Raw genomic sequence first — 141,149 nt, forward strand, 5'->3', positions numbered from 1 at the left:
GATCCCTTTCAACTTAGTCCATGCACTAACTGGAGTGATACTCAAGAGACTGGAGTCGACCACCCAAACCTAAAGTTATAAAAAATAGTTCAAATAAACTAACCGATTTAAAATGCAGCCTATATTTGAACATATTTACAATAATATTCAACATATATCTCATATATATCTCTTTGTCATCATAATTTGTATATACTGTGATTGTTGGTCTATTCTATACATACAATAAAACATCTATTGTGTGTCTATCTGTCCTGGGAGATCTCTAATGATCACCATGTGTAATATATTTAACACTCCGAAATGTGCCATTCTGCATAATGAATTATGATGAAAGATTTAATGCTGGCAGTAATCCTGTACTTTTACCTTGTAATCTAATAACATTCACTCCTTCTCTCTCATATACAGAGCCTTACAATCACACATACCTGCAGGTAGTGTGGATGGAGCTGTTGAACCAGAATGGGTTCTCATCGTCGTCAGGCTTGTTGTCCAGTGGGAACGCAGAGATGTTAAACACCGACAGGCTGTTGTTTATGTAGCCCTTCATATTCATCTGACCGTCTGGCTGGTAGGCGTACATGTACACGAGTCGAGGGATCATATCAGAGGTGAAGGCCACAATGAATGCCTGGAAGGCAGGGAAAGAAACAGTGTAAGGAAAACCCGAGATACAACTGGGTAAGTAATGCATAGTTACAAAGCATACAGATGTAGTCCAGCACTCACGTTTGTGACAACAGAGAGTACGGCCATCCCATTGAGGATTTCTTGCCAGGCTCCAATACTGTGGGCCTTTGCTGCCACAGGACGTCTGAATTGAGTGGTGAGCTTCCAGGCGTCCACCCTAACCTCGATAATATTGTTTATTAGGGCCATCAGGGGAGCCAGAGGGAAGGAGGCGACAAACAGTGTGATGAAACCAAACTGGATCACTGGGACAAAGAGATGAGAGAAGTTAATAAGAGAGAGTACGGGGGAAACGGCACCATCTGCAGGACCTCAGAGGATCTATTTCAGTATTGTCTCTGAATCTTTCTCTCTCTCTGTAATGGATTGACTCTGTGCTAATTTTTTACCCATTTCCAGGTACTCATAGAAGAGGCCCAGCTGCCCAAAGCCCTGCAGGTCGTGGTCCTGCTCCCAGCGGCTGTACAGACTCTCTGGGTGGCTTCTTGCTTTCCTGCTGCCCCACCAGTTCATCAGCCACCTGGGAGACCACAAGGGGACGATAGAGAGCTTTGACAGACACAATTCACCCACTGACAGACATAATGGAGGCTGTACTGAACTGTTAATACTTGCTAAAAAATATAACCCTTGCATCTGAACAAAGTGTTAAAGTCAAGGATAGTAGCAGAGAAAACAAAAACAGGACTCTAACCATGGTTCATGTATTTAGCTATGTGATGCAGCTGCAAAGCTTTTATAGAATGTGTGAATTTAACCTCCTGTATCAGGGTTTATGCAGGAATCATGAGGTTAAATTTAATACCTTTTTAATACCTTCTAAATATTTTTTTAAAACACAACTTGCCTCTAGTCCTGTAGCAAAACCAGGATCGATAAATGTGAGGGCACAAGTACACTTGACCTTGAGCTGTTCACACTTTTCTTTTTTGTCTTTTCACTGTAATTTTCAGTCAGTGAAATCAAACTTTTTTTTTTATGCAACGCTTGTTTCAAGTTTTACTCCAGCAATCGACCATGTACATAACTTTTCAGTTTTCAGTGATCACAAAGTACCAGGGCATTCCCGTAACCATGGTAACTCACGGTGCTGGAGGAGAGGGAGCGATGCTGAATGTCGTTTTTACACGATAATGAGTAGAGTCGTTGTTTCAGACATGAAGCAACAACAGGGGACTCTCCGTGTCAGACGTGTTCTCACATGCGTGACAATCACCCCCCTCCTCGGATATACATTGATCTCATAAATGGCCTCTGTGAACTCTAACTGACGGAAATAGCGAAGTAGAAGTCACTATGACAGTCCTGTCATTCTGGCGAGCTTTTGACAAACAAACTTACAACAAATCATGTGCTATTCTTTAAAAAAAAACAAAAAACCTCGCAATCAGACATTCAGTACTTTTTAAGGGGCTTAATTTTCCCGAAGTTGATTTACTACCTTTTAATACTTTTTAATACCCCACGGACACCCTGTGTATATTTTATGCATTTAGATGAATTGTGCTTTGGATGTTCGGTTCAGATAGAATACTCACGGCACCAGAGCTTCCTGGATGTTGCCCCACACCTGTTTACCGGTCATCACTATCACCAGCTGGGTGGTCAACTCAATCAAACAGCCACCAGGGTCACACTGAATGTAGACAGGTTGAGATAGAGGAGGAATGGGAACAAACATTAATAAAGAATTATCAGTACGACTCAAACGAATCATACGAAACAATGTAATGTAGTTATATCAGGTACCTCTTCATTCCTCAGTTCGCTTCCAAACATGTAAGCATACTTTCCAGGATAGCCAACAAACTTTCCCTTAAAGAAAGCCACATAGAAGCAGGAGGAGTAGTAGTTGACAAACTGGAAGAGGAACATCTTCACTGTTAGTTTGTTTTCATACTCCAGGTGGGTCTTGGGAATTTCTGCCAAATAAAGTTAGAAAATATAGATTTTAAATTCATTAACCAAACAAACAAACAAACAAAAAAAAAAACACTGCATCATCATGAAATACATAATGGGTTAAAAAAACACAGATACTGAATAATCTGGGATTTTTTCTTTCACTCTGACTCTCACCCATGTCAGTGATCCAAACAGCCACTCTCTCATACATGAGGTTGAGAATCATGATGATGACAAAGTTGATGCAGGAGGCGGTGACAGAGGTGGCCAGTTGTGGTGTGATAAGGGGGCCAACCACCTGCAGCTGGGCGGTGGGACTGTCCTTCATGATGCTGGCGAAGGCTGCGTATACCGCCAGGCGGTACGCTATCACCCCAATGATGCAGGCAATGATCAATGAGATCTTCAGGACAGAGACGACAGTGACAACATGAAAGACAACTACAAGACAGCGAGTCACAAGACAAAGGGTCAGTGACAGCAACACACCAAACACGACGCTAGTGCAAAACACTCAAACACATACAGATGAATGAGTGAAGCAAGGTGAATTATTGCCAATATAGATGTTAGGAGGAACTGCCATGCTTGAAGTGTGCACACATGCCCCGTGAAAAAAAACATAATCTTCCCCTTATCTCATTCATGTTACAGGTTTTTATAAACAAGAGTACTGTAAAACTTTAATGGGTCTCATTTCTTACAATTTGTGCCATGCATTACCATTCATAGTATTTTGACTCAGTCTCAGCTTCCATATTATTCAAGAGAGCTCCATTTCTTTTTAATGATGCAATGTGATGACTATGGTGTATGATAAGAAAGCCACAAAAGACACAAGCAGAATATTTTGATTCATCCACTATACCAAAAATACAATGCTCACCCAGAACAGGACTGTGGCTCCAGACAGACATGTGCGTGCACACTTGCTTGTTACGGGTAAGTATGGCTCCATTTCCTAAATCATAAGCAAGCAAAGCATGGATATGGGAGTCAGTCACCCTCATCCTGAAAAGACAGCTCTAAGGCCAGGTTCCTTTAATTACCACTGGCCTCAGAAGCAAGGCAGAGCAAGGTCACCCAATCACAGCTCTTGTTTATGTTTAAACTCTAAGTTCGATTCTTTCATCTAGTGGTCTCTTGGTGAAACCGTGCTTTTGCAAAAATCTCCTTCAATATACTGATCCACCTACGCCAATAGTAATGCGATGCAGAAGTAAAGTCGTGCCTCTCAGTCTTTCCAGAAATGCCTGTGTTAACCACACAAATTACTCCACACCAAAACCTCTTCCTCACCAATTTGGCATTCCACGTTAAGTGCTACCCTTACCCAGAGTACCACGGTGGCCCAACAGAGAAGCAATTTCGCCAATAGGTCTGTAGCAGTCCTTTCAAGAACCCACTCATGTTCCTGAAGTCGAGTGGGATGTGGTCAAGACATGTTACAGCACCCTGTTTCTCTTCATTTCAAGTGTGTGTCTGTCACTATCTACATATTCACTGTTCCCAGAAAACACAGTGGGTCGGTTTTACTTATTCTTCAAAGAGTCTCCAGTCACACCAGTTTTTAGTCTTGTAACTGGCCTAATGAATGACTGCAACAAACAAAGCATGAACTGTACATCCAATAAATAAAATAATCTGTAACTTGTCAAAGTCCTACCATACAGTATATCTGTCACAGATACACAGACCTAGAGCTGTACTTTAAAACAGTATCATACAGCATATTAGTATTTCATGGGCACTCAAACACCTGAGTGATGCGGTTCATCTTGCGGTTGCTGCACTTGGTCTCATACTCCGGCCGAAGCTGCAGCTGCTGTTGCTCCTCCTCGAAGTCAACCAGATCCCACTCGTACTCGAGACGAGCCTGCCGCCTCTTCCAGAACTCCAGAAACAGCGTCACTGCAGAGCATACGACCACCAAATGTAATTTGCCTGTGCTTTGACCCTTATTCATCTCTATTATTCTGGTGTGGTGGCAGAAGTGTCAGATCTCAGCACCTCAGTAGAAGAGAAGTAAGTGTGAAGATGTATTGCTTTGTGATGTGGGTGAATAAAGGCCCTGTGTGTGTGAGTAACAGTGATTTTAAATGACTAATACTTGTTCATTAGCTCCCACTAGGTGGCGCACTGGGTTAGAAAATACAAAATGCAGCAAGGAGACATTTTTACTTACCCCAAATCCCCATAAATATGGCAAAAAATACCGTTCCCACATTGTCAAACAGGTGTGATTGCTGAAAGAAGAACATAGTGAGACAATGAGATACGGATTTCATGACATTTAGAGAAAACCATTTAAATGTCAGATATTGTGGGTAGAACATGAATCATGATGAACACTCAGTCCGGAAGCCAGGATGTCTCACCCATGAGGAGTTGCACGTTGTGTTCAGTTTCCAGTAGCCACATTTCTTGTCACAAAGCGGGCACATGATAATATTGCCTCCGATTTCCTCACTACAGATTTCTTTACTGTAGGGAAATGAAGAATTTTTCTCAATAAAAAGAACACAGACACTGACAAAAGCACATACACTGACATCAGGGAGAGCAAAAAAATAGGCTACTACTCCACTAATCACCTCCACTCGTTGTCATCATAGGTGAGAACTCCGTAGACGAAACAAATTGTCCCTACTATTGCAGCAAACAACAGCATCTCTGTGTAGAAGCCCAGCCACGCAAAATAAATACCAATCTTCTCCCCGTAATACTTCCTAGTGAAGAGAAAAAAAACATATACTGTAAATTCGTTGCCACCAGATCGATGCAGAGTGAATAACACACATCAGATACGACAACTTTGTATTCAAGTCTTACCTTACAAGATTGAGGGGCTGTTCCTTGAAGAAACAGAAGAATCTGGCCCAGTGTTTGTAGAGATTGTATCTCTCACTTTCGCAATTAGCATCCTTCGCTCTTGTCCAGTATCTAGACTGCATGCACACAGAAAAAAACAGTTCACTTCCATATTCATTGCACTATTGAAAAGCTATTATGCAATGCAATATCCAACACCTGAAGACTCCATGTCGTTTTCCAATAATAGAAAAGAAAAGTTCACCAAAAGAGGCTCACATCATGCAGTGGGAAGGCTGAAGTGTAGGTGCCGTTGTTGAGTAACCGCTTGATTCCCTTCTTGTCTTTGTCTCCACATTCATCCCTGAAGTATGAACAGCGGGACAGGATGTAGTAGACCTGGGTAGGGAGAGAGAAACAGAAGGACAAAGTGTTTTGCTCAGAGATGTTGTATGGATAAAAACAGAATTATAAAGTTGCTTTTGTGTAACAGTTTAACATATTGCGACTTTCACTTCTTCACAGGAGACATAATTGACTGAAGTTGAAACTTAGAGAGTCACTGTCAAAGCATCCTTACTATCCTGTTGCGAGTAGAAGGGGGGAAGAACGTCTCTCTGTCATCGATGAGGAAGAAGTCAGACTTGCTCTTGTTGAAGGGAGCTGTGAAAAAGTCTGGCTCAGGGTGCATGATGTGGTCCGGCAGACGAAAAGGAGTGGACATCCAGTTCATGGGCATCTCGGTGTTGTCTGGGATGTCGTTGACCTTGAATGGGACCTTGATTTTCAACACGTCTGCGTAGGTGGCCAACACTTCCCATGGAGCGTGGATCTTCACAAAATAAGTCTTTCCATCTTCTGACTCCTGATGACGACGACAGTGAGACAGGTGTCACAGTATGATGAGTGTAGGGTTACTGATAATGAACTAAAATACAAGATCTATGAAAAGTGTTTTTTGCAGGTTTTATGCACAATTCGTGGTTGTTGTTGATGTATGAAGATAAATGTGCAGTGTTTACTTTTGCTCTATCACAAAGACACGTTTGTACTAGTTTATTATATTTGTCTTTTTTGTCTTTGTAAAAAGAAATAAATAAATAAACAGATATGTGATATGATATACAATACACATACATATGTCTTTGTGGGCCACTTAATTCCATGTCACATTGGACATAATCAAATCAATGGAAGGACGCTCTTACTGATTTATCTTCAACCTCCAGCTGCAGGCCGACTTTCTCGAGATTGGCCTCGTATACTTTCCTCCTCTCCTTTAGAAGAAAACAAAGCACACAAACACATATAACATAAATATATATATTAGTTTGATATTAATTTAGCTGCTTTCCTCACCACTGTACAGTGTGATAGCAAAATCAATTGTACAGCAAGCAAGTAAACACAAACTGTGTTAAAAATCATGATACACAAAAGCATGGCAAAAAGAGCAGTGGGGAACATTATACATAAAAAACATTGAGCAGCATATACTTAAGATTATGAGATATATTGACATACTGTTCATACTTATATGATATGTAACACATTGTATGGTATACACCTGATGATATACAAAAAAGAAATAAGGTTGAATACTGCAAATGTGAATATATCACGATACAATCTATTTGTGAAGTAAATATTTTGAGAGCTTCATGCTATGAAGTCAATGTGAGATAAAATGCGAAATGAGAAGATGTCACATCACAAATAAACATCTAAAATGAAAGTGAACATGGAGTCAGATATAAAAGTGAACTGAATGTAAAAAGGTAGTGAAAGTTACTTGTAGTAAGTCAGTAGTAGATATAATGTCACCAAAAGGTACTGAGAATGAGGTTTCATTGTTTCAGAAATAGAAACAGAAGTGAAAATATGCAGATCCTTGTTAGAGCTGTAATTTACTGTCGCATTTTTACAATGTATGCTAATAATACACAGGAACTGGCCTCCAGCTGGCCCTTCCTTGTACAGCGGAAAAAAAAGGATGATTTCCTGACCAGGCCAGAGGTCTGAATGTTGACTCACTAACAAGATTGTGGGTAAAATGTGAATCAACAGCAGCAAACTATCACATACCCGCAGAGGAGTAACATAGAGACGTAAAGACTAACAGCTCAGTCTTTTAGCTCTCCACAGCTGATAAAAGAGTCAAGCCACAAAAAGCTACAAGTGACAGCAGGGAAGTACTTTAAAGTTGATTTGCTTAAAAAAGCAGGGTTGTAAGTCTGTCTCCAGAAGTGACCTCATAAAATTCCTTAGAAGGATTACTGATACAAGCTGAGAACAGTTTATCTAACTTTATCTATGATGTGGTATTTAGGGCATGCCAATGACACACAGTGGGAAGTACTGGAGGAGGATATCCTGTAAACAGCTCTGTTTAAATCAAGAAGTAGAAATAAGATCAGCTCTTCTTTTGTGTGATATTTTAGGATTATGTAAAACATACATCAGGAGACAAAACATCAGTTATTAGAAACATACGCTTGCAGTTAGTGAATTACATCGATGTAACTTTTTTAAGTTGATTCTTACCTGTTTTTTCTCATCTTTGTCGTCAACATAGGACAGGACAAAATCAATCCTGCGCAGTCCATCACGGAAGAACACAGAGTCTTTACTTTGTTGTTGTCTGTCAATCTATAGCAAGAGAGAACAGAGGTCACAGCATTTAAACACACACATACACAGGTACAGTGTCAGCTCAACAAGTCTTTGGATGCATTCAGCACAGCAGACCAGAAAGTCAAACTACTGTTTGTGTCGGCAGCTGACAGCAAAACCCAAAGAATAAGTCCTCTGCACCACATCACACTCAACTCTTTGTCTGAGACAACAAAAATACTGATTATCATATTTTCACTGCAAACACAAACAGCATGCTGAATGGAGGACATCCACTATGGCTAAGATCTTCCATATTGCTTGTGTCCCCTTTTTAGGGTTTGTAGAAGAAAAGGAGAATAAAAAAATCTTTGTCAGATCACAGAATTAAACCCTGAATCCTGTCAATCCTTTGATTTCCGGTCATCTGTTAACTCATTAAACACAACCTCAGGCTGCATGTCATAGCAAAGGATATGTGGAGAGAACTACAAATCCATTAATACCATTCTCATAACATGGACATCCAGCAGCCATAACAGGCTTTGTTGTACTTCATGTTCCTCTGCTGTTCTGAAAACTCTTGACTCCATAGTCTCTGGAAACACCTGTACTGGTGGCTGAAGAAATTCCAAGCATGTGTGTGAGCAAATGCTAGCCCTTCAGTGGCTGTCTCTTCAGCAGCTACAGAACTGAGAAGGATTGAACTACACAGGAATGCTTTAAAATGGGGACAGGAAGGTACTGTTGTACTGTTGTGGAGAATTTGCTGAAGTCAAAGGTCAATGGTGAGGTCAGGAGGGAAGAAAGTGTTGAGGAGCCTCTGATGCCTTTTTCTGTATTATTTATTGACACTTGGCCAAAGAGAATTAGAGACACTCTCATAGAACATCAGAAGTGCCTCAGTCGGTCTCGCATTCTGCCCAACTCATGCTGGTGGATAGAGTTTAAACCCAAAGATAACACCACAAATACTATACACCCAGAATTAGTCAAAGAGAATGTTTTTACCCATGTGTTATTGTCAGCATATTCTAGTCTGGAGACACAGATGTCTGTTTATGCAGATAGGAACGTCAACGGCCAGCTATCTATTATGTCTAGGAAGGCAGCAATAGATCTCTTTGATCCTGGCCACCACAGTGTTGAGATAGACTGACTGACACCTACTGTTCCCAACCAAAGCCAAACAACTAACACTACTGAGGACCTCAAGGCCCACAAGTGTAACCTAAGGATAGAAAATTCCATAACACTTACTGTCAGAAAGCTAAAAATAACCATGTACCATGAACCCTGTCATGGCTATTCAATACTACATAAACTACCTACACAGGACTGCAGACAATTCAGAGATTCTAACAGAAGTTTGGCCAGTCCATCAACGCTATGTTGCTGGGATAGGGAGGAAAAGAACAGCACTTTACCTCCATGGCCCACTCCCTTAATGGTTATGATGTATCAGCGGAAATGCAGGCTGCCTGCAAAATTGCCTTTCTCCAGGGAGCACAGTCCAGCTCTGAAAGCCCTGCTTCTCTCACTCTCACTCCACTCTGATCCCCCGGCCAGAGGAGCTCCATCCAGTCGCCTGACCTCCCAGGACAAGCCTTCACTTGCTCAAACATCCAGAAAAGGGGGAAAAAAAGGGAGAGAGACAGGGGGAGGGATACTAAGAGAAAAGTAGAGGAGGGAGGAGAGGAGACTCCTAGAGATGACATCAGCACGGGGGATAGAGTAGCTGCTGCCAGCTAGCTGGCTAATGTAATGAGAGCAGAGCATCAGAGAAGGAGGTGACGTCACAGTGCTGTACAACACTGACCATCAGGACAGTAAAAGCAACAGTCCCTCAAATATGTTTTCTAATATTTCAGATTTAAAAAAAAACAACTAACCACATGAAGAATATTGCTCTGACAGGGCTCATAATGGTGAACTAACTGGTGCACAATCTCCTCGGTCTGACTCGACTGTTTCAACTAATCAATTAAACTGTCTGTAGACCTCATCAGAGTTGTGCACAAAGTGCACCATCAGTGAAAATTGCATGTAAATCTTCAAATATACTGTAAGTAAAACAGCTGTTTTCCGCTCTATAGCTGGATCCACCGCCCTGGTTCCTACAGTACTTACTTGAAAAAGCATGTGTGTCTACGTGTTCGACCTTTTTACGGTTTTCTTAACCCAAATTATGCATATGTTCTAACCACAGGTCGGCACTGCCTCACAGACTACATTGGGCCATGTTGATCATTGCAGGGTTGGTGCTTTCTTTAACTGGGACCGTCGCTGTAGAAACTCTCTAATTTTCCATAATTATAGATCAGCTGTATGGAATCAGTGCATCTGCTGGGACCTGCTTCTGTAGAGGCCACAGAGTCCTATACATTTGCCAACTTACCGCTAACTACAGGGTGTTTAGACATACGTACGTCTTTTATCTTAATTAAGGAGGGTAAATGTGGAACACGGTGTAAGATAAATAGGTTACTAATTTCAGGGAGGGGTTTCTTTAAAATATTACTTACAAAGCATTTCTGTTTTGGGGCTGAGAGAGTTTGGAACAGAACCTCTCTATGATTTTCATCTTAATGAAGCATCCTCTCTCTCTCTACCCAGTGACTCTTCTGAGAACAACTCTTCTGTTTCAGCTTAATTTTCCAACTTCCAAAGTCTCTAAATACTCTTCTTCTAAAAACGAATATATTCTGATATTAGTGCCACAAAATCTAATGACAATGGTGCAATTTTTCTCTCTATGTTTTATGCTATATATAGTATATTATTTAGTATATTATTTAGGGCATGCCACTGACACACAGTGGGAACTACTGGAGGAGGATATCCTGTAAACAGCTCTGTTTAAATCAAGAAGTCTTTTTTTTTTTGCATGAACTGTTTAATAAAAAAAAAAAGAAGCTTGCTTTTACATCTCTGGATTACAGCTTTATTTCATTGGAATAAATTATTTAAATTCTCCAGCCTGCTCTAAAGAAAGGTACGATTGTGTTTTTTTCCACAGCCAAAAAAAGGAAAAGTGAACAATCCATTCTCCAGATTTTTGTATCTGGTTCAGTAACCCTTTCTGAAAGTTCACACTGACAACACTGCAGACAGTTGCATACAGCTAAGACTTTCATACTCAGCTTTCATTGTTCATTATAATTTATAGATGTGTAGCTACCTCACCTTTTAAAAGTCCTTCAGTGTGATCTTCTACTCAATTATAGCACTTAGTTGGAGGGAGCAGGTTACCAGAAAAGCTTATTACAGGGTGTTTCTCCCATAAAGATTAGCCGTTATTAAAAGGGGTAATGATCCCTCTGCTCATTAACATTGGTTATGTTGTGTTTAAGGAAGACCACATTTTAGAGGATTCAAAAGAAGAAGTCTACGGCACATTATATGGCGAGCCACGGTAAAGTTCAGTCCTGTCATGAGCACAGGGCAGGGTCATGATTACAGTATAGGCTGTACACACAAATGTGCACACACAAAAATAGAGAGGTAGTTACATGTATGTGTGTGCAAGTGTGCACTTTGTAATTATGCTGTGACACCACCAGGCTGTTGCTTTCTCTTCAGTGAAGCAGAAGATTATCACAGGTGAGAACAAAGCAAGTTTTTCTTTCCATTTTTAACTCTCATTATGCATCAACACACAGCACAGGCCAGCAAGTATCCATTACATGCCCTCCACAAGCCACCATTAGCTCTCTACCAAGAGATGTGTATTGATTTCAACTCACATGTCCAAGCTTTAATTTCTGAATGTCTAATACTGGTGGAGAAACAACACTGAGCAGGCTTTTCTCAGGAAGCAAATAGAGGCTGGCAGGCAGACAGACATATATGCATAAAGTAGCATCACATCACAAGCCTATTTTACCATGCCATACCCTGGAACGAAACTTCAGGAATAGTGCCCGCTTTCTCGACAGCTGTGGAGGAGTGGAGTGGAAAATGAGGTAAAGCCTAACAAGACAACAAATTCAACACCATACAGCTAAAACTGTAGCGACAACCTTACAGAGGTGATCAAAGCGGTCAGACACTGCACACTTGCATTTAAAAATAATAATAAATAATCCAGTGTGTAAATCTTTTGTTCTAGTTCTAGTTTTGTAGTTATGGTTACAGACTCTCCCTATAGTGGTAGGTGGTTCATTTGCCAAAAAAGGACAAAACACACAATAGAAAATTGACTTACATCATTGTTTTCCATAGCTGTGGTGAATATATCGTTTTGACCACAATAATTGTGTAGATCAGGGCCAGATTTGACAATGTGAAGAGGCCTGGGGGCCAATACTAACAGTTTATAATTTAAAGAATTACCACTGTCACTTTTTTTTTTTTTTAATGACAATGTAAGCAAATCTAAGCCAATCAGGCGTGAACAAATCTAAAAACCAGTTCTTTCTTTCTTTCGCATCTGGAGACAAATAACGGAATAAATTGTATGGAATACGTTAAACTTGCATAAAGTTGATAGAAATCTTAACCTCATGTTCATTTTAAACATGACTTATTATGAGTAATGCAAAGTCTGTTAACATCCCTGGTGTAGAAGATCTGTTATTGTGTTATTGTGTAGCCCTATCACAGATAAAACACTCAAAACCACGTACTCACTAAACCACATCAAGTCAGCTATGGTCAAAGTCAAGTCTTACTCAGTTACAGATTGGAGATAATGTGAGATATCACACAAACACACAGACACTGACACAGCAGCATGCATCCGTGTCCTCGGCTGGTGTCTTACCCCAGTCAAAGAATTGATTTGCTCTAAAGTCTGAGCTTCACGCTGTGGACTGTCACTGTGATCAGAGGGAGCCAGGGAGGTCTGGCTGGTGTTGAGAGACTCACAGGTCTCTACACACACTTCAGGCGTTAAAGGAAACTTTGAGTACAGTGTGAAAGGGGGAGATTAAACAAGAAGTTATGTTTGACTCTCTCATGACATTTGCAAGTTGTGAACTATTATGACTGAATTTGTAAAATGTCGTAATCTCAAAACTAAGACTATAAATTGTGGGATCTACTGGTTGGTTGATTAGTGGGAGATGTACAACATGAAAATTTGTGTGACTCTTAAACTTGAAAGACAGACGGGAGGAATCTAAATAAAGCATTCTACTTGTAAACTATGAACTTCCTGCTACCATGTTTACAGGAGGTGAGTTAAAAGTCAGGAAACAATGCTGTCAAACAGAAATATTTCATCCATCTGTCTTGGAAAGCTAAATATTAAATCATAGGAAGGATACATTTTCATATATTTAAAAAGCTGATATAAATTAAAATCATATGCAAACTATTCTATGGCACTTGACCACACATATGACATGGAAGGTTGTAGATTTACTATTTGGAAATGTTATGAAAATAAAAACATTTCCTCAGACTGTCCACAATCAAATCAAAAGTTGTTTTACAGAAATGTCTGTGTAAAGGTGCTGAGTGAGTGTAAGCATGTGGTGTTTGGTGTTTACCTCGGATTGTCCCTGCTGGAGGGATCCTGAGCTGGATGAGGCATGCTGGTGGTAGCCGTTTAGATCATCTGCAAGACAGAAGAAATACTAGATTATAAATATGATTAGTCAGTTTTCTCTAACAACTTTAAAAGAACAATAACACGAAGCATAGTGAATCTCAGACAGGCAGGGTGGTGGCAGTGAAGATAAGTTTCAGGCACATGAACAGCTGACCGAGTGCAGAGAGGAGCACTGACTGACATGCCAATGTTGTGGTCTATATTTGTGCAGTATTTTGAGGCAGCGCTCCCTCAGGACAGACAGCATGACCTAACAGGATCCCTCTGAAAGAATACACACAGCCATGTTGCTGTGCTTCGGTTCAAACACTACAGGAGTGACTGCAGGAAACGAAACTGAGAAGACCGGTGCAAACCCCTCGTGTGTCTGAAAATAAAAAGCTTCCTGGGTGACGAAACGTGGCTTTAATCGTGATAAAGTTCTGTTTTCATGTACCCCTCATTGCCTGTCAAATAAAATGAAATCCTTCCACATTCTGAGTAGAAGATTTACATAAGCAAATGGCAGGGCAGATAGAAACGCAAAAACAAACATCATGTTCTGCTGGCACCAACGTAGCCAAAAAAATGAAGCATGAGAATGTTTCAGCCTCAGTGTCTGTGTTTTGAAATAGAAATGCAACTCTCCTAATTGATGGTGTCTCTGAGGTTATATTTAGTCTGGACCAGAAAACAGAAAATGTGCTTACACTGACCTGAAACAAGCTTTCAAACCTTGTAATATGTAAACTGTCTCTGCCTCTACGTTATTACACACCAGTCAACAAAGTATAAGTTAGTGGTTCTGAACGCTTCACTCCACAACTTGAATATAGCACAGCCTGTGTTGCAGACATTTGCTTTTTGCTGGACTTAATCGCTTTTTCCACTTAAGCTTTACTTAAATTTCTAAGCTCTTGATAATATCTCACAGTAACAATGCAACTTACTATAATTGGATACACAATATGAAAATCAAGCTGGCTGTTATCATTTGCACACAGCACACTTATTGTTACAAGTATCTTTTGATTTATGGCAGGATGTGTAAGGAGAGAACTGTTCACAGGCAGTGACCCCTTAAAAAAAAAACCCTGACAATGATGTCAATAAACATACAGCAGATCTGGATTTAAAGCTACAACACATAGCAACACATTTATGGTGTTTTAAAACCAACTTCTTTTAACAGTTTTGTTTTCTTTTAACAGTTATATTTAGTTTAACTCTGATTTGGATTGCTTCTAACATTTCTTCCCTAACATATGAGGATGCATCTCAGACAGCTGAGCATATTTTTGGACAGTTGGACACAGTATAAGAGCACTCAGTATTACCCAGGCAGCTATGCCAAGAGTCTTTTCCCACCTAGCTAAGAAGCCTCCACAGTTAGAGCTTTGTTCGAGAAAGAGCAGCTGATCACAGTGGAAATGCCACAAGGCTGCTTCTGTCTCTCTACCACAGCAACCCAGCACACAGTCCATATATTATTTAGAAGAAGGAAGTAACATCTCAGCCATACAAAGAGCAAATGTTTATTGAAACAATAGTGGTATGATCTCCAAACTATTACTAGGATTCATTATGTAGCTGTACTGAATTTTGCACAAATAGTTCCAGCTTTTCCACTGCCACCTTGCAAGGGTGTTAACCTAAATTCAACAGCCTCGCTTCAAACTGCCAAACTCTGGAAATAAACACAGCGGCTGGATTTGAGTCAGATTATGACGTCATGTTTAGAGTTTGAGTTGAACACATACACCTGCTTTAACATGCCAGTTTACATGTCATGACATTGCTAGATAAATTTAATCCATGTTTACAGTGTATTAGGGTCAGCACTGGGGCAACAACATTCAACAATCCATGTGGGTCTAAATCTGTACCACAACCACACATAGTTTGGGAATCTTTACATGGGTTGAATCTAGATTTAAATACAGTGAGTGCTCAAATAGTTTGTAAGCAAACTACTGGCCGAAACTACCTTTAAATGACAGTTAAAGAGTCTCAGATTATAAGTTTTTCATTCATTTAAACTCTGTGAATGTGTTGAAATACTAGAAGTCTGGTGATATGTAATTGTAACATTTTGAGTGTATATTTACAACCTCATTCATTTTTGCTCGCCCTCTGCAACACAATAGGAATACAGTGTATATATATATATATATATTCGAGTTGTCACTATGAGCGTGATGTGTGGAAAAAGAAAGCTTTCATTGTCATTTCAACACACCATAAACACACAACACCAAGGCAACAGTAACTATCGTCAACTATAGTTCATGAACCTACAGTGATCGCTCATACTTCAGTCTCCGAGATATGATTCTCACTTTACTGCAGAGGAAACACAACACTTCCACATTGATTCATACATCAGGTAAGGGTCGCTGGGGCGTATCGAGGGTGACTCATCTTCCACTGTGCACCACCATAAATGGCTAAAAACACAGCCCTCTGTAGAAATATTTGTTTTATATTCACATTTAGGCAAAAGGAGAGAGAGAGAGAGAGATTTGGGGTTTGAGCTGGTGGCTAAAGTGGCTGTCTGCAAAGTGACAGAGTGTTTCCAGTAAGCAGGCCAGCTGTCAGAGGCTGGCCAGCTTTGAGTCACTGCTGCTTTCATGGAAAGAAAGTCAGACCATGAGCTGGTCGTGGCGTTAAAGTGTGGGGGATATGCAGGGTGGATATCTTTTATAGTAGTTGGAAAACTGTTACTTAAATTCATTTCAGGTACCCAGATCGTTGTTACTGGCACAGCAAACTATGTTTTCCAGTGGTATGCCAACATATCAGGGAAATAAATGTGTGCTGTTTACCTTAGTTGTCAAATGAGAAATGTTATGTTATGCTGTTATGATTGTTAATAAGCTTCTAAGCTATATATACACTCACATTATCCATACACAATATAGAGTTTAATTTAAGGTGTGTAGCTTTAGTGAAATATTTGTTTAGTATTCCTCTAAAACTTTAGCCTATTTTTAAAGTTCTTCTTTAGGCCGTGCAGCCTGGGCACAGCCAGTCTCAGTTCAGTCTTAATTTATGTCCCAGTAGGACGGCAACACTAATGAAGATCAACACAGTAACTTCATAGCAACATTTTAAATGCAGCCGCAGCCTGAAGGGCAGACCCAGCCGTCTGGATCCGGCGTTCAGCTACTCACCGTTGAAAGACTCCGCTGGGCTCATCTCAATTAAACTGTCCCCTCCTTTCCCCGTTATTCGGTGCATGCTGAGACCCTTGTGTGCTTATCGGTCCTCATGTACACCAAGGTATCCCCAGACAGACGATCTCTGTGCCGCTTTTCCACTCCGGGACTCCGAGTCGTTCTTCTCCCCCTCACGGTCGTCCTCTTCAAGCCTCAGCTCACGGACAAGTCCAGGCTACTTGGCAGTCTGCCTTTCACCCACCGGGCTGCCGCATCACTCCGGCACAGACGGAGGTTTGTGAGGGGAGTGGCTCCAAAACCCACAGGCCAATAGTGTCAGCCAGGCTGGGGAGTGAACGGCTACTTTAAATGAACATTTAGAAATGTAACGACGTGCGTTTTTGATAGCATCACAGAAGCTAACGAAGTTTAACTTTCTTCCATGGAGTTCATTTAAGAAGACAACTGTGTACTTTCGCATTAGTCTGTACTCAACTTACCAAGAAGAAAAGAAAAGAAAATATAGTTAGGATAGGGCTAACTTTTCGTAGTTTAAACAGTATTTTTGAGTGAGTTTCTAGGGTGTAGGGCGTAGTTGCCATGGTGACCATTTAACGGTTTTAGGGCTGTGTTTGAGATTCAACAGAAACATCAGTCAGTACTCTACTAATGAGAAATAAAAAAAACAAATATAGCTCGGTTAGGGCTAGATTTAGGTAGTTACACAGTATTTTTGATTGAGTTTCCAGTTAAAGGTTCAATTTTACCAGACAAGTTAGTAAAAAAAATGTCGTTGCTATGGTGACCATTTAAGGGTTTTAGGACTGTGTTTGAGATTCAACACCTGCCAGCCAATCAGAAACAACAGCCAGTACTAAGCAAATATAGCTAAGCTAGAGCTTAATTCTGGTAGTTATACAGATTGATTTGATTGAGTTTCTAGTCAATGGTTCTTTTTTACTGGACAGGTTAGCAAAGAGTGTTGTTGCCATCAGTCCCAGCTCTAAGAAATTTGGCATCCTAGGCAATAAGGTGATGGCCCCCCTTGCATGCAGCACTGCTAATTTACATACAAACAAGAAACTGAATACAATATATATATTTAATATATAGCCTACATAGAGGATAAGATTTAACTACTCACAAAATAAAAACTGTAAACAAGAGGTGAAGGCAACAGGAGGATCTAATGTTATATATAATGTTTTAGAACCTGGTTTGAGATTGACACCTGCCAGCTAATCAAAAACTAGTAATTTCCTTGTATGGCTTATCTTTGTAAGACTGTTGAACACACAGGATGTCTTTTGTTGGTTTATGATTAGAAAATTAGGAAGTGAAAATGGATGTACTATGAACACTCGCAATAACAGCAATCAAAGCCATAATTTGCAAATTGCACTACACTGAACAAAGACAGGCCGTAAGGCTACACGGCTACAAAGATTTAAATGCCCTCATTGTTCCCTTACATCTGCTTTGCTTAGGTATATATTCAGTTTGTTTGGGAAGATGTCCAGAGTGAGAGTTTCCAGGAATTACTTCACAACCAACCACTAACTTTTTAACTTGTGCCTTTCCAAGAAGACTGTTTCATATCAAGGATCCCACAAGAGGCTTCAGTCTCCCACCTGAAATTATGTTAAGACATTTAAAGAGAAACATCTGTTGACATTATAATTGAAGAGTGAACCACCAGTAAGCCTAATCTTTTTAGGCTTTAATTGTGAAAAGACCCCAGTAAAATAGAAACATATTACATGTTTACTTCTTTGCTGAAGTAGCCCGACAGGACATGGACTGTTTAGTTTAGTTTAAATCATCGAGGTGTTTGTCTTTTCTTTTACACTTCTGTATCTATTTCCTGTATTACAAGGAGTTCAGGAAAGGGTCTATCAGCAGCTTCCCTGCTCCTCCCAGCCAGCTCCTGTACCCTGTGCTTCCACTCCGGTCAAATATAGCAGCAGTGGCCCCCTCTGTTGTCCTTCAAGTGGTTTACACGGTCCTGTTCTGGTGTAATTATGTTATCCTCCTCTGTGGGGTGTGGCTGGGTACAGAAATACAGCCGCTTATTTTCACGACCACTTTTTCATCTTCAGCCTCTCCTCTTTGACATGTGGGTCTTCTTGGGTGTGCACTGCCATCCAAGGTTTCCAAGACTAATGGTAAAACAAAAAAAAAAAAACATCTTTAATAACAAGGCATTGGAGGGCCACCCATTTGACATGTTAGTTTTTCTTTTTTGACAGTCAATGAAAAAGAGTGGGAAACAGAAATAGGTTCACAGGACTGTGCAGTGGGAATTACATGTAAGACATATTTAACAAAAAAGAACATCATAAACTCACAAATAGACAGACAGAGATGTTAAAATTATATTATACAAATAGGCCTGAACAGCCTTTAAATATTTAAATGACCTAAAAACATGAACAACACTGTCAATGACCAGGAACCACAATCTTTAAAGGTCCAAAGATTGTTTTTGAACGTCCATGTTCTATGGTAGCCCAGAACGGACAAACTAAAAGCTGCCCCCTTTTGCTACAAATTAGACAGAAATTCAAAATTCACCCCCCTCACAGTTGACATGAACAGTTAAGTTAGCTATAAAGGCCAAAACCATGCTTTGAACCAGGCTGTAAACATGTTTATTTCTGCTGTGAAGTTGGACATTTTAATATGGGTGCATATGGAGAATCACTAATTTCTTAAGCTTGTCTCAAGTGGCTGCTTGAGTAATTACAGTTTTTAACACTTCACATTGGCTTCATTTCCCAGCATTGGAGGTTATGACAGCTGCAAGTTAGCGCTGTTTCATGAGTACAAACAATATACATCACAGACATGACAGTTCTTTTCCAAGAGTGGCAACAAAAACAAAAATCCAGATCAGCTTGTCCCATCTCGCCTGAGCTTTACAGTTACAAATATAGTCATCCATTTAATATAAACTGAGCTTTACAGTTACAAATATAGTCATCCATTTAATATAAAAAAAATCTCAGCTATACAAACAAGACAAGACAAAGAAAATATTTTTAAAAATCAGTAGCATCAGTAAAATATAGGCTTAGTAAACCATTCGACAGAATAAACTTTTCAGAGAGTAATATTTATATTTACATTATTGCCTATATCAATAAAGCAACTATATCTCAAAAAGTACAATGCAAGCCATGTGAGATGCAATGTCTGGAATAAAAAAAAAACCTTTGTATCTGTAATGACTCTCTCGTGTATTTTTTATGAATTAACTTGTTTGTTTTCTGACTTTTGTTGTGGAACGTCCTGTAAATGTGAACTATGGGAAATGAAATATAACCTCTGAAGCAGAGACTTAGAAAGCTACTGTAACACTGTGTCACCTTCATGATACACTAGTAACTAAGCTCCTAATAAGGTAACTAATAATATCTAATAAGGTGACTTTATTTTGAACATATTAGATACATGGTTGGGTATTTACAGATAAAGAAATGGTAGCTTAGGAATTAACTAATGCTCAGCCTGATTTTTATGATGAATTTAGCTGCTTATTTTCATTCTGCTTTGTTCACTCGGATAGCAGATATTCTTCTGTGAATTATAATAATGCTCAGTCTTTTCATTAGGGACCTTGAGATGCTTTCAATTTGTAATTTCATGACTCAAAGTGTTGAAGTGTTTGGTGGTTTTCTTTTGCCAAAACAAATGTCACAGTCAGTGCTGACTAGTACGATGACTCAGTCACAGCCAATAAATCAGTACAGGCTGTTCAAGTCACTGTGTTTGCTGCCATCTAGCGGTGGGTGGGTGTCCTTTTTATGCCAGTGAGGAGGAGGAGGAGGAGGAGGAGGTAGCAAGAAATACACCATTCCACTGCACCTGATAATCACACCGGAATAGTATCTATTTGTCTGCAGCTGCTGAAACACACTGTTTGTGTGTTTGATGACCGCATCGTTGACTTGACTGAACTCATAAGAAGAAAAAAAAAGAAAAGAAGGAGGAGGAGGCTCCAAAGATAAATGCTGTGACACCAGCAACAGGTAGAGTCGTTTTTTTACATTCCTCAGCTTGTGACACAACAGCACGTTTGTTCCTGGAGGAAGTACGGAAGTTGCTGGCTGCCTGTTTCAAGAACCCCTGAAGTCATTGTTTCAGTCGGGCTCATTGGTGAGCGACGCTTGACGCTTTGGGATCATTGAATGGTGACTGAGGATTTTTTTTTAATTTTTTTTTTTCGGGAAATCGCATCTACTCACCATGCAAGGCCACAAGAGGAATGTAAGTGCCCTTTGTCATAAATACTAACAGCCTACAGAGGTTGTATTGATACATAATGGAGCTTTTCTGAGGCTTCTCCTGCTCCACGCTTCTGTTATGTTGTCATACTGTAGGCCTGCTGCCAATTCTGCACTTGTCAGCACCCAAGCCTTACACAGATTAACACAATGCTTTAATCTGAATTAAATTTGATGTATACCTCCACTGGTATCATCAGAGTCAGAGTGTATTCATAGGTCTGCCACACCTTTAATATTTTAGCCTCCATGTAACCTGTGTGTATAATGCTCTCTGGGTGAATAGCATAGATTGGCATGATGGGAGAGAGCACATCTACATGCCAGGTTGTTCAGTCAGGTGAGATTAACCCTCCTCAGTGACAGTCCCACGGTGAGTCAGGCTCACCACAGGTTTCTCTCAGCACTGTGGCATTTACTGACACACCCCCCAAATCACGGTTAGACAAGATTCTTTTGGAGGTAATGACCTTACTGCTTATTTTCACAAGTTTATTATTAGATTTGATTGTTATTATAAACTACCCTTCTTGGTAAACTCACGTGTATACAAATAACTAAATTATTTTCTCATGAGTTGCCATACCTGTTTGGCTGACTTCTTCTTGACTGATACTATTTATCAATATTGTGTTGTATAGAACAGTATTGAATTCCTGGAATTAATGGGAGTTGTGAGAGAGAATGGCAACGAACAGACATCACTTCCTCCCGTGGTAAGAGTTTCGTGTGTCCACTTTAACAATATGCTAACTATTCATGTCCACTTTAAATCACAGATTATCCACTTAATGTCTGAAAGTTTGACTTTGGCTTATCATTTTTTATCATGCAGCAAACTCCGCTATCGTACGACTACATCTTGGTTGCCAAAACAATTGATAATCAGGAGAGAGAGGCTTTCAAAAAGCAAACTGAATACATTGACGAATTGAAAAAGAAGAACATTAAAGTCACAGTAAGTGTTTAATTAAATATATTTATCTTTAATTTGTAACACTTCTCTATGATTCATTCATTTACCTCATCTTTATTTGCCTCTGGTAGAAAATTATTGATGATGAGCTCGTCTTCTATGGGATTCAAGCACCTAAAGAAATCTTTGAGAAGTACAGGTATCTACTCAAAGTGTCTGACGCTTGTAACTGGAGCTCGGATCAGAATGTTGTACCACTCAGCACCAGGTAAAATATGTTTTCATAGCTGTTTTGGACATTTTGAGCAATTACAGATGCTATTAGAAGTATCTGTGATTGTTTACGTGTTCAAATGATCTTCAAAGCCTGTGGCACAGAGATGAAATCTTACCCTTAGAATCGTCCTTCTTTCAGGATAAGGATTGTCCACTTTATCTTGAATCACACCCATATCCGTTCAGGAGGTGAGAAAGACTTCCTGTATTTTCAGTCCTGATGCTCCTCAGGTAACCGGACACCTAATCTTTCATGTAATGCTTCTCATCTGTTGTTTTTCTTAGAGAGTTTGCGTGATCTTATGAAGATGAAGGTTTTTGAAGCAAGATTCTGCTTGCATGAGGTAAAAATCCCAACACACAGCATATGCCTTGTCCTTTCTACAGTATCTAATATATATTATGATCTAAACAGTCAATTTGGTCTTTAGGTATTGTATGAATAAATAATAAAAACAGGTCTCTGATCAGTCTTATATTTTCACGTGACCACTAAAGTGTTTTGTCTTCCTAAGAGCTTCTAAAATTATAAAGTGGCAGTGGCCTTCCAAAGCAATATATTGTTGCAAGAAAAGTATTTGTTCACAGAGACAACATGCGAGTCACATTAATGCAGTGAGTCACTCATGCTGGGAGTAAGTGGGCATCTGTGTGAGCATACACAGATACATATGTGACCATATGATCATGTGTTTACGTAATAACATCGTGGGAGGTGAAGTGGTTGCCACAAACTAAAATGTAAATACGTTTACCGAGCTTATTGGAAATATAAGGCAGTATTCATTTTAATTGTTTCTTCAAATGTGTATATATAAGTGAATAAAATCAAATATTATGTGATATATTTATATGCTGTAAGCATTTTCAGTTTGACTGTATGCTGTGGTCACAGATATGTACTAAGATCTTCTCCATGCTGGAGATTTTCTTTGATTTCTGTGCTTCTGTTTTCAGAAAAAGAAACAGAAAGATCTGAAGGAGAGCTGGGCACGATGGACAGCCTGTCTCCAAGGGCAACCCATAACTGCTGTCAGGTTTGGACTGCAACACAACAGCCTATTCATTACTCTGCTCTTTACAGTCGCTGTTATTGCAGCATTATTGTTTTCCATGTCACCCTACTGTGAAGTAGGTTCAAGTATTAACAAGACAACAGCAATCAAGTCAACATCCTACGCATGATGCAGGGATTGTTTGGACTCATTATTTAAAATGATGCACGGCACTCAGTGCTGCCGCAGATTTAAGTTGTTGTCTTTGTCTTTAGATTCACAATGTAAACATGCATCATGTTTCCAGTTTTAAGTACAAATATGTATAAGCTTCATGTCAAAGCTTCAAGTTTACAAATTGCAAATGTGCAATATATTCATATAATTTTGACATAATATTGTCTCTGGACTATGTGTCTGTGTTAATGTGTGCGTCTGTGTAAACGTGTGTATTCTTATATCAGGAACTACTTTGGGGAGAAGGTGGCCTTGTACTACCTGTGGTTGGGCTGGTACACTTATCTGCTCATCCCGCCTGCTATCATTGGGGTCATAGTCTTCCTTTATGGCCTTGCCTTCTTCAACAGCTCACCCCTCATGTGAGTTTCTCCACAACTAACTCCACAGTATCTGCATTAAAACTTTTCACTGCAATGAATAAAGCTGTGTTCTTGTGTTACAGAAAGGAGGTTTGTGAGGCTGACATAGTCATGTGTCCACTATGTGACAGGAGATGCAAAGTGTGGCAGCTATCCGATACCTGCACGTATGCCAAGGTACATGAGTGCATTTACAGGACACAGCTGAATGTTTGCGTGTCTGTTGCTCACTGTTGTTCTTGTCTGCCTACAGGTGAGCCTACTGTTCGATAATAATGGCACGGTGCTATTTGCAATGTTCATGGCAGTGTGGGGTGAGTTCTGTGTGGCTACATGACATAATTTTTCAATATTCAGATCTTTGTTTGAACGTAATGTGATTCTTCTTGCAGCCACTAAATCATGTGCAATCCAGCATTTTTCGTTCCAAATTTTTTTGCCTATATAGTACGACTTGTACATTAAGTCCTTTATCTGCCTCGTTCATTTTCATTTTCATTTTCGGTTTATATAACTGCCTGGATGTTTTTTTCACTGAGACATGTACTGCCAAGGAGAAGCCACATCAGCGAAAGAACCTACTCGTCCTGGCTACTCTCATCTTATTCAGCCTGGGCCATCTGGCCATGGGGGTGGTCAAGCAGTCATCTAAAGAACATATAAATGCTCTTTCACCACCCCTTTTCAGCTTTTAAAACCGTGTTGTTTTTGTGGATTAAAACAAGGATTCAAGCAAGATGATAATTTACTTGAGTGAAGTTTATCAGCACAGCTGTGGGTGGAAGTTTAACAAGAACAGAAACTGCAGATTAAGAGAAATATAAGAGGAATTATGTAAAAGGGAGTCATGACAGTAAGAAACAGAAAGAATGCGTCATGGACAGAAAAGTGGAACACTGATAGGGTGTTGTGGGAGAAAATGGAAGTCTTTTTACAGTGCAGGTTAAAAAAACATATAAAAACGAAAACACTATAATTTTATGTTTACCATCTGAAAAAGGTCAACAAGGGCTGGAGCTCATATGACGCAATTTACCATTCAAGTAGCAGTTTACAGTAAGACCACAGAAGCAAGGATCAGTTTCTGAGTTTTCTGCTGCCAAATTTCTATTTTTAACAAATGTTTTTATGCACTAAACCTAACCCAAACTATAAAGTTGTCTTACTTTCCAAAACTTAAACACAGCCCCCCACTTTGTAATTGTCAGCCCTGTATCAGTATGCTATAACAAAAAGCAAATATGTAAATGGAAATATTGGAAGTTTTTCAAATATGAAACCTTAAATGAAATCATGTTAATATTCAAATGCAAATCAATGCAAAACCTCTACCAAATATCCCAAAAGTGGTAAAAGTTATTAACACCACAGTGGATCTATGTGTTCAAAAGCTGCCACTGTTGTTCATTACTTTTTTTTTTAAAGATTATATTTTTGGCCTTTTATGATAGTACAGCTGAAGATAGAGAGGAAGCAGAGAGAGGGGGAATGACACGCAGTAAATGGCCGTCCAATGCAGGATTCGAACCAGGGCCAGCTGCAGCGAGGACTGTAGCCTCTTGCTACAGCCGCTTAACCCACTACGCTACCAACCGCCCCCTGTTGTTCATTTCTTATATATTTTTTGTTCCACAGACTTTATGAACTTAATAATAAGTTAACTTAATAATCCTTGATCTTCACAGCAACGTTGTTTTTGGAGTTCTGGAAGAGACATCGGGCTTCCTATGTGTGCGACTGGAAAGTGTCTGATTGGTGTGAAGAGGAGGTATTATCTCAGTTTTAAACATACATACATACATATATAATACTATATATTATATATATATCTATATATATATATATATATATATATATATATATTATTATTATTATATATATATATATATATATAATATATATATATTATATAATATATATATATATATATAAAAAACATTTCACCACTTCAGTGCTTATTGCATTTTATGACTGTTTTCTTTTTTTCTATTATGTTTTACTGTAGGAGGAACTGATCCTGGAAATTGTGAACAATGCCCAGTGTGCACCAAAAGAACATAAGCACTCCTATCTGCGCAGCATCCTGGTTTTGATCTGTGTCACAGCTATGGTGGGTGTCATTTTTACACTCTTCAGAGCTTCATACATTTTTAGACTTCAGCAGGTTAAATTTTGGTATGGTTCAGTAGTGCTGCAAAGGGCCCAAGTGATACAAATGAGTGTTTTTGTGTTCCCACAGATATTGGTGATCATTGGCCTGGCACATGCTTTGGTGGTGTTCAGGGTGATTGCAGCAGTGCTTTTGGCTGATGGATCATGGGAGTTCCTGAGCACCCACTCCAACAGCGGAGCAATGATGCTGGGGGCCATCCTCCATTACCTCATCATCACTGTCATGACACGGGTACGCAGGTGTCTTAGTATCTGTCTTCCTGTTAGTGATATCCTCTGTGACTCTGATTATGTCTTTTTTTCTTTGCAGATCAACAGGATTGTAGCCATGAAGCTCTGTGAAATAGGTATGTTTACTTATGCCAATTTTAAAGAGAAATGCGGTTACTCAAATATCCCAATCATGTTTGCAGGCAGATATAAACATTAGCATTAAAACATCCTTTTTTTATTGTTTTATTTTAAATAATAATGTGCTTCAGGATAACAAAATGTTACACACGCAGTTATTTGAATAGTCAGGTATGGTGAGAACCGACAAAGAAATCCATCAAGGTTGAAGCAGGAAGGCGGCACTCAGACAGAAATCAGGTCAGACACACAGTTAACACACAGATAACACACAGATAACACACAGAGCAGCGGGTTCAGTCAGGAAAGTCTTAGCACACTTACATTAAAAGCAATGAGTCATAAAAGAAACTGGCATTATATGAAGACATGTTGTTTATGATCAAACAACTGCTTTAAAGGCTAAAGTTGGACTTTTGAACTGGGCGTCTATGCTAATTGGAGAGAAAAGTTGTAAATATGTGTGGTAGGTCAGGTGATATTCAGCGGAAAGTGAGGCATTACAAGATGTACACTAGGAACTGAAAGAGAGAGAGAGGTAGAAAAGGGAAATGGTGCAGGAATCATCATAAAAATATCGGCCACTGGACCTGACATGCCGAGTTCCCAACTGGAGGGTCAGAACCCCTAATGGGTCATAAGACAAATCTGAACGTTCAAAAAATAAATAATAAGATGGGATGGGGCAATGTGAGATATAAACATCTCAAACCTCTAAAAAAACGACCAAAATAAACAGCCTGAGGGGGGACAACAGCACCCTCTGGACAGCTCACAATGCAGCAACAAGTCACAAAGGGTCATGAGTAATCATTTCCAGTCACAATCTGGATTCTTTTCGCAGCAGATATTTTGACTTGTCATGGCAGAAGATGCACAGATGTAATCATTAGTTAATTTAACGATAGCTCTCTGTCTGTTTGAAGTGTTGAACCTGCCATCATGAAGTCGAGTGTCCATGTAGACTTTGTGTTGAACCAGTCAAGTTTGTCTGTGATGTGTTAATTACAGTTTCTTAAAATTGTCCATAGAAATGGAAGATTAAAAAACAACAACTTTAGATTTGAACATGAACATGCTTATTATACCTTCACAATTTTTCAGGTAGTAAAAAATAGAAATTTCAGTTCTGTAGTAGGGAGTCTGCTGTGTGTGAGATTGTGCCATCGATCCACCAAACATTCAATTGCATGAACGCTGACATGAAGTCTGTCTTTTTTAGAGGAAACAAGGTCGTTTGCTGCCACAGAAAAGAGTTTCACCGTCAAGATGTTCACCTTCCAGTTCTTCACCTATTTCTCCTCCCTCTTCTACGTAGCCTTTTTCCTTGGCAGGTAAGAACAAGTGGACTTTGATGCTTTTTAACATCATTTCAGCCATATCACCTGGCTCTAGGCTCAGTTTCACAATTTAAACCAACATTGTGTATAAATTGGTCCCCCCAGTTTCAGAGTACAATGTCTCTGTGGTAAATATGGACAGATGTATGTATGTGTGTATTTTTTATGATTACATTACTTATGGACAAAAGCTGGTGAGCCAAAGATCAAGCAAGTGCAACAACACAAGACATAGCAGCCAGCTAATGTTACTCTGTCACCTGTCTTTCAGCCTTTTATTTCATGACGCTCTTGCCAACAACTTAAAGTCAGTTCCAGATTTATCTCTTGTCTGGCGGCTTCTTGCTTGGTCACTCTCTCCTTTTCTTTTCTTAACTTCCTCCATTAAAATCATTTCCTCCTTTCCAAAACACCTCTGGTCATACAGTCCAGGCAGCCCAGTTTACTTTACTGTCCATCAGGAAACTGTAAATCACTGAGTTGATACAAAGAAGCCAGAAGGTAAACCAGAAAACATTATATCTTCCAGTTTCACTAAAATAAGTGAAATCATTGACCATGTGTGACTTAGTGCTGTAAAATGTTACATACTTCTTGAGGGAGATCATAACAGGAGAATAAAATGACATAGTTTGAGAACAGGCGTACAGGGCCTGGAGTGAGAATGAGAGAAATAACATACAACTCATCAAAATGATTTAAAATCTGTTATTTTATGGTGGGAAAGTTACACCATGTTGCTTTAAATTAAAGTCCAAATGAAAGAAACTCATTGTTCTTGCTTATTAACAAACATTATCGAAACCTAATGGAAATGTATGACTGTAACACTAATATAGTGTTTCCATAACTTATATGACAGGATAAATGGTCATCCTGGTGGTTATGTCCGGATTGCAGGGAAATGGAGGCTGGAGGAGGTGAGCAACGTGAATGTTTTCTCCATTTAGATTGACAAAATGTTTTATAAAGTTAAAATGCTGTTATAAATCTGAATATTGTATCTGATTGCTTTCCAAACGTTTCACTCTTCCCTGTTCAGTGTCATCCGAGTGGATGTCTCACAGACCTGTTCATCCAAATGGCAATTATAATGGTACTCAAGCAAACCATCAGCAATGTCTTTGAGTTCACTGGCCCGTGAGTATAAATCAGATTTGTGATTTTATATTCTACACATGCACTGTGTAATTCACTTTACTCACACTGGGTATCTGCCTCTGGTTTGCTTCAGCTGGTTTTGCAGGTGGCTGAAGAGAAAAAGAACCCAGAAGCTACAGAGGAAATGTGCCCACTGTTACCTGAAAGATGAATCAGAGGCCAAATACGGAGCTGAACTGTGTGACAACTGCAAGCTTCGAGACTGGCTCAGCAACTACCGTCTCAATGACGTTGACTCCTTCAGCCTGTTCAATGAGTTTCTGGAGATGGGTATGTACTCTGCTGAATGCTTTAACAACAATAACATGAGATATAGACTGCTTCTGGCAAACAATATTTTTCTTTTCTCTGTCCTTAGTGATCCAGTTCAGCTTTACCACCATATTTGTGGCAGCATTTCCTCTTGCTCCTCTGCTAGCCCTCATCAATAATGTAATTGAGATTCGCTTGGATGCCATTAAAATGGTCACTCTGGAGCGCAGACTGGTTCCCAAGAAAACCAACGATATTGGTGAGAGTCTCTTATGAACTGAGAATTGATTTGTTAACTCTAACTTGACAGCAAAAGGTTGTACTGAAAGTATAAATCTCCTTTCGACAGGGGTGTGGATAGACGTGTTGGAGGCTATCGGTGTCTTAGCTGTCATTGCGAATGGGCTGGTCATTGGTGTATCTTCAGACTTCATCCCTCGATTGGTGTACCGCTACCGCTATGGCCCATGTGCCAACGGCACAGGAACAGACACTGAGTGAGAATGTGCATTCTTCTCGAAAATGTTTGTGTTCTGTCATGTTCTGTGCAACACTCACATTTAAACTATATCATTTTGCTTTTCAAGCTGCATGGTTGGCTACATCAACAACTCTCTCTCCATTGCAAAAATGAGTGACCAGAACATACACAAAGAGTTTTCACCTCATCAGATGGTCACTGCTAGTGGCTTGAATGTCTCTTACTGCAGGTTTGTTCTCTTTTAATCCTATTTTGCCTTCTGCAGCTGAAGAGTTATTTAACTGGCATCACTCTAACTTTAGGTTAGGACAAACCAATGTCCAGACATATAATTTGGGTAACAACAGAGTGGTATGAGTAAGTACTCATACTGTTAACCACTGATGTTAATGACTGTTCAGGGTTCCTAGTACATTCCTGAAAAGACTGTAACCTGTAAATAGAAGTGCAATTTTTAAAGTCTTAAAAATAGGTGGCCATCACGGCAGCTAGTATTCACAATGATCCACTGTGTGATATTTAAAACAACTGATAAAGGAGATAACATATGTTTCTTTTCATAGCTATAAAGACTACAGGAGCAACGAGGACTACAGTTTTACCCCACAGTTCTGGCTAATTTTAGCAGTACGCTTTGCGTTTGTCATCCTGTTTGAGGTAAGCCCTGAAGATCAAACCAGAAACCACTAACCACCTTTTTTTATATTGATTTCTTTGAACAATCTTCTTTTGTAGCGTAGCATCCAACCAACACAACACCAAAATCTCACCATTGTTTGTCTATTTTACAACTCGGGATGTCACACATACGAACAGTGAGCTGAGTTATAAGAGAATAAGGAAGTGTGTAATGAAACCATATGTCCACAGAAAGAAAAGGAGATTGCATTCCTAACATTTCCTTCTCTGCTTGCAGCATGTTGTTGTCATTTGCAAGTTCATTGCAGCCTGGTTTGTGCCGAGCGCTCCCATGCAAGTCAAGAATGATAGACTCTTTGATAAACTCAACAGACTAAAAGAAGAACTCAGGTGAGCTTTGAATAATATGTGGTTAGACTGGCATGACAGCTGGTTTCTAAAAAAAAAACATAGTATCATGTAACATGTCCTTCTTGTGGTTTTGTTTAAGTACTGCAAATTAAAAACAATAAAAATGTAATACAGTGGTTCCTAAAATTTGGATTCATCTATCTGAAGCACTCGATCAGTATTGGTGCTGGTACTGACCTTAATAGCAGGTATTGTGTATGGGCCATGATGTGACCGATCCACAGCAAATGCAGTTTCTTTGTCAGTGTCATTCTAAAAATGTCATTCATTCAAGCTGCTGCTGACTGATTACATAAAAATCATCCCAATGAGTCCCACACAGGGAGGTTTTTATGAAAATATTTGTTCAGTGCATCTGTAGCTCAAACATGGACTGGATGTTTCTCGTTATTTTTATTTGCAAATGAAAAGTTATACTACTTTGGCTTTGCTGATGCAAGGTGCGAAAGACAACTGATGTGTTTGATTAGCGCAACTTAGGTTTTGTTTCGCTTTCTAAAAAAAATCTAGATAAGCTGAATCTTGATAAACCTGCTAGCGTCAGAGCACTCGTTTCTCTAATGAATTAGATTCACAGACAGCAGACAGAAAGAATAACAATAGTAATGCCACATTTACACCAATACAATGGCACATTAGTGCTGTTATTAGCCACACTTGTGTTTCAGAGGTCAAAATGTTTCCTCTGAGAAAGTTTTCACTTTACTTTCACTCTTCTTCTTTGTCACATGGACTTCTGGATTTCCTTGTTTGGGAACCACTGCATTAAAACTTTTGAGATGTCCACTGTATTACAGTTTTTTTATTTGCTTAAACACAATTTTGCAAACTAGGCTGGTTTTATCAAAATACTAACACAATTCACCAAACCACACACCAGAACTGCAAAACACCTCAGATATCCCGCAAAATGAAAGACTGCAACCAAAATCAAACTTTTGCACCAGATGGCACACACTTCATTCGTATTCGTAGATTTTTGTCTAACCAACTACACACTGTTGGGCATAATGAAAAGCAGTCTCATCTTTAGTATGCTTTGCCATCATACTAACATAGTTCAAACTGTAGAGAATTCTTCAGATTGTTCACATGCACAGAAATATTTGCAGATACACACACGTGCTATTGAAATATTTGTTTTATTTATTTTTCACCAAACGAGTCAGTGCAACATATGCACAGCAGACATATTTACGTTGGAGTGAACTAAAATATGCTCACAAAACAGTAAGCTGAAAAAATGTCAGAAAAAATACATAAATACATAAAAAAATAAAGAGGAAAGCAAAATAATTTGACAACACTGCTCTACCCCTTCCAAAGATGCTCACCTATGGTCTTGTATTGCTTACTTCCTGATTGAAGTGTTAACAATTGCATAACACCATGTGCTACCTGTTTGGCCAGGTGGCACATGTAGTGGCCAATGAGCTCACGTAGAGTCATTTTAAATGGCAGTGTTTTGAAATTGCAAACATGTGACTTTATGTCAGATTGTTGTGTCTTATGCAGAGAACTGCATTCAGTACACTTAAAAAGAGCCACTTCGAATTGCAAAATGTGTGTAAAGCAGAAAATGTGTTTAAAGTTTTGGAGATTTGAGATGAGGTTTTGCTTCCTGTGTGTCAGTTTAAATATTTGTGCCATCCATGTCATTTCAGTGTGTTAGCAACTGGACAAAACTGTAACACTTTCTTGAGTTTCTGAAATGAAAGTGAATGGTTGCAGGGTAGATATACAGATATACATATACAATGCAGGCAGTATTTCTCCTCATGAATTAATTCTAAGAAATATACACTGAAAAAAATGAACTGTATCTGTGTTGTCTAAATGTTCTAGTTTATAGCTTTAGTTATGTGTTTATAATATATATGTAAACATATATAATATTGTGATCCTGCAACTAACAAGTCCTTGCTTTGGTCTCTTACAGCTCATTTGAAGCGTGACAGCATACGGACACTTTAACATTACACATTTTCCCCCTGAGGTCATGAACCGAGTGCTGCCTTGTGCATTAAAGTGTCCAGACTATCACAGTGTTGAGTCAAACTTCGAAGCCATTAATCATCTCTCTGAAGAGTTCAGATGGAGGCCTTTCATTCTCTTTTATTGTTTGCAGTCTAATGTTAAGTGCTGGCTATTTGGATTCTCGTCTATGAAATGGACTTTGAAGACAGACTAATGTACAGTAACAGATTTTACTGACCACGTCTTTCATGAGATTATTCTTATTCTATTTTAAGAATGCACTGATAGCTTACTGTTGGATCTCTATATTTGTGAGATGTATGTGAGTGTTTTTATTGAAAGCCTAAACTAAACATAATTTATACTGCTACTGCACATACAGTACTGATTGTGTGTTACGATGTTGCCTTATACTGTAAAAAAAAAAAAGAAAAAAAAAAGTGCTACGATTAATGTCATTACTGCAGACTGATTTTGATGGCGTCTTTTGTAAATCAGACATAAGAATGTTTTGCATTGTAATATTTTATATTATTGAATAAAAGAGGAAACTTTTGGCCTCATGTAATGTATTTTAAAATCAGGTTTAATTCAATTTAAATGTGTCATAGTTGAGATTTTTCCATTTGACAAATTTAAGAGTAAAAACATTTTGTACTGGTGTCAATCTGTATTTATTTGTGTTCGATAATAGCGTCAGTGATGTAGGACACTGAAGTCAGGCCCTCCTCCTTCATTGTTTATGGGAATTAAATCACCTGAGGAAGATTTAATCACCTGAGATCTGAGAATGATTTTACATAGAAGTCACACACAGTTGTATTCATTTGTCTCAATATTTTTTACATTATGTGTATTAAAAGTCATTTTAAAAAGAAATGTATCCCTGGCAGTGTGGAAAAGGTTGAGCTCTGAGTACCATGTTAAAGATACAATTTAAAGAAAATATATTTTAACACTATACCACTCTCTGATAAGGCACTCTTTATTTGTTTATTCATAGTTTTATAAATTAATAGGTAATAAACATTTATAAAGACACCTTCTGGGTTGCCAGGTTTTATGTGATCTAGGTTTCTGAGGGTAAAGTCATTTAATTTATTAACATTTTAACAGTTAAAGCTGCAGATTTGATTTTTGACTTTATTAACATGTATACCTCTAGTATTAATGGGTTATTAAACAAACTCCAAACTCATGAACGTGTATTCATGAATTACCAACATTTATAAATGCAGAAATTACCCAATAATAATTTTAAAAAACAGTCTGGTTTTTAATAACCTGGCAACACACATTTTGTAACTGATATATGACTATAAACATTAACCTTGGATACAACATATTTACAATAAATCCTGTAAAAAAAATAAATAAATAAAAATGCGCCTTACTGGAAAGTAAAACCCATGAACTTTTTAAGTGCTTGGTGTATTTTGGTTTTCCTTATCTTATCTCTTCAGTTTCGACGGTTTTCATGCAGAGCAGGTGAAAGCGCTGCCACGTCACGTGACCGCAGGGAGCCAATAGCCGGCTGAGTTTCAGGTCTCTCCAGGTGCAGCTGATCAACAGGAACAGGCTGACGAGCGCGTAGTCACCTTCCCGGCACTGCTCAGCGTAACTGAAGTGTAATAAAGTGACACGTTCTTTTATAGGTTGTGATGGAGGTTTAAAAGAACAAACAACCTTCACTCGGTTCATCTGTTCACCTGAGGGACGAGGAAGAGGAAGACTGCCGCTCATGGCTGTGATTTTAGTCGCTCTCTTATTGGTGTGCACTGTTGAATGGGACAAGAGTTTATTCGCAGCCGGTAAGGATGTAACAAAACTTTATTCACGTGACTTAATTCAGATATGATATACTTTAATGGGAACTTAAATACACACACAATATATTTATAGTTTTTGTATTGACTTTGCTGTTTTCTTTTTTAAATATTTGCCCATTAGTCACAGTCAGACTTGATGGGAAAATACAAAAGATCAATACGGTCACTGTATCTGTCACATGCTGTTGCCTGGCAACATGAGGACCAGACCCGGACCTTGGACCCGGATGTGTGTCTTTTTTTTGTTTTTTGTTTTTTTTGTTTGAGAAACAAAGAAAAGAAAAAATAAAATAAAACAAAGCTTGTTGTTCGGGTTAGTTGTGTTTCTGGTCAAGGTCTTGATGTGCGCATGCGCTGAATATCTTGAAGAACAGGTTCAGTTTCATATAGCCAGTTATTAGTTAGATTATGTGAGGTGTGTTTTAAATCTGTGCTGTCAAAGAAGCTCTTAGGTTTGATATAAGTTAATAACATGTCTCCGCTGTTTGCACCGAAAAACATAAAAAGAAGAGTCGGAGCTTTTTCTTATATATTTGTTTTGTTCTTAGTCAGCAAAACACCGTTTTGCTCTGAGTCTGCCAGGGGTAAAGAGTAAACAGGTTCAACTTCATGCACCATTAGACACTCCCTCCTTTGCCAAAAAACCACACTATCGTCTGCAGCTCCACAAACCATTTGCATACAGACTCACAGTATGCAAAGTGTTTTCTGAGGCCACTTCTACTTTCAGTGTCTCAGTTTAATCACACAACATTAAAGGTACTAAAGTTTTCATTTATGTGTAATCATCTGATGTATTTATACATGTATAATGACAATAAAATTGAATCTAATCTAATCTAATCTAATCTGAAAATAAGAATAAGAATATCCCTATGTTTGGCTACATTGGAATAAGACTTTTATAGTCTCGTTCCAGCAGCCTAGAATGGACAAACCCTGACTCTAAATAGGGGTTTCTCCTTCATGCTTACAAGGCAAACAGTATTCAGTTAGTGACAATCTGCAACGTCATTGCTAAATGACACTGAATTCAACACATCCATCCATTATCTGTAACCGCTCATCCTCACCAGGGTCACGGTGGGGTTGGAGCCTTTAGTAGCGGACTTAGGGCGAGAGGCAGGGTACACCCTGGACAACACACTGAACATTTAATTTAGATGGCGGATTCTGACGTTACGTTATGAAATATATGTTCCTAGGTCAAAAGTTGTAGTTTGTACCGCCACAGCCACCCCTGACTTCATGTATTGTAAGAGAACTCTGTGCGTCAGTTTTGGACAGAAAAAAATAGGATTTTCTGCATCCCTAGTATTAAGAATACCATGTAATCTCCTCCTATCTCTCTTTGTAGCTCAGTCCTGTGTGGATGAGAGCAGGTTTAAGGAGCAGGTGCTCTATGTGGGGCAGCAGTGGCCTCCATATCGGCTGAACTGCCCTCTGGAGCTTGTCCAGTCCCAGAGCTCCCCCCAGCTCAAGCTGACCTGGCAGAAGGACTGTCAGCAGTTCCCCACCCAGGAAGGGAAGGCCTACGTGGAGTTTGCCAGCCTCAGCTTCCAAGACCAAGGGAATTACACCTGTGTGCAACAGGGCAACAGCACAACCTCATCCACAGTGCGTCTCATAGTTAAAGGTACATATTATTTCCATGTGTAAGTGTAATGAAGTCATCTCAAACCTGACTCTGTAATTGCGTGGCTCTTGCAGTAGGCTATTATTTGTCCCTAGAGTAAACTTAGAGTTTGCATGGGGGTGGGGGTTGAAGGGGCTAGCTGAACGGATACACCTGCAAGAGGCATTTTGTTTCAGCGCGCCTTCCAGCAGCGGTACTTGGCAGCGCATATGAAGGCCTCTATTGTCTCGAGCTCCTGCAGTGAACACAGATAACAGTGGTATGTCTTTGCACAGAATCCCAGTGCTCCAAAGCCCCAGAGTTTAAACCAAATGGGAATCTGACCAGACTCGGGAGGAATGTTGGATCCACGGTGATACTGAACTGCTCTGCTCTCCTCTTCTGGGACCCAAAAGAGAAGCAATGTGACACCACGCTGCAGTGGAGTAAAGATGACCAACCCCTCACCAATCACACACTTTACACGCATAATATCTCCTCATGGTGATTTGACGCTTTTTAAATATCAGTTTTCCATTATTAATAATGTGCCTATTTTAAATAAAAGTATCTGAGAGTGAAAGTATGATCAAGTTCTTTGTCCTACTTTTCAGGTCTCCTGTTGCCGGCCAGCTGATGGTAAACAGTCTGCTGGAGATCACCCTCAGGGAGCTGGACGACTTTGGGCTCTACAGTTGCGCAGTGAGGAACGTTTCCTCTGATTTCAGCCTAGACAATTCAAGTAAGTCACTAAAGATGCTTATATATATATACGGTATGCTGGGTCTAAAAAGATCACTCAAAAATAAAAAGGGAACACAAATATAACAAAGTCGCTTGGAGAAAACGGTGAAAGCCATGACTGTGATATGAATCATGTATCTGCATCAAAAAGTGTATGAAAGACATGATCAGTGTATTTTAAAACTATTGTCAGGAAATAAGTCAGCTCGGCACACTTAACTAGTGTGATACAGGGAGTGTTTGCACCACTGTCACAAATACATCCAGTCTGTATAATTTTACAGCATGTCAGCAGCGAGCCTGGCCCTGCATGTAATATATCAGCACCAGACAAACAGTTCAAAGTCCTTATGACTCACCACATGATTAGATTTAGTTTAATGTTAGTTATTTCTGAATTAACTGTGCATCAAAACGTCTCTGTTTTTGTTGTTGTGGTTGCAAGAACCCCTGTTGATTTATATTCTGTAGTTTAAGATGATTCATTTTATTTAAAGTTATCCTGTTTTTTCTGCTCAGGCATACCCAGCCACACGGCTGCTGTTATTGCAGCCATCATCCTCCTCCTGTTACTGAGTATAGCTGCTGTCGTGTACTCCCGGTGTCACCTAAATATCAAACTGTGGTACAGAAACACCTACGGAGACTATGAACTCAATGGTGAGACTTCTGTTGATGTCATATATTACACTCGTGCATAATACTACATTATTAAAACCACTTGTGTGTTTGCGTCTCTGTCTTCAGATGGCAAATTATATGACGCCTATATCTCGTACGTGAACAACGACCATGACAGGAAGTTTGTCAACTTTATTCTCAAACCTCACCTGGAGAATAAAAATGCATACAAGGTGCATCTCAATGAAAACGAAATCCTACCTGGCTCAGGTAAGCTTTCTTCTTTCAATTGTTTATGAAATTATAATGCAGGATTACCTGTTATTCAGGGGCCTGCATCACCCAATTTGAAGCTGCAACATGATTTTGAATTTGAAACATTGTGTCGCTGTATGTACTGTGTTTCAGAGCTGTCAGTTTTTTAACAATTAACAACAATATTGTGTCTCCAGAACCTTCTGCGGAGCTGCTCATGAACATAAGTCGCTCTCGGCGTCTGATCGTCGTGCTCTCTTATGCTTACCTTGAGCAGGACTGGTGCTGCAACAACTTCAGGTCAGACTCACAAAGATGCATTCAGTGTAGAAACAACATTCTTCAAACAGTTTACATATTGTATAAAACAGACTACAGTATCATCACTATAATAAACCACTTGAGGGCAGTGTTGCTGCCATGTACTGCAGTGTTTACTGTATATAACAATGTTCTGCGTGTGTTTTCAGACAGGGCCTTCTGCACTTGTTGGAGTTATGTAAGAGTCCCATCCTCATCATGTTGGAGGGTCAGTCCAAACGCATGAGGCCTGAAATCAAGCAGCAGCTCAGTGAACACCAGCACCGCCTCACTGTACTTACCTGGAGGTACAACTCTGTGGTAAGATCCACATTAATAATAATAATAGATAGATAGATAGATAGATAGATAGATAGATAGATAGATAGATAGATAGATAGATAGATAGATAGATAGATAGATAGATACAGTTTTCTGAGCATGCTTACAACAAAATACAATATGAGGACTTTAAATGTCATTAAACAAAGGTATTAGATTTCAGGCAACTCACATGAAAATATATATATTATTATTAATTTATTATTATTATTATTATTATGTGAATGGATATTTTTCAGATCTCTGAAAGTATTTTTCTAAAACATATTAATAAATATTTATGGTAAAAAAAAGCAACAATCAGAGTTCAGTTCAGAAAAAAATATCCATTTAACACACTTTCTTAATGACTGTGTGAGTGTGGTTTGATCAGATATGATATTGTGTCTAGACTGACTCGTGGCTCTTATCATTTTGATTCAAATCCTGCTAAATCCTATTTGCAAAAGTTAGCATTACCTTTCTTCAGCTGAACCCCGCCCACTGCAGACCAGCGAACAGAAATCTGTGAAATAACCAAAGCTGTTCAAACATGAGCAGAAGAGTTTGTGTTTATGTATCACCACATCAATCAATGACAAATATTTGGGATCAAAATATTTCAAACTAACCGAGTTACTGACTGTGTGCCTGGTGTCCACAGACTCCCTCCTCAGTCTTCTGGAAGGAGCTGGCCTTAGCGATGCCTCGCAAAGTCGTCTTTCGCAGTGAGTCTGTAGGTGACCCTCAGACTATGCTACAAGATGACAAGGACCCCATGCTGACCCTCAACCCCGACTACCTAGACTGCCGCTCAGACACGGACCCTGCTGGAGATCTAGGTAAGAACAGCTGTCTCCAGATTAGAACAGTCCTCAAGCACTAACGTTAGGTTCACGCTTCAAATAAACATAAATATGCAAAGAACTTTTGCATAAATGAAAGACACCATTTCTTTTTTGCACATGCAAATGAAAGAAATGTATAATAAAGTTGCACAAATGAGTGGAAGCACACTCATGTTTAACAACCATCGGGCACTCTTTCTGCTTTTCTTGCACTTTCTGAGTGAAACTGAAAGTTATCGTGCTTGACCTAGTTTAAGAATAGTTGAAATAAACAAACACAGAATAAAGTACTGTTAATTTTTAACTTAAGTACAAGTAAAACATATCACGTGATGGGCTTGCACATATTTCCCATAACAGCTTGTCTGTGGTGTTTTGTATTAAGCCTTAGGAGACACGAGAGGCAAATGCTTTCATGTTAAAGGAATAGCTTGGTATGAGACTTAGATGAGTAGACCAATATCACTCTTACAGCCTTCACTTAGATATGAAGCTACAGTCAGTTAGGTTAAATCAGGGCAAAGACTGAAAACCGGGACAAACTTTTAAACAGACTCAGTCCAAAGATAACAGAATCTGCCTACTAGCACCTCTAAACCTCACCAATTAACACGTAACATTTCATCTGTTTAATCAGTTCAACAACAGACTACAGACAATTTTTTTTAAAGTCGCTCGGCCTGGCCAAAAACCCCAAGTATAACCACAACCTGTCATTTTCAGGGGTGGTGAGATTTCGAGTTGCTGGTAGATTGATTTTGTTATCTTTGGACAGAGCTAGGCTATATTTAGCCCATTTCCAGTCTTCATGTTAAGCCAAGATAACCTGCTGTTGCTGGCTGTAGCTTCATAATGAGTAGACAGACATGATTGTGGTATCGATCTTCTCATCTAATTCATGGCAAGAAGGCAAATAAATATTTCACAAAATGTCAGACTACTCCTTTAATGAGTCCAACTTTGCATGGAGTAGTGGCATTAAGCAGTACAACACTACAGCTGTGAAAAATCAACTTCACTTGGGATACATTTTTCATCTTTTCTCTTTGTGTTGCAGGGCTTCGCCTCCCTGTGTACAAGGCCATGACCTGTAAAGCCCCTGTCCTCCCTCCTGCTACCATGAATGCAGCTGAGCCCAAACCTGTGGACATCGACGTGTCGGACCTGGGGTCACGTAACTATGGAGCCCGCTCAGACTTCTACTGCCTGGTCACTGAGGAGGACATATGATCTGCTGAAAATGAACACCTACACGGATATCCTCCTTGGCATTGCTTTATCTTTATCCATGCCATTATGTTATATATCTTGTTGTTTTTCTGTACAGTGTGTTCTTAAAATCAAAGTGTTGCCTTTTTTCTCTTCCCCCTTACCAAAGACTTTTATTTTCTATTGTTGTGTAAAAGCTATACAAAAAATTATCTTAAATGATTTAATCAATCTGCAAAATAAGTTACTGACTGTATGTTTTTTTTATTGATTGTTATTTTACAGCCAAGTTCTCTCTTTGAGCTCCCAGCAGAGGGCAGAGTTATGTCAGAAAAGTTGAAGGGATTTTGTTTTTTGAGCAGTTTATTTGACAGCTGACAGTAAACCGAAGGTTGGGAATATATGTGAGAGAGAGCCTGAAGTCAGACAGAATACTGGTATCTGTTCTCATGCCAGTCAACTGAAACAGGAGAACGCTCATGACTGAAGAACTCTTATTTCTTGACATTTCTGTAGCGATGGCAGTTTTGCGTGCAATGTAAATTAAATGATAACAACATGACAGGCACATGAATAAAGCAGTTTGGCAAAACTCCCTCATGGCGTTATGGTTATACTACCTGCAGTGAAATAAGAGACTAAATAAGGGTGCAAGAGGGAGGGTCAGATATTGTTCCTGTCTGAGCAGGAGCAAATATGTAAACAGGGTGTGGCAGACTTTTCACCATGTCAATGTCAGTCTGTTACAACTATAACAGACACTGCAGCACACATGCAAGAAACACTCACAAAATGACATCTCACTTTTAAATCTGTCTCTTTATTAACTGAAAAAATATCCAGATGATTCATCTGCCTGCATAGCAAATTAAAAAAACACAAGGTCACCACTTATACCACAGGGCAGTAATCATTACAATTTAAGTTTTTGAACTAAACCTTTTGTATGAATATTTACAAGTTGCACAAATAGAGTTTAGAGAGAATCTATTATACTTGACGATAAAAAGAAGTTTTAAGGGGGTCAGAATCTCGTCATTTATGAACACAAAGACCTCAAATACTAAACAAATATATTTCTCTTGAAAACAAAGTTTCTGTTTGCGCTTTCATCTCTTACTCACATCATTTATCATTCTAGACAAACAGCAGAAAAAATAGCATGTTAAAGAAAAATGAGCAAGCACAGTAATACATTATAAGTTCTGTTTGACAAAGTGATTATAAATGTCACATGTCAGTATTTTGTTTGACATGACTGGGATTTTGCTTAAAAAGAACATCACTAAACCCAAAGTCAACTTGGAAGGCACAATCATAATCCCCAGATTTTTAAATCAAATTTCATAACATCCAAATTTCAGTGATTGTTATTTACTGTAGTTACATTCTGTTATAACTATATGTTATAATTCTGACTTATTCATAAAACATTTATTCATCCAAAAACTACAAATACAAAGCAAATAGCTACAGTATATAAAAAAAACACATTTGATTTATGCATAATAGAGAATGCAATATTTACAAAGACTCCATGTTAGTCCCACATTTGTCCGCATTTATGCTATTATTGAGGTGCAACAGTGGGACGACAAGGCACAAATGTCCACCATATTGTCCATCAACAGTTATGAACTGTTTTTAAAAAGCAGAAACACAAACAGCTGCAGTTTCATCTGAATACATGTTGCTTTGACAGAAAAGAAGTCCCTGATTCCACACTAAAACATACAGTGTTCAAACAAAGAGAGTAAATGGGTTAAGGTGCATAGAGTCCATCAATAGTCCAATGTACTGGATCCACGTTTCTTGAACTGTACTGAAAAATACACAGGAAGTCCTTTTCCAGGTAGCTCCTCCATCACTTGTGTGTCCATATTCTCATCACAAAGTATGGCCAACAAAAATTGAACCTAAGTTATCTTTGAATAGTAAAAAGAGTGTCTTTACTACAAATCTGAAGAGATTGCATCCAAAGGGGGGCTGGCAGAGTGCATGACTATTACATTACATTGTTTTAGATCGTTGTGTCTGTAAAATGTTGTTTCGTGAACCCTTTCTGTAACACAAAGAAATAAAGAGAGTAGAGTTATGACATTGTTTAGACATGACATAAAAATGATTATTCTAGGATTCATTCAAATATTAATTAAACAGTACAGCACAGGTGTCAATGACAGCTCCCTCTGTGTTGCAATTTGACCTGGGGTGACCTCTGAGTTCAATAGAACACAATCTATTTTCACAATTCACTGTTCAAACATCTAACTATTTGTGCATCTACATACTTTTTGGACCATAAACCAAGGCAGCGTTTTCTTATTCAAGCATTAATGCATTTTTTGCTCTGTTGGGACTTGTTCATTAGGAAATAAGCTGAGCACCGCACCCTTGGGAGGGGCAAGTCGCAAACTGCAGAAGGCAGTAAACGTACCTGCGTCTACAGAAGAAGAGTCGGTACAGGACTGGGTGTGTGAGTGTTGAAAGAGCAGTGGGAATTATGGCGAGTGAGGAATGTCATCCGTCAGACAGACGCCACATGCACCCGCACACACACACACACACACACACACACACACAAGCACCATCTCTGTCACTCTCACTTTTTTTTCACACTCGGGCATGCACACACACACACAAACAAGAGAATGAGGGTGAGGCTCCATTAGGAGGTTATCCACTGAGCTTTGAACTTTGTGTGGCGGTCGACATGCAGAATCAAGCTGGTTCTTGGTATGTTAGACGCTGGGAGACCTCAAATTTTTGAAATGCTTTTCGTTTTTTGTGATTTGTACTAAAGTATAAAATAATATTTTGGACATGTTACATGTTACTTTGGTGTATTTTTATACTGAATTAAAGAGGATTGTAATGTGTGAGGAATGAGGAAAAACCAAGTTGAAAGATGACAGAAAAATGCACTGTGTTGGAGTGTTGGAGAGTTGGTAATGATTTATGATGTTTCATTCGTGCTATCCAAGTTTTCAATGAGTTTCGACATACTTGTTTATGTTTAAAAACAGCTACTGTGTTATCTGATGGTTAGATAATAGTAATAACAGCAACATGAGTTTAGAAATCCATTTTCGGGCACATGCCACTAAAAAAAAAACTTTGCTGAGACTCACGATAAACAGTTTGATGCCGTATCTTTGGATATATATTGGATTTTTTTCCTCTGGTTTTTGGCTAAATTACCACCAATCATTACCAGCACATTTTTAGTCATTTCTTTCTTACCAGTTTGTACGTGCTGTGCAGTTTCTTGTACTGGAACATGTTGCTGAGAACTGTGGATGCTGCTTTGGCTGCTTTTACCTTTCCAGAACTAGAAAAACAAAGAAGATTCATCCAAGGTTAACACTTGATACAAATAATCTCAAATGCCAAGATAGGGTGCAATATTTTGTGCAACATTTGTGTCAAACGGTTGCATCAGGGTTTATGTAGGTACACATTTAACTAGTACAGTGTGTTAAAGGAGTTGCCACTTTACGATCACTCACCTGTTGTCGTGTGAGGTTTTAATGCCATCCAGTTTTTGCAGTCCGTCAAAGAAGGCGATGTCTCTGGCAGCTACAGAACTGCTGGTCACCAAGTTATTAAGAATACCACAGATGTTGACTACCACCTCGCTGGAGGGCTCCTTCTGATGTCCATCAGCAGGTAGCTTGGTCACCAGGTTGTTCACCACCTTTGTGGCTGGATAAACAGTAGTCTTGTTAGGATGTGTTAAAAAAACAATTTTCACCATAAAATAATATCTAATAAAATGTGTTTCTGTATGAACATACAATTTTCTACCAAAGTTTGAATGAATTGAATGTTTCACATGAAGGTTTTTTTTAATTTTTCTGTCTTTTTTTTTGGGATAGGCCTAATGTATGTAATGTACGTATGTACGTATATATGTATGTTTTGTTTTGGTGTTTTCCACTTATATTTATGACAACAGGTCATTCACACTAGATATTACCTAATGTTGTTGTTTCCAAATTTATTTGCACGCTCGTGTGTTACTTAGGCCGAATTACGTGCTGTGGCAAATTGCCACAGGGTTTTGCAACAGTGTGTGGTGGGAGAGAATGTGTGTGTTTATTTGTGCTGAACATAACCCCTATGAAATAATCAGACAAATTAGTCATTCATATTTAATGTTGTTCCACTGTTGTTGTTGCTGTTGATTCCATTCATAATTGATGTGTTATCCTTAGTATCCTGGATGTTCAAGTTTTCAATGTTTGACGAATCTGAGTCTGAATTTAGCCCAGTTTAAGGAAATTATTTTTTAATTTGTACAACTTAAAACTTAAAATTAGCTCAAGGAAATTTCAAGATGAATGCTATCAGAGTAAAATATATCAGTGCTTTAGATTCTGTTATATTTGCATTTTAACATTAACATTCACAACCGGGCAAACACCATCTAAAGGTAAAACTGGAGAGAAGCATATCATCTCCCAATGTACAAATTACTGGAGTTAGTCTCAAATATGATGAACTGAGAGACATAAAACTATGTATACCTAACAAGAATAATAAAAGAAAGAAAGACTCACCCATGTCATTCTTATCCCTGACATGACGGGACAGATTTCGGAGGAAGCCTGTGAGAGAACGCAGCTCCAGGTCGTTGTTGGTACGCAGGAGGTCCAGCAGCACGGGCAGCATGCGCTCCTGCTCCAGAGCCACCCGGCTCAGCACCGAAGGCCACTGCAGGACGAAGACAGAGAGAGAGAGAGAGAGAGAGAGAGAGAGCGAGAGAGAGAGAGAAATTTAGACAAACGTATTACCAATATATGACCAATATTATTAGATTTGTTGCATTTACTTAATACGCTGCTTACCCTCTTGTCTCCAGCTGTGATGTTCTGCAGCGCTCCGGCTGCTGCCTCGCGGGTGGTACTGTTGATCTCACAGTGATGCAGCACATCGTTGTACACCTTCACTATCTGTGGGTGCCACAGCCACTCCATACCCTTTGGGACGCGAGCAACCTCGGTGAAAGTGGCGAGATCCTGGTTCTTGCTCTGTTAGGTAAAGAGAGATAAAAGAAGGGCAGTGTTTAGGTGGGAAGTCTGGTTCATGCACACAAAATGCTGATGAGTACATATTAAGCATGCGTACTTTTTTGGCTTTCCTGCTCTGGGGTGTAAAGCAACCAATGGCTTCACCCTTTCCTGAGTTCTGTGCTCTGGTTGGTCCTTCCAGGCGCAACAGAGCAGATGGGGGCATCTCACTATAGAGCTGGTAGGAGAGGTTCCTCAAGACACACACTGCATTTTCAACACCCTACGAACACACACAAACACAGACAAGTGAATACACAAAAAGACGCGAGCTAAACAGAAACAGAAGCTTCAATTCAGTTCCATCTCTTCTTGTCTCACCTTGTCTTCTGCCTTGCTGTCCTCAATGGAGGCCTTGATGTAGCCCACCAAAGAGTCCACCAGTCCATTTGTTTCTCTCATCTGCTGACGGGTCTTCTCATTCACAGAGCTCAGATTCCTGATCACACACAAAGCAAGTGATAGGTCAAAGAGCTGCTTCAGGTAAAACTTAGTTACACAACTGGCACTGCAGCATGACATCATTAAAGTATTCATTACATAATGACAGGATAAACACATGCAGGGAACATTGCAAATATTCCCCACATGGCAATAAACTGTAGTGAAGAAGTGAAAATTGACGGGTGTGGCAAAAGCCCCGGTGGCTGTCACATGCCACAAAAAGTTTCCAAAGTCATGGGAGAAAGATCAGACAGAGGTGAACCAAAAAAAAAAACAACAACAACAATGCATTTGCATGAAGAAGCATCTTGCAGTCACAGGTAATGAGATACAGAAAAGTGAGGAGCACCTGAGACATCCTGTGGTGTTGTAGAAGATTTCTGCCTCAGATGCTGATTGCTGGATGGTGTCAGTTTGCCCGCCCCCCGACAGAGGGATGAGGATCTTCTCAGTCAATTCAGGAAGTGTCTCCCTGGCCAGTTTTTGCTTCAGGTTGTCTTTAGATGAAAGGTTCCACAATATACCTACACATACACACACCAAGAGAAGTGTCAGAAAAAGTGATAAAGAGTGGAAACAGGGGGGGAAGCTAGCCTGGCTCTCAACACCTCTAAAGGCAGATTTGTTACACACCACAAGAGTGATATCAATTTTCTCGTTTTAACTCTTGACAAGGAAGCATATTTGTATTTCCCAAAATGTTGAACTATTCCTTAAGAACACACATTTGTTACATGGGTACAACTTGGACGCATGAACTTTCAAAACCTGAGACAAATGCAAATGGCAGTGAAGCTGAAATATATGACGTCTGTGTCACATTTTAGCAGAGAGCTCTGAATATGTGACACCAACATGAGGTCTTTTAGCACTCTGACAGATACAAATCGAGGTGTAACGGCTCAAAGGAAAGAGTGACACGGCTTCCACTCATAAAAGGGAGTGGCAGATTTATTGTCATTCCACAGGTCCAGGCAGCTCTCACACACCCCCACCTCTTCTTCACACACCCTATAGAAAAGACTGCAGATCCTACTCTTGTGTACTGTATAGCTGCTCTACTGACAACAGAGTGTATCCCCATAATCTGATTCTTGTAAAGGTTTTTCTTTTCTTTCTTAGACACCACTAACTGCCAAGATCATGTTGCAATAAAATATTGTGACTAACTGCATTACATTTTTACTTGAGGCAAAACAAGCAGAAGAGATCAGCTCTGCTTGTTGTATCATGTTTTTTTTTTCACTTTTATGACTGGGAATTTTCTACCGGTGATGTTTTTGCGGAGCTCATCATCTGGCTCCCTCAGTGCCTCGACCAGCTGTGGGATGCCGCCCTCTTCGATCAGAGCCGCCTTGTTTTCCATGTTCTCATAGATGAGGTTGCGCGTGGCACCGGTGGCAAAACGTTGTACTTCCTGGTTTTCGGAGTTGAACAGTCTCACCAGCTCACCAATGCCCTTCAAGCGACGCACCTATAGACGGGGTGGCAGGGAAAAAAGTTATTCTCAGGATGTGTGCATGTTTTAAAAAAACAACAACTTAGTTTTCTGCAATCATTAGGTGATTCAAGATTTGTCAGTAACTCCATATAAACAGTCCTGTAATGGATCAAGACTAAAACATCTATTTTTAAGTTTTTGTTTATTGAAACTTTGGTGCAGTGCATCTGTGTGTCCCATGGTTGGATCCATAATGCACAGATACGCATGCATTTTATGTATCATCACTAAGGAGGTGCTAAATTCTGACATAAATAAACATTTTGGCAAAAACTGAAACATTCGCTTGACTCTTGACAAGAGTTGCTATCACTCACACTCTATCCTCAGAGCTGAACTGCAAGAGTAATGTGTCATATAAGATAAGAGTTTTAATCTCTGCTGTATACCTGACATTCAACACCTATACAGGACAGAGTCCAAATACATTTACAGCGTCAAAAGTTGAGCAACATGTGGAGCAACGCACCAGAACAGAAGCAAAGCTGTAGCAACATTGTATGTATGTATGTCAACAAACATGGAGAGGCATCCATCAAAATCACTTGAAAGAAAACACATTTCATGACCGAGTTTCTCAATGAGGGGAGGAAATAACCAGAGGAATTCCAACCACAGGTTTAAACTTTTTAAGTACCTCATCTTTGGCGTCGCTGTCATTGTAACATTCATGTTGAATGTAGGCGGCACCCAGGACCTGCATTTCAGGGTCAAGCTCCCTCAGGTGTTGTATTGCCGTGGCCATGTCCAAGGTAGAGAGGCTGCCGAAGGAGCAAATAAGCAAACTCAGTCAGACAATCTTAAACATTTATATGATATGTAATTACCCTATTGTTATTGTTATTGTTTAATATGTCTGAATAAAAAGCAACAGTGTGGCCACAGTAATTATTCATAGATTATTTGTTTCCTGTCAGTGAAATGCAGCTCGATGAATTACTTCCAAATTACACAGTGGTCTGCAAATCTGCTCAGCTAAACCACACGCTGTGGGATGTGTGAAATGCGAGGCCTGAAACTGAGCTGCCACACCCAAAACCAGTCCTGCCACTATGGAGCCTCCTCCCTATCCACAGCTCTTATGAAATAGACTATTCACATCACACACTCCCTTACGAAATCCTATCATACAAAAGTTGTGGCACTATCATACTGGTGCATCATATTCACTTGAATGTCACTGAAATACTATAACTGCGTCACCAGGATGACTCTCTCTGTCACTGGAATAATTAAAGGATAAGGTTGCAATTATTGTATTTTTTCTTACTGTCAACAAATCCCCTATCCAATAATCTGTCTCTTAATACCGACTTTTGTAGTGTCTGTGGTTCTTAGCCTCAAACGCTTTTGTTCCCACTGACGATATCAAGTAAAAAAAAAAAAGGCTAAATAATTTCCTTAACTGTAGTTTTGAGAAGCATTATTTAAACTGGACTAAAAGGAGCATTTTTTGAGGAGTATTTTAAGCTGAATTTTCGGCAGGACTCTGTATGTGTGATTGACTCAAAGTAAACTACAGTATATTCATTGTTATGAAGTGTAGCTTTCGGGCAGTGGAGACTCTGGAGGCGCAGAAGATTAAGCTACTGAAGGTCGGGCTTTGCTTACACAGCCAATATTTGCTAGAAGGATCAGTTTATTGTTGGTTGTTGGACTTTTCATGGGATTTACTGACAAAAGGAAAATTATAGATGTTCAGACTTTTGCCCATCTCATGTCAGTCAGTATTAAGATGTAGTACTCAGGTTAAGGTTGATGAGGCTGGTGATGCTATTTATATACCAGTATCCTACATTACTGTCAGTAAGAGACATGAAATATACCCAATGTTTCAAATGAAAACATTTGTGATGTGGTTATGCTTCTCACCCATTGAGGTTGCCCATGCCTAACTCCATCTGCTGATTGTAGATATCCACGCCTTTGCCCACGCTCTGCATGCTTTTGACCGACATGGCACGGGACAGGGTGCCTGGACGCATCAGGTTCGCCTGGGAACCAGAAGACACTCCACCTGTGATGAAGCCGTCCACTCTGTCCATCCCTCCACCATACATGCTCCCACCTGAGGAGATCTGCTGCATGGTCCCGGACATGGAGCCCATGCTCATCCGGTTTCGGTTTGTAATCCTGCTGATGGTGCGGTGGGCAGGACCTTTGAAGGAATGTTGCTGGGCCATCTCCACCTCTCCTCCTGCCATCCCTCCACCACGGGAAAGAGTGCCACTAAGAGATCGGCGCATGGGATGTGAATAGGTCATGCTGCCTCCTCCTTGCCTCACCTGGCCGGCGTAGCCATTGACTACACTCTGACTGTACGGGCGGTTGAAGGTGGCGTCCCTGTCGGAGACCATGCTGACAGCATCGCTGTTATCTGTCCAGGGATACACCGGCGCCATTTGCTGCCGCATTGAATGCATGGAGAGGATCTCTGGGTCCATCTGGCTCTGCTGTCTCATGGTCCCTTGGTAGCCACCCATACGCATGTCTTCACGATAATAGCCACTACCGCAACCACCACTAATCCCTCCACCACCAACGCTGATCTTGTTGAACTGGGCAATGTCTGGGCCAGCAGACTGACAGCTGAAGCCTGACCTCTGACCAGATACACGTGGACCCTGAGGATGAACAGAGGACTGTTACAATCAAATGTGTTTGAAGAGTTACTCATTATGTTCTAGTGAACTGTATGTGTGGGTGAATATGTTTCACAATATATCGACAAAAGTGATTTCACAATTTGATCACAGGGATGTGAATATCATTCAGGAAACAAAACGTTACACCCTTAGTATTTTTGTCAGATTAATTTCCATTTGTCATGAGAATCAAACTCTCAGGCTCAAACATCCGTGGCACAAAGCCAGTGTCTTCCTGTTAAAACACTAAAATGGAGGAATCTAGAGGGTGGACTTGAAAACCCAGAGCTGATCTCATTACAGCCTACTGAGAAATACCACACCTGCTGTGTCTGGTGTGACAGCAGTCGGTCAGTAATAGGGTTTGGTTGTTTTTTTTTTTAGACCATCCAGTTAAATGACACATTACATGATCAGCTGAATATTTCCACGATATGTGTGACTGCATGCTGAAACAGTGAGACATTGCTCTAGTACTCACCATTGTTTTGGAGCCTGAGTACATGTAGGATGATTTAGAGCTGTAATTTGGGCTATAGGTCTGATATTTCATTGTTGAAGAACCACCGTAGTCTGAAAGGAAGCAAAAAAACCAGAATAAATATTACATATAATATCACATAGATAAGAGCGACTGCAACCTGACCCAACACAGGACATGTTTTTTTCAGGTCTGTCTTAAAACAATATTTACAGGTACGTTAAAACAGTTTATGCTTGTTGTAGTTGTTCCATTTGTCTTCAGTGGCCATTAAAATATTCCTCTCTGACATGTTCTCAGTGTTAGTAATGAGGGACAAAATTCACAGTCCTCTGAAGAGAATATGAGGGTTCAGTTAATCTAATTTACTGGGCATCCTCCAAAGCTACAGTCCTTTTAGCGCCAAATAACTTGACTGTCTCCACAGACAGTTTCCTTGTTAGGATGTGGTGTACAGACTGACAGTACCGGCAATTTTGTACTAAAAAGACTTAATTTGATTAACTCAAGACTGCTGAAGCCTCTTATTAACTCCTCATATTGACAGATGAAGCCACAAAATGTGGAAACACATTAGACAGGAATGATTACAGCATACCAGAACTGTTTCAGTGTACATACATATGGACGCCTGACTATTTTAAGGCTTGAATACTTGTGAACCCAATCCTTTAATTATTTTCAAAACCACCTTTCTTACACGTTCAACTTACAGTGTGAAAAACTAAAAAGGGGTGATCTATGTCTCACTCAAGCACTTTTAAGTCTATGTCAGCCTTTTCTCACTTCTTGGAATTCCATTAAGCAGAAAGGGTTACATAACCAGTCATTACTTGATGACCTTTTAGGACTAAGAAAACTCACAACAGAGTTAATGCATTCATCTGAAAGCAGTGAACACACTGTCAAATACAATGTGAAAAGGCTTCGAGGCAGTAACAACACAAAGACGACCTGAACGCAAAAAAAGAGCCGCTGTTATTGCTAAATGTGATGTGTTGCTCACATATCTGCGTGCTCTGTATCTCATCATACACCACTCATCTTTCATTTTCACTATTTATATGTATTCAGTTGCAAGAGAGGACTTCCCATAAAAGCTGACAAGGGTTTTTCTGCACTGACTAATGAAAGGTCAAGAGTGCACAGACCGAATCTAATCATGAGAAGTTCAGAAATGACGCAGTAAAGGTAGATTTAATCACAGCATGGCGGCCATGAAGAAGTGCCACACCCCTTTAATTTACAACAGCACAGTATGAATAGCAGGTGTCCTGTTCCACCGGAAGACTGAAGATTCAATTGCGCACACACAGTGTGTAAGAGCAGGACGTGACCTGTGACGAGCTCTGATATCTCTGGTTACTCCTCGCTTACACAAACGCGGTCATTCTCGGCTCACACTGCACAGAGAGAGTGTGTGTGGATGTTTTGCTCTTCAATCCTTGTGGGGGGAAACCAAACACTTATTTATGTCAGACTCAGGGCCAAAAGAAATCATTTGAGGAAACGTCGAAAACCAAAGTAATGTTTATGTGTGTGATCATACCCATGCTTATTTGATCCGTATGTTGAGCCTGAACAGTTGTAGGTTTTACACTTCCCACACCCCAACCTAGTTGGCATAGAGAATGACATATTGCGTCCTTTACCCTAGCCCCAGCCCAACCGAGCAACGCCCCGACACACCTTAACAACACACATGAAACACTCCTTGAAAACTCCTTCAGTGAGGAAACCTTTTTTCTTCGGGAAAATTAACCACACTGACAAAGCCTCTTGGCTTTTGGCCTACTCATTTTCTGTTGAGACTTGTCCCACTGTGAGCACTGAGCACTCACTGCAGCATTCAGATACAGAGGAGCAGGCGTTCCTGTGCAGGATCCTCTGCATGTTTTCCTCGTGTGAACACTCCTTTGTGTGCAGTCATGATAAACTTCTCTAAAGCTACAAACCGCTGAAACTGCAGCATTGCCTGTTGTGCTGTAACGAATTGTTGTGACGACAGTTTATAACTTTACATTCATTCATTTACTTTTACATTCATAACACTGACATTTTGTTTGCTTTTCCTTCATGCCTATTTATTGTTTGAACTCGATATTCCCGGGAGATAAAGATTATCATTATACTATTTGTAGAATTAGACTCCAGTGGTGGCTTTGTAGGACTGATTCCAGCTTGTGTGGTGCAAAACTTTCCCAAGAACTTTCATGCTTGTACCACATAAAAGGAGGCGCACACCTGTATGAACGGGAAGTCTAATACAATGACTCACTTCATTCAAATTAAGGATTTTGTTTGTGGATTTTTTTTTTCAGGTGATGATGCGTTAAATATGATGACTGACATTTGAAGCTTCATGTGAAAACCTCAATAGGAGTTTTAAATGTCAAAGAAAACAACATGTGTTACAGCATGTGTTTGAATATTTTTTCCTCCCAGCAAAGCTCAGGGCAAAGGACAGGCAGAGATAACAATGTGAAACATCTCGCCCAGTTATTTTTTCATACAGCGTGGCCATGTTTAAGCAATGTGTTTTTTTAAAAACTCTATTGGAGGCAAACACTGACTGACAAGTTCAGCAGACGTGTTGTGTGTCTCAACATTCCAGCAGCTATCGTCTTTTCTCAAACTAGAAGAGCGAAAAACACATTTCTCTTTTTGGAGTCAAAGACCTGACTTTGAGCTGCTCCCTGCAGTTTTTGGGAACACAATGAGCTATGTGATTATCTTTATGAGTCAAGCAGCAGGAGTGCAAAAACAAGACAGACTGTGTCCATGTGTAGCTTTACTTATCATACCTGTATTGACAATCTGATAAGCTAATTTTCATCTTTCCTGAAACCTAATTTCTCCTGCGGATGTCTCGCCACGGCTTACGTAACAACCCCACCTTGAATTTGACTGTGTGCCAGCGCGGCCCAGACACAGACACTGTCTGACAATGTGACATCATTAAACAGACAACAGTTGGTTCTCACGATACTGTCATCTCACAGGTATCTTTTGAACCTTCGTCTCTTAAAGCTGAGTAAGACCTGAAACCCAATACCATAGAGGGAGGCTTTCACCTCAGTCTGCTATCAGAGAAGTTCATGAAAGCACCGTTTGTTTGGGCCTGTTACACATTAACCCTTTTCTATGTACAGGTACGCAGCATATAACACATCTCACAGTGTTGTATACTGCGTGAGACTCATTTGTGCAGTAAACCTGCAGAGCAGCTGAATGGACAACTCATCTGGTGAGCTGACAAGCAAGTCTACAGGAATGCAGCAGGGACAAGTGTTGACAAAAACACTTCGTACACCAGGCATATTGATTCATGCACTTGAAAGTAAAAGCTACTCCACTCAGCTGATCTGAGTCACTTTGGGGATTTTTTTCCAGTACAATAAATAAAAGAGAAAGTACCCTCTCAAGCTGAAATGATTAGTCGAACAGCCAATAAGTCAACTGTATTAATCAATGCAGACACTTCTTAAGAAAAAAAATGGCACAAAAATAACAAAAACAAAACAAAACGTGGATATGTGTGGTAGCAAACTGAATATCTTTGTGTTTTAAACTGACAAATCTAATAAAACATGATGTTTGAAGGCGTCACTAGCGGCTGTAGAAACTTTTGATGGATATTTCTTTTGCTATTTTCTCACATTCTAGACCCAACAATTAAACACATAATGGATAAATAATTCAGTAAGTTAATAAAATAATTAAAATACTCCTCAGTAATGATGAATGTGTTTGTGTGGTCTGATTCAAAAAGGGAAGTCAAACCTTTGAGGAGTTTTGGAAATATAAAGAGTTTTACAGTATGAGATGTTCAGTATTTTATGTTTAATGTTACATTATAAAAATGTAAAGATTGTTAAATATCAGTTATCTTTTTTTTTCTCCTTCTTTTTTCCCCCAGGTATTTGGAGTGGATCCAAAGACAACAAGACTCTTGATCTGACTGGTCAGATAAGTGCTTCTATTAACTAAACAACACAAATAGAGGGCCAGCCATTAGGCCAAAATTCAGCACTACACAGACAACATATAGATGTACCTGTACCTGTGTGGGGACTGGTTGTTTTAATTTTGACCTACCTTCACCTTGCCTGAGCCTAAATCATTCGTAAACTCATTGTGTGCCCTTCACACGGGAATTCTGCCATGACGCAGAACAAAAAGCCTGTGTAGATCCTCATGAAAGACAGTTAAGATACTTGTTTGTGTTTACCTGACATCGCGTATTGTGAGGCTGAACCATTCTGACGCGGAAGTGTGGACTTCTCCGCCAGTCTCATCTGGACCTGTTGCTGGACGCGCCGGGCTCTGGCCACCTCATCCGACACGGAGCTGCCGTTCCCGAGCTGTAGATCAGACGGGAGTCCATAAGTGGTGACAGAGGTGTTGGGCTGTAAAGCGGATAAAAACACGGTCTCTGAAGCTAGAGTACTCATGGTGATAAGTTGAATAAAAAAGAAAACTGAGGCGCAACGAAGTAGTCTGAACTAAAACAATGGTGCGAATAGGCTGTTTGCGCAGCCGAAACTGTGGAGGGAGCGCAGAGACGCGCACTGAGCTGCATACCAGGAGGAGGTGGAGCCTCAGCCAGTTGATATCAGACTACCTGAGTCACAGGTGCCCTTCCTCTTCCCCTCCTACTTGGAGGTTTTACGGCAGTTTGCATCATCAACTGTGTGTTACTGCCTGCCTCTGGACAGTGTCCATGTTTTTAAAAGTCCCGTATCTGGTCCAGTAGCTCTCATTATACCATATCAATTTCCTTACCGTCTCCACAGTCTGACAAACTCTTCCACTTGTCTCTACTTGCCCTTTTACTTACTCACAGGTGAGCTATTCTTCCTTTAGATAAGGATCACACTGAGCTTTACTCGGATTGCTGAAAGAAAGGCTGGTTGAAAAGATTATGATGATATAGCAGTTAACACATGTTCTCACCAAGTATTACGTCAAAAAATGACGTTTTGTATTTTTGCAGAACCTGTTTTTGCGTCCGTCTTTCATCAGACGCCCTGAAGAGGATTAACACCTCTGCTGTAAGTAAATTTACTCAGCTGTATCACAAGTACAGCTTTACGACTCTTTGCATTTCAGTATTTGCACTTTTAAGGAGAATATATAACTTGCATTTATTTCAAATCTTTAGTCGCATCTACGTTGAAGATCCAGATTTTACATAGAAAACACATAAAGCACTTCTAAAATATGGTGTTATAGATTAAACTACCTAACAGAATAAAACTGTTAAACTAGCTCCAACAGTCAAATGTTACACACAGTGATGATAGTTCAGTAATATAAGACTAATAAGTTTTGCAGTGAGTACTTCTTTTGGAAACATTTCAGTGCAGGACTTGTAATAGTTCATTCTTATATTGCAGTATTTACTTAAAAGTAAAAGATGTGAACTTGTCTTCAGGCACATGGATTTGTTTTACTGTTTTCCCTGTGCCGTGTATTTGTTTTTCTTGAGTACAAAAAGACCATTTACCTTGTGTCCGCCGACCCTGCAGGCTTTTACAAATGTTCAAATATTCTTTAAATATTGATTTAATGTTAAATACATTACACTTGTGTTGTTTCAGTGTTAAAATACAAGCAAACATCCACCTTGTGACATGGTAAAATGGTTAAAAGTGACATTGTGGACATCAATCGAGTCATATTCAGATTAATGATTAGCAAATCTTTCTGTCTGAAGTTCATTAACACTCTAATGCCGCTGATCATCCAGCATTACAACACTGTTATTTATATTGGTGGAATGTAACTAACGTACTTTGTTCTTTAAAGTACTCGTACTTCACTTGTGTCTTTTTATGTTATCCGACTATTTTTTATTCCACTTATTAGACATGCGTTTCAGATTAATTAGATTTAGATGATCAGATAGATAATAACTAACTCAAACTATGAATCGACTAATAAATTATGATGAATTAAGCCACCAGGCAGCATATAAAGTAGCAGACATAAGCTCCACCTTTACCAACTGCAACATTAGTGTTTAATTATGTTAATTATAATCCAATGATATAATATTATTATTGTATTGTTCCAGAATGAGTACTTGTACTTTAAGTATATTTTGATGCAAATGTTTCTGCACTTGTACTTAACTTTGAATGCAGGACTTGTAACAAAGCATTAGTACACTGTGGTATTGCTGTTAATACTCAAGTAAAAGATCATAGATTCAAAGATAAAAGATTATGTATTTGTTTATTTAACAGGAACCATACACGTAAGTGTAAGTGAAAACAGATGTAATCTTTACACACTGCACCTAGCTGATGATTCATACGGTAAGTTTTGTGCCACAGAGGTGGCAATGCGCTGATCTGAAAAATCTACTCAACTAATAAAACAATGTAATGCCGTTATTTTTTTTTAAAGAGGATGCACACTGGGTAGATGAAATAAAAGCGACACTACAATATAGTGCATTACTGTGCAACAACCAAGTAGTGGTAAGTGATGTTGAATCAGAACCTGACATGTTTTATATTCAATCTCTAATTATCACATCAATACATGTATAAACTTCAGAAGTCATCTGAGCTTTACAAATGAATATATCTTAGACGATGAGTAGACTGTGGATGGAGAACTGATACAAGGTGTGTCACAGTCTCGCTCTATTATTATGTTGGAGCCACACCTATGTTTGATCATGTTTGTTTTATCGTAACTAAGAGCTATGACTCACTGTAGCGGTATGAATGCGATATGAAGCGTGGGAGTAGGACATGCTTGTTGTCTGTGACGTCTACCTGTCTTGATAAATGTGATAAAGTTAGAAAGAACCACTGGGGCAGATTGCTACTGTATTCCTGTGGGCTGAAATATGTGAATATTAAAAAAACTGAATCTGAATTGAAACACACATACACACACACACACACACACACACGCGCGTAGGTGCTGATTGGCTGAAGAGGCGTCCTGTGTATCTGCTATTGCTCTGCCTCAACTACCCAGATGTTTGTCACAGAAAATTTAAACTGAATTTTGAGAACTGAATGTTCATTTCCTAACTAATAAATTCAATTTCAAATTACACTTCACATTCAGTTTTTCAATGCAATGATTCAAGTTAAGCAATTCAAATTCAAATATAAATGATTCAAATTCAGTTTCTTGTGGCACATATTTCAGCCCATATATTGCTGACCACTTTCGTTTGATAAGATGCATTTCAGCAGAAAAACAGATGAGCGTCTCTAAATGTTATTCAATCAGCCAATAATTTCCCCTCGAGAATAGGAGAGGATTTCATTTACCCAAAGCAGATAAAGTCAATAAGTTTACACTGAACCGGATTCAGTAGATCTATCGAGCGTGACCGTTTGTCTTCCTTCCACTCTTCATTACCTTAGAAAACACCTTTCACCTGTGCAAATACTTCGCCACATACCTTCCAAATCTGTTCACACCGACTTCACCTTCATTGTCATAGCACTTCGAAACAGTAAATCACAGCTTCGCATGTAGGCGTTTAATGTCACTCTGTAAGTCTGTGATGCTGACAAATGTCTTTGTGAACTTGGTGAAGAGTTTAATCGGGGGGGCCGAAACGTCTTGACGGATCTACAACAAAGTCCAGTTGCCTCAAATGTAACCCTTTGTAAAGAAAGATGACCAGGATAACTGGGAATCTTCAAGTTATTGGTGAAATTAATTACACTCTGTAATCTAGATATATAATAATAATGATGATGATGATAAATGTCTACTTACCATTACCATTGAAGCTTGAGTTGATTGTAGTTGTTCTCCTCTCTGATGTCGCCCACCCACTCGTCTGTGCAGATTACCTAATGTGGTGGAATGTTAGAAAGTGTAGAAGAAGATATAGTCACAGACGCCGCCCTGTAAATTTGATTTCTCTTTTCGATTCCGGTAAAGTAAATCCAGGACCAACGCAAAACAAAGAGGTGAGTCAAATGACACCATAGGGTGTGTGCAGAAGGGGGGAGGCAGACAGTATGACTGTGATGTTCAGGATCAGAGAGGAGAGACAAAATGCATTTAACTCTGGCCTATTAAGATGAAACTCTTTGTATGATGATTTTCTATGAGAAATTAGCATATATACTTTTTTATGGGTAACTAAACATCAATATTTTTTTTTTATGAATGTTTCAACATTTCTTAGATGACTAACTTAATCAGCAGCATCTGTATTACTGAATTTCCAGCCCATGGCTGAGGTGGTGACAGAAATTAGCCTAAAGGTTAGTGAGTCAGGATAAGTGTGTATGTGTGTGTGTGTGTGCTTACGTCAGAGAGAGTAATGACATGAGAGAGGCAGAGTGACAGCCTTGTTTTGAAGCAACTGTTTTCCCGTGGTAATGTCTGAACAACTATGCTACATTACCCAATAGTTCACAAGGAGATACAAACACCTGCAAAGGTTTCAGACGCAGACATTTTGCAGGTGAATCAAAACTCTCTGGTGTCTGAACCGAACCTGAACTTCGGTATTACGTTCACACATGGCGATGAAGTGAAGCTGTCATGCTCCTGTCCAAACCCTCCTGCCACATCAGATCCACACTGACACTCGAACTCTAACACTCACTTATCACTTTTTTCTCGAGGCAATAAGCAGCTTTGCTTCTTGTATGCACTCAACTGTAAGTGTATAATCTTCTCCATAGAGAACCTGTTCCTGGTAGGTGTGTTCAGTAATCCCTAACCTGGGAAAACAGGTTAGGGAAGATCCAGAATTGTAAAATTCACTCTTTTTTTTGTTGTTGCTGTTTTTGGTTTTCCTCCAACTCTTGAAGCTATATAACTGTGTCTGTCTGCTGTTTGGTGTTAAGCAGGTGATCCACAGCAGGTGGTTTATAGGCTTTTTTTTTTTTTTTTTGCTGAAAGCAGCTGCCTGCTGCAGCTGAGCACAACACTATGAGAGCAGTGAAAGTAAGCCAAAACTATAATTCATGTTTGAACAAATATGTTTGCCCAAATGATATTCACAGACGAATAACTGTCCTACATAGTGTGTGACTTGTGTTTGGACCTCCAAATAAACTTTTTTTAAAATTTGTATTTAGCCATTAAACGTGCTGCTAATACTAATAGTCACAGATATAGAGCACACAGTATAAAAATCCACTGTGTTTTACCGTGTTTTACAGCTATAAATGAAGCAATGTTTCATTAAAATTAGGAATTGTTCTGAAGTATCTTTTAAAGAGGGCCCGAAGCCTCCAGGACCCCAAACAGAACACAACACACTAGTTAAATAGGAGAATATGAAGTTGTTTCTTCGGGGCAGAGGTCCAGATAATTAATATGGAGCCGACTTGAGTCCTGATTTGACAACCTGATTTATTTGTTTTCCAAACTTCAACATTGGAATCAGTGATTTACAGCCTATGTGTGATTGATCTTGAGTGACATCTTATTACAAATTAATATGCCGTTATAACAGCCTCCATTCTACTGGCAAGCCTTTCCAGCAGATGCTGAACCTGGCTGTTGGGATTTGTTTACATTTAGCCACGATAATTAGGTCAGGTCAGGCACTGAAGATGTGTGAACACCTGACTCTCAGTCAGCGTACTACATCATGTTGAGGCATTACCATGTTGTCATGTTGAAACAGGAAAGGGGCTTTTCCCGAAACTGTTGCCACAATGTTCAGCTGAAAGCACTATATTGTCTAAATATCATTGTATACTGTAGTCAAAGCTAAAAAACAAAATCAGACCAGATGTCTAAACTGAATGTTCTTATTATTTTAGCCATATATGATATAGCACATAGAGAAATATAGATATATTTAATATATATGAAATAAAATAATATTGCATCAGTCAAATTTCAGAGGTTCATACAGGGGTTCTTTATGATGCACCAGATATAAAAAATACTTGTTTAATTGTCTCCTCAGTTACTACTTTATTGTGTACATCTAGCTAACTTGTGCAATAAATAAGTATGATCTAATATTAATAATCTAATGTTAATAAGTCTACCATGGAAGTGACATTACGACATAACTGCTGTGTCCTCTGGTGAGAAAATGAACTTGTCGGTAGGGTAAACACAGTGTGTGCTGGGTGTGTCTGTTGCCACAGTGCTAGAAATACAAGTCGGTTGAGTTTTTAATGAATCCGCCTTTGCTACAGTGGGAAAGATTTTGCTGAATGTGCAAAATGAGGCATTGATATCACACTGCCCCCCTGTGGTGGCTGAGGGCACTAACTGTAGGCTCATACAGACTCAGGAGCTTCCTGTGAAATACAGATCTTATACAGTGTGTTGTGTCACACTCAATGAGCAGGTCTGCCAGCTCTTTGTGGACCTTGGTCCTTAGGGAGGGCCTCTTTGTCCATTTCCAGAGTCACCTCACTGTGTTGTCCTACATATAAAACAGTCTGTAATGGAGTTAATATTAGTTTGGAGTTTCTGCTTACTCATTGTTGTTTCACTGCCGATAGACATCGATACATAAGATGTGATCCCTGCTTCCTTGTCTTGGTTTGTGGAGGTTCATGTAAAAACTCATGTATAGATAACCTGCTTTAACTGCAGACTGTGTTCAGTCTGCACATACCTGATGTTTTTGCTTTGTGTTGAACTGACCCCTTTGCAAATACGCTACAACCAGGACAAAGTCTGGTCTCTTAATTTCAGATCTTTCATGACAAGTCCCGTAGTGGATTTTTTGGATCTAAGGTTTTCAGTCGAGTATTTCATATCTAGTGATTAATGCACCCTAAAGAACCCCTGTATGAACCTCTAAAATTTGACTGATGCAATATAATTTCATTTCATATACATTAAATATATCCATATTTCTCTATGTGCTATATTAGGGTAAAAGGATAAGAACATCCAGTTTAGACATACTTTGTATACATCTGGTCTGATTTTGTTCTGTTTCTCAACTTTGACTTCATACTACAGTATACAATGATATTTAGACAATGGTGCTTTGAGCTGAACATTGTGGCAACAGTTTCGGGGAAGCCCCTTTCCTGTTTCAACATGACAACATGGTAATGCCCTCATACACAAAGCCAGGTCCATATAGACGTAACACAAAGAACTTGGCTGGCCTGCACGGATTTCTAACCTCAACATATTTGGGATGACGTGGTACGCTGACTTGAGAAAAAAAAATCTCAATCTTAAAGTAAAATAAAAGTTTGGGAAACACTGCGTAGTGTATGCTCCACCAAAAAAAGAATGGGGACATCGTTTATTAGCATATTAATACAGGCTTAGTAAGATATTTGTTTTATCATTACTTAAAGATGGGTGTTTCACAAGTTAATAAAGGAAAGACAGCATGAAGGTGGTTCATTAGGCACAAAGAAGAGACACAGTCGACTAAAAAACACACAGGCTAACTCGTCATCCTGATAATCATTAGAGTAAGACAGTACATTACTTAAGACCTATGAAACCCTGCTGCTTAAATTATAATATAACACTGTAACACTGCAGCGAGATGCATCACGAACAATCAACGGGGAATACATGGACTCTCCTAAATGTTATTAAACATATGACAAGTATATACACAATTTATACATCCATAAAAACAGCATTACGTTCAATGACTTCAGAGAAATATTTCACAACACTGTATGTATAAAATATTCATATGTGTTGTAAGTGTTGTATGATAAATAAAGAGCATCCGACTTGTAGAAGCTAAATTATTGTTTAAGAAATATAGAGTGTTATTAGCAATATTAAAAACAAGCTGTGTTTTCTAGTCTAAAATAAAAAGAGAGATATCCATCTTGTTCTGTTATAATCATAAAGAAGTGGAGCTGATGCATAGAAACACATAATAAAATAACTCCATCACAGGCTGGTGGATTGATGCGGCTCCTAGTATACCCCAGGGCTGTTACGGATCCCACAACAGAGCACCATGGTGAAGATCATCTCGAAGATCTAAATGAGAAAAGGGCCAGATTAATTCAATAAGTCTGCAATTCAAGCACCTGCATCCTTATCGCAGCTGATAAGACGAGCGGGAGCTTTAGAGAAATATATTGGTTACTCACACCACAGCTGTGTGAAAGCTACCTTTTCTAAAAAAACAAACAAATCTGGCACTCACCATGATGACGGCAACCACCAAAGCAGCCAGACCAATCAGGTAGAGCTTCTCGGAGAACAGCTCGATCAGTTTATCGTGACAGCTCTGAGAGGAGACAGAAAAAAGACGTTTAACACGTCTTATATATTCTCACGATGACTGAGAATTTATTTATATTTATTTATATACATTTACTAAAGGAGTACAAGTAACTGACAGCTGGGTCTGCTGGCACTGAATACAAAGCACTGCATATCAGCTGTTTCTAACTGCACATCTCTGAAGAATTCATTATGTAATATATTATCAATTAGTGACATTAATACTAACGAGGAGCTGAAAAGAATTAAAGTCTTTATCGCCGTATGAGTAAGAGTATGAGTCAGCACCAACACAACTTTATGTGTTGTTGTCAGTATTAGTGTAACTGTTGGATTATTGACCCAAAGTAAACATGGTGTGGCCGTTACTGTGTGTTACTGACGTGTTATCTGTTTTGGATGAATATGAAATCACTGGTGACCAGTTTGAGATAAAAAGAAAGGTAACTAATCCAGCTCGTAAACACACTCTCACAATGAGTTGCCCCTCATTTATTGTCTTGGCTTGTAAGTCTTTTATGTGTGTCTGTGTGTTAATTCAGGTCAGAGCAACCTGGACATTGTCTGTTCATGGGAACTGCTTGTGCAAGGCCACAGACTGCACATGTGAGTTACAGATGTGAAAAGGTGTAGGCTTTGGGGCAGAGTGGATGAACATCTGAACAAATCTGAAATTTTAACCTTGAACTGGGTTAAAGTAACCACATTTTAATTTGAGTTAATAATGATGTCTGTTTTTGGCTGATCCTGTGAAGTAAATGTCTGACATATAATGGTACATCATCACCTGAATCCAAAAATCATGTAAAAATCTGATATTGCTATAAAGCAGTGTAGCTCGTTAATTTAAAACACTGTCCACAATGACCCAGAGATGTTAAAGTGAGTCAAGTGTCTTATGAGTATATATCATCTTATTTCAGTTTGACATCCAGCTGTATTTGTTTAGCATTTTATTAGATGCTAGATCATAAAACTTGAGATTTATGTTTCTAAAGGTGCTTATATATTCTACATCTAGGACTGTGCAGGTTAGGGTTTTTGTGTTCTTTATGAATTTGTGATACCAGAGATCTTCCAAGCTCTGCTAGATTTTGTCTGGGACACAAAGTGCCGGCGACTTGCGTGAAGAGAGGGGTGTCATCTCCTTTACCACAGCAGTCAAGCTGAAATGAACAAACAAGAGGTCACTCACTCAACAAAATGATTATACACAACAGCTGGTTTAAGCTAGATTAGAGATTTCCCATCATGACGTACCGTGGTGTGGAAAACATCCAGCACTTTGATGGCAGAGTCTTTACTGGGAGACCCTGAGACGTCCACAGCCTTGATGTACGCAGAGTCGTAGAAGTTGATCAGTTCTTTGGAGATCTGTGGACAGTCGGGGGAGTTGGTTTAGAGACACAACAACAAATAGAGCAGCTTCATTTGAGCAGAGGTGGAAAATCAATGCACAAACATACAGTGCTGCAGAGAAATGCAGGCTTGTGTGTGTGTGTGTGTGTGTTGCTTACTGTGTCCCTGTTCATGAAGCCCCAGATTGCTGCAGCCACCTCACAAGCGAAGAGGATCACCAAAAAGAAGAAGAACTAAAGAAAGAGAATGGAGAAAAAATATTGAAACATAAAGTTTCTTAGAGAGAATTTAGAGAGAATAAAAGAGAAACTCACTGTTCCCAGCAGGCACTGAGATTCCTGAATGGCACCGTAACATCCAAGGAAGCCCACGAGCATCATCACAGCCCCGACTGCTATCAGTATGTACACACCTGTAAACACAGAGACAACATGAAACTCACAATCATGCAAAGAAATAGTAGTTCGTCACGGCAGCGTTGTGTCCTCAGCACCACTAGTGGACAGCAGTGTCACAGATGTGCATGCAGGCTGCCCATTTATTGATCCACACATTGTTTGGTAATGGACTTCCTGGATGTTTCTCTTGCCTTCCCTGTAGGATGACATGACACTATTGACATCCTGGAGATAAACAGCCACCAGATCATGAGAGAGAGAGAAAAAGTGGCAGTAGCTGACTGTTCAGCTGTCAGGACAGGAAATGCCTTCCAGACACCCACAACCTCCCCCCCAACAAACTCCCTCTGCACTGACCCCTGACCTCAAGCATTATCCTTCCCCAGGAAACAGAAGGAACCATGTGAATACAAAGACACCCGCCCAGCTCTACACACACATCTTTGTGAGATTAAACTGATAAAAAAGGGGGTCAAAAACATTTCAGCACATGAGCATTGTTTAAAAATGTCATCAAACGGACATCACCCATGGTCATGATTTAAAAATAGACATTTTGCACAACTTCTAATGACAAACAGATGTTGTGTTCAACAGGTAGTGCTGTTGCAGGAAGAATGAATAGCAATAATGCTCCAGTTACAGCAGAGGTCTGGCTTATATTTCATGCAGCTTAAAAGAAAAAAAAACTATGTACACAGAGCAAAGATTAAAAGAAAATCGATTGTACTGGATGTACTGTATGGTGAGTTTAATTAAGAGCACAAAGAGGCATGACATGAAGCATTCATTAACATAATAGGTTATAAAAGGTATCATGACGGCAAGCAGCTGCAGCCTCCTCTAAATGGTTTTAAATATTTGTTAAAGCGAAAAAAGTAGCAATAGCAAACTATGAAAATACTAAATTAAATAAGTCATGCGTTCAATATAAACGTACAAAACGGAAAAGTTGTATCAGGAAAAAATTCTGATTAATAGCTAATATTGTGTGTGTTCTACATTTAAGTGTTTATTTATTTATTATTATTTGTTTCATTTTGTTTTGTCTACTTTATTATTAGGTTTAGGTTCCCTTTTCAGTTAAGTTTGTTGTGTCTTGTCTCCATGTTTGATTGGGTATTTTCTTTTCTGTTTATGTAATTGTGTAAAAGATTAATACAATTGTATTGGGGTAAAACACACACACACACACACACACACACACACACACACACACACCCATTATTCTTCAACACATTGTTCTTCCTTTTTAAAACCTGTTGACTATATTACCCACAGTACAACCCAACCATATTTCCTTAAATTTACAAACTTGTAGTTTTCAGTCCTGTTTCTGACCAACAGTGACTCAGTTGACATCATTTTCGCTGGTGAGTTAATCCACAGAAATGTATGAAACATTTGTACGCTGAAAGTAGCTTTCAAATAAACATAATGGAGTAAAAAGGACAATGTTTCACTCTGAATTGCCTCAGGGAGGGAAAGAATAAAATGTTCAATAGTAATATACTCAAGTCAAGTACAAGTACTGTATAATTACAGTGATTCCACCATAATTATTGGTCATATTTCAAAACTGGTAATCTACAGAGAGCATAACATTCTTGTTTCTTTTTATTTCCCACAGCCCAGGATGGACTTTTGAGATGAAAATCTCTTTTCTGAGAAACACATCAAGTTAGTATCTGTTCTGAAGCTTCAGATCGAATTGCACAATCTTCATCAGCAGATAGAGTTTGCTCAGTTGTCATGGTTAGAGGTCCAACAGGATTTAATAAACATCAAGCTACATATATAAATTGGCTGAAGGAGATCATGTTTCAGAGTAGCTGTAGTTTGTTTTAGAATAATCAGATGACTTCAATCCACCCTCGTAACCGCAACAGTCCGACTATAACTCTTTAAAAGTAAAATCCTTTTTGTAACCAAATACATTTACTAGACATTCTGAGGCCATTTATTAAATGTTTACTACCTTTCAGTGGGAAATATTATACTTTATACTGGGCTTCATTTATCTGACAGCTATAATTACTAATTACTTCTCAGATTAGGCTTTGACATAATAAAACACATGATAAAATACAAATATGAAATACACTGTTATGATTAGAGCAGTGGTTACCAACAGTTTTGGTTTGTGAGCCACGTTTCATTTAATTTATTTCCCTTCTTCACTTCTCAGCTGGTTTCATTTAAATTACTGCTCGAGACCCGAAGAGGTCAAATTATCCAATAATTCACAAAAAAAGAAAAGGTTTTTGAAGAGCCTAAACCATGAATACAAATTTGTGTCGCAGCTCTTTCTTTCCTGCCCCATTATCTCGTGACCCCTCAGATTTATCTTCCCTTATCCCTTTGGAGGAGGCTTGACCTCTAGGTTGAGAACCAATAAGATATACTACCTGACAGTGAATAAATCGGTGTATTTTACTAGAGTAAAGGATGTGAATACTTCTCCCACCACTGGAAGACGGTTTGGGAGCAGCGTGTCTCTGGGTTTTCTATTCTTACACACATGTGAACAGAACATACGCAGCCTCTAATGTAGCATGGCAGTGCGGTCTAAAAAGGGACAGGCAGAACCAGCAAGAGACTCTGTTGTGTCTGCAGGCCTCAAACACCTCACACTGTACCTCACACATCCTGCGCAACCTTTTCCCATACTTACATCTACACTCTGTCTTTTCCTCTCCGCCTTAGCTCAACACCCTCCTCCTTTACCCCCCTCTCTCTCTCTCTTTCTCTTTCAGGACTTTGTGTTTGCAATGCGGCAAAGCAGGCATTATTTCCACTGCCTTCCATTACTATGACAACACCCTTTGAGGTTTGAAGGCCATTGAGACTTTAAGGGAGACAGGCAATTTTATACCACCGGGGAAGTTCATTTATTTCTTGTCTCCCAGTGTAATCTCCAGAGGGGGAAAGAGGGGAGGTGAAGACCAACTAAAAACCCCACTTGGACTTCTCTTCTTCTTTCCTCATCCAGTATGTTATAAAAAAGCTGTGAGACCATGCTCACAGATAAACCCTATCATTGTATATCAATTGATATTTCCTCCTGTCATCTTAACAGAAAGAGTCGAATAGAGTAAGAAGAGTGAATATTAAAAATCACAAAGATTGATCCCACTCTTACGTCGGTACTTAATATGAAGCTGGGGCCAGTAGCTGAGCTTAACGAAGCATCAAGACTGTAAACAGAGGACACAGCTAGCCCACCTACACGTGCCAAAAGAAAGAGCCAGCTGTTTATTTCCATATTTCCATGCTGATGAAACTCTTATTTCCATTTAACATGAAGCTGGAGCTAATTATCTCAGTTTAGCATGCAGATTGGAAACAGAAACATCTGTCTTGAATCTGTCCAAAGGTAACAAATCCATCCTACAGGCTCCTCTAAAGCTCACAACTTGTTTTTACGCTTAATTTTTTGTCCAAACAAGATACATGGTGTTAATTAGTGAGCTTTAGAGGTGCTGGTGGGAAGATTTTGTTACATTTGGACAGCTGTGCTATAGATGTTTCCTCTTGTTTGCAGTTTTTTAGGGCAAACTATGCTAAGCACCTCCCTGTAGCTTTAAATTTACTACACAGACCTGAAAGTGGTATTGATTTTCTCATTGAACTCCTATAAAGAAAGCAAATAGGCACATTTCCCAGAATGTCAAACTATTCCTTTAAATGGCAGTTAAAGAGTTGTCAGACTGTCAGCCTCTCGTTTACTCAAACAGACTCACAGCCGGACGGTCAGACTTCAAACCACAAGAATATCTTTGTTTACTGGCATCATCTTAGAAATTTCCTCTTTAGATGAAGCAGTCATGATATCAATAGAGTAGGTTTCAGTAGCTGTGAGGCTTCAGAAGAATGTTTTTATACCTGCCCTCACAGCCTGATTGCCAACAGTGCAACCTGTTTGCTTCTCTTCCAGGTATGAAATAATGCAGAAATGTTGAGTCTCTGCATGTATGTTCTTGTGAAAACAGTGTAAAGCAACTGAAACATATGAGAGGCTGTAGCACCAACCAGACAAGACTACCGACAACTGCCACCAATAATGATTTCAGGCACTGGCTAAGAGGTAGGAGAATGTGTATTTTCAGCCTTACATAAATACCACTTTGGTGTGCCAGCATGCTAAAAACATCCACTCCAAACTCTAATTTGAGGGGTAATGTGCAGATGTACAAGGTTATTTGAATTATGCAAGGGCGTATGTTCAAGGGAGGGTAAAAAAAAAAAGAAACATTCCCTTGATCTTGCCTGGGTGGGCCTCTCATGCTGCCCTGCCTTTAAAATCACGAGTGTGCCTTCCATCTATAAAAAGCAAGGGTTTGTATTCGCTCTGTATACTTACTGAGGGGTAAGTATGGGAGAGCAGCAGGAGCTCAAATGTAAATTAGTGGGCTCGCTAAAGTTCACCACCACAACAAACTGAGACGATGGGACTTTGAAATGTTTAAATCACATCATGTATTGTAGGCTTTAGGGCCAATCTGTGGATTGCTGAGGGCAGCGAATGAGACATGATTATGATTTATGGCTTCAAGCTCATGCGGCACAACCTGAGGCACATATTCCTGATTCTGTGACTTAGTCAAACCTGCAATACTTTTACAAAGATATACAGAGAGCATGTAGCACTGCTTTAACAAAAGCCTGGAAATTCTTGAGGTTCAAATACTTTAAAGTGTGAGCGACATGAGGGACATGATGGCTTTATTTGTGTACTATGTTCACAGACCGTTCACCGAGCCCACATATGCCTCAACATCTGTCTGAAACATCTGGCTCCTGAAAGAACATCAAGGCTGGGACCTTTCTACGTTATTAACATGCTTGTTTGTTTGACTTAGCGAACATCACCTGCACATAACAGTATGTGGCCGTCAGTGTCAGAGTGACAGCAGAGTGCCACTCTTAAGTCACGCTGCGGATTTACGCAGGTCCTGTTTCCTGGTCTTTTCTTAGAGGTCACGCCACTCCTACTATTCCTGGACATTACTCACGTGCTTCCAGCTGAGTGTAAAAGACAGGTAATTCTGTGAATTACTGAACTTTCATCACTGGGTTAACAGTGAGCTTCCTGTCATGTGGAGAACAAGGAATGAGGAAAGAAATACCTCGAAGCACGAGGATGTGGAAGGGAGAACTTACACGTATGATGAAATGGGTGGGACGCAAGATGATGATCAAGCAACATAAAGGGGGTGGATAAATTAACACTATTTTATACTAGCCCTGAAGTAAATACTTAATACGCTGTTAAGACTGAGTTTGAGCACACAGTTTGTTGTACTATGTTTTAAAATGTACTTGTTATTTTGTCCAGCCAGTTTATACCTTACTAAATTCAGTGGACATTTAACATTGCAACATAAAATTATAGCAGCCTTCCAAACCTTTAAAAATGATTCCTGTGATGTTATTATGGAAATATGGAAAAATAGTTTTCGAGTCCACTTTAAAATAATGTTTATCTGGTGGTGATGATGTGTCACTGGACGGCAGAGAAGACTCTCTTGCTGAAGTTTGTAATAACCAGCTTCAAAATGCAGATTTAGACATTGTAGTGATTGTAAAGCTCTGTATACTTGATACAGTCGATGGTTTATACTCACTGATATAGAAGGTGCCCGGTGCCTGGTGGCCTTCAAACTGAAGTATGAGGAGGTTGCTGGTTTGACTGTCATGGCGGAGATACAGGGCCACTCCTAAGATCACGCCTCCGGCCAGCTGTGGCAAAGGGAAAGAAGGTTTTAAATAGACATTAACTTAACATGACTTGACTTGAAGGGGCATTTAAAATGTTGGTATTCAAGAGAGATATTAGCATGAATATTAAAGTAAACCTCATGAATTTTTTAGAGAGAGTGTCGTGACATCAGGGACGGCACAAAGCCAGACTCTCCTAAAATCAAATCAGTGTCCAAAGCTTTCTCTTAATGTTCCTCTGTGTGCGTGTCCAGCTCTGCCGTGAGTCAGTGAACTATCCTCTGTCCTTTAAGGGAAATGATGAAAGGACATCCTGACACCTCAGTGACCTACAGCACAGACCATGCCCATAAAACATTGTTTGAAGCCAACTCAAGAACTTTGTTATTCAACTCTATCTCCCGTGATCTCTCCTCTACTCTGTATCTGATGAATCGGAAATATCTCGAGAAAACTGTTTTCATATAAAGGCTGATGGAGCATAACAACTGGACCACATCCAGTGCAACTTGTTGTTCACATGCTGACGCTCTTTTTTCTCTATGCCAATGTTTATATCATTTAGTGTCATGAGTGCACTCCATTGTTCTCCAAGAAACAGGAAACTGAATCTTCAACATGAAAAATAGTAAAAAGAGGAAGAGAGGGCTCAGAGTTTTTTTGTTTTTTTTACAATGACAGGCACAGCAGCAAAACCAACAGAGGAAACACTCCATCAAATGCGACACATACAGGATATGGTGATTTTGTACTTCTCTAAAAAAAGATGACTGCATTGTATGAAGAAACTACATGGAAAGTCACAAACGAGTCACCAATTCTGAGAAAGAGTGGAAACATATAGTCCAAAGTGATGTGACGCTTTAGGCTACTAAATCAGACTCAAGGAGACATTCAGTTTGAATGGTTAAGCTGAGGTGTTTCCTGAGTTCTTCAAAAGGTTTTTCAGCCAGAAAAATATGCTACAGTCCGGTGACCAGGTAGGAACAAAGGAAATGTCAGAGGGAAAACAGCTCTCCCCTCCCCCAGAAACTCTATTAGCCCTGTTCAATCTCACTTGTTAAACTCTAGAGAGAACCAGACTCTTTGAAATAACAAGAAATCATCCAATAGTGAGGAACAGTTTGATTAATATGTCATCCAAAACAACTTCAGAAATCAGACCTTGTTCCTGTCTGGAGTATCTGATGAGCATTTACAAGAGTTAATTCAATGCCATGATGGACCTAATGTGAGGAGGGGGGAAAAAACTGTATAATCCCTGAGAAGAGGATGAAGCCATCCAAGTCTGAAGTGCTCCTCTCTCCTTCTTTTACAGCCACCTTGCACTGGTGCTCGGCCATGCAGAAAAATCACTGTTGATGAAGGGTAAGAGCATTTCATGTCCTGCTTGGCAAACATTTTGAGTGCTGCGCCTCTCCTACCGATGCTGCTCTCCTCACACACACACAGCAGCAGCCTAATTAATACAACAGGGCGGGAAACTCAAGGATCTATCATTTTATATCAGCTTAAAGTCTTCAGCTATACAGACATATGTAAATCAAGCTGTGTAAATCAAACCTTAAGAAGAGAGAAAGTTTTAAGAAAGCAGAGTTACTCAAACATAAAAAAAATCAACAAGTAAAATATGTTCAACTCACCCAGAAAATAAAATTAAAGAAAAATAACATATATTTTATGCATTTCGTGCAGCCAGCCACAGCCATGGTGCCAGATTTTTTTTTTTTTAATCAGCTCGTCCTTTTGCCCAAATCAAACCGTCTGTGAGGCCAGTCTACTGTCCCGGATCACACACACTCTCTGCCAGAGGACTTAAAGAGTTTATTCAGGCCAGTTGGGGTGTAAGCGCCTCTATGCTGCAAACTCCTCCTTTATAATCAAGAGTGAAAACCGAGACGGAGAACTGCCCACCAAAGTGAAGCGGACAGGAGGAGAAGAAGGCCGAGGAGGGGTGAACAACAGGCTCCCCATCCGCAAGAGCGAGCAGGGAGACCTGTTTATGTTCCTCTGCAAGTTTATAAATGTGTTCAGATGAAATGTAGGGCAAAGTCAGACTGAGGAAAGGGGAGCAAGAGAGAAAGAACACCATCCTCTCTTATCCTCTTTATTCACCTCATGGATTTTAATTTTATTTAATTTTTAACATCTTATTGGTTTTATTGTTGCATTTTATTCGCCCCCAGTGGGAATAATAAAGGCCTTAATAAATTTTTATTTATTTAGTTTTTATTTATGTATCGTCTACTTTGCTAAATTCTATCCATTGTTGTCTATTTGTGTTTACATTGTTTGCTCTGTGAAGCATGGAAAGTGGTGTATACATTTAAATACGTTTACAAATCAAAATACACTTTCTTTTTTTTATTATGCGCGTGTTTCATAATGAAAATAATGTGCAAACTAAGACATAATAATGAAAGGGTGGAGAAATACTCCTGACCCACACCAAAAAAAGAAAAATACACCAACAAACTTCAGGTTATGGATTAAATTTCCACTTTTTTATGTGTTTTTCTCAGAGCTCATGTTGAACCTTCTGTGCAGTGAGCACTGTCGCCCTCTGTTGGCAGATTAAACACAGGTGGAGGCTGATTTATTCCACATATTAAGTGCGGCACAAAGAGTTGCGCGCAAAAATCCTCCTCTCCAACTCTTTGCATCAAAATATCTGTGAGCGCACATCACACACATGCACACTGTGAACCAGACTGGCCACAGTCTGAATCCTTACATCTGTAAATCACCAATCTCTAAGAAGATATACGACCAGACTCTTTTGTGTGTGTGTGTGTCTGTTGTTGATGTTATGGGCGGATCTGCGCGTTCATGGCTCCAGGGTCACACCTTCTCCAACCAGCTGTGAGTGAAGACGATGAATCCCCGCTGACTGACCGACCATAAGGGACGGCGTTAAGTGAGAGGGAGGAAGGGAGGAAAACATTGGACAGCGATGACAAATTCAACAGCCTTAATTGGAGAACTTGACAGCGCGTTTTAACAAATGCAGGGTCCTCCAACTGGGCATGCTCCATCTGGTGTGAGAGGAGAAGAGCTGGTGTGAATAACAGGCAGTTTGGGCGTTTTTCATCTCATGATTTGTTTTGGTTCCTCTCACTCAGATAGACTGTTGATGCGTTTTTTCCCTCTCTCGGTAATGCATGAATGAAAGTGTGTGAGCAGGAGAGCATCCTCTCTCTGCCGAGAGAAAGACCTGCTGTGCAGTGTTAGTCGTTGAACGCAGAGAAGGAGGCTGAGCGTCGGTGTGAAGGAGGTGAGTCTGCAGGCGGCAGCAACAGAGGAGGGACTGAAGCAACACCGAGTCTCCATCAGGAGCTGCCGGACAGGCGCTGTCCGCTCAGTACCACCGCAGTCACCTTGCTGTGAAAGTCATAAACCTGCTCAGGACTGATCTGATCAATCACCGCAACTTGGGTTAGTCCAATGAGCTGAGTTTATTCCGCTGGCTGGGGGCAAAATGATCAGCGTTTGTCCTTTTATCTCGACATCTTGGATTTACCGACGATGTGACGTCCATTCTTAATGTGATGCCATTGGCTGCGATCGTTTTTGGATTTCGTCTCTATCCCCTCCAGTGAGTCTGGCAGCTTTACGCGTTTAAGATCCTCCAGTTTGCGTGTTATGTGCGTGTAGAGACAGTGTTGTTTTTTTTAATCTTAAGGAGTCTGATGTCGTGTCAAGCATTTCTTTCATAGTTGCTGAGGAACGACAGGTTGTTTTTGTGCGCTGCCACCCTTATATAATTGTTTTCCTTCAGTCTAATCACTGCTGTGCATTGTTGCACGGTGCGCCTGGACTTACCTTTGCGATGAAGGGAACTTATTGGAGAAATGCCTAGGGGACGCAATGGGCCTGAGCGACGACAAGGATCGCATTGTGATAAACGTGGGAGGGATCAGACATCAGACATACCGCAGCACCCTGCGCACTCTACCTGGCACTCGCTTGTCCTGGTTGGCCGAGCCTGATGCACCCAACCACTTTGACTATGATGCCAAGATCGAGGAATTTTTCTTCGACCGCCACCCTGGCGTTTTTGCACATATCCTTAATTACTACAGGACAGGTAAACTGCACTGCCCGGCTGATGTCTGCGGGCCCCTCTATGAGGAGGAACTGGCCTTCTGGGGCATTGATGAGACAGACGTGGAGCCATGCTGCTGGATGACCTATCGCCAGCACCGGGAGGCAGAGGAGGCCCTTGATAGTTTCGGCGGGGGGGGCCTGTTAGACCTGGCGAATGATGATCCGGAGCCAGAGCCGGAGCATACTGAGGATGATGTGGATGAAATGACAAGGAGGCTGGCGCAGGGAGACTGCCCTGATGCCAGGAGTGGAAGCCTGTGGAGCCGGTGGCAGAAATATGTTTGGGCTCTGTTTGAGGACCCTTACTCCTCTAAATATGCAAGGGTGAGTTACTTTGAATTCTTTGGCTTTGCTCTTCCTATTGAACTTTAGAAACCTCATTTGTAGTTATCACAGGCACATTCAGAGCTAGACAGATACTCATTTAGTCGTTAGTGTGTGTCTGCCTTTGAATGATGGATCTGGGAGGTTTACAGAGGCTTTTGATGACCTTGAAATTACCCTCCCAGGAGTCTCCACAGCAGGGATGTGACAATACAGAGAAAGATGGAAGAAAAATCTTTCAAAGACATCATCAGTCAAAACCATTTACATGCAAATCACCCTCTATCTTGTAGGAGAAGATAAAAAAAAACAACAACTCATGTGGCTCTTACAGGTCTTTGGATTGATATTTCCAGGGCACAGGGATCCCTGGACAGCCTCTTTGGTTAAATAGGTCAGCTACACTTCAGGAAACCAGATCTTTGGCACCACCAGAAGTTTAGTGGCAGGCCTCCAAGACAAAGAATGAGGTTGCTGTTAGATGTGACATTTTTGGTCTTCGGTATGGGCACTTTTCCATCTGGGCGCAATGCCTCTCAACGGTGTCAATGAAATGACTTTACACCTTCTGAGTTTTTTTGTTTTTTAAACCGCCGCCACCTACGAGGGCCACTGTGCTGCACGCTGGTTTAACAGCTGTAGCAGACTGGTTGGTGTAATTAGTTATCAGGCCCCATCCAGCAAGTGTAAACTGTATTGACATGTTCTCACTCTTACAAAGCATTAGTTAAAGTGGTTTAACCAACACACACACACACACACACACGCACACACACACACACACATCTCCCAAAGCAGAAAAGCCCTCAGATGTGTCCTACTTTTATCAGTGAGCAAGACAAAGCAGAGAGCGAAGATTGACAGAGCTCCACCAAGACAGGCAAGAAGATTAATTAGAACTGAGCCCCAGAGTTAATTACAGCCTCTATTCACAGTGGATACATCAGTGAAAAACCTTTTGTCACTGCATGTCACTGTAGGTCTGTCGTTTGCCAGCACCAGTGAGAATTAGCCAATAAGGAGCAAACATTCTTGGCCTGTCACCCTCCCTCCAGGCCACACTGTTCCTAACTGTCACAAAGACACATAATTTACTGTAAGAGGCGCTCTGATAAGATGCAGCGTTTGTTTAACAGTTTGAAGGGTGGGATGTTCGGAGGGCTCAGTGAGCCAGTGTTTTAGGAGGTGTCAGCGGTCGCCATTAAAGTAGCTCATAAGTATGAAGCTTTATCACACTGGAGGCAGTGATGGTGTTTAATTTTCTCTTGCTAACTGATGCACATAGGCTGAGCAAAATGAGAGCACCCCGTCAGTAAGGGCCGCAACTATGGATTATATTTATCATCAAGAAAACTGGCAATTATTGTTTTATTATTCTTTTAATAATAATAATATATATATATATATATATATTTTTTTTTTTTTTTTTTTTTTTTTAAGTTGACATTCAAACAGTCCAGAACACACGCACACACACAAGTAAATCTCATTTTAGAAACTAGAGCCAGTTAATTTCAGGAAATTTTGCTTGAATCGTTATGAAATTATCAAAATTGTTGTAGATTAATGGTCTGTTCAAATAATCAGTTGACTAATCATTTTAGCTCTATTGTCAACAATCCTGAAATAAAATAGTGAGACGTTGATAGGGTCAGATTAACTCACGGTAATTTACCATTTCACCATGTAAATTTAGACACTCTCAAACAAAGATGCAATTAATTAAGTTAGCACAAACCAGCTGACAATAAATCTGTCGCTTTTGGGCTCCTGAAGGCTGTTACCCACTTTGTCTTTGCTGTTGATTCCAATCTATGTTGGTTGTGTGTGGTTGAAATGTATTGTTTTATATTCTAAGGTGCACTTGTTATTTTGTACAGTACATACTGTAGAGGGTGGGTGGACAAAACAATATTATGCAATCCAATCCAACAACACCACATACACTGTACTAATGTCTCAAAAATTGACACAAAATCTCTCTTAGAGCAACAAAAGCTGAACATTATTGATAGAGGTAACTTTTGTAACATGTGCATTTTGTATTGAGTTTGAAGACATAAAAAAAAAAACTCACAGAACTCTTCAGATGTTACATGAAAAGTGTGTAATATGCAATGATTCCTCATCTTCATCTTCATCAAAACTGGTCTGCGTCCTCTTTGTTCTTTGTGAGTTCTCTCACTGAACAAAGAGGACAGCCCTGCTGACAGAACAGAGAGAAAGTCAGTGTGCTGTCTGTGCTAACACACAGTTTCCCTCTGGACCATCATACTAACATGGATGGGAAGCAGACAGTCATAAACAGCAGTGATTTCCTCAGCACAATGCGATGAATTGCAAGTGATGAGATGATATGATGAGGGCCTGTTTTCCATCTCTTGCTGCATGCCCGCCTTGGTGACACACTGTGAATGGACTGGACTGACTAAGATGCTGTGCTTTCCTTTGCTCAGTGGAATATATGTGAGACTTCCTCGTGCCCAGACATGCCCTGCTCCACCTACCCTCATCCCTGATGCCATTCACAACCTACTCCTCCCAGCTGCTTAACAATGCTGTGCATTAGTCTGAGAAGCACTACAGGGCCTCACTTACTCTCATAAAGACTTCTTCATGCATGAACAATCTGCCATCGATCCAACTTTTGTGATTCATAGGATAATCAAGTAGCTATCTGCTCTTCCCGTCTGCCTTTTTGTCCAGCTCTGATCTATTGACTTTAGATTCCCATTGAAGATACAGCTGTCTTTTCCTATACAAACTATGGTATAATGCATGAGCTGTAAGACACTGTAAACCAGAACAGTGCGATCAGAGAAGGACAGGATTGTAATCAATACCCAGGAGAGAATACTGTATCTGTTACACCTATGTAGTATGCATCAGAAATATCAGAGACTAAATGTGATGAAACGTGATCATCTAATCAATACATAATGAAGGCTGGAGTACACTTTTTCCATTAGGGGAAATAGAGGTTTTTCACAAAAGTGTCCTTGTGTAGCAAACCTCTCAGCTCATTGCAATTCCCAAGATCATCTGGACAGCATGACCTTGTGTAGGGAAAGACCTACTGTAGTGATTGTGCTGAAGGGAAGAGCCCCAGCTAAATTTAGTCATGAGGGTTGACACTAATATCCCATCTGCTGCTGCTGCTAGTGCTTCGCTCTTTGTAATTCTGCATGTAGCATACCCTTGAAAATGCCATGACCTTGATATACAGCAGAGGGAAGGGAAGCAAGGCTGGCGAGCTCGCATTGATTGTCCCTTTTACAATGACACTTCTGAATCAAGACACATAGTGAATAGAGAGCGTGTGTGTCAGTGCCACTGTTACTATCATGCCAGATGCCACTGTTTCATAGTAGACTGAATTGTATTGTGTTGTGGTCAAAATTGCTGCTTGCGAGTCAAGCTTGATTACATTGCATTAATTACTGTGTCCATTCTCCTCTCTGTCCTTCTACCCCTCCTCGCTCTCCCCTCTGTTTCTATTTCTGCACCCTATATATGTATTTCCTGCTCAGTGGGTGGCGCTGGCCTCGTTGTTCTTTATTCTGGTGTCCATCACTACCTTCTGTCTGGAGACCCACGAAGCCTTCAACCCCATCATCAACCGCACTGAGTTGGAGGAGGTGGGCAATAAAACAGTGGAGCACTACTACCTGGAGACTGAGACTGCGCCCTACCTCACCTACATTGAAGGTGTGTGCGTGGTGTGGTTCACTTTTGAATTTCTAATGCGAATAACTTTCTGTCCAAACAAATTTGACTTCATTCGGAACGCCCTAAACATCATCGACTTTGTGGCCATCCTGCCCTTCTACCTGGAGGTCGGCCTCAGTGGGCTCTCGTCCAAGGCAGCTAAGGACGTGTTGGGTTTCCTGAGAGTTGTCCGCTTTGTCCGGATCCTGCGTATCTTCAAGCTGACGCGCCACTTCGTGGGACTGAGGGTGCTGGGCCACACATTGAGGGCCAGCACCAATGAGTTCCTGCTCCTTATCATCTTCCTCGCTCTTGGTGTCCTCATCTTTGCTACTATGATCTACTACGCTGAACGGATTGGAGCTAACCCTAACGACCCTCGAGCCAGTGAGCACACACAATTCAAGAACATCCCGATCGGATTCTGGTGGGCTGTGGTGACCATGACGACCCTTGGATATGGAGACATGTACCCTCAGACGACCTCTGGTATGCTGGTGGGAGCTCTGTGTGCCCTGGCAGGAGTGCTGACCATCGCCATGCCCGTCCCTGTGATTGTCAACAACTTTGGAATGTATTATTCGCTGGCCATGGCAAAACAGAAACTACCAAAGAAAAAAAATAGGCATATCCCTCGGGCACCACAACCAGGTTCTCCAAACTTTAAATCAAGCATCAGCTCCCAACCTCAGAGCCCCATTGCCCATGACGACGTTTTCGAGATAAAGTTTCAAGGTAAGAAACAAAGACGATGCTGATGAATCATTGTCTCATCACTATTTAGCTCTTTCATTGTTTGTCTGTTCCCACACTTCAATCAGGTGAGGATTCAGGCATGAGATTGAACAAATGAGTTTCCCCCAAAAAACAATCAATAAAATATGTGATGAAAAGCATATTTTACTCAGGGTAGGAGAACAGAGAGAGGGTGAGTAATCCAGCTATTGATTTTGCACTTCCTAATGCAGTGATTCACTTCTCCTCTCTCTTAAGACTAAGTGAGAGTCTGTAATCATCATGTATTTGTATGTTAAGGACACGCAAGCAGATGCTGGAATCACTTGATTTCTTGAATTCCTAGTGCAAATATATACACACACACACACACACACACACACATATATATATATATATATATTGACCTTTGATATAGTTTGTGCTCAGAAACAAATAGAACAATAGAACAAACAGAGTGCAAGGCAAACATGAGACAGCAGCTAGTTAATCCCTGTGTGTGCATTCATGTTGTACAACGTTAAAACTGAAGATATATTAAAAAAATGTAGCAGCAAGCTGGTATATGAAACCAGTTTTTTTCCCCGTTTGTTTTTGTTTTGTTTTCCTTTTTGTTTCCTTATAAGATTCCAAGCTGAACGGCGAGGCAGCTAACGCAGCTCTGGCCAACGAAGATTGCCCTCATATAGACCAGGCCATATCCCCGGAGGAAATCTTCAGCCCCAGCGAGAGAGAGCGGCCCTGCTTCCTGGTCACGACTGCTGAACGCCCCAACCACACAGGGGGCAGAGTGAGGAGGGGTACGTACAGTAACAGCTAATTACAGGCCCCTGTAAGACACTGACACCGTGTAGCCCGTAGACAGGACACGCTCTTTCTTTTTCTCCCTCTTTGCTGAGTGTTTACGCCTCAGTTTTTCCACAGGCACACACATGCACACACAAACACAACTACAAACCTCTTATTGCAACCTTCACACACTTTCACAGCAGCTGCTTCTCTTCAATTGTATATATTCCAGATCACAATAACATCTGTTCAGGCCAAGCACAATCACCACAAATGTCAATAATAATTGTCCACATCTACATAATATATTTTTTGATACCATGCATAATGTAATACCCCTATTTATTTACAAGTAAGAAAGCTATTTTCGAGATTTATATGATCTAGAATGTGTTGTCTTACATGCCTAAGAAAGTTTTTATGTGCTTTGCGTGTACCATGTATGTATATGTGTTTTAATGATATATACCATGCAGGATCCCGAATTACGAGTACATTCCTCTTGACCATAACGGTGCATGAAGTGTCTTGCTGATGGGTGCTATCAGTATGGTGAAGGAGCACAACACACATGGAGGAAGGCTAATGTCAAATATTATTAACATTACTGAGAGCCAAATTCAAATTTAGTGATTTGTACTATTTTAATACGATGGTTAAACCCTTTTTATTTTATTTATTAATCTACAAAACATTCCTCTTAGAAAGTCACGTTAGTCTCCAGCTGTGTGTGCAGCCAGCACACCGACAGTAAAAGGCGTACACTATGAAATTCTACCTGTAGCTGAGAATACATTCCCTGCCTGAGGTGCCTACCTTTTCGAGTCTTTTATAGTGTTATACTCCGAACCATTCCAGTACCACCCGGTGCATGCTGTTGTACTCCTGATGCACTCAATGCATGGAGAATAATAATCTGTCTCAAGCCTGTGTTGACCTGTTTCTTTGGAGACAAAAACAAGAAAGCAACAGGTGTAGTATTATTACCAGTGAGGAACACCAAAACTTTTTGTTGAGGATTCAGTGCTGCAGTGTACTCAGAACGTTCTCTGTTTTTCAACTGAAGGTTATGAAAAGCCTTGGAGCCTTAACAGCATGTCTGGCATGAGCGGGGATGCCTCTGGAGTGTCCTCAGTGTCCGCCCTGCCCTGCAGCCCACCCTGTCTAATGCAGCACTCACATTCTCCCATCCCATCCATTATGTAGCATGGTTGAGTAGCAGACACAATGCCATTGGAAGGCCAGTCCACGCCCCTTCTTCTTATCTTTCCTGTCAGAGTTTCCTTTTTTTTTTTACACTTGCCTTCACTCCTGCTTTTTTTCCATTTTTATTTCTTTATTTTCCTGGAAAACTGTATCCTAACTGTGCTTATACTTAAGCTTCCCAAGTGTTCTCCTTGGGTGTGTCATCATATCCTAGACTAGATAACATTGGCACATGCCACTCTGCATGGGTCACCTCAGTTGCAAACAAAGCACTGTTCTACTTCTACCACAGGCTTTCCCCACTCTTTTCCTGTGTTTACATCATTGCCTGTTGCTCTGTTGCTTTTGATCTCACATACTCTTCTGCCAGTAACTTTTATCGCATCTGCTTTTTACAATTTTGTGAAAGAAAATTTCATAAGATGTAACCCCTGCTAATAATATGCTGGACATTTAACAATACATGGCTTTTAAAACATATCCAAAAGGTATCGTTGCCAGCTGTTAAGGGAACTCCTCTTAAGTGCTTTGTACGTTGCAAAGTAGAGACGTTATCATCCTGAAAGTGCAATCCAGACGAGACTCAATGTTATGAGTGGCCATCAAAAAAGAAAAATTGAACATGATGTTCATGATGTCCAATGCAATATGGAGATGATGACAATTCCTATGATACTAGTGATGAATACATCTAATGTCAACAGAACTAAATCTGTTTGCTCATTTGCATGAACTGCATGAGAAATTATGTTGAACAAGAAACTAACTGTACCTGTAAGAAAAAAAACAAACTTTTTCTTTCAAAAGCTTCTAAAGCTTTGTCATTTTTATGCATTTTGAGACAGCTTTACAAGAGACTCAGTCATAGCAGAGATTTTTATGTAGCTGCCATTCTTTGCCTTTCCCCAAATTCATATATTTATTTTCTTGTATTTATTCAACTGGGGCCTCCAACTAAAATAGTGTGATTTAACTTGAACGATCTGTCATAAAGCTAACTAATGCTGTTATGAGCATAAATAGTTTTTATACAAATATATTTACTGGTAGTTATGAGTTTTTAAAATAGCATTGGTAGTCTGCAGCGACCTCTATGACTGCTGCGATGCCTAAATTAAGGCAGGATTCATGAATTATAAAACAACAGTGCCTTCATACCTGGTGAGGCAAAGTTAAACTGAGTAATAAATTGACATGATATTACATAAGTGCTCCCAGTGTAGCATAAATACACTTTATACCATGCTCATAACAGTGTAATGAAAGCTTTATTTTATAAGGTGCACCTTGTACCTTTTGCACCACCCTCGTCCCTTAATCACAGTAAAAAAATGCCTCTTGGTTATTATTGCTACACATCAAATACAAACAGTACTAAGATTTAAACTTTAGCTGCTGACTTTATAATCCCAATCCTTTTTGTATGATAAAGCACAAAATATAATTAAAAGGGGACCAGGCATTTCTACAGAGCCAAAATATATAGAGTTATGATCAACAAGAGATGTAACGAAGGCTCCTGCAGTTTGTACGTCTATTGATTCAAAACATCAGTACTGTTACTGTTACATGTGTTGATCCTGTCCCAATAATTATGCATAATCCTTTCAGGGCACTTTAAAAAAAAAAAAAAAGTTGACCAATCAGAAATGTTAATTTCTAGAGGAAGATATAAGTATAGCAACTCATCTAAGTTTTTGTTTTTATTCTGAATGAGCAGAGTTTTACATTTCGAGTCATGTCTCTTGTGGTAATTAATGGACGTTATATATATTTAAAAAAAAAACAATTTAAAAAAAAAACCTTGTGAAGATTTGATGTGAAGAGATGCAGGTGAATTATATGCTCATGCAATTCAAGTGAAAAAAAAAAAAACAATACGACACAGTATGGGATGTGGGTCTACTTGGGGAAAGGTAAATGCATGTATTTTACATTTATGCAACAGAAAAGTATTCAAATAAAATATGTAAATATAAGTCCTTGCATGAAATAAATTTTATACACAACGAGCGTTTAGACTCCGTTTTTATTCAACAGCACATGCATACATACATCCTCTCTTTCCCACTAGCTTACAGCTAGTGCTTTCAGCTGCTGTTTGACCCTCCATCTACCTGTGTCCGGGGTCAAAGAGAGCATTAAAAAAAATAAAAAATAAAAAAATGAGGTGACTGTGAGAGCATGACGCAAAGTATACAAACGCATGACAATGACCGAACTACTGTACATCAACATGTAAAACGCAGCATGATTGGGGCATGTTTATTAACCTACTCTAAGTCCAACCTCTGCACACAGACAGTACATCGTTGTCTGATGCCTTGGCTAAGCATGGGAAATACATGGTAAACCTGTGGTTTACCATGAGGAACTAACGGAGCACATTTTCTTTACTCTCCAAGCTAGTGTCATTTCTCACCTCCCCACTCCCCCCCGTACCTCCAGAGGTATCCATCATCGCCATCATTTCCACCATTATACATAATTTGTGTAATAATTTATTTTTGTTATTGTTTTTTTATATGTTTATAGAGACCCAGCGACAGCACCGGAGCAGACAACCAACAGAGTCAGTTTGTGTTATGAACCATGGTGTACCAACCACTATGTGTATGACCCATAATGGCCCATCACCCACCTGATAGTCCTGTAGCATTGTTGTGTGTATTACTTAGTCTTTTTAAATGGGTGTGACAGTGACAACCTGTACATCACAAACTCAGCATAGATGTAGCACTGAGGAAGTTTTGTTGTCAAGCCTTATGTAGCTCAGTATCTGTGACTGGTTACTGTGTTGTAATTTGTGTGCCTATTTTTGGTGTGTGCCAGTGCTGTAAATACGCTTTTATGTGTGCTGAAGTTGTGTGTACCAATGTTTTTGAGTGATCATCAAATATTTGTGTGCTTCTTCTGTTGAAAGAAAAAAAAATGTTGCTCCGATTTTAATCAAGACTGCCCCCTCCAACTCCCTCCAGCAAAAACATGTCACATGTCAGCCAGGCTAAAGTTAAAAAAAAAAAAAATCATTAACTTTGCACTGTCATGGTCACATCTTTGTAGACTTTTGCACTGTTTTGCACCAGTGAATTTTTAACATTCCTTTGATATGTTTTCAGGCATCAAAGAGATAACATCCACAAAAAAATGAAAGAATAAGAGGTCATACTTTAAAAAAACTGAATTAATGAGGCATTAATATGTACTGTTAGCAATCTATAAATAATATAATTAAGCAAATCTTATATCGTTTTATTCCAGCGAGGAATAATAGACATAATAATGTTGGTATATCTTCATTTGTAACTACGTGTTGGTTAACAAAGACAGCCTATGTATAAAATACTCATATCACAGTTCAGACCTTAATAATTATTCTGTAGTGTTTTTTAATTGACAATCATGTAGAATTGGATTTTTCTTCTTTTTCTGCACACATGCAAATTGGTATAGTAGTATGTAATACTAACCAATGCCAAAACATTTCTCACATCATACCGGACAAGTGCCTCTGTTATGCAAATTATTCTTACAATTCATCATGTGGTTATAGTTTAACCAACATGATGAATTAATGATTTATAACTAATGTGTTTGATTTTAGATTAACCATCAGTCACCAGCCATTTAAAACAAGCATCAGTTCAGTCCTCTAAAAGCACACATACAATAAGGACCCCTGAACGGATCAGCTTCTAAAGGCAAACAATGAGCATACCTAATATAAAACATAAAGGAGAGCCATTGAGTATAAAGTACAGCTTTATTGTTTGTGTGGAAAAGTTAGTGATAAGGGACCAACTTTTTACCAAACAGCTGCAAACGCACTGCCAACAACCTACTTAGATCTGTGTGCAGTCAAGTACAGCAGATCGGGATCTGCCAATAGAGCTGAGCCCAGATGGGGGGACAGTGTGCTGATCATTGTCAGATATACAAATAAAACAAACAACTGTTATCATAAAAAAGAAACAATAACACAACTAAGAGGCAACTAATGTGTGCCGTTTAGTGAGACTTCAGAGTGTGTGTTTTAAACACTGTATTTTGTGGTTAGTTATCTCAATGAGGTGTTCAGTGATCGTTTTGATTGGTTTGTTGTTTAGGGATTTTTTGTGTCTTTTTTGACCAATACAGTTCAGGCTTGTACAATAAATAGTGATAAATAATAAAAAAACAAACACAGAAATTATCATTTTTCAACGAGTGTTGATTTATTTTTTGAACTAATCCAGGTAAAATGACATTAATTTAACTTGCATAGTTTCAGTAATACACATGTTTTCTATTTATTTATTTAATTTGCATAAATCATGAGAATTTTTTTTTATCTTTTTAAATAAAAAAGTAAACACATTGCAAAGATATGATCCATGAGCCATTCTGAGTCCTGCCATTGCCCTTGACCACAGTACTGGCTTCAGACCTGCAGTTGGGTCCCGTTGCTGCACTGCGGGCTCCCACAGCTTATAAATATGTAAGTTGGGTCAAAGCAGCGGACAAATTTCCCCCAAGAGGGAGTCAAGAAGTATACAGCATGAAAGTGGTGAAACACAAAAAGAACCTCGAAGAATATGACACAGTCTGGCAATATTATAAATAACTGACGGACATTTGCCAAAGATAAACATACAATGTGTTAGTTGTAAATCACAGAGATGTTTAGTCTGAAGTGCAGAGATTGACTGCCTCCTGACACTCAAGATCACAGCAATAAAACCGCTGACATAGGAAGATGGAGCTATAGCACCAGCCTAGCCCAACCCTCACATGATCCATAGCGGCTTCATTCAGGAAGACAAACATGTCAGGTGGACAAGGAGCCACAGTGTAGGCATGGCCATGTCCTGCAAAGCCATACTGAACTTATGATGGACATGTCATCTTGTCCATCAAAGGCTGTTCAGAGAAATTATGGCCTCTGTCCACATGTGGCATAACTCAGCCTGTGTCCAACTATAACAACATTATTTATGATGACTGCAGTTTGAAGTCTGATCTTTTCAAGGAGCTCAGGTAGCACGTTAGAAGGTGAAAGTTACTGTATATTGAAAGGCACTTAAATATTCATATGTAAGCACCACCGAGCCACTGAAGAGTAGTATGTTAATTCAAAAATTCATTGTTTTTCCTAGTCTTTGATTGTCTCATGCTTAATAAATGTTCCAGATTCAATGTTAATGAAGTGGAGTCAGTGCAGAGTTTTGTCCCAAGTTAGTCGACGTAGCGCACACTGCCATAGAGTGTCCGGCTCCGCAGCCAATGAGAAGAGGTCTGAGACCAGGAACGAGCTGTGGCTGAAGGACGTCGGTCTGTGAACCGTCTCCACACATTCCATGTTCGTTCCAGCCCCAGGAGACGAGACACCCCCCTGAAAAAAGAGAGGGGTCATGGGTCAGTGGAGCTGACAAGACAGGAGAGAGACGTCGGCTGCAGCATTGTATCGTGAAAAAATAAAATAAATTAGCAGCCATGAAGTGCACGATCACAAACACAAACACACAAAGCCTCTCTGTCCCTAACACCGAGACTCAGCCAGTAATAAAGCCCCCCTGCTCTTCACAGCTGGTGAGGTGTTGGTGGGTGCGGTCAGGTCTGCATCACCGAGGAGACACGTGCCATGGCAACACAGTTACCTAATACGCTCCATTGCCATGGCAACAGAAGCGAGCTTGCTTTCTCAAGGGTAACACATCTTCAAGCTTTCCCCCATCCTGCAGTTGTGTGTGTGTGTGTCTTTCATGTCGTCTTTTCATTTATTTCATCGTGGGGTCTCTTTGTCTTTCTGCGTTTCTGAGCTCGTCTCTTTAAAAGAAAAAAACAACAACAAAAAAAAACAACCCGTAGGCATCAAAGATTTGGATTCGCCAAGTGACACATATGCTTTCGCCAGTTAGCAGACCAAGATATCATGCCAAGCAGCTTATGTCAGTGTGACATTCTGCCAGATATGGCTTTTACAAACACACACACACACACACACACACACACACACACGTAGCCCCGTCTTTAAGATACTGTATGTATTTATGATTGGACTGCATTCGTCTTTGATTAAGGTCGTTCAGTAAACATTGTGCTTCTCGTTTATCAGTGAGCTCAATGTGTTGAAACATTTTGTTCTTTGGGGAAAAAAGCCTTTTTTTGGTGCCGTGCTTAATTCATGGACTCACTGACTGGAGTACAGCACATCAGTGTTTCCATGGCAACAAAGTGCCTGCACAGTATTATGCGCAGCAAAAAAGAAAAAAAAAGAAATTCAAGACACTCAAACCAAAAGCCATTTGTAAACAAACCCTGCCATCCGGGGTTAGATTTCGGCAGTTTTAAATCTAACACCTAATTACCGACACCGCAGCGACACAATCTGCAGGAGGCGCCTTTTTTTAGCGTGACTTACATCATACTACAGGTACAAGTTAAAACAGGATCTGTTCTCAGGTGTTTGTCCTTATACGTTCCTGTTAAGTAAAACAATTAAATGTTCACATTAACAAAAATCTTTCCTCAGATTGGATGAGCTGTGCCCACAGCGTCTTTGGCCTATCTCCCACCTCTGACCACCGATGATGAATTTCATACATGATGAGCACTTCCTCAGGTGCAAATGGGCAAGGGCTGAGCAAGCAACAGATATCATGAGCAGCATGCAATGCTCTCCGTTCTTTTCCGCCTGACCTACTTCAGCACCAGAAATAGCAGCACTCAGGTCTCTGCTTCCAATCCTGTTTTGCGATTTCATTGCTCCTGCCACCGCGCTCGAGACAGGAGGAGGAAAAGAGGAGCGCATGGCACGGGAGCAAGGTGCACAAGGTTCACATGAGTTCTCCCTTTACTGCTTCAGCTTTCTCATCGTTCAACTGAACTCCTGAAAGCACAGAGCAGCGCTTCGTGAGAACTGTCACAATGACGGACAAGCCTGCGTTAACAATTTCCTTATTATAACGGCATATCCAGTTAACAGTTCAAATTGGTCATCAAAAGTGGATGCCCATTCGTCTCCTCTCTGAGTATCAACAAACTGCTCCTGTTTCAGTCTTCATTTGTGGTATTTAAATTCATGTTGCTGTAGAAAGAAACGGGGTCATTGTTCAAAATTTAATGTGAAAGATTTTATTTCCAAAATGTTTTATAGTGCACGTCTGTGACTACAACCAAAAGCCAGAGACTTTTGGCAAGCCTGAAAACAACAAAGACCCATTTGATCTGTTTGTTAACCTAACAAGGAATCACGCAATAGATAGACTGCGTTGTCTATGCTTTGTTCTTATGTGAATAATAGGAGACCGCTCTCCAAACAGTCTAGAACTGGAAAAACATGTCTGTAAATGTGTGTGCGGTTAATTCAGCTCTTTTCTTACAGGCCTCTTCGGGTAATTGCGTCTGTCAGTGATACCCATCTATCCATGTTGTAATTGCTTCCTGATGCAAAGGCCACAAAGCAATGAGCTGGCCTCAGAAATCCTCTACAGCATTACCAGAAGAATTAATATTTCACACTGATGTTTAACTGTAATGTATTAGACAGTTCCCTTACTAACTCTTTGTTTCAGAGAGGAGGACGAGGTTGAATTAGTTCACCCTCACCGATGTGTATTCCCTCTTCCCTTTAAGTACTTAAAGCCAGAGTCATGTCAGGCTAAAAGCAGTCTCTTGTTTCAGCCACTTGCTTTTACTGAAACCAATACGCTCGAACTATTTCTGCTTAATTTCTCTCTTCCTAGATGTACCTTATGTGTATTAGGTTGTCAGATGTTTATGCTTATCTATTTTTTATTTTTTTAAAGAGATTGCACTCACCTACAATGGCAAGGTTATGTTCAGATCCACAAGCAATCTGTAGAGAGAAAGATTTGAAAAGTGTTTAAAATGCATGTTGCAAGCAGGCAGCCAATTTTAAAGACTGTAATATCCAAGAATTGTTATGCCAACATGGATGCTGAGATACTTTGTAACCAAACCTGCTCTGAAACTGAAATAAAATGCCATGTGTCAAAATATAGTCATCCAACTTTTATTCAACGGCGCATACAAGTGCTAGCGGTGCAAATAGTGTTAGTGACGATTGGGTCTGTAAATAGACGCTCCCTCTAAAGCAGAGCAGAAAACTGTAACGGAAAAGCCAGCTCATTCATAAAAGCTAGAACACGCTGCTGGGCTGCCCACAGGAGTTAATGCAACTGTCTCAGGATGGCTGTGTATGCTTGCCTTTGCGGAAGAAAAAAAAGGCCATTAAATTGTAAATTTTGGTCAGCAGTTTTTTTTTTCCTTTCGTTACTTCTACAGGAAGTGGGGGGAAACATTTTAAATTCTCATCCTGAACTCTTCAAACCTCAAAAAGAGTAAAAACATGAAGCATCCAGCTGTGGTGACCCATGAATAAAAACATATCCATTCATTCCTGAACCACTGACAGGTTATAATTTGTTACTCCATTAATGTTCATAGGCCTCATAAAAGTGTGACAGTTTACTAAATATTGACCCTGTGTGTGGGTGGGTGTGTACAGTGTACGAGGGACTAACATGGTAGGGCAGCCCGAGAGATTCATAGTCCAGTCAGCTAATCCATCTTGCCTTTAGCTTTACACACAAACGAGGTGACTACGCCTTGACATACGCTGGCGCTGCTGCGATGATCTGTGCGCAGTAGAAGAATGATCCAGAGCTTGCCCTTGCCTGTCCCTGACATCCACTTTATTGCCAACGATATCCAGCCACACAGCTGCCATTTGGACTACAGGTTAACTGCTGCAATACCGTGAGGCTCACACATAATTGCCCTTATGGGAGGACGAGAGCTCTGCCTTCACTGAATGTAAGTGGTCCTCTGGGAGTGTGTGTGCGCTCTACAGGCTGGATATAGTGATGCAAATCATTACGAACCTACTCTTAGTGGGCCTGGCTTTCATTCAGTGGCTATGTTTTATCTCATAGCAAACAACCCACAGGTATCCATTTTATTTGTGGTTGTTTGCTGCCCTCTGCTGGACGCACACAGGCATTTTCTGCTAAAGCATGAGGAGGACAGCCACAACAAGAATATCATTAATGCTCATTTTTAGTCTGTAGAGGTGTTAGACACTGAGAAGTCTTACCTGCGTTGCTCCTTGGAGGACTTTAACCTCTGCAGGGAGGTAAGGGGGACCCACTGCCTGCTGCTCTGGGTTCTGACTGGTTGATGCTTGACGGCCCAGTTGTCCGTAATCTGCTCTGCCCCATGTGAACACTCTCCCGGTCTCTGAAATGGATGATGACTTTGTTCAGATGTGGCAGCTGATCTGTTAAATCTGGCTAAAACTGGTGAGCATCGCAGACATAATGCGTGTCGTCGTGTTTCACCTGTTTGAGCGACAGTGTGCGTCCAGCCGCTCCACACATGGACAACTTTCTCTCCACCCAGGAGCGAGCAGTTCACAAGAGTGGGGGAGGACAGGAAGGGCTCTGTGGTGGTCAGCTGGCCGTGCTTGTTGCTTCCCCACAGAAACAAATCGCCGTCTCCTGCACACATGACAGAAGCGACGTTACTCTCCATCCAGCAGCCGCAGCAACAGAAAGAACAGAGCAGTAATTGAGCGGTGCTGGTCAACTAATTACAGGACAGAAGGGAGGCCAGACATTATGTATGAACAGACAGCTCGCTGTGGAAGAGTAGCACAAAATGCACACATGCACATGTACGTATCTGCATTTAAATTATAACCTCTCGTATGTAGGGAAAATTATACACATCAATATGGTAAAAAAAGGGACTGGAGCACAGCATGGGTGATATTTACATGCATTAAAGAACTAAACTTAATTTAAACAGTGAGAAAAAAATAATTTACAGGTTTACACAGGGACTTTGTGTCCCTGTTCATCAGTGATGCCCTTGTGTCTGGTTATTTTGGTGCATGGTGCTCTGTAGTGCCTCCCAAAGAGGAGACGTTGGAACAGGTTGTGTCCAGGGTGTGATGGATCTGCAGTAATGTTTCCTGCCCGTTTCCTGACTCTGGAAATGTATATGTCCTGAGTGGAGGGCAGACTGATTTTCTTTGCAGTTCTGACTGTCTGGTGTAGTCTGTTACTGGACTGGATTACTGCAGTGCAAAATTGGATCAGCACCTCCTTAGGCACGTTGACTTTCCCCAGCTGGCACAGGAAGTAGCTCAGTCTGTAGGGGTTTGAGTTGGGACCCAGAGGGTGGCCGGTTCGAGTCCGTCATGGAAGGTCGTCTGGTAGCTGCAGAAGTGCCAGTAAACCTCCTGGGCACTGCCAAGGTGCCCCTGAGCAAGGTACCGAACCTCCTAACTACTACCAGGGCACCGCTACGTGATTGCCCATCACTCATCATCTCTTCACATTTGCAGGTCTATGAGCCCTTTGTCTGGTTGTAAAGTATACTATCAATTCTATTCTACGTACATCTGATGCTGATGGTCTTTGTGCTGGAGTCCCTCTTAGGTCCTGGGAGATTGTGGATCCCAGAAACCTGAAGGTGTCCACAGCAGGCACAGTGTTGTTGAGTACAGAGTCAACTGTCATCTCAACATCTCTGAGCATGTTCAGCTACAGGTTGTTAGGACCAGCTCTTCCACCTCCTGTCTGAAATCCATCCTGAATTATCACTGTGTTAATATTGCTGGAGGTTAAAGTCTCTTGAGGGACAGTCATTTGTGTGGTGTAGCCACAAAACACTCTGTGCTCTAGTCTCTCTTTTTCCTTTGGAAGTTTGCTGTCTGATCTGGGAGGAACTTGATTCAGCTGCTGGGCTAATTCAAGTCATCCTTCTCTGCTGGAAAACATTCACTCATTTCAACTAAACCTTAACTGTTTGTTTATTTTAGAGGGCACAGAGTCCAGCTTGCAAGTCTTTTTTTATTATTTCTTATTTTTTTTTAACCTTTTTACCTAAATTCAATGGATCTGCTGCCTTGTTTGTTGCCTGTGTTAACAATCTTCTACAAGTAGGACAATATATGGACCCTACAAACATCATGCAGTATAATGATCATCATATGTCATCATTGTCATACCTGTAAGGCACACACAGTGCGCAGAACCTGCAGTCACCATGTGTGAGGTCTTCTGGTCCAGACCTGCACAGGTACGAGTATCTTGTTAGATTTAACAACCATTTATCAATGTTCTAACTCACTTAAGGCCTAAAAACTTTATCTTAGTCAGTACAGAGTTTCACTCTCACTCACCTGGTACCAGAGAGGGCACAGTAGAGCTAAGGTGTGATGGGACAGGGCGTGGACTGAGCGCTCTCTTAGCATGACTGGAAAGACCAGTTCCCCACTGATATACACAGCCTGAGTCTGAAGGCGGGACAGAAATTTGAATTTGTGGATTGACTGCATAATGAAAACACATAGTTTTGTTTTTTTGTGCAAACTTACCAGTAACAGCTAGTGAATGTCTGAGTCCTGCTGCTAGGCTCACCGCTGGCTCCTTCAGACTCTGGGAACAAACAGCACAATGATGTCTGCTTCAAAGGAAATGATCAAACTCATCAAATCATAAAGTTCAGTTTGATCTGTCAGGATTTATGTGACAAACATTGTGTTCCTGAAAAGTAAGCGGTTCAATGTGTTCACCTCAACAACTAATGGATCTGCAGAGTGTGTGACTGTCTGTCCGACGCCAAGTTGTCCAAATGCATTGGAGCCACATGCCAGTACTCGACCACAATCTGTCAGTGCGACACAAAACCTCCATAAATAAAACTTGCTGAAATATTCAACATTTGGATGGATGGAAGTTAGAGTAACAAGCTCCCTGCGTCCATCCCATTTTTAAAATTGCTGTGCTATGAATTCTGTATAAATCCCTCAAGCAAAGTCTGCTAGTTACAGACTTGCAGAAGGCGAGGCCTAAGGGCAAAAGTAATCTGCATGAGGGCCCTGGTTTTATGACAACCCTGATCACCTGGAATGCGGGTTTACTGCTGTATTAACATCATGCCTGATGAAAAGCATATTTAGGTTTCATGGTTACTACATGCAGCAAGTATTTATGTCACCAGACAACTCAGCATAGTTGTATGATTGCAGACTGGGTTCTATGAGGGTTAAAAAAAACACTATGCACTGACAACATGGACCTATATTCATAAAATACAGGTCTTGAAAGCTAGACGGGCAGAAGTAGTTGACGTGACAATCTATATTTTTTGCTTTTTCAGCCACTTCTGTCACATTAAGCGCCAAGCCGGATACATAAGCGCCTCCCAGTCATAATTATAAACTGGATGTTTGCATGAAAGATGTTTCTATGTTGAAAACTGGTAATTACAGTGACTTCTATCTGACGTGAACGTGGCCTAAATCTGTGGGTGTGTGAGGAATGCTCCTGCTGTCCACTTACTGACGTCTACGGTGATGTAGTTACAGTCTTGTGTGTATCAAACAGATTAAAGCCATTTTACCAACTGATCATGCTCTGTTTTCTTTACTAACTGACTGTGTAAGTTTTATATTCTTGCATTAAAGTAATGTTGTTATGCCCTATAATCTCATTACTGGCTGCCGTGACTTTCCCTGAAAAATAAATAAAATGTCATCTGATCCACTGTCCCTGCCTAAAAGAAACAAATGCTTAATCCTTCTTCTCTAGTGCATGTGTAAAGCGAAGGTGAAATGGTGCTTACCGGTGAGAAGAAGAGTAAAATCCCAACCACATGCTACTTTTTTGACCTTTTGACTTAGACTTGGGCAGAGTTGAAGAGTTGAGATGTCTGCATTGTGGCCAAGTCCAAGCTGGCCTCTGTGATTCTGTCCGCACACAAAAACCTCTCCATCCTCTGTCCAAGACAAAACACACCACAGACATTTTGAAACATGAGATTTATCATTTAGTAAGCCAAAAAAGAAGAAATAGATGTTTGAAATCTGGACGATGGACAAAGGTCGAACTGGCTAGTCACATATGAAACATTTAGGTTTTTTTTGGCATCCTTGTACCGACATGTGATGTGCATATAGTTACACTCAAATCTTTCAACAGGATAAAAAAATCAGTGTGGGGTAGAAACAGGTTCTCTTCTATTTTGTGGTGCAGTGGTTAGCACTGCTGCACATGAAAAGGTGGAAGAAACCTCAGGAAGAGCCACAGAGGAGGGATCCCTCTCTCAGGATGGACAGATGTGCAACAGATGTCACATGTACAGAACAAATCAACACAAATATATTGTACAATTACAATGACAATGAATTGACATCTATTGCACCTTTTTTTCCTGTTGAAGGGTTTTTTGTGGGCAAGTTTTTCCTCACTCGAACCGAGGGTCTAAGGACAGAGGCTGTACAGATTGTAAAGCCCTCCGAGGCAAATGTACTTTGTGACTTTGGGCTATACAAATAAAATCGGATTTGATTTGATTACAATTAATGATAAAATGATTAGAGTCGCAGTGGAACCTGTGATAGAGAGACACAGATGCACAGCGGCAGCAAATCATCAATCCAATCCACTTTATTTATATAGGACGATTTTAGCAAACACAGGCTTTCCAAAGTGCTGCACAGCGAGATAGAACACAATAAATAACACAACAGAAACATGAAGTAGATAACAGAAAGATAGAAAACAATAAAAATAAAAATAAAATGAATTTAAAAAAGCACTACCCGCACAAGATAAAATAAATAGAACAGACAAAAATAAATAAGTAAATAACAATATGCATGTATACACATAAAATCAACCAACTACAAAAGCCAAAGAGAAGAGGTGGGTTTTAAAATGAGACAGAGAGGAGGCCTGTCAACTAACTATAAACTGTAATGGAGTGGAAAAGTAAAAAATTTTAGCAGTGTAAATTGTGTGCCTGCTATCTATCTATCTATCTATCTATCTATCTATCTATCTATCTATCTATCTATCTATCTATCATCCTTCTTGTCATAACAAACAATTCACCTATTTAACCAGCAGGGGGCGTCACATGATCTCTGTTCTGTCTTAAGTCCTCGGCGTGAAACAAACAACATAAGTCGGACAGAGGTTGTATTTATATATATTTATAAATAATATATATTTAATATTTTTGTATTTATGAGGAGAAGTGCAGTTTCAGGAGCCAGCAGTGACTTACCGGTGACAGCCACGGAGTGACCGCCGCCGCCGCTGAGCGCCCTGAGCCCCGCCTTGTGTTGTTGTAACGCGGCGGCGTCAGAGAGCCGGGGACGTGCCTGGTCCTCCACATGTCCCTGTCCCAGCTGTCCGTAGCTGTTGGCTCCCTGACAGACACGACATCAAATCACCAACACCGCCCGGTAACGTGTCAGTGTTGACGCCGAGCTCGCTTTAACGATAACGGCGGTTTGTTTCGGTAACGGTCAAAGCTGACGTCACGCTGCTGATGGTGAGTGTGTGAGACGGTTAAACTTCACACACACACACACACACACACACACACACACACACACATGAATGAATGAATGAAACACTTATAGTAGTGAAGAAAACAAACTTACCCACGAGTGTATACAAAACGGCTGCGAGCTCGTTTCCATGGAGTCACCGGCGACGAGCACAGTAGCATTTGCGACACTGTCGTAAAACACACACACACACACACACACACTCACACACACACACACAGTGGATGTTTGCCTATTGCATCAGAGCCAGGTTTGATAATGTGAAGATGCATTATGAGAACATTTAACAATGAAAAATTACCAATAAAAGTTACATGCAAATGAACTCTTCTATGACAACTCATGTTTTTTTTAATGGCAGTGTAACCAAATCTAAAAACCAGCTCTGTCTTTCTTTCACACCTGTATGCAATATGTTAAACTTGCATAATCTTCATCTCATGTTCATTTTAAGCATGACTTACAGTATTATAAATAATGCAAAGTCTGTTCAAATCAAATCAAATCACATTTTATTTTTACCTGTACCTCTAGTGTACCTGTTGTTAATTTCAGGGTCCAGGTACTGCACCATGCTGTCACCAGCAGTGACACTGAACCTAACCAAATGCAAAACTAATGAGAAATTGGTCAGAAAAGATGAGCAGGTAAAAAATGTAAGCAGCCTCCACCAGTAAAACCATTCCTGTTTTGGGGATCGTCTCATTGTTGCCCCTCTAGTGTACCTGTTGTTAATTTTATGAACACCAAAACAGATGAAAATGATTAACAACCCCCCCAGCTACTTACCTGATCGGATCAATATCCCAGAAGTTGAATTGGCTTGATGCTATACTCTGATTAAAAAGTCAAATCAAATCAAATCAAATCAGATTTTATTTGTATAGCCCAAAGTCACATATACATTTGCCTCGGAGGGCTTTACAATCTGTGCAGGGAGTGACACCCTCTGTCCTTAGACCCTCGGTTCGAGTGAGGAAAAACTTTCCCACAAAAAACCCTTTAACAGGGAAAAAATGTGGAAGGAACCTCAGGAAGAGCCACAGAGGAGGGATCCCTCTCCCAGGACCGACAGACGTGCAACAGATGTCACGTGTACAGGACAAAGTTAACATTTAAGTTTAAAAACGTATCACTCGTATTGCTCTTCTCTTTCACAAGATCATTAAGACAGTAATATTTTGAGTCACATCTACAGGTACATAACACCAGCAGCAGTTATGTCCTTAGAGGTTAACATTTAGTGCATTCAGGTGCTTTGTATGTCAACCAAAAAAAAAAGCCAGATCTGCCACAGCATCTGACACTCCTAGCAGGCCATAAATAATACATGAAGCTGCGGGCTGCATGAAATCTAATCGCGGGCCATGATCGGCCCCCGGGCTGGCCTTTGGACATGCCTGGTCTATGATAAGTTGATGAACAGGTTTCTTTCTTTTCTTTTTTTAATGCTACTTCCACCTGGCTAAATATAATAAATATATTATTTAGTACACACTCTGATAAAATATTAGAAACACCTCTCAGTGTAACATGACTATAAACAGCCTCCAAAATTACCATGGTACTGAATTAGCACCTTTTTATAGCAATATTTTCAGAGAATCTGAACTTCATAATCTTTACGGCAGCAGTATTAAAACGTGTTGCAGATCTGTTGCTTGTGCCATCTTCTTTGCAGCCATCTGTAGAGCCAGTGACACCAAGAAACTGAACTGTAGGCTCGCTCTGTGCTCGGTACCGCTCTGGAGCCCCTGGAGCTAGTTGTTAAAAAAGGATGCTCCACAATAACTCACATCCACTACATGACTTCTTAATCAAACAACAGAGGCGATTCAGTCAGAGACTCCTGCAACTCGCTACAGGAAGTCATTCCTGCCCACTGCTCACTCTGTAACAGTTGATTTTGAATGATGGACACTAGTAAAACTTGCACTGACTCTTCCTCTGAATAAGACTGCAAACTGCACATGTTTTTTGTATGTTTTTTACATGGTTACTGTAATTATATATTCTTCCTTCACTCAGACTTTAATCTATTTATACTGCATCATGCCTTTGTATATATCGTGTGTCTGTTTTATGTTTGTAATCCTTGTGGCTACAACACAAGAATTTCCTAGAATTTCTTATAATAATCTAAGTTATATTAATAACATAGAAACATAGTTTTAATGTGGTAATTTGATCAAGATTCTCCAGAAAGACTAAAGTGATTTTGGAGGTGGGATAGAGAGAAGCCTTGATTGGACATGGGGATTCCCTGCATCTCTGCATCCACACAGAACCACTCATGATGTTTTATACCAGGGCTTGACCTGGTGCAGCCTGGAGGATTATCTGTTGATTGTTTTCTCAGTCAATGTGTTGTTTGGTTCAGAAAATGTCAGAAAATGTTGAAAAAAGGGGAGGTGTCTTCAGATGTTTTGTTTTTTCCACAACCCTAAGATATTCAGCTTACTCTCATAGAGAACTAGAGAATGATTTTTTAAAGATAATTTTCTTTCAAAATGGCTCAAAGTGATTAATGAATTATCAAAATAGTTGGTGATTAATTTAATAGTTGATCATTGCGTCCAAAAAAGCTCAAAAAATGTCACAGATGGTCTTGTTTTCTATTTTAGGGAGACACCTGTTCATGACATTTCTTTTCTTTCGTAATTAATTTGATTAATTTGAAACTGAGATGGTATGTCCCTCAGATCAAAGGTACAGTTATGTTTACAATATTTAACTGAGATAACAAAACCTGAACATAGCTATTATCATGACTTTCAGGGTTCTCACTGCCATCAGTCTCTTCCTGCACATTCAGTATCCATAACCAAATCACCATGAGGACATCAAAACACAACAAGTCTACAGGTAACAAATCATCTGACACACTGTGAAGACACAATGAACATTTTATTTGTTTTTGTTTTTTCGGTAGTTTCATATATATATAGCCTATTCATAATGTCTATATTTCTTTACAGTAGAAAAATAATGTTTTGATTTAAGGAGTACTACAGTTATATTCACTTCAAGAGGAGGTATTCAAAATCATCACTGTAAAATAAAATAGGTCAATGTACATGGGCCAAATCTGTCATAATCAGTCATGAAAACTCTCACCGGTTTTCACTTTCATTATTTCCCTCAACAGCACACAAAAGGAACATGATACATACACCAAAGGAATACAAACAAGGTACATTTTATACATATCACTGAAGTGAGGAAGATTAAATGTGAAGAAGAAGAAGGAGAATGAAATGAAATACAAAAAAATTCACATGATAATATACAACAGCAGAGTTAACAACAGGAATGAGGAAACCACATCTGTGTTTGTAACAGCTGGGGATGTTTTTAAAGGGTTCTAAAGTACCAAGAGAGCACACTGAGTGTTTGTAATACAGAAGCCAATTGAGTACAAGTACAACTGCGGCAAAACAGCATCTCGGGTTAAGCAGCTCTTTGGGTTTGTGCAATATACTGATATCAGTGGCTAAACATACATAATGCACCTCTGTAAATTGTATAAGCCATACACCATGCAGTGGGGAAAACAGAGCGTTTCGTCAAAAGCGGGGCACATTCATTAAACTGACGCAGGGTGATACACAAGCAGTATCTCTACAGCGGTGCTCAGGGACGACACAGCAAGCGTTGATGGACTGCAGGTGGATAACTTCAGCTGGAACGTGGGCAGTCAGACACCCAGCTGCTTGTTCAGCCGGCTGAGGGCGTCGCCGACGATGTCAAGCTCGTGGCGAAGCTCCTCCACCACGCTGTTGATGCTGGGAGTGTCTTTAAGCACATCCACGCTCTGGGTGTAAGGGTTGTATCGCACCGTGAAGGGACGCTTGATGGTCTTGGCAAACTCCCTGCATTGAACATCGTAGTATCATTAAATAATATGTAGCAGACATTTCAATTATATATAAAAACAACACTGTAGTTTGCGAATTAACTTTCATCCATCCATGCAAGATCTATCTCTCTGAATATCTTATGTTAGATTACTGTGAACAGCGCTCACCTCATCTTGACTTTGGCCTCCTCAAAGCTGTCTGACACAAAGTAGACATCCTGAAATGTCGTGATGATGCATTCTTGCTTGGATGTAACTTTGGGGTCAAAAGGCATTATCCTTGCATTGCCAGAGAGTGCATGCTGTAGAAGAGAAACATGGCACAGATGTTTTACTAATGCACATTTGAGTCATTTGATTAAACTCAAATCAATGTTTATTTTGCTGTTTCAAACGTTTCAATAAGCATCTTTAACATTTTTTTTTTAATTAATGTTGTTATTTTAATTGGTTTGGGTAGTTAGAAGGGGGGTATATAGGTAATATAAAGCTGTTCGAGCACTTCTCAATATACATTTAATGAAGCGCCGATAAGAAGACTGTTAACATGTATGGTCCTGTTAAACTGTTTTTACCTTAAGCTCACTGATGGATGACAGCAGTCCTGCTCCGTATGCTCGCAGCTGCCCTTCTTGTTTGCATAGTCCAAACTCCACCGTAAAGAAATAGCACTGTAACACAGAACCAGAAACAATTATTAACAATTATTCAACATTTTGAATTTGACTTGATAAACTGTGCCTGCGTTGGTGTCACTCACCGTGGCCAGTTTCTGAACGGAGTCATCTGAAGCCCCAAGTGAAGCAAGACCAATCTCCTGAGAAAACTGGGCGAAGCTCGGCTCTGCCAGCAGTGGGACGTGACCCAGCAGCTCATGGCATGTGTCCCTTGATAACGAAAGATAACAGAATATCAGGGCCAGTAGCTTTTAATGAAGATTGGCATCCCTTTTGTAATTAGTATGGGTATATTACTCACGGCTCTGGGGTGTATAAGGGGTCTGAGCTGTGCCGCACATACTGGGTACAGTGGAAAACACGGAAGGCCAAACCAGCAAGGAAATCACGTGGGGACAAATAACCAGCCACAGGCCTGATGGTGAATCCAGTACGCTCTGAGATGATGAGACATATGAAATACAGATGTTTAAAAAGCTGACAAAAGAGACATTTCTAATTCTGTATTTGAAGCACAATAAGTATTTTTCATGAATTAAAACCTACCCTTGAGGAAGCGTGAGACATCTTCCAGTTGAGGGATGTTGTCCTCTCGAAATTCACAGTATTTGGACAGCAGCGGCAGGTTCTTCAAGTATTCCCGGCAGGCGTGGGTTGGGTACAACTTGTTGAGCTCCCTGTACACAACTCCCCAAGTCTTCACTTCCTCCTCTGTGAACTCAATACGAGGAATGGGATCCCCACTGCAGTAAGAGAGAATAAGTCTCTAAATATCAAGTAAAAACGTCACAGATTAGACCCCTTTACATTAACCATTTCTTTTTTTTGTCATTCATTGAAAACTCACTGTTTGTAGGCCATGGCAAGATCAGCAAAGTACTTTCGCCTTTTCCGATAGACATTGTCCTTAAAACCCTAATAAAGAGAAATAAAGAAGGATATGAGAATATTTCAAATTTAAGGAGTTTGCTGTTTTTGAGTAAACCAGTTGGCTGATTTTGATCCCACATACCGGATGATCTGCATCCAATTCAGAGCCATACATCAGGACACGGTTAGCACACTTGTCCAGGTCTGAAATCTTCTTTGGGAACCAAGGTACATCATACATATCTGAGAAGAGAGAGAGCGAGAAAAACACGAGTTGTTTTTGTTATGGTCTAATATATTTGCAATACAGTATGTGCAGGATTTCATTTACCTTCCTCGTGTAGACAGGAGTTATCTGGAGGCTCCATATCCACCACGTTTACATGCTTTCGTAGCAGATGGATGATTTCATTCAGTTGTTCGTGGTTGCTGTCGCAGTCCACGAAAATTTCAAACTCAGAGTTGCGTCTTTTGGATTTTCTGGACTCTATGTGGACAAGGTTGACGTGATTTTCCTGCAAGAGAAGTTGAGAATAATTTCTTAAGTTGCCTACATTTGCTTTAGATATTTAGATATGGGATATAAAAATGTTATTCTATCATATAGTCACTAATAGATAAGGATGTGAATATAAAACTTTGTCCGTACTTGGAAGAGTTTGAGTGCTTTTACCAGTCCGCCCACTTCATTCTTGAGGGAAAAGATAATTGTTGCTCTCCCTTTTTCTGATGTGTTCTTTTCAGAGTTTTCTTCAATTTTTGTGAACGTTGATTTGTTTATCTAAAAACAATAATGGGAGAACTTTTATTAGCTGGGTTGGGGGGTTAGGGTATGTACTCTTAAAGACTCTTAAAGTTTTGAACAGAGAAATAAACTATTTAGAACTGTCCTAAATATTTCTGTCACCCTGACAAACAAACATGGGATGTTTTCTTTACATGCTACTGTTGTAACAGGTAATATTGATACAGATGCATCAGATGCATGCGGAGATAGAAGACATAGAAACATAAAACATGTAGAGGCAGAGCTGAGAGTCCATTTGAGAGTCCCACGTTGACGCATGGCTGTGCGCTCTGCACACGCCAGGGGAAAATGCATGTAATCCTTCACCAGATTTTACAAGTAGGACTCAAACGTGCCAGCAGCAGAGGACAACTAATCTGTTTTGACGTTTTCCCCTTCACTTTGATTGTAGCAAACATCTGATTTAGACTCTATGTTTTACTCCTGTCATGCGCAACGATGTTAGGCTATAATTTGCTTTGCGGTTATAATATTCACAGAGTCTAATGGATTAAAATGATTTGTGGAAAGGGGAGTAAAGCTCATTCAGCTCTTATGCTGCCTACCATATTTGTCCCTTCGATAAGTGTGTAGACAGCGCGGCAGACCAGTTTTCGGTGGACCCTTGTTGGTAGTATCCCTGAAAGCATTAGTGTATGGAGACTGGATCAGGACGCTCCCCGGGGTCAACTCTTTGCGACTTGGTTTAACGAAGATGAACTTGTCTCTGTCTCAAAGAATCGCCTTATTGTAATCTCATTGATACAGCGGGGAAGCCTATTATTAGCTCCCTATCTCACCAGACATTAGGCTGCGTTTAATCCCTGCAGTTTTTAGGCTGATTTTTACGCACAGTTGGGTTGAGATGGTCACCAAGTAGTTATTTTCCTGTACTGAATATCAGGTGTGTTACAGCTTTACATTTAGTTTGTGATCATTCTAAATCTTAATTTACAATCACACCTGATTACAGCTGCTTATTTGAACCAAATTTTCTTTTTTTTCTCGTTATGAGACAGAAAATCGTGTCACAGTTATTCGCATTTGCGCAGCAGTACTGTTTGTCAGGAAAGGACTGAAATGTTTAAAGGACTATGCACTGAGATGTATAAAAGTCACACTTTTTAGACAACATTTTGTTTTAAATATAATTATTTTGTGTATTTTGGTTGTTTGTTGAGCATTTTGCGACCTTGAAAACGAAAATCTGACGCAGATAAATTGCTCATATGTATCTATATGTGTACATTTTTGCATCCAACACAGCTTTAGAAAATGGTCTCTTATCCTCGGATGAGGTGTCCTGTCTGTCCTTTTCCATGCACCCAATGAAGACACCAGACACTGTAGGCTTATCTTCTATCTCTTCTGGCTTTTACTCATGAAATCAGTGGAGCAATGATGATGACTTGTATGACAAAATTTGGAGGTATCGCACTTTAAACCTCTTAACCCTTTGACGTAAATTACACTATAAGAAAAACGGCTTAAAAATTAATCTGACGCTGACGACAAAGTGAAGGCTTATTCATTAAGTTGACACCGACCAATCTCTCCATCACAGAAACATTTATCTATCATTCTTACAAAAACAGGAGAAAACATCACTGCTGCTTGCAGATATCTACTCCAAACTCCTACCAAGAAGTTCTTACCTCATTGTTCAGCAGCTTCTCTTCAAAGCCAATGTTCATGGAGTCAAAAGATCTTCCTCTACGTGGTCCTTCGTTTTTGTTTGAGTACATGTTAAAGTGCCGCTGCTTTATTTGCCTTTTTATGTAGTTCTTACAGGTGGATTATCTAAATAACCTCCGTTATGTAAAGTAGGCTATCTACCCCGAGAAGCTGCGCGCTTAGCTATTTAACCACAGAGGGAAATAGGAGGGGGCAATAATCTCACCCACAGCAGCAAATGGAAAAAGAGCAGCACCACCGACGTCATAAGAGGAAAAGGGTATCTTTTATTTCACATAAAGGCCTAAAATAGCTTCAATGAGATGAATCACAAAGTCTGATTTTGCTGAGAGAATGAAAATACTCGATTAAAGTGATTTTTATGAAATATTTCAAATCTTCAGCAGCAGTCATCACAAAAAGATGAAAATGAATCTGCTTTGTTGTGTTAGACTCTCTGACCTGAAAGTATTTATCAATTAAAACCAAGTATATATAAAAGTATAGTAGTTTGGATGCATATCTGATGATTATCTGTGGACTTAGACTTCGTCATGTTGCCACAAGCAGTTAATTCTTCTAGTTTGTTGACACCTTGAGACTAAGTGGAGGTCAAGGTTTAAGAGGATTCAAGTATATAGCCCACCTGCCTGCATTGTACAGTGATCCAGACATGCCCCCCTTTTAAAATCCATTCCTTTGCCCCATAAGCACCTCTTGGTTCTCGTGCACATAACATAAATAATCTGCATGTTTTTCTGTCTTTAACACAGCAAGCCTTTTAATAAGATCAAGACAATCAGTGGAAAAGGCTACAAGGGCCTCTGCAAGCAGAATCAAGATGGAGGAGCACTGGGAGACCTCATTACATTAAACAGATAACCCCACTGTTGTCTAAGCTTTAGTCCCGTCACAAAGAAGACAGGTGAGATGTCTCTGTCTGTTAGTACTCTTAGCTCCACACGGTTCTAATGCAGTGATACATGTGGCTGCTGCACATGCTGTTTGTCTCAGGTGGTCCTGGCCTGTGTCACTCGTGACATGGGACAGATGCTTTACGCAACAAAGGAGGCAGCGAAGGGAACTTCCTCTTCTCAAGAGCTGAATCCAGATCTGCTCTCGCTTTAACATTTCTTATGTGGGGGTCCAGATCTGGCATCATTCATATTAACAGGTACATCAGTCTTCTCCTTGCCAACAGTACCACTATGCATTTCTCATAAAGTTTGCAGCAACAGAACCCCCTTTATGATCAGCAGAGCATGAGTGGACATGTTTACCTGACTGTTAGCTCAAGCTCCTTATCATCTCTACCTATAGAAGGCAAGCATCAATGTGCAAACACAATATACACCACCTAAGCAACAAGACAACATATGAACACTGGACATTTTCCTCAGTTGAAAGGTCAGCTGAAACGTCATATATCTTCATTTTACCTCAGCTTAGAGATAGTAGCAGTGTTCACATTTAGCAACAATAACCACAGATGTATTATCACATGATGCTTTTTTAAAAATGGCAGAAACAGAACAGAAATACTCAGTAATTACACAGTTTCTGTTGGCATTATCGTAACAATTAGGGCTGAAACAAATAGCTGATTGAAATTAAATAAATTCTTAATTGCAGCTGTAATAATAATTCTACAACTTTATTTATATAGCACAAAGAAGCATAACATCTCTGAAGAGAGGCAAAGAACTATAGAAGGAATAACAGTGTTAGTAGATAAAAAGAAACTCAAAGATCCAGCGTGTCAAATTCAGGTGTCAGAAATGGGATACAGCCTAATATTTATGTATTATCACCTAAAAATAAGAGTTGTTGTATTATCTTACAATGACTCCTCTTCTGGAGTCTGACTCCATAGATTCTCCTGCATGCTTGAAAGGGGATGATGAGGCAAGGGTTATTCAGTTGGAAGTTGCAATCTGCACCTTCACCGCTTGATGCCACTGAATCCCACACAGTAGAGCTTTAAAATGCTACAAAACAGGGAAATTATTAATATTAAATTATTGCTAATGAAAGGTCATCTAATAAATACAGATTTGAATGAGGTTACTGAGAAAGAAAAAAAACAACAACGTAACAGGTGGTGTTATCTTCTAGCTTGAAAGCATCAATTGTAGTGTAAACCTGACTCTGAACTCTGGATAAAACAAATCTGCTTTAGTTATAATATGCAAAATTTCTATTACTGTCCTGTATGGAGTAAAACTGGTTAAAGGGAAAAGAAACAAGACAAACTGTCCCTACAGTTCTGCAGTCGTCACATCAGAATACATCAGGGAACGTCACAAATAACTAACTAGACTGCTGTTGCATAAAGCAATTCACATGTTCTGATGATTACGTAGACAAGTGTTTGTTTTCCCGGGAATAGGTATTGTGGCTTGTTTATTTATTTAAGAGATAAAGACAGAAAAGGCAGGACAAAGCCGACTGAATGGTATGGCTGTGGTATTGTTCATGATTCAGGACTGAAATGTGTCTTTCACGAATCCCAAACACTGAAGTGGGCTTCTACACAGCAGGATCAAGCACATCCAAATCTACTTATAAATACATTTTCACAGAGCTCACATTTATGCTGCAGATGCTCTGGCCTTTGATCTCCTTGTGTCTTGACAGCTCCTGGATCAGATCTCTTTTATTTAATCTGATTTCAAGCCAAATACAGCTTACTTTATCTTAAACTAACATTTATATTAAACTTTTATCATATTATAGAATGTATAAACCATTTGTACTGACTGGTAATTATAATGTGGAGTGCACCCTCTCTGCTCTGCCATCTGCTCATTGTGGTTCTCTCTCCTGAGCTTACTTTATAGGGATAGTGGTCTCTGGATAATTAACTTGAAGGAGGAGAGATTATGAGAACAGAAATATTCTTATTTTCTATGTATTCTAATTGTGCAAAAGCTTTTGTGCTTCAAATAATTTAGTATATTGATCAAACTGTAAACATTCTTCTCTGCCTATTATAGCTGCCCAAACTCGATCACATCCCTCATGAAGCTCTTCATGCTCTGCTGCAGGCATTCAAACATCTCATTCATGACCGTTTTTTTTTTTTTTTTGGGCACACCAGGCATGGAAAGGCTGCTGAAGGACTACCTGTTTATCCAAGCAACCAAACTGTCTTTAATGCACCGACCACATTTTGAAGGAATTAATGGCACAGAATCTTAATTGTAGCACAAGCCCTTATTTCTGATAACTCTCTGGTTGTTTGTGAAGGGTAAATGCTGTGTTACAAACATGTCTGAGTGCATCAGTCTGTCCCAGTTCTGTTCACTTCAATCAGAGGGATTTACTCACACTGTCTGAGCATCAAGCTGTGCAATATCTCTCTAGCTAATCTCACCCAAGTACCCAACATGAGCATTAAAATGCATTAGAAGTTAAAACTACCGTACATCTCGCTGGGCATTTTGGAGATAAATAATACTAAATACTATAATAATGATTGATATTCTTATTGCATTCTCCACGGGGAGGTCAGAGTCACAGTGTTTTTGATATTGGGTCTTGTTCAGGGACTACAGTAATAATAATTAACATCCACACTTTCTAAGGTAATGTACTTGTTCAAATATTTTTAGTTTTGTATTAAACTAAGGTAACCATTACACATCCTAACACAATGGAATTAGTTTACAGCAGCACAGAAAACACACTAAAGGTGTTAATACACATGAGAAAAAGTGGAAAAAGCTTAACAAATAAATTAAATTTAAAAAGCTAGCAGTTAAAAATATCTTTCTGGAAATATTATATTTGTTTAGTTAAAAACATAAATTTGATAGATGGTGCACAAAGACCAAGTTGACATATGAAACATTTAAATTAAAAACTAAACTAATATATGAAACAGTAAACATATAAACTGTGACTGAATCATATCACTTTAATACATTCTAATCTAATCCTTCTAAATAAATCGCTAATTTATTGCAAAGTACAGATTTTGTAGAATTAGAAAAGCAAAACAAAGACATCGAACCAACATATGTAACCAGTCAACATAACACAACATTAATGCACAACTCATCTATGTTGTGTTTAATAACAAAAGAAATATCAGTATTATCAGTAGGATTTGTTTTATTAACATATTTTCTACTTGACCGGCATGTTCAGTGTCTTTTTCCACTCCTGATTGTGACACCAGTGTTATTTGAATTTCCAGGTTTTCAAGGTCTTCTAATAGCACTTCATCAATAGAATTCCAGTCTTTCACCTGATCCCGAGCCTTGTTTGAACAACTAACTAATCAGAACAGTGAATGGTCTGCCTACGTGCACTTCCTGTGGCAGGACCACATCCCTTTAATTAGCTCCAATTCTTTCATTGCCGAACAAACAGCAGCATATGCCACTTGGTGACAGGCGTCAGCGTGCACAAGGACAGGACAGAGCTGCACCCATAAACACCTGCCTCATTCAAAATAGAAACGTTATACATAAAAAAAATGTTTTTTTAAATGATAGAGATTATAGAAGTGAAAGTATTGTGAATTTAATCTGGATAGATGTTTGATTCTAAATTATATTAGATTATCATTTAATTAGCATATTATGCAACAATTAATCAAGTAGTACATCTTATTTTATTTACCTAAAACCAAATGATTTCTCCATGCAATTAAAAAGACAATTAAAAAATAAAGGCAGCTCTTTTACGTAGCAGTTTTTTTCTTTTTTAGACAAATCAACATGTGTAATTTTTTTATTCACTATATTTGTTATGCTTCAATTGCAATAAATAAATTGAATCCCCTCATATGAAAGATAATAGAAAATTGATGCATGGCCAACATGAACATGAAATATATGAACACAAAAACTAAAACATTTAATATTATATTTATATTTGGTTAAGCAGCCTTCATCAAACTCACTGCTCACTTTCATTATTTGTGTATAGAATTTTTTTTTTAACAGTTTAATCGATTTTAGGATATGAAATCTCTTGTTTGGGACAGATAGACAAGTTTTCTACTTTGGGTACAATGTAAAAAACATTGCACTACCACTGACACTGTATGGCATCCTTGCTGTCTAGTTTATCACATCTTATCAACAGATAAGGTGGTTGAAGAAGCAAAACAGACGGTTAAGGCAAACGCAAACATCCTCACCGCATCACTTTTTGCGAGCAGGAAACGTCAATGTCTTTGATATTCAGGCATCACGAAGGGGAAAGTTTCATTGTGATTCTGTTGACAAGAGATAGAAAGCCAGGGAACTCAGGAAATGAGCTGAAGGGGGCTTTGATTGCACCCAACAGCATCATGTGTCTTTATTAACATGCCTTGACCAGGTGGTTGTGAATAGGCAGGGCCTTGGAATCAAAGGAGAGGGAACGTGACACTGCACACGCATTCTTCATCCCTTCATTATCCCTCCTGCTCGCCCAGCAACAGGTCCTACAGCGGTGTCAGAGCCATTTTACACACTCAAGAGGGCTTTGAGTTGAACAAAATGTACATTTTCTATCACCCAGAATGCATCAGTCCACGTCACAGGGGCTTCACACAAAAATACTTCTACTACATGTAAAATACTCAAAAGAGAAAACTCTCTTTATGTTGAATGGCAGACAAACATCATGAGTTCACTCAGGCTCCTAAATCTTTTTACTGAAAATTATTTTTTTATTACCCCCAAATCCTTGTTGAACCATAGTAAAATGTTCAGAATCAAAATATTATATAATATTATTCACTTCATGGGAAAAGTAGTGTTTGTACTGGGTACTGTTTACGTAAGGACAGACTATTTTCACACAAATGCGTGACAGAAATAGAACAAATTTCACTGTAAGGCAAAAATGTCAGGTCATTTAAGAGAACAGCGAGTCGTGTGGGCAGAGGTAAACAGAAATATAAGTAACTGACATCCAGCATCAGCATCAGACAGGCCTGACATGCCTCAACGTCATTGACGTGTATAAAGCAGCAGCCACGCAAGTAGCGGCCGGCTGCTTCGTGTTTGTGAAGTCAGATCATATCAAGCTGCTGTGAAGACCGGCAGACCGACAATGAAGTTTGGCAGGGCAACAGGAAACATCTGGGCTTCACTGTGATCTCTGTGACATGACAGGCCTGGGAGTGAGGCCTGAAGACACAGCACCCCAACAAAGTGCAAGTCATTGGCCACAAGCAATCTTGAAAGGCCAAGCACGATTTATGATTTGATCAAGGCAACCTATGTGCATCATAGTCAAGCTTGTGTCTAGATATAGCAGGATTAAAAAGACAGTTTTTTTTTTTTCCCATAGGGTGATCTCTGTCTTGCATACACTCTAACCATCTCGGGATTTCCATTAGAAAGAGTGTTCTACATATCAATCCAAGCTTTAATTAAAAAGCTGCTATATTCACAGAGCCTTCGTAAGCTTGCTGGAAATGCGCAGGTTGGCCTGCTCTTCTCCATGAGTGGGCGAAATGGTACATTTGGAAACCAAATGAGTTCATTGTTGCCAGGCTCAAGCCTTTCATCTAATTTTATTGTCGTTACCGAGTGACTGTCACCCTCTGGTAAACACTTGATGTTGTCATCAGCATTAGTACCATTACTCATATGCTTGGAAAGGTGACTCAGTTGACACTGAATGCAGTTTTGTCTTATGTCAAAATTTATATTTTAATCATATTATAAAAGGAACAAATGATATAAACCAACTGGCCACTTCATTAGATACGCTTGTACAATCCAATGTGATCCAATAAAACAATTCTTACATGAATTCTACTGTGTACCTAATAAAGTGGCCGGTCTGTGTATATTGAGATGGACATATTTAATGCCTAAAGCATTAACATGCATAGATTTGCTAACTGATTTTTTGGTTAAAACAGCTTTTGTACCACGCTGCCGGAAAGTCTGATTTATATACAGAGAGGTTTATGTTCATTTTCTGACAGACACGTGGCAAATGAATGAGAGGAAAAAACATATTTACATAGTAGTTATACAATGTGACCTTCTTACGAAATGCTCTGACAATGTACGCTGACATAATATGCTGATTAGTAATGCATTTTCTGTTCTAATAAGACAGAATGAAACTGATTTGTGTTGAAACTGTCCTACACTGTATTTGTGGATGTACATACATTATTGTGACCATTCTGGTTGAAAGTTATGGAAGTCTTGGGTCGTTGGTTAATTGTGAAATGAATCAAAAACAATTAAAACTTGAATGTCAAACACACTTTTTGTCATTGAGGGATTTTTCTACTGTTTGCCTGAAGCCAAGATGATAATGATGATTCAGTAAAAGCTTAAAAACACAGATTCTGTCAGACTGTCAATTATTTAATAAAAAAATATTATTCACAGAACAATTTAAAAAAACAAACAGAATTTCAAGTTTTAATTTTATATAAAAAAACATCCTTGTCACATTTTCTGCCACTGGTGATGGTGTGTCATCCTCTTTCTTTGCAGTGGAAATCTAAATAGTATGACACGAAGCAGGATCTTTGGAGGGAGTCGGGATGAGTGCTGGACACTGATCTGCTGGGCGCCTCATACAGGAAACTGTTTTCTCACCATGTCTGCCAATTGGGGATCAGTCTCTGACAGCATGGACTGCAGGTGCTGAAACTGCACAAGAGGTAGAAAGGCGAGGTGGAAACATAATGTTTATTTTCCACAGGAGCTGGTGGTGAACAGTGGCAGTCCATCACACGTCTCAACCTGACACAAACTCTAAAATAAATCCCAAAGACTTTAGTCTTTAGTTAGACTGCTACATGAAGAAATATGTAGAGAAGAACTTTAAAGAAAATTCAAGGTGTAGTGAACGTCTATTAATAAATCCACTTGTTACTGAGTATATAAAATATTGAAAAACATTTTAAATAACTAATTTTGTCACACAAACCAAAAGGTAATCAATTTTAAAAATATTTGAAACTTAGAAAAGCTGCAAAATTGAAGAAGTTGTAAGCAACTATCTGGTACGACATGACAAACATTAAGTAAAGCCTCACTCCTTGTGCTTATATTAAAAATAAACTCTTTCTAGAAACTCAATAATTCAATGTAATACATCTCTTATGAAACTATTTTGGAGAAAGTACTTACCGAAGTTATAAAGTTGGGAACTAAACTGCTTGCAGCTGTGAGAGTAGTCTTCTCTGTTAGGTAACCATTCTTCACTAAATCTGCAACTGTGTCCTACAAAGAACAACAAACAGAACAAACAATTCAGTTGCATTTACGAATCTCAGGAAGCAATCTGACCAGATAAGAAAGCTATCAAAGCGTTCCTTTTGGAAATACCTTAGGAATCTGAATACAGATGTCAGCTAGAAACTCAGCTGTGATCTCTGCTAGCGCCTGGAGCTGTTCATCTTTTGTGTCTTCTTTGCTGCTACCATCGTGTTTGCCCTCAGTGCTGTGCTGAAGCAGCCGCAAAATGGTTCCAATGAGGGGAAGGCCTTGAGAGAAGACAAAAGGGATTTGCTCAAAATGAGTTATTACATTTGAATGGGGTATTATCTTAACCATTACAGAGTCTGAACTCCTCTTTGGACGTATATGATACCCAGTGTATTCAGTGTACTCAAGGAGTTACAACAAACATACACTGAACACTAAATCAACATTCAGTGTACTACATGCTTAAAGTCATTCAGTGACCACAGCTGAACCTGTGGTAACGCGTGCAAATGAAGAACAATGGAGCTCATACAATACTTACTTGTGTCACTTCTGTTGCTCCACTGCTCCTGGCATCTATAAAGAGCATGCAGCACTGCAAATGCCTGAATCAAAATGCTCTTCTGTTCTTGCAGGACAACTGGAAGATCATTTGGCTGGTAGAGATCCTCACACACAACGTCACTAACAAAGTCCCATATTGCTTTGCCGGGGCCGTCGGGTGCAGCTGAAAGACAGAATTAAATAATGTTACTTCAATCTTGTATTAAATTTTAGTCAGCAACTATAATAAAGACATTTAATTAACATTTTTACATCATAAATTATGTGGCAATAGATTAACTCAATACTGTGTTGACTGCTGTTACCAAAAGTCTGAATTCCCTCATCTATGGTGGACAGGAGTTGGAGAGCGTGAAGGTAAACCTCTAAGCCATTTGGACTCTCTGATCTGTGAAAGAAATGTAATACTGTGAATACTGATGGTCAACTAAGTCATGAACACTATGTGTTCAGTTTGAACTCATGTTAATTATATGAACATATATACCAGTGAAAGCTGAAACCACATTTTGAAAAAAAAAGAAAATAAAATAAAGAAGTTTTGGTCTTAATGCAGAAAAATTACATTTTCATCACTTAAACATTTTGTCTTAATGCAGAAAAATTACATTTTCATCACTTAAACATTTTAAAAGGGTCAAAATTAACTTAAAAACAACAAACTTTCAACACTGTCAACCGCTTTAATATTTGCAAATTACCAGCCGTTTAAAATTATATCTGCTGAAACCGAACAGTATGGTTTAAACCCCCCTTTTCTATTTCCAAAAATAGTCTCAACTCGAGGCTATCTTTTGATGGCATCACACCAGCCTTGACGTCTGTCAACATGCTGATGTGCTGACCCGTGAGCAGGCGACTCGGTAGTCATTACCACACCGATCTTCGAAATGCCTGACGTGTGATTTGTGAGTGAATTTTGCATAATGCTAATGCGTTCACAAAATCAGTCCACAGACAGAGGAGCAGACAGACGTATAGACACCTGCCAGAAAAGGTGAATAATACCAACCATCTCTGTCACAGCTGGTAATCACACAAACTCTGTAACATTATCCACACTTTCAATTTCAGATTCCCACCTGAGCTGCTTGGCTGCCTCAAGAAGACATGAGGCCACATCCAGACTGTTTTCACCATCTTCCTCATCCTCCTCCTCACTTGGCTGAGCTGTGATCCAACCCTTCATCAGCTCCTCGTCAAGATCAAACAGTTTTTCGACTAGCTCTCCAACCTTTTCAAGCAGGTCAGCTGTAAAACACACATTAAAGAACTTTTTTAGAAAGCATACAAAATGTGATAGACACTTAAAAGGTAGCCTGTGGAGTTTTCTTGTAAATAAACAAAAGTTATGTTTAGTTTTAGTCACCAAAAAGATGTGCTGGATATCTTTGAGGTTCAACAAACATGACACTCATAGAAAAACAGCTTCATAACACTACCAAATGTCAGAAACTCCACAGGAAACTTTTAAGATAAATAGTATTCAGAGACTTTGAGTTAATGAGAGTGAGATATTAAACTAAATGACTACACAAGTAACACTTTGTTATCTTAGTATATGGACAGGGATGAGTAAAAACACATTACTGTTGGTGGAACTGCACATGATGAAACAGAGGTTGGTGCGCACTGACGTCTGCTGTCGTATTCGCTGAAGCCAAATGGAACAGACATCTTTCTGAGAGACACAGGTGAGCAGCAATCTGCAAACATCATAGACAGAGAAGATGAATATTTCTTTCAGTCTGTCTCACGCTTATACAAAAAAATGCAAACGTCACCTGCTCGTTTCCAGCAGAGTCGGAGGATCTGTATCGCCAAGAAGAAGCAACAGCACAGCACTGTGGACACACAGGGAGTTGCATTCATTAGAATTAATCACAATAGTGCACAGTGTCTAAAGGACAATTACAGATGATGATTTTTTTACTCACCCTAAGTCTTCATTTTGGCTTAGAGTCAGACAAGTGTCGGGAAAACAAGCAATGTTCCCGAGGATTCCCACACAAATTTCCTAGAGAAGTGTAAGAAAATCTGTGATCCATCATGTCATAGGATTATATTTTGACACAGAAAGCAGAAAGATTTCACTCACTGTGAGACGAGGGCAACGAGATTTGGCTATCACTCCAAGAAGGATATCTGTTGCTTTGAATTCCTGCAGGAAACCAGCCACATCCTACACACAGTTGACAATAACATGTACTGTAATTAGATGATATGTAGACTTTGCAATGATTGACTTCATGATGAGAATTAGGGAGGATATTGTTTGTGTGCTGTTGGAAACAAAAACATTATGACCTTAATGAAAACAGTATTGTTTGCAGGACTGTTGTAGTAGTTTTGGCTAATGAATTGGCAGCGATGTGTATGGTTTGAAGGTGGAGTCAGCCATTCAAGGGAAACGTGTTCTGCCTTTCAAATACAGATGGGAAGCAAACAGAGAGGCACGGAGCGAGCCAGGCAACACATCAAATCTGAAATTTGTGAAATCACTTGTTGTGTTTGTTTTTTCATTTATGTCAGTATTTAATGACACAGGAATGAGAATTAGAAATCAACTATCTTTCTTCAGTACGAATGACCCCACCTTTAATTCACTGGTAATGTTATATGTAGGACACAAAGACATCAGCAACAGAATAGAATCTAGTGCTACTTCTGTTGCCTTGATCATGTTTAATTTAGATTTGTCTGATCTAAATTGTGTAAAAATCCCCAACTAAACTCTCAAACGGAAATGAATCCACAAAGTTCTTTTTAACATTCAACTGTTGTTTTTTTTATGCACAGGTCATTCAGTTTACTACACAGCTACAACCCAAAATAACATTTTGATACATTTGTTGTTTTTTATTGAGTCGTAGTCAGTTGTTCATGAAACAACTCTACCTTATCCATCGCCATATCCCAGACTCTACACAGATCTTCCTCGTCATCCTCAGGGAGCTGCATCTGACCTTCAGAGTCCACCTCCGAATGCTCTGTGACCATCTGCACGACATGAGAAACATTAAGAAATCTCTATTGAACCTGAAGAGTGAAAAGACAGAATAAGGTACTCTCGTGACACTGGCATCTATTTGGAATTTTCACACTCCCTCAGCTTTTCCAAACAAGTTCAGATTATACTTAGTTACTATTTTCTACCGAGCCTATGAACCACTGCATGTTATCTAACGTGACATGAGCAATAACAGCCTGCCTACATGGATGAGACGAGTCAGGGTGCTGAAAAGCCAGTGCTTGCTGTAAACAGTGTCTCCGATGGCATCCAAATCTCCATCCTCCTCTCCATCGGCTGTGTCTGGGGGTGGTGATGGGTTACGATCCATTACAGGAGACTGCGTTCCAGCTGGAGATGAGGATCTCTCAGCCTCCACATCCTCAGCACCGTCGATTCTGCAGTCTAAGGGGAAAAACAAAGATTAGATTAGATTAGATATACTTTATTCATCCCACCACGGGGAAATTTACTTGTTACAGCAGCAGAGGAAAGTGTAGCATTCACTACAGAATTAGAAAAAAAATTGAAAAGGGGAAAAAAAAAAAACACAATAAAATCTATAACCTACACAATAAACATGGAAAACAATCAACCTTCAAACAGACAAGTACTGAGGATGAAAGTGGTATGATATATAAAAAGAGTATTGTAATGTAAAGTGACCATGATACAAATAATAACTGCAAGGTATAAATGAAATAAAATAGAAAAAAAGGATTAAAATAATGAAATATGAAACAAGTGCCACAGATTACAAAGGATGATATGACTACACCATGAGGTGATAATAATAATAATAATAATAATAACTTTGTTTATATAGCACCTTTAAAAACAGAGTTCACAGAGTGCTTTACAGAGCAGCTGATCCAAAAGAAGGCCACACAGGTTTTAAGTAAAAATGTAAAACGTAACAGATTCAATACCATAAAAAGTGTCAGTACAAAGACGATAAAGCAATGAGAAAAAGACAATAAATAACAATAAAAGATAAAAAGAGATGAAAGGATTAAAAAAAGAGATAAGGTGTAAAAGATATAAATGAATAACTAAAATAGATAAATAGACACGGTCTGTAAAAATTAGTTATAAAAAGTGATTTTTAGTATTAGACCATCAATGAGCTGCTTTATGCAAGGAATGGATGTGCAGGATTTGGGCATCAGTGTCAACCCATCACGTCTTTTTACCCATAATCGTTTAAAAACATGAAGTCACACTCAGTTTATTAATTACACTTACTTAAAACTAATGAAGCTTAACAGGACAGACTAGCAGATAAACAAACCCTCTGTCTGAATGATGCACACTGACTCTTCTCTGCACAGTGCACAGTAAGTTTGTGTATTTCTCCCTTAGACATTACTCTAATTACACTGATTCACCTCATGTCTTTTTGCATAATATCTTTTGTGCCTGCTTTGTGTTTGTGATACTTTGCTTCGTTGCAAACTGCTGTTTCGTCATTTGGGAGGCTCTGGTGTTGAATTGTCCGCCCCATTTCTCCACATTTTTAGAAACACATGAACAGGTTAAGCTTCGCGTATTTATAAGAGGTGTCGACTCTCATGTGGGCACCGCAAAATGACTTTTATTCAGCTTTATCGTGACATCAAAGTCTACTTAACGTTTACCAGCTTAGCTAGCAGACGCAAACTTCAAAATAACAACCTTATTAACGATCTATTTACCAAACATCAGCTACTTATTCCACGTCAACTCACCCATGGTGACCGCTCTCTACAAACGTGACCAGCTGATTGATATTTATTTATTATCTTGGCGTGTTTTTAACTCGGCACAGTGTGCGCACATTTTCAAACAGCCTCCATTTAATACGACGCTACCGGATGCGCATGCGCTAACGATGTTATACTCGGCGCAGGCGCATTATGGTCGAGCTCATGTGGAGATGAATGCTGCCCCCTGCAGGACTCAGCGGACACGACAGGCTGTTCAGGTAAACGCAACTTTACTATTATATATTATATTATAATAATAACAATATATATATATATATATTATATAGTAGATATAGATATATATAGATATATAGAGAAGATATATATTAGATATACACTGTAATATATAGTATAAGTATTCTGAGGATCCCTCCTCTGTGGCTCTTCCTGAGGTTTTTTCCACCTTTTTTCCCTGTTAAAGGGTTTTTCCTCACTCGAACCGAGGGTCTAAGGACAGAGGGTGTCACTCCCTGTACAGATTGTAAAGCCCTCCGAGGCAAATGTACTTTGTAACTTTGGGCTATACAAATAAAATCTGATTTGATTTGATCTGATAGTATAAGAGGTTTCCTTTAAAAGTATATCAACAAAAAGACAGATATACTTTCTGTGAACTAGAGGAAGAAATATTTGTTTGTATACCAGAATATTTTTTTTTAATGTTTGTTCAAGAGTATAAGGAAAACTGGGCAAACAATTCAATTTCTGGATAAAGAGTTGTTTTTTTTTAAGGTCTCTAAGCTACTCAAGGTCAAAGTAAGGTCAAATAGGGAAGTTCACTGATAATTAGTAATTGAAATAATTAGTATAATTAGTATTAGTTAATAATCTAATTAGTATTCAACTGATTAATAAAATCAACAAAATGTATTAACACAAAATATTCTGTCAAGGGATTTGACACGATGGGTTATGATCACTGCATACAGAACATTTAAAAAGTTTTTCATTTCATATTAAAACATTTTTATTTTTATTCATTCAGGGTAAAAAAACAAAAAACAAAATGATGTGCAGCAACTCACAGTAAGTAGTTAGTAGTATTAGTATTCAGTTGTAATCTAACCAATGTGTCGCAGTATATTTTCACAGTGCAAACATTGATGGAGCACACTGGCCAGTCAGCGGTCACTTTGTTTTGTCAGTAAGAATAGAATCGATCGATCTGAATAATTTTTTTTCAGTTTCTGGTTTTCTCCTGTTGTTTTTTTTTTGTATTAGTCATACTGTATATATACATCTGACCTGACCTGACATGGCATAACGTGACGTGACATGACATAACAGACTGAAAAACAGGACAAAGTCCTTTTAAATTAAACTCTTGATTATATTTTATCCTGTATAATACACGATAGAAACACTATAAATTATGTTTAAATTAAGAAATACTGCAGCAAATTCATGTTTGCATGCAAGGATGCTAAACAGTTGTTATCATAACATAGATTATAATATTTTAAATTGATCTACCTCTAATCAAAACTTTCTTGTACTCATTTTGCGAGTGTACTGTCCTTCCTGAATCAACACATTATTTCATGTCAGCAAGAATTACGATAACCTTCCTCATCAAGCAGCTGTCTCTCTCTGGGAGTGGTCCTAAACTCTGTTTGCACTTGGAGGAGCTTCCATTGTATAGCTATTTGACTACATGCAAAACAACTTCATGTTCCTTTCCAAGTTAATCACAGATAAAACAAATGCAACGCAATGTTAACTATCTTTTATAATGTGCGTGACGTATTAAAGGTCAATGCACCAGCTGGAGTAATTAATAAGTCATAAAACAGCTTTGTCAGTGAGTAAGCTGTTTCCTGAAATTGGAGTAATATTGCGACTTTCTTTTAAAGACTTAGATTTTTCAGTCTTTAAAAAAGTTTTCATGTGTTAAACTGGATTTAAACACATGATCACTGAAACCACTAGCCAAACAATAAACCCATTGTCTTGACTTTGTGTGAGAGTTGGAAACTTTACAGGTTGACGTAACGCTGCAGGTAGAGGATGACTGCAATCAAGGATGTAATACAGTGACTTCAGTTGTACATCCTGTGTTATTCATCCAGACCCAGATGCAATTTAGATAATGAAGTGTGCTCTCATACCACATTAAAACAAATATTAACTTTAACTATATAACTATACTTAACAGTATTATTGTTTTTTTTTAAACATAGGTTTCACTATTAGCTGAGGGTGTCATGATTTTATAATTTTGGCATTTATTTTTTTCTATTGATTTGATATTTTGAGTACATACTCACCCACACATCAACAAAACAGCAAAACAGAAACCAAAACCATTTCCCTCGTATCCCTGGTGCAAAACGAAGCAATAAGCATTTAATATAAAATATATATGAGTGTAAAGCAGTTTTTAATGTCACAAAGGTAGCTAGATCACCATGGTAGCTCTGGAGAAGATCATTCTTAGTTAGTATACAATTAGTATACAATTAGTATTAAATATATTATAAAATATATACACTGTTGCCCATAAAGTTGGAATAATTTTGTTTTCAGACACCTATTTTTATTCTTCTACACATCAGGTTAATTGTGTTTAATTTTCTCTGTGATATGTTTGGATTGAGCAATCTCTGATCAATAAAATTTTGAGAAGATACACTTTATCTATCATTCATGAGAAAATGTACAAATATTTTATCCCAACTTTATGGACAACAGTGTAATTAGCATATAATGAAGTCATTTTGTCTAGTTGATACTGGGTTTGTTTATACATACTGTATATCAATAATCTTTAGATAGATTATTTATTTATTTCCTGTTTAATCATTTCGTAACATAATTCCTGTCACCAAATATAAGTTGAATTTTACTGAAATCTGTCACAGCGTTGCAACTTCAAGACATACTCACTTTGTGATTGATTTATTATTTCATCCAGCTGTAACAATTTTTACAGTGTAATGTGTTTTATTGCTTCCCATTCGTGTAGGAATAAAAGTTCTTAATCTAAGTACAAACATCAATCAAGAGATAAGGACACTGTAGGAATGATTGTATTGGATTGTGAAAGGCGTCAGACCTCCATTCTGCATATATTTGCCCTGTCTTGGCAATAAAACTTCGGAAAGAAGGTGGGAGCAGAAAACTGTCTTGGCAATAAAACTTCGGAAAGAAGGTGGGAGCAGAAAAAAATGTGCCATCTCAATATAAAGGGCTGTCAAGTGCAGTCTGACTATTATCTGTTTTAGTGACAGCAAGCCCACGGTGGCAACATGGGGTGGAGATGTTTGGGGTTGTGCTTTCTTGCTTTGACTGTCAGTGTCGTCGATGTCCAAGCTCGACTGGGTAAGACTCACATAGGTTTGGGGACTGTTAAGTGTGTGAATGGATTATTATGTTTTGTACCAGTGAATAATGTATAGCACTGTTTTGTGATGTACAGCATTTATTAACTCTTTTGCACTTTAAAATTGTCCTTAGTTCGCAACCATGTCAGCAGCATCTGCAGCACGTGGGGCAGAGAGCACTTCAAGACGTTTGATGGAGATGTGTACCAGTTCCCTGGCATGTGTGAATACAACCTGGCTTCTGACTGCCATGAGACCTATCAGGAGTTCTCAGTGCACATGAAGAGGATAGAGGAGGATGGAAACCCTACAATCAGTTATCTGGTGGTCACCATCAATGACCTTTCAATCCACCTCGGCAAGACCCTTGTCACTGTGAATGGCCTTCCGTGAGTAAAAAGCTGTGTAGCCAGCAAAAGCAGTGTTATTTCTCTTTTCTATTATATTTTTGCATCATAATTAAAAAAAAAAACAACCTTCTCTTTTTATCAGTATCAACTTACCATACCACAATGCAGGGGTACGAGTGGAAAAAGATCCAATTTACATGAAGCTCCAGTCTAAAGTTGGCATTGTTGTCATGTGGAACGGTGAAGATGCAGTCACGGTAAAAGTTCATTCGTGTTTACACTCCCTGTCTGCTAAAAGAAAGATGTCTACACAGCTCTCTTAAAGTGTTGTGGATAGGCACACACAACATATTTTAAGGAGTACTCCTTAAACCTTGAGACTCCTTCATGTTTATATCATGTTTCTATATCTTTTTTATGGATGGTCTTTGAATAAAGTTAAACTGAGGTTTCTGTCTTTCAAAAGTCAAACTATGTTAATATTAAATCACCCTTGTAATAAATTCATCCAATTTTATGAGGCAATTACAATTCACTGGTTTTTACTTGGTAGTCTTATTAAAATTGTGAAAAAAGTTATAACCGCTCGCTGTGTTGTAGGTGGAACTCGATCGTGACTATGCCAACCGTACTTGTGGACTCTGTGGAGACTTCAATGGTGTCTACAATGAGTTCATTCATAATGGTATATTTTGTTATTTATATTTTTTACTCATGAATTTCAACAATCATTCACTGTGTTTTTGACATTCAACACTAATTATAATTGAATGCAGGCCGCAAAATCAGCCCAACTGAGTTTGGCAACAAACAGAAAGCCCATCGTCCAAACGATGACTGTGAGGACCCCTATGAAGAGGAAGATCAACCACTGGAGGATGTGACTTTGCCAGATTCATGCAAGGAGTTTGTGAGTTTATTATCCACTTGTGATGTTTAGTCATATTGCATTTACAACAGAGAATCTTAACAATCTCTTTTTGTCCTTTAGCAAACGTCTTGTGAGCAGATACTGCATTCGGAGTCCTGGAGCTCCTGCACCGAACTGATTAACCCTGAAGCTTACATCCAGGCCTGTGCACGGGACATGTGTGGCTGCATCAGTAATACAAGTGACTTCTGTGTCTGCAGTACAGTGTCTGAGTTCTCCCGGCAGTGTTCCCATGCAGGAGGACAGCCTCCTAATTGGAGGACACCTCAGTTCTGTGGTAAGATTTTGTGTTTTGTTGTTTGTACAGGATAGGGAGAGCACACTGCACTAGAAAATATCACAGTTACTTCCAACTGTAATATACTATTAATTAATTCACATAAATGTAACCAACTGAATTTAAATTGTACCATATCTTTACAGCTGTACAGTGTCCATATAACATGGCTTATGAAGAGAGCGGTTCCCCTTGCATGGAAACATGCACAGATCAAGACACAAATTTACTCTGTGAAGACCACAGAATGGACGGCTGCTTCTGTCCTCCTGGTTAGTGCTGTTTACATGTGCACACTATACCTTTACATTTTGTTACCCTTAAAGATTCTTTTAGACTTCATTTTTCTCGTCTGTGAATGTTTATGTTCATGTCAAATGTGTTTCCATCAGGAACTGTGTTTGATGATCTTTCCATGAGAGGGTGCATTGATAAATCTCAATGTCAGTGCAAACATGACAAAATCTATAACTCCACAGAGGTTTACAGGCAGGAAACAGAGGAATGGTATGGTGTCAAATATTTCCTGTAATAGTCAATATAATATTTCATATGGTTTCCCTAATCATGTTCTTTTTTTGTTAACTTAAATCATGTGGGTTGTTTCAGTATATGTCTGGAGGGTAGATGGGTTTGTAAGAGCCTTAAAGCGCCTGCTACATGTGCACTTGAAGAAGGTTCACATGTCACTACCTTTGATGGGAAAACCTACACCTTTCATGGAGACTGTTACTACACCTTAGCCAAAGTGGAAAGCAAGGTGAATAAGTATAGTTTTGTACAATTATATGGAAGAAAAATATATAATCAGCTGATGTTAAAAGCATATTTTTTGTCATTTATTTAACTGAGCTCACACCGTGTATGTTTTAGGATGCTTCAAGTCCAAAGTTTACCATCCTGGCACAGCTGGCACCATGTCGAGACCAAGAGTTTGACACTTGCCTTAAGACCCTTAAAATTGTGCTGAACAATGACAGAAACAATGTGAGTTAAAGTCGGTCATTTAGGAAAACTGTAGTCATGAATCAGTTCCCATTCTGTCTGACGATCACTTTTGCTTTTGTGCAGGTCTTAATGTTCACTTCTGATGGCACAGTAAAGCAGAATATGCAGACTGTCACTTTGCCATACCAATCAGGTGGGTCAGAAAACTTTGAATGGTATATTAATATTATATTATTGTCATAATTTCTGCAATGACGTCAACATATGACCTGATTGCTTTCTGTATTTTTGTCTTTATTCAAAGGTGACATCAACATATTCCACGCGTCATCCTTTCACATCATGCTCCAGACCAGTTTTGGCTTGCAAATTCAGATCCAGCATGTGCCTCTCATGCAGGTCTATGTCAGAATGGATCAGAGCTACAAAGCAAAGACACGTGGTAAGTTTTACATTTGTCTTAACATGAGGCATTGGCATAATAACAACAGCAAATGTAAATGAAGTACATTTACATCTTAATGTGGATAATAGCAGTTATACTCTTAATATTTATTAATTATTACTGGAATTATTCCTTAAAAGACTAATTCAGTCTATGGCTGTTACCCCATCTTCTTCCCCACAAACCTTCCAAATAAACCAACCAAAACAATACAAGATGCAAAAAGTAGATGAAGTGAGGTAGAGAGTGGGTTCGATTACGCTTCAAAACCAATTTCAATTACACCTGTTGTATTTGCTTCTTCTTCTGTCTCCACTCTCCTGCAGACTCAGTTCCCCATTTCTCAGTGTATATTTTTATTTATCTCATTGTATTTGTTTATTTTTATCAATCTGATAAACCATGTCCATTTTGTACATTTGTTTCATAGTCTTTGCCAGGTGTTAGTTATCTGCGTTTAAGTGCTGACAAAATTGTAATTCATTTAGAATTTAATTGAACAAAATATTTGGTTTCTTCAGGTTTATGTGGGAACTACAACATGGTCCTGTCTGATGACATGAAGACTCCTCAGGGGATAGTGGAGGGAACAGCAGCAACATTTTGTAACTCCTGGAAAGCTAACGGCTTGTGCCAAGACAGAGAGGAAAGACTTAATGACCCCTGTGCCCTCAGTGTGGAAAATGGTAAATGGCTGATTATTTGACTGTTTACCTACTGTTTTTTCATTTGTATATTTCTTCTCATTTAAACTTAAACTTATTTGTTGTCTAGTAGCATGTTATATTTAAATATATAATTTAACAGATTTTTAAATTAAGTCAATATTGTCTCCTCTTTCAGAGAGGTATGCCAAACACTGGTGTGCCCTGCTACTAAGTCCGAGCAGCACATTTGCTCAGTGCCATTCAGCAGTGGATCCCGAGATGTACCATAAGGTACATAAACTCATTTCTGTTTGACTTTCTTTATTTAAATTTTAATGAGACAGTAATTCTCTAAAATTTCTTTCTGACTTCTGCAGCGATGTATGTATGCCAGCTGTACCTGTGAGAAGAGTGACGCCTGCCTGTGTGCCATCTTCTCCTCCTACGCACGAGCTTGTGCATCAAAGAGAGTGATCCTGACAGGTTGGAGAGACAACGTCTGCGGTAAGGGCTTCTTTCAATATTTTGTGGTGAAGCTGAGTGATGATTTCTGGAGTTCAATCATTATCTTTCTTTTCATTAGTTTGTCTTAAAAGTATTAAGCATCTCATTACATTGTGCACAAACAGATAAACATGCAAAGACCTGCCCAAAATCTCAAATCTTCTCGTATGAGCATCAGAGATGCCAGATGACTTGTAAATCGCTGGGCTCAAACCAGCAAAGCTGCAGTTCTGACTTCCTGCCTGTGGATGGATGCTCCTGCCCTGAGGGTTTCTACTTAAATGAAAAGGACATCTGTGTCCCTATGGCAAAATGTCCCTGCTACCACAATGAAGTCTACATTAAGCCAGGAAAGTCCATCAACATCAAAGATGAGCACTGGTGAGTCAGTTGTTTCCAATTTGGTGACACTGGACTTCAAATTATGTATCTCAAACAAAGGGTTTAGCATTATTGTAATGCTTGGATATAAGATTTAAATGATTAGTGTGAATGAAAAGTGTGTTGCATCTTTGATCTTTGGCATCTTTTTCCACAGTGTGTGCATCAATGGAAAGCTTCATTGCCGCTCCTGGAAAACCCATTCATTAAGTATGTTTTTTTTTTACTTAGGTCAACACAAGCATTTGGTTGCTTCAATTCATATTAAATGAGTTTCTACTTCTGTTCTCTCTTCAGTTTCTACACCATGCCGATCTCCAAAAGTTTACTTCAACTGCTCCACTGCGGGCATAGGAGAGCTTGGACTGCAGTGTGCTCCAACTTGTTCAAATCTGGACAGCGATGATTGCGTGAGATATTTTGCTGTTAATATTCTGATATTTATTTCCTGGACTTAATGTTGAAGACAGTTTTGAATTGTTTTTTTAGCAGTATCAAAAATGTTTTCTCTATCTCTGTGATCTTTCTATCTTCCCAGGACTCCACAGAGTGTGAATCTGGCTGTCTGTGTCCAAGTGGCTTCCTGGATGATGGCAAAGGTTCCTGTGTGAAACAACATGATTGTCCATGCAAGCATAATAATCAACTTTATGCCAATGGAGCAAAAATCACAAACCAATGCAACACCTGGTATGATCTTACATGATGAAATCATGATGTTATCATATTTGCCTTAATTTTTATTTTACTTAATTGCACTGTATTATTATTTTTTTATCAATTTTTGATACATGTAGTACCTGCAAAAGCGGAAAGTGGGAGTGCACCAAAAACAAATGTCCAGGAACTTGCACTATTTATGGGAGTGGCCACCACACTACATTTGATCAGCGAACATATGGGTTTCCAGGAAAATGTGCCTATATTGCCGTCAAGGTAAACAAAGCATCTCAAAATCATCTAAATCTGTAACTGTGTCCAAAATCACTCTCTTGTTTAATCATTCACTACTCCCTAAACACTGGACAAAGCTCACTCAATGATAAACAGAGAAAAGAGTTGCTTTTTACTGAGTTGCTGATCGAAAATGTAATTTCTGCATCTATAAAATGTGGGACATCGCAAAAATTAGATTTACAGATTCAGAATTTGGACGCTCATAATAGGGATTGATTTAAGACACAGTTATGCTGAACTCACATTCCTCTCAGGTTTTATCTCAGAAATTCATTTATATAACATTTATAAAATTCTAAGATATGGCTAATCTTGAACATCAGAGTTGGGAGACAATATTATAAAAGTCAGTATTTAATATTTGCATCAACTATGGTATGTGTGCATCAATTTGCTTGAAGAGAGTGTTTGTCATAACCAATATGAATGAAAAATGTATAATCTTCATTTACTGTATTATCTTAAAGTATTGTGGGCTAGTAAAGCCCAAACTGATCATTGGTGTCTGTCTACTATAAAGCAAACATACAAAATGTTTAATTAATTTTTCTCTTTTAAGAACAAATGTGGCAATAAAACAGTTGAGGGCAATTTTGGAGTCATCACAGAAAATGTACCATGTGGAACTACAGGAACCACATGCTCCAAAATAGTCAGAATCCAACTGGGGGTAAGTTTTCATACCAATGACTGATATTCGATCTGTGTCTAAAATCTGTCATACTTCAAACTGCCATGTTTACATTACATTGAAAGCTACAATGCTAATCTCCTTAACATTACAGCGAAGGGAAATCAAACTATCAAAGGGCAAATATGAAGAGGAGGACCTCGGGCAAGGCACTCAGATTGAGTACAAAATAAGGAGGGTTGGCTTGTATCTGGTGATTGAGTCTGCCATTGGTTTAGCAGTGATGTGGGATCGCAAAACAGCTGTTCGCATTCTCCTGGAACCACAGCACAGCGTGAGTCACGTTTTAGCTTTAACTTTAAAAATTGTTGTAACAACGATAAATCACAAGATTCATTTACAATTTTGTTAGGATTCATTTTTTCCTCTAGCTACATTGCAATCTCTCTCAAGCCAACACAGAAACACAAATGCACACCTATAATGGCATGCATTATGATATAGTGGGCCATTTTTTCTTTTCAGTAGTTTAGCTGTCTTTGATGATCACATTACCGAAAAGATCCTTGAACCACTTATGACAGCTTTCATAACATGGAAGTGAATTGAAAACTAAATATTTGAATATTACACATATATTTATTCCAAGCTTGTTTTTTGTAATGCCAAGGTGTATTGATATTAAATATTGTCTTTTTGGTTTCCTTTTGCCTGACTGTGCAGGGAGAGGTATGTGGCTTGTGTGGAGATTTTGATGGTGATGGACTGAATGACTTCACCACCAAGGGTCAGCTGACAGTGAGCAGTCCGATAGAATTTGCAAACAGCTGGAAAGTGTCAAGCAGCTGCCCAGATGTGGAAATGAATGGTGACCCTTGTATAGTAAATCCCCAGAGACATCCCTGGGCAAAAATGATGTGCAGCATTATAACTGGAGAAACCTTTAAAGAGTGCCACAGCAAGGTAATGGCAAATTTCTAATTTATCATTACTTAAAGTCCCATGGTTGTAAACATGAAGCACATTTTTTGAATCTATCATATGTTTTCATAACAGGTAGATGCCAATCCATTTTATGAAAACTGTGTGAAAGACTCTTGTGCCTGCGACACTGGAGGAGACTGTGAATGTTTCTGCACAGCGGTTGCAGCTTACGCACAGGCTTGTAGTGAGGCTGGTGTGTGTGTTGCATGGAGAACTCCAGATATCTGTCGTAAGTAAACAACACTTTTATTTTCATATTAAACTGAAGTTTCTCAACCTTTTCTTGCTGAGACGCTGTTTTTGGATCTCAAAATTCTAAAGGTTCCAGCATTTAGAAGTTTAGAGATTTGTCAATATGAGTGTGATGGAAATGTGGGATTTCCTTTATTTATAGATTTATTTACAGTCCTGTTTTAGTGTGCCTGAGAAAAGCACTATTGAGATTCCACATGCTTATTATTATAATATATTTCTTCAGTGCACTAGTCCTGCCACAGTTTTGGTCGCACATACACAAAAAAGGGATTGAAACGTGTATTGGCCATGTGAAGTGTGCCATGACTGTTCTAACCATTTTGCCAAACGGTATTTAAAGAAAATCACCAAAAACACGCCAAACTATTTAACATGGCAGCTTACGGAGGAGCTCTGATTGGTGGACTGCAGTGGAACTGGTAGTTATGTGAAACTAGTTGCTGGGCAGAAACTCACAAGGCTGACTTTGATTAACTTTTTTTTTTTTTTTAAGTCAAGTCTGAAGTCAAGTCAGTCAATGACTGTCAATGTTACATTTTGAACGTGATAGTGATTTGAATGTGACAAACCTATTTGTCAAAAATAATGTATGGGTGAGATGCAGAAAGCAAGGTCAAATTTCTTGAGAAACTTTCTAGTTATTATTGTTGCATACTGCTTTTTATTATTATATTTATTATGTGAATAGACATCAAATGCCATTAAAGCTGTGATGTATTACAGAGACTATTGTTGCCACTGCATGCTTCATAATAAGTAGATTTTAGTACTAGATTGCAATGATTTATGTATATTATGCCTTTAGTACTAATATTATTACACATATATATTGTTGTTGTAAACTTACTACCTACTTTATTTGTAGTACAATGTACATGTACCTTGTATCTTTTCCTTCTAGCTGTCTTTTGTGATTACTACAATAGCCCAGATGACTGCAAGTGGCACTACCATGCTTGTCACACACCTTGTTACAAGACCTGTTTAAATCCACAAGAAAATTGTAGCAACCCCCTACCCAACCTGGAAGGTAAGAGGTTAATGTCTCACCTTACTAGCTGTGCTGGTTAAAATCATGGATGTTGAACTAAGACTTAGTTTACTCCATGTGATTGAAAGACGACCTCTGCACCAAGTACAATGTGACAAGCGATTTCTTTACTGTCAAAAGTTACTGTATGATGTTTTGATTTTTTCAGGTTGTTTCCCTAAATGCCCGGAGGATAAGCCTATATTTGATGAGGAGACCCAGATGTGTGTGGAGGAATGTGTAACTACGACTACACCTGAACCTCAAACCACAACCACACAATCTACACCATCGACACCCGAAACAACTACAACACCTAAAGTTGGAACTGCAACCACAAGGTCCACAACACCACCAACTGTAACTACAACTACAGTACCAACCACAACCACACAATCTACACCATCGACACCTGAAACAACTACAACACCTAGAGTTGGACCTACAACCACAAGGTCCACAACACCACCAACTGTAACTACAACTACAGCACGAACCACAACCCCAGAAATGACTACTCCAACGACTGAACATACTACTGTAACTGGAACACCATCCACAACCGCAACGTCCACAATAACTTCAACTGTCCCACCTACAACCACTGAAGCATCTACTACAGCAACTATAAGCTCTGCCACTACACCATGTATTATAACATGTGAATGGTCCGAGTGGTATAATGAGGATGACCCACTAAAGGACCATAGTGACTGGGAAACATATGAGAACATTACAAACAGTGGAAAAGAAATATGCAAAAATCCCCAAGAAATTGATTGTAGATCCGCGAGTCAACCTGACATAGCATTTGATGACTATATCAGTCAAACTGGCCAAGTTGCTACTTGTAATATAGACTATGGTTTGATATGTAGAAAAGAGGACCAGATATTACGACCATTTAAGTGCTTTGACTATAAAATCAGAGTATGTTGTGAGATAGAGATATGTACAACCACAGAACCAACCACAACCACAGAATCAACACCATCAACTGTAACTACTACTACAACCACAAGGTCCACAACACCGGCAACTGTACCTACAACTACAGCACCAACCACAACCACACAATCTACACCATCGACACCCGAAACAACTACAACACCTAAAGTTGGACCTACAACCATGAGGTCCACAACACCGGCAACTGTACCTACAACTACAGCACCAACCACAACCACACAATCTACACCATCGACACCCGAAACAACTACAACACCTTACATTGACACTACAACCACAAGGTCTACCACACAATCTACACCATCGACACCCGAAACAACTACAACACCTAAAGTTGGACCTACAACCATGACGTCCACAACACCGGCAACTGTACCTACAACTACAGCACCAACCACAACCCCAGAATTAACTACTCCAATGACTGAATATAGTACTGTAACTGGAACACCATCCACAACCACAACATCCACAATAACTTCAACTGTCCCACCTACAGCAACTAGAGCATCTACCACAACCAAGCCCTCTACTACAGCCACTATAAGCTCTGCCACTACACCATGTATTATAACATGTGAATGGTCCGAGTGGTATAATGAGGATAACCCACTAAAGGACCATAGTGACTGGGAAACATATGAGAACATTACAAACAGTGGAAAAGAAATATGCAAAAATCCCCAAGAAATTGACTGTAGATCCGCGAGTCAACCTGACATAGCATTTGATGACTTTATCAGTCAAACTGGCCAAGTTGCTACTTGTAATATAGACTATGGTTTGATATGTAGAAAAGAGGACCAGATATTACGACCATTTAAGTGCTTTGACTATAAAATCAGAGTGTGTTGTGAGATAGAGATATGTACAACCACAGAACCAACCACAACCACAGAATCAACACCATCAACTGTTACTACTACTACAACCACAAGGTCCACAACACCGGCAACTGTACCTACAACTACAGCACCAACCACAACCACACAATCTACACCATCGACACCCGAAACAACTACAACACATGAAGTTATAACGGGTCCTACAAGTACTACTGTACCAACAGGACCGAATGTCAATGGAACTACCCCCACCCCCACCACCCCTACTACTCTGATACCTCCACCTATTTGCCCTGAATGGAATGTAACAGTAAGAACATTTTTTATATCCAGCACATCTTTTTTTTTTTTTTTTTTTACTTTTTGAGAATATTTTATGTGTACCCTGCACATTTGGACATGGAAATGAGACCACATTTTCTGTGTTTTTGCAAAACGAAATGTGACTTATTTTTCTTTTTACACCAGCAAAATGAGACCTTCTTCATTTGCAACTGCACCTTGGCCAGATGTATTGAGAACAATACAATTGAAATAATTACATATGAATGTCCACCGCTTGTGAACATCACTTGTGCAAATGGAAAGGATCCAGTCCTTCTTTATGATGAACTCTCCTGCTGCCGATATTACGCCTGTGACTGTAAGCCATTCTGAAGTTAAAAAGGTGTATGGCATATTAATTGACTTGTATGTTTATCTTAAATACATTTTAGATTTTTTATTTGTTTCTTCTTTTTTTCAGGTGTATGTGAAGGCTGGGGAGATCCTCATTACATTACATTTGATGGACTCTACTACAGTTATCAAGGAAACTGTTCCTATGTCTTGATGGAAGAGATTTTGCCAAAACATGACTTGAAGATTTATATTGACAATGTCTTTTGCGATCCCACTGAAGATGTTTCTTGTCCACGATCGATAATCATATCATACAGTTCACAAGTTATCAAACTCATCAATCATAACCTTATTGGAGCAGCGGATTTAGAGGTATATATATTATGGCCATAAACAAGCAATATTGTACATTCTGAAAAACTCATCAAACTAACTTTGTGTAGATAAATGTCAGTGTAGATAAAATAGAATTTTGTCATTGTACAGTATAATATATGTTTTTTTGTCATGTTTTTGTCAGGCATTCAAAGATGAACATCGTTTGAAACTACCTTATTCACAACAAGGTGTTAAGGTCTTGACTACTGGCCTTAACTTGATTTTGGAGATTCCTGAATTCAGAGTGGTCATTACATTTGGAATAACTGGCTTTAGTGTCACCCTTCCATATCAGTACTTTGGAAAAAACACACAGGGCCACTGCGGTAAGAACATCATACCTCTCCAGTGGTAAATCATTTATTCAAGATTAGATTATTATACTGTTTTGTCACTCTCCTCTCAGGAACATGCAATAACAACCAAGCTGATGACTGCATGTTGCCTGGAGGCCAGCTGGTGAAAGATTGTGCTGTGATGGCTGATTATTGGCCTGCAAAACACATTGAACAACCTGACTGCCCGATACCATCTATACCGCCAACCGATAAACCTGGACCTACACCAACCTTAACTCCATGCAAGCCAGACTCCATGTGTGATCTGCTTACAAGCAGGTAGACATTCTCTAATCCGCTATAGTAGTTCACATTTCGCCCAGCTTTGACATATTACAGTTAAAACATAACAACTTTGTTATTTGTGGTTTTCTTTGCTTTTCACAGTGTCTTCGCAGAGTGCCATGCCTTTGTATCTCCTGACAGATTCTACCAAGGTTGTGTTTTTGATAGCTGCCATGTTTCCAACCAAGTAGTGGAGTGTACAAGTTTGCAGACTTATGCTGCTGCCTGTGCTCAAGCTGGAGTTTGCCTTCACTGGAGGAACCATACCACACTTTGTGGTAAACAACCCCTCATTTATTTACTGTAAATGCCCAGATCAGTATAATTAGGAGCGGGACTTTTTTTCTAGCACTAATTGCACAGGCTGATGTACATTTTATTTAGTTTCTACAGTATTTTAAAATTGACCTGTTTCATTAACAGCAAGTAACTGCCCGTCAAACAAAATTTACAAGCCATGTGGCCCTGTAGAACAGCCAACCTGTGAAGACAAGTAAGTTTCAGCACCAAGTTTTGTCATTTTACAGTTCATTCTGCACCTTTGCATTTCACAGAACATGGACCACAATGGATAGTGAAAATAAACATTTCTTGTTGATAACACAGTGGTAATACGTAGAGTAGAATGCATTGCATTGAATTAACTGTGTTTTTAAAGAAATTACATGAGCTAACTTTTCTTTCTTGATTATTCTTTATTACAGTCCTAATGAAGTATCAATGAACTACACTACTGAGGGCTGCTTTTGCCCTGATGGAATGAAACTCTTCAACAAAGAGTCTGGCATATGTGTTGAAAAGTGTGGTAAGTGTGGTGTAAATCTTTGAGTGTTATCATTGAGCTGAATATATCATATCAATCACAACGTCCTACAGATTGTTCGTTTTCCAACAGGGTGTCTTGATCCTGAGGGTGTTCCTCGTGAGGTGAGCAAAGCCTTGTATTCATGCTCAGTCAATTTCCTAACTTGTATTGTTTGCTTGCAAGAGACAATTAAGTCACTACTCTGGTTTACTCTTTCAGTTTAATGAGAGGTTTGAGTATAAATGCCAAGACTGTATCTGCGAGGAGTCCACCAAGACTGTGAAGTGCAAGCCTAAGGTTTGCCCAGCACCACCTATAGTAGACTGCACTGATCCTGGGTTTGTGCTTGTCAACAAAACGAATCCATCAGATCCCTGCTGTTCTACCTTTGATTGCCGTAAGACACAGCATCAATGCCCATTTGAGTTCCAGAGTTTTCTGAATGCTATACACGTTGATAACATTTCTTGAGTATGGCTCTTAACTATTTCTTTACTTTATCAACTCCAAAGAATGTCATATCAACACTTGTCCACTCACTGACATGAACTGTCCCGTTGGATATACACCAACTGTCAGTGTACCTGCAGGAAAATGCTGTCCAGAGCATACATGTGGTGAGTTTATTAATTCATAATTTGAATTTATATATTCATTAAACATAATGATAGCAGATACACTTAATTTTCATTATTCTACTTTTCTCTAGTGCCTAAAAGAGTTTGTGTCCACAAAGATGTTGAATACCAGGTAAATAAACGATGGAAATGCAAAGATGATTTATCTCATAATTTCATACAATGATACATTCAATACTTTTCTTCTGTATTTACTAGCCTGGTTCTTCAGTTCCTGCGGCCACCTGTCAGGATTGTATCTGTACAAATGAGGTCGACCCTAAATCTAGTCTTTTTAAGATAACTTGTGAGTTTAAGCAGTGTCAAGAAAAATGTGACACGGTAAGAGAAATTACAAGCATTACACTCAAACACACAATACATAAAATGCAGCTTCTTTTCCTTAGAATACGTTTAATGATGAACTTGTAAACTGTGGCAACTGAACTCTCTCTCTCTTATTCTCAGGGGTATGATTATGTGGAAACGGATTCAGATGAATGCTGTGGGAAGTGTGTACAGACACACTGTGTCCTCAATATCAATGGTACCACAAAGCTCTTGACGGTAAGTTGGGTGTGACTCCATAATTAAAACCATAAAGTTCCTGGGCACTTTGATATCTGTGTGTATCTTGGCTTATGTATATGTGTGTCATCGCACCACTCTCCAGCAAGGAGAAACCTGGACATCACCTGAGGATAAGTGTCAACATTACAGTTGCGATAAGAGCGGTGAGACTTTGACAACAACCAGTTCATACATTCTGTGTCCACCATTCCAGCAGAGCAACTGTCAACCTGTAAGTATCAATGAATTTCCATAGCTCTGGACTGACTTTGATGCCCGTGACAACATGCATTGAAACAAAGTCTGTTGCTTTTGTCTATTTTCCTCCTTATAGGACACAATTCAGACTGCAGCGAATGGCTGTTGTAAAATTTGTGAGTATGATATTTAGTTTACTTTCAGATAGACGGTGCTTCAGTGAAAAGAAGCTAATTGTGTCTCTCTTTTGAAAAGGTATGGAGAAGGAGAGGGCCTGCAAGTTAGTACCCATGAAAACCCGTATTACGATCGGCACCTGTCAGTCAAAGGAGGAGGTAGACAGGCCATATTGTGAAGGATCCTGCAACACTTTCACCAAGTAAGGATGATGTTAATATTTCTCATTCCACTAGAAAGTCATGTTTAGTGTGCACAGAATTTGAGTATACTAATCAATCCTGACCCTACTTTTCTAAGGTACTCTGAAGCAGCAGCTGCTATGCAACAATCCTGCTCCTGCTGTCAGCAGATGCGCTTCAGCAATCACACTGTTGACTTGAAATGCCTGAATGGAGACGTGATTCCTTACACGTACATGCATGTGGAGGAGTGTAGCTGTCACCACGCAGACTGCACCAAAACAGCTGCACAACATGCTCGCAGGAGGCGGAGCTTCACACTTCTGTGATAAAATATATGTTATCACATTAATGGATGTTGGATTGAAAAGTTTCTTCCCATACAGTCTTAACAATCAATCTCTTACAAAGTAATTGTATAGAGAATTTATCATTTCAAAAAATAAATAAAAATATACAACTCTGTTTATGTCTCATCCCCTTCATTGTCTTGTTTGTGCCAATCTGACTTTAATTATTTGCTTATTGTTTTTATTATTTGTAATAATAAGTTACCACTTAAGACAAATATACATTTATTATTAATAAAATATTAAATGAGAACTTTAAAGGCCAAAGTGGAGAATGGTTCCATGAGTTTCAGGTTTATTTAACATAATTATGCAGGTTAACACAGGGTCAACAATACTAAGAAATGTGTTGGACAAGAGAAACTAGTCAGCTCAGCATTATAAGTGTGTAACACATAGAAACAGTAAAAGTAAAATACAATACTATTAAAAAATGAGGTAACGAATAGAATATAAAATATGCTAAAATAGAATATGAGAAAAATATAATATTCCTATAACATACAGTATAATCGGCTTGACACAGTCTGTGTTCCCACCTAAGGTGGCAAGGTTCCCACCGGGGACCGACACCTGCTATTCTTTAAAGGGTCAGGGGGAACCTCGAAACAGCAAAAAAGTTAAACAGCATTGGAGTGGTCATATAGAGGTCAGAGGGTGGCTTGACACAGACACTTGTACCTGCACCTGCACCTGCAATGTAACAACATAATCTAAAAATAGATCCACGATGAAGGAGATGATAGTAATTTGGAGGAGGATGTGAAGTAAGGACAGTGTCTAATGGTTGCAGTGGTTATACGTGGTTTATTGTTACAGTTCCAGAATGTTAATGTTACTATCAATAAGATATATAAATCATTATGGCTGGTTTATGTCTTAGGTAAAACAGGACATGATATAGTGTGATATAGGCTTTTTTTTTTCTCAAAAAAAGAGCGGTGTAGAACCTTAAAAAAGTACTCTCATGCTATCTAAATCATAAATTAAGGATTAATAATGAATGTATTAGGGCCAGGTAGGCTATTTATATATTCTAAATAGATCTGTAGTTCAGAATTTGATATAGGAACTTTTTTGGATCATACTATGAAGGCATTGAATATCAACAGTTTGGACCTGTGCTTTGTTGTGTTAAACTACTGTGTGTGTAACCAGGTGGGGGAAAACAGAAAATAAGAAAACTTTGGACAGTAGGAGGTGTAATTTTATCCTCTCTATAACAACACAGTTGAGGTCAGAGGGCAACAGGAACTACAGGAAGTCCAGTTAAAATTAAGCCCCGCTGATGGTGAGAAAAGTTAAGTAACGTTGTGCTTATGGATTATTTAGTGGGAAAAGTGTCAGTTGTTAGTTAGTTTATAATTTTCATTTATTATCAATATTCAGTTAATTTACCAAGTTAATGTAGTAGTGGTAAGCTACTGTCTGTCTCTCTGGGCAAACATCCAAACAAAGATGGCAGCCTGACGTGACATCTCCTTGCTAGATTTTTATACAGCGCAACAACAAAATGAAAACATTTTATTATCAGATATGTGTATGTATGTTAATGTTAACAGGAACATTTTCAGTAATTTTTCAAAAATTAACCACAAGGACCAGATGTATTTTGGTGTTTACATACAATTGAGTTCAGAGGGGTGTACCAGGAAGCTTGCCAAAACCTAAAACCCCAGTTAGAAATAATACAGTATCACAAAGGTAAATATCAGCTTTCTTTGTTAACTCTGGTCTTCTTGAAGCTCTGTAAATGTTGACAGGGATGTTTGTTTGTTGCGTTGCAGAATAACACTGAATGTTAAAACGTTAATACAACAAAAAGCAACACTGTTGCTGCAAAAATGGCAAGAGAGGAATGCTGGCAGATTGTCTACACTCGAGACTGAGCACTGCAATCATCAGACTCTAGATCATAAATAGTTTTAAGCACTTGCTAAATCAAATTTTAGCATCTATGCCACAAAACTATGGTACAAGCTACCAATGCATATCCAAAAATCACACTCTGTAAGTGACAATAAAAAAAACAGCTCAAACACATTTTTAGTCTGGCCTAGATCAAGAACCTCATATTTTTTCCATTCTGTTTTTTCCATTTTATTTATGTTACTATTATATTTGAATTCTTTAAAACCTTTATTTTGGTTCTTTGGTTTAATACTTTTATTGTCCTTGTTTTTTTTTTTTTTACCATGCCTCTCTGTCTTTGTCTAAGGTATAAATAAAGTTATTTTGCCACACTTCATGTACTCAAATAGCTACTCATACTGTACGGAGCTCCTCCAAGGGCAAATAAGGCTTTGGACCTCTCCCACTGGTGCACGACAGGCTGCATGTCAAGGAAGCTGCACTTCTTTGTGACAACATTCATTGTGTTGATTCAAGGAGGATGGCCAAATTGTCTTAAACCAGTTTTGATTCAAGGAAGGACTGTTCAACACATGTTTGTCACTCATACTCACTGTCATAGAAGAGGTTTAAACAAAACAGTATGTCAGAAAACTGCACAGACTTTAATGGGATAGTTTGGGCATTTTGAAGTGGATTCATTCAGTGCACACCGTGTTTGTAGAATCCTGGCACAGAAGCAGAGCTATACACTGCTGTGGTCAGCAGTAAAATGTATTTAAGCCATATAAAAAGTTACATAAAAAATATATCTTTTTAAGTGTACGCTATATTTAGAATATTTTCCCCACTTTCAATCAATCTCAAAAACTAATTCGCTTTGGGATGCCAATATGTTTTGGCATGTTTCTTTTTTCTTTTTGTTTGATTGTATAGATGTAGATTCCCATTTGACCTGGACAGAGAACCTCTTACATAAACATTAACACCTAGCCCATTTTTATGAACACCACTCATGACAGATGAGTCAAGGCGAGCCCTTATGTTTACTTTGTGTAAGACAAAGGCTTTCTGCTTGAATACAAGTACGCAAATTTAAAAAACTTGTGACCTATTACAACATAGAATACAGTTTACTTTGGCACACTTTCTGCTGAACTAACATATTCTTTCGTCACTGTCCAGACTCCAGACTAGACTACACCCACAGACTGGATTATTCCCACCATCATTTTTCACTGTGGCTTTTTTACACTGTATTTTTTTTAAAATTTACATTACTTTTGCTGATTTTGTATGCACGTGTAGTTGCTTGTCTTGCCGAAGGCTGATTTTGTATGCACGTGTAGTTGCTTGTCTTGCCGAAGGAACTAAGCTTGATGTATTGATTGATGGTATGGTCACTTTGGGTCTTCCTTATCATCCTTTGGTTACAAGTGATCCAGTTTCTGTAAAGTTCCATGCTGGGCGCCCTTAGAACACCTTTAGTCTACCCATGATGATAAAATACTTGCTTATACTACTACTACTACTACTACTACTACTACTAATAATAATAATAATAATAATACATTTTAGCGCTTTTCTAGATACTCAAAGACACTGCACATAAAAAAGAACATCAAATCCACAAAACAACATAAAACAGTACACTAAAAACACATTAGACTGAGCTAAACATTAAACGCAATTTTAAAAAGATGTGTTTTTGTCAGAGGTCGCACCCAATGACAGTATAAAGAATGGACGTTGTATCTGTGACCGCACCCACACGTTTCTGAAAAGCCATTTTGAAGCTCAAATGTTGGCAGTCCTGTGCTGCCTCCTGGCTAATCTAATGTGGATTATCAGCGTACCTTAGGTGGGCTGAATGACGCCTGGGTACTCAAACAAGCCATCTGTAACAGCACCCATAATTTTAAGACTTCATTTAATTTGAACAGGTGAGTTAGGTAGAAATTCAGACTCAGTACAGTTGTCATGAATGTGGAAATTAGCTATAGAGACCAAACCTGTTTTTGTACCAGGCTGTAAACATGTTTGTTTCTGCTGTGAAGCTGAACATTTTAACATGGGGACTTATGGAGACTGATTGTTCTGTAGCAAGCCTTAAGTGGACATTCAAGGAACTGCAGTTTTTGACATGTCTGCATTGGCTTCACTTCACAGCCACTAAGGTTGCCATTAAAGAGAGAACATGCAAACTCCACACAGAAAGGCCCCAGCCGAGGTTCGAACCAGGAACCCTCTTGCTCTTACTAACAACAGCACCACGTGCCACCATTATATAACATATCTCTGCATAATCAGTTTGGGGGCGCTTAAGTAAACAACACTGAGAAGTTCTACTAGAGTAATATTTAGATATTTTAGCTCACAGTATGGCTCAGGTGATTGTGACTAGTCTAGAGTCTATATTTAGTCTAAGACCTTCATTTGTAGAGTTTGTGGTATGATCCCTGGCCTGGCCAGCACTTTGGTGACAGCTTTAGTGTCATAGATGTGTGAGTGGCATTGTAAACTGCATTGTCTGACAAGAAAACTACTTTAAATACCTGTCATCCTAATAATAACACATCAGTGTTGTACAATAGTGCCATTGTCATTTCTGTTCTTGTGTATTTTAAGTTGACACTGCAAGTAGAGGATGACAGTAATCAAGGATACAGTATTACCTGCACATCCTAGGTTAGTCATGTTCATCATGCAACATGTTTTACTACATTTAAACCAACAGTATCTTTTTAATTAATATGATGTATGAGATATTTGCGTCCTGATTTTACCCAAAAGTTACTCAAAACAGCAGAAAGAATTGCTTTGGGAGAAATGTACATAACTTATAATTTAATAATATTTTATAAGACAAATCACAAAAAGCTTAAAGACACAAAATGTGTGCAAAGTGTCCATGATATATATCTATTTGTAGGATATGAAAAGTTCAAGTTGAGTCAGGCATGGACGGTTATTGTTGGTTGACTTCCACATTAAGATTACACTGCATGCATCAACACACAAAGACGTCTGTCTGTGGCTCTGTGTGCATTTTTTATTATCTGTTATTCTATATAAAGTCTATAAACTACTCACATCCTACATCTTACATGTTTATACATCTACCATCTTGTTAGTTGTGATTTTAAATTATTTATTATATATTTTAGTGACTTTACCAGGAGTTTCCTCCAAATGAATAACGTGTGAGAAAACTTGGAAAAGATGAGCTCAATGTCAACAAAACAGGTTTTCCAAAAAGGCTGGCTGTGTGTTTAATCAAGAAATACGAATGACACAGATAACACAGGTCCCACCCTTTTGAATCGTTGAACAACAATTAAAAATGGTGGGATCAAAAAAAAGGGCAGTCTCAATATAAAGGGCTGCCAATCGCAGTCTGACTATTCCCTGTTTTAGAGACTGCAGCTCCACATCGGCAACAATGAAGTGGACCTTTGTGTGGTTGTGTTTCTGTGCTTTGTCTTTTAGCAGTGTCATTGATATCCACGCTAAAAAGGGTAGGACTAATATTTTAGATTGGTGTAAATAGATTTTTTAAATGTTTTTTTTTTCTGTTTGAAGTTTGAAAATATAATGCTTAATCAAATTAAATACTAGATTTTAATATTCAAAATATTGTAGTTGTGTGCATATGAAGACATTTTAACTGCAAGATTTATTTCTCATTTTGTCTCCTCAGATCGCAACCATGTGAGAAACACCTGCAGCACCTGGGGCAGATATCACTTCAAGACGTTTGATGGAGATGTGTACCAGTTCCCTGGTATGTGTGAATACAAACTGGCTTATGACTGCCACGAGTCCTCCAAGGACTTTTCGGTGCACATGAAGAGGGAAGAGCATAACGGAAACCCTACAATCCGTTATCTGGTGGTCACCATCAGTGAGCTTACTTTCTACCTCATGAAGAGCAATGTCACTGAGAATGACGTCTCGTGAGTAAAAACCTACACTGAAAAGAGACTTATTTTGTTCACAATATATTTGTGATATCTGATATTTGTGCATTATAATTAAGATTTCTCCACCATTCTCTCTTTGCCAGTGTTGAAATCCCATACAACAAGGCAGGGGTACAAATACAAAGAAACGCTGTTTACATCATATTCCAGTCCAAAGTCGGCATCCTTCTCGTGTGGAATGGTGATGATGCAGTGATGGTAAAAGCTTAATTTGCTATTATTATATGTAGATATTAAATAACAGATTGCAAATTATGTAAACACTAGAATACTACTGCTGCATTGATTTGTGGTGCTCACTGCAAAGTAAATTTTAAAAAATCAATAGCGAGAATCAATTTGAATTACTTTCTACTTAATAGTCCTAATGAGAGCTGAGGGGTGTATTTCACCTGGACAAATGAAACCTCACTCGTCTGCATCAGTCAGTCAAAAATGAACACTTAAGTGTGAGTAAATAAATACAGATGGCATCATACTGAGCGACATACTGACTGTATAAAAACAGACATCCATTAAAGACAGGTGTTACTATTCATGCTGCTTGTTGAGCACATATCACATTATGATAGTATGAT

General features: G+C 39.3%; 11 protein-coding genes and 1 long non-coding RNA gene across 20 annotated transcripts in view; 6 read left to right on the top strand and 6 right to left on the bottom strand.

Annotated features, from left to right (window-relative positions):
• The window catches only part of ano5a (anoctamin 5a), a 20,091-nt gene extending 2,762 nt beyond the window's left edge, over positions 1 to 17,329 (bottom strand). Inside the window, exons 1-21 of one of the 3 annotated variants that reach the window (XM_019275071.2) lie at positions 17,217 to 17,329; positions 16,732 to 17,061; positions 13,518 to 13,585; positions 12,788 to 12,925; positions 11,919 to 11,960; positions 7,954 to 8,058; positions 6,618 to 6,686; positions 5,990 to 6,274; positions 5,689 to 5,808; positions 5,431 to 5,546; positions 5,193 to 5,327; positions 4,977 to 5,082; positions 4,784 to 4,844; positions 4,358 to 4,509; positions 3,485 to 3,559; positions 2,773 to 3,001; positions 2,443 to 2,615; positions 2,232 to 2,329; positions 1,083 to 1,213; positions 733 to 938; positions 432 to 634 (exon numbers count right to left, since the gene is read on the bottom strand). In XM_019275071.2, coding sequence (XP_019130616.1) covers positions 432 to 634; positions 733 to 938; positions 1,083 to 1,213; positions 2,232 to 2,329; positions 2,443 to 2,615; positions 2,773 to 3,001; positions 3,485 to 3,559; positions 4,358 to 4,509; positions 4,784 to 4,844; positions 4,977 to 5,082; positions 5,193 to 5,327; positions 5,431 to 5,546; positions 5,689 to 5,808; positions 5,990 to 6,274; positions 6,618 to 6,686; positions 7,954 to 8,058; positions 11,919 to 11,960; positions 12,788 to 12,925; positions 13,518 to 13,585; positions 16,732 to 16,798 — 2,579 coding nt within the window. In that variant the 5' untranslated portion in view covers positions 16,799 to 17,061; positions 17,217 to 17,329. Of the gene's footprint in view, positions 1 to 431; positions 635 to 732; positions 939 to 1,082; positions 1,214 to 2,231; positions 2,330 to 2,442; positions 2,616 to 2,772; positions 3,002 to 3,484; positions 3,560 to 4,357; positions 4,510 to 4,783; positions 4,845 to 4,976; positions 5,083 to 5,192; positions 5,328 to 5,430; positions 5,547 to 5,688; positions 5,809 to 5,989; positions 6,275 to 6,617; positions 6,687 to 7,953; positions 8,059 to 9,449; positions 9,622 to 11,918; positions 11,961 to 12,787; positions 12,926 to 13,517; positions 13,586 to 16,731; positions 17,184 to 17,216 lie in introns of those variants that run through there. The other 2 variants (XM_027273038.1, XM_027273039.1) reach the window with 2 other exon arrangements.
• A 3,193-nt stretch (positions 17,330 to 20,522) lies between these two features.
• On the top strand, positions 20,523 to 33,001 carry LOC104932021 (anoctamin-9). Its single transcript, XM_027272514.1, has 24 exons — positions 20,523 to 20,985; positions 21,644 to 21,718; positions 21,838 to 21,960; positions 22,050 to 22,186; positions 22,334 to 22,383; positions 22,480 to 22,538; positions 23,152 to 23,231; positions 23,654 to 23,788; positions 23,872 to 23,965; positions 24,042 to 24,102; positions 25,474 to 25,556; positions 25,794 to 25,898; positions 26,028 to 26,192; positions 26,271 to 26,307; positions 27,534 to 27,645; positions 28,514 to 28,571; positions 28,694 to 28,791; positions 28,886 to 29,082; positions 29,171 to 29,323; positions 29,414 to 29,561; positions 29,652 to 29,774; positions 30,109 to 30,202; positions 30,462 to 30,574; positions 32,535 to 33,001. The coding sequence occupies exons 1-24, from the start codon at positions 20,965 to 20,967 to the stop codon at positions 32,548 to 32,550; spliced, it is 2,337 nt and encodes a 778-aa protein (XP_027128315.1). The 5' UTR covers positions 20,523 to 20,964; the 3' UTR covers positions 32,551 to 33,001.
• Positions 33,002 to 34,112: 1,111 nt separating this feature from the next.
• Positions 34,113 to 40,909, top strand: sigirr (single immunoglobulin and toll-interleukin 1 receptor (TIR) domain). The gene is made up of 10 exons (XM_019253995.2): positions 34,113 to 34,383; positions 35,759 to 36,037; positions 36,313 to 36,520; positions 36,631 to 36,758; positions 37,280 to 37,420; positions 37,508 to 37,651; positions 37,834 to 37,936; positions 38,107 to 38,257; positions 38,922 to 39,099; positions 40,163 to 40,909. The coding sequence occupies exons 1-10, from the start codon at positions 34,314 to 34,316 to the stop codon at positions 40,333 to 40,335; spliced, it is 1,575 nt and encodes a 524-aa protein (XP_019109540.2). The 5' UTR covers positions 34,113 to 34,313; the 3' UTR covers positions 40,336 to 40,909.
• Positions 40,910 to 41,114: 205 nt separating this feature from the next.
• Positions 41,115 to 58,361, bottom strand: pkp3a (plakophilin 3a). Of its 3 annotated transcripts, none has more exons than XM_019253993.2 (14): positions 58,216 to 58,361; positions 54,689 to 54,866; positions 50,458 to 50,549; positions 49,204 to 49,955; positions 47,969 to 48,092; positions 47,100 to 47,304; positions 46,180 to 46,354; positions 45,708 to 45,825; positions 45,445 to 45,609; positions 45,165 to 45,347; positions 44,877 to 45,030; positions 43,824 to 44,019; positions 43,558 to 43,645; positions 41,115 to 42,376 (listed from the first exon to the last, which is right to left on the bottom strand). In XM_019253993.2, exons 1-14 carry the CDS (start codon positions 58,222 to 58,224, stop codon positions 42,335 to 42,337), a joined length of 2,481 nt encoding a protein of 826 aa, XP_019109538.2. In that variant the 5' UTR covers positions 58,225 to 58,361; the 3' UTR covers positions 41,115 to 42,334. The 3 variants fall into 3 exon arrangements, with proteins under 3 accessions (XP_019109538.2, XP_019109539.2, XP_019109537.2); XM_019253994.2 differs by having other exon boundaries at positions 54,689 to 54,821; positions 58,216 to 58,332; XM_019253992.2 differs by lacking the exon at positions 58,216 to 58,361 and having other exon boundaries at positions 54,689 to 55,034.
• A 3,294-nt stretch (positions 58,362 to 61,655) lies between these two features.
• On the bottom strand, positions 61,656 to 72,049 carry LOC104932024 (CD81 antigen). Its single transcript, XM_010747165.3, has 8 exons — positions 71,771 to 72,049; positions 70,034 to 70,148; positions 64,323 to 64,420; positions 64,167 to 64,241; positions 63,910 to 64,023; positions 63,717 to 63,815; positions 62,570 to 62,653; positions 61,656 to 62,400 (listed from the first exon to the last, which is right to left on the bottom strand). The coding sequence occupies exons 1-8, from the start codon at positions 71,834 to 71,836 to the stop codon at positions 62,335 to 62,337; spliced, it is 717 nt and encodes a 238-aa protein (XP_010745467.1). The 5' UTR covers positions 71,837 to 72,049; the 3' UTR covers positions 61,656 to 62,334.
• Positions 72,050 to 72,797: 748 nt separating this feature from the next.
• kcnc1b (potassium voltage-gated channel, Shaw-related subfamily, member 1b) lies at positions 72,798 to 85,063 on the top strand. Of its 3 annotated transcripts, none has more exons than XM_010747167.3 (4): positions 72,807 to 74,558; positions 78,089 to 79,001; positions 79,628 to 79,801; positions 83,532 to 85,063. In XM_010747167.3, the coding sequence occupies exons 1-4, from the start codon at positions 73,995 to 73,997 to the stop codon at positions 83,639 to 83,641; spliced, it is 1,761 nt and encodes a 586-aa protein (XP_010745469.1). In that variant the 5' UTR covers positions 72,807 to 73,994; the 3' UTR covers positions 83,642 to 85,063. The 3 variants fall into 3 exon arrangements, with proteins under 3 accessions (XP_027128491.1, XP_010745469.1, XP_010745468.1); XM_010747166.3 differs by lacking the exon at positions 83,532 to 85,063 and adding an exon at positions 80,857 to 83,005 and having other exon boundaries at positions 72,808 to 74,558; XM_027272690.1 differs by lacking the exons at positions 79,628 to 79,801; positions 83,532 to 85,063 and adding an exon at positions 80,832 to 83,005 and having other exon boundaries at positions 72,798 to 74,558; positions 78,089 to 78,979.
• Positions 85,064 to 85,185: 122 nt separating this feature from the next.
• On the bottom strand, positions 85,186 to 95,564 carry sergef (secretion regulating guanine nucleotide exchange factor). The gene is made up of 11 exons (XM_019253991.2): positions 95,461 to 95,564; positions 95,079 to 95,223; positions 93,633 to 93,785; positions 92,581 to 92,675; positions 92,383 to 92,443; positions 92,188 to 92,301; positions 92,014 to 92,076; positions 90,338 to 90,496; positions 90,094 to 90,236; positions 88,797 to 88,833; positions 85,186 to 86,367 (listed from the first exon to the last, which is right to left on the bottom strand). Exons 1-11 carry the CDS (start codon positions 95,497 to 95,499, stop codon positions 86,174 to 86,176), a joined length of 1,203 nt encoding a protein of 400 aa, XP_019109536.1. The 5' UTR covers positions 95,500 to 95,564; the 3' UTR covers positions 85,186 to 86,173.
• Positions 95,565 to 98,165: 2,601 nt separating this feature from the next.
• On the top strand, positions 98,166 to 104,682 carry LOC113744166 (uncharacterized). The gene is made up of 3 exons (XR_003461314.1): positions 98,166 to 98,232; positions 104,008 to 104,159; positions 104,249 to 104,682. It is a non-coding gene; the product is annotated as an uncharacterized LOC113744166 (long non-coding RNA).
• On the bottom strand, positions 98,278 to 103,410 carry tph1a (tryptophan hydroxylase 1 (tryptophan 5-monooxygenase) a). Of its 3 annotated transcripts, none has more exons than XM_010747170.3 (11): positions 103,216 to 103,410; positions 101,423 to 101,554; positions 101,105 to 101,288; positions 100,916 to 101,016; positions 100,751 to 100,818; positions 100,450 to 100,646; positions 100,205 to 100,340; positions 99,987 to 100,113; positions 99,802 to 99,897; positions 99,395 to 99,528; positions 98,278 to 99,239 (listed from the first exon to the last, which is right to left on the bottom strand). In XM_010747170.3, the coding sequence occupies exons 1-11, from the start codon at positions 103,303 to 103,305 to the stop codon at positions 99,065 to 99,067; spliced, it is 1,440 nt and encodes a 479-aa protein (XP_010745472.1). In that variant the 5' UTR covers positions 103,306 to 103,410; the 3' UTR covers positions 98,278 to 99,064. The 3 variants fall into 3 exon arrangements, with proteins under 3 accessions (XP_010745472.1, XP_019109521.1, XP_019109522.1); XM_019253976.2 differs by having other exon boundaries at positions 100,450 to 100,649; XM_019253977.2 differs by lacking the exon at positions 101,423 to 101,554 and having other exon boundaries at positions 100,450 to 100,649.
• Positions 104,683 to 110,017: 5,335 nt separating the features above from the next.
• saal1 (serum amyloid A-like 1) lies at positions 110,018 to 116,866 on the bottom strand. The gene is made up of 13 exons (XM_010747171.3): positions 116,722 to 116,866; positions 115,200 to 115,399; positions 114,883 to 114,984; positions 114,083 to 114,166; positions 113,922 to 114,001; positions 113,769 to 113,828; positions 113,575 to 113,690; positions 113,067 to 113,235; positions 112,290 to 112,372; positions 111,962 to 112,147; positions 111,541 to 111,698; positions 111,343 to 111,435; positions 110,018 to 110,859 (listed from the first exon to the last, which is right to left on the bottom strand). Exons 1-13 carry the CDS (start codon positions 116,723 to 116,725, stop codon positions 110,782 to 110,784), a joined length of 1,413 nt encoding a protein of 470 aa, XP_010745473.3. The 5' UTR covers positions 116,726 to 116,866; the 3' UTR covers positions 110,018 to 110,781.
• Positions 116,867 to 119,975: 3,109 nt separating this feature from the next.
• On the top strand, positions 119,976 to 134,852 carry muc2.1 (mucin 2.1). Its single transcript, XM_027272882.1, has 44 exons — positions 119,976 to 120,060; positions 120,196 to 120,451; positions 120,555 to 120,669; positions 121,013 to 121,097; positions 121,189 to 121,322; positions 121,404 to 121,620; positions 121,767 to 121,892; positions 122,013 to 122,127; positions 122,230 to 122,380; positions 122,494 to 122,607; positions 122,692 to 122,761; positions 122,873 to 123,010; positions 123,535 to 123,699; positions 123,857 to 123,951; positions 124,038 to 124,164; positions 124,290 to 124,545; positions 124,703 to 124,755; positions 124,843 to 124,955; positions 125,084 to 125,235; positions 125,343 to 125,481; positions 126,062 to 126,172; positions 126,288 to 126,467; positions 126,857 to 127,096; positions 127,190 to 127,346; positions 128,274 to 128,402; positions 128,572 to 129,538; positions 130,310 to 130,526; positions 130,685 to 130,859; positions 130,962 to 131,209; positions 131,358 to 131,541; positions 131,622 to 131,832; positions 131,941 to 132,116; positions 132,262 to 132,331; positions 132,543 to 132,643; positions 132,734 to 132,765; positions 132,863 to 133,040; positions 133,156 to 133,260; positions 133,353 to 133,393; positions 133,480 to 133,602; positions 133,729 to 133,827; positions 133,934 to 134,062; positions 134,165 to 134,204; positions 134,284 to 134,407; positions 134,506 to 134,852. Exons 1-44 carry the CDS (start codon positions 119,988 to 119,990, stop codon positions 134,714 to 134,716), a joined length of 6,942 nt encoding a protein of 2,313 aa, XP_027128683.1. The 5' UTR covers positions 119,976 to 119,987; the 3' UTR covers positions 134,717 to 134,852.
• A 5,611-nt stretch (positions 134,853 to 140,463) lies between these two features.
• LOC104928851 (mucin-2-like) overlaps positions 140,464 to 141,149 on the top strand; it is a 17,037-nt gene continuing 16,351 nt past the window's right edge. Inside the window, exons 1-2 of the mRNA XM_027272989.1 lie at positions 140,464 to 140,544; positions 140,655 to 140,769. Coding sequence (XP_027128790.1) covers positions 140,513 to 140,544; positions 140,655 to 140,769 — 147 coding nt within the window. The 5' untranslated portion in view covers positions 140,464 to 140,512. The remainder of the gene's footprint in view (positions 140,545 to 140,654; positions 140,770 to 141,149) is intronic.

This window comes from Larimichthys crocea, chromosome XXI (assembly GCF_000972845.2).
Source record: "Larimichthys crocea isolate SSNF chromosome XXI, L_crocea_2.0, whole genome shotgun sequence".
In the NCBI taxonomy this organism is placed as follows: domain Eukaryota; kingdom Metazoa; phylum Chordata; class Actinopteri; family Sciaenidae; genus Larimichthys; species Larimichthys crocea.

Coding starts and splice junctions, on each gene's coding strand:
- pkp3a (XM_019253992.2), bottom strand. CDS start 54,911: ATGAGTACTCTAGCTTCAGAGACCGTGTTTTTATCCGCTTTACAGCCC. Junction 50,550..54,688: donor CTCACAATACGCGATGTCAG/GTAAACACAAAC, acceptor GCTTCCTTTCAG/ACTACGGTGGTTCTTCAACA. Junction 45,348..45,444: donor AGAGCAGGAAAGCCAAAAAA/GTACGCATGCTT, acceptor TTTACCTAACAG/AGCAAGAACCAGGATCTCGC.
- saal1 (XM_010747171.3), bottom strand. Junction 113,236..113,574: donor CATGTGCAGTTCCACCAACA/GTAATGTGTTTT, acceptor TGTGTTTTACAG/CTGACCTGCTTGAAAAGGTT. Junction 111,436..111,540: donor TCTGTATTCAGATTCCTAAG/GTATTTCCAAAA, acceptor TGTTCTTTGTAG/GACACAGTTGCAGATTTAGT.
- LOC104932021 (XM_027272514.1), top strand. CDS start 20,965: ATGCAAGGCCACAAGAGGAAT. Junction 26,193..26,270: donor TCATCACTGTCATGACACGG/GTACGCAGGTGT, acceptor TTTTCTTTGCAG/ATCAACAGGATTGTAGCCAT. Junction 29,083..29,170: donor CAATGAGTTTCTGGAGATGG/GTATGTACTCTG, acceptor CTCTGTCCTTAG/TGATCCAGTTCAGCTTTACC.
- tph1a (XM_019253976.2), bottom strand. CDS start 103,305: ATGTACTCAAACAAAAACGAAGGACCACGTAGAGGAAGATCTTTTGAC. Junction 101,017..101,104: donor CTCCTGTCTACACGAGGAAG/GTAAATGAAATC, acceptor CTCTCTTCTCAG/ATATGTATGATGTACCTTGG. Junction 100,341..100,449: donor TGTCTCACGCTTCCTCAAGG/GTAGGTTTTAAT, acceptor TCATCATCTCAG/AGCGTACTGGATTCACCATC.
- muc2.1 (XM_027272882.1), top strand. CDS start 119,988: ATGGGGTGGAGATGTTTGGGGTTGTGCTTTCTTGCTTTGACTGTCAGT. Junction 122,608..122,691: donor TGAACAATGACAGAAACAAT/GTGAGTTAAAGT, acceptor GCTTTTGTGCAG/GTCTTAATGTTCACTTCTGA. Junction 125,482..126,061: donor GTGCCTATATTGCCGTCAAG/GTAAACAAAGCA, acceptor TTCTCTTTTAAG/AACAAATGTGGCAATAAAAC.
- kcnc1b (XM_010747166.3), top strand. CDS start 73,995: ATGGGCCTGAGCGACGACAAGGATCGCATTGTGATAAACGTGGGAGGG. Junction 74,559..78,088: donor ACTCCTCTAAATATGCAAGG/GTGAGTTACTTT, acceptor TTTCCTGCTCAG/TGGGTGGCGCTGGCCTCGTT. Junction 79,002..79,627: donor TTTCGAGATAAAGTTTCAAG/GTAAGAAACAAA, acceptor TTTCCTTATAAG/ATTCCAAGCTGAACGGCGAG.
- LOC104932024 (XM_010747165.3), bottom strand. CDS start 71,836: ATGGCTGTGGCTGGCTGCACGAAATGCATAAAATATATGTTATTTTTC. Junction 64,242..64,322: donor CTCAGTGCCTGCTGGGAACA/GTGAGTTTCTCT, acceptor CTCTTTCTTTAG/TTCTTCTTCTTTTTGGTGAT. Junction 64,024..64,166: donor GCTTCATGAACAGGGACACA/GTAAGCAACACA, acceptor GACTGTCCACAG/ATCTCCAAAGAACTGATCAA.
- sergef (XM_019253991.2), bottom strand. CDS start 95,499: ATGGAAACGAGCTCGCAGCCGTTTTGTATACACTCGTGG. Junction 95,224..95,460: donor CGTTTTGTATACACTCGTGG/GTAAGTTTGTTT, acceptor CGTGTCTGTCAG/GGAGCCAACAGCTACGGACA. Junction 92,077..92,187: donor TGTGCCCTCTCTGGTACCAG/GTGAGTGAGAGT, acceptor GTACCTGTGCAG/GTCTGGACCAGAAGACCTCA.
- sigirr (XM_019253995.2), top strand. CDS start 34,314: ATGGCTGTGATTTTAGTCGCTCTCTTATTGGTGTGCACTGTTGAATGG. Junction 34,384..35,758: donor CAAGAGTTTATTCGCAGCCG/GTAAGGATGTAA, acceptor CTCTCTTTGTAG/CTCAGTCCTGTGTGGATGAG. Junction 37,652..37,833: donor CGAAATCCTACCTGGCTCAG/GTAAGCTTTCTT, acceptor TTGTGTCTCCAG/AACCTTCTGCGGAGCTGCTC.